A 144,179-nucleotide genomic window follows, 5' to 3' on the forward strand; every position below is an offset into this window, starting at 1 on the left:
AATTAACAGCAATTAGGTATCGAAAATATTTTATTCATAGAGATCTCATTTATTCAATAACATGGACAGAATTTCAACACCTAAGGTTTCCGCGGAATATCCAGTGGTGTCTATTAAGATAACGAGAAGTAATGACCACGAGATTACGCGGCCCTGACGTTCCATTAAACCTATATTTACACAGGACTGGTCTAACGCTGTCGCCTCTGTGCCCATACTGCCAAAAAACAGAGTGTATGTGACTATTTTTCGTCATCTCGCTGATATAAATTCTTAATAAAAAGACATGCAGAAATTCCGCGTGTTAAATTATGGTTAATCTTATCATCAGAAATAATGCCATCTTTCAGTGCATCAATTATAGATGTCAGCCACAGGGACCTGTTTCATGCCATTTCCGGTTACAGAAATCAACTAAATGAATAACTTTTTGAAAGTTATTTCGGAATTTGTTTCTTTCTTGTATGTTTGCTTTTCTTTCTTTTTTGTTTTAATCGAATATGTCACACTTCAAAACATTAACCCCCGTATACAGAGATGCAACTTAAGTCGAAGCACATGCTTGACTTGATTTAGATGACGCCTGGCGCTAACGTGCCCAAAGACGCTCACTGCGTTTCCTTCGGCGCGTTCCCGATAGGCGTCACTCGGATCAAAAGTCAAGCATGTGCTTCGACTTAAGTTGCATCTCTGCATACGGGGGTAAATAAACGTTTCAGCAGACAATTCTTGGCCAATCCCCCAGTGTGGGTATCAGCCATAATATGAGCCCATCATCATCAGTTCATCTCCCCCTAGAAAGCAGCAAACGAGTAAGTCGACCTGCTCTTCCTTTCTCTAGTTCATGTTGTTCGCTGTATTTAGCTAGGCTTCCATTTTTTTCTACGTGCGCAGAAGAGGTTCACGTAGACCAAGAAATTGATATAGCTGAGTACAGCACTCCGACGCGCCCGGCGTCAAGCAACGCTCACCTGCGTGCCGACACCGTAAGCCTATAAACGCTGCAGGCGCGTTTGTAGTCCGACGTTATGTGCCCGCCTGTTTACTGTGACGTCAACATCACCTAGCGACGCTATGAGCAGTTGCGTTCTCGGCGTGCTATGCGTAGGACGTGTGCCCTTCGTGTCGCAGAAAATCTGGCGTCCACGTCCGGCGTCGCTTCGGGAAAAATAATACCGAACCTTATCCCGAACTACCCATACCCAACCACTTTTCTGCCAACGAAATTGCTCGTACCTTCTCTTTCAGTCTTTACAAAGTTATTCCTCAGAATTGTGAGAACAGCAGCCCTCAAACAAATGTATTGAAGAAAAATACACCGACAGCGCCCACCTTTTATGTTATATCTTCCCAGGCTGAAATATTAAAAGTGCGAAACAATAGCAAAAGATGGACTCCCGCAAGAGGCAGTGTTTCTACCAGAGATATTGCCTTCCTGCATAACGCTCACCGCCGGCGTTTCCCTGTAAACGTTACGGTTACATAAGCTGCAGTTGTCGGGAAGCTTGAAAAGCAGTAGGGAACCTTAACGCTATGGTGTTCCACTCTTAAATGTGAAGCTTAAGCGGCCTCCAAATTATGTGATAGAAACCCAAACAGTTTCCTGGCTGTTGTGCGCATCGTAGAAGGGCAGCGTGCCCTTCAAGAGCGACGGCGTCAGCAGAAGCGGGAATGGGCGCGAAGGTGGTGGGAAGCCGCTAAGGCCGAGCGCGCGTCAGTCGACTGGCCTGGATCGTCGGACAGCCATAGGGATAGCCGCCTTCTGCCCTGCGACGAACAGCAGCGTGGCCGTGAAGATCACTTTCCCGAACAGAAACGGGAATCATCATGGCGGCGGCAAAAGGAAACCACTGAAGACGAGCGGGCTATTAACGCCAAGCGTATGCGTGATGCCCGGGGAGCCCAAATACCGCAAGAAGGATAGGTTCGGCATTCAATGCTGTACACATGTCATCGCGTCACCAACTACGCGTCATCGGTCATGTGTAGACGTTTGCTGACAAATTTTCCAGCATCGACTTTCAGCCCATCGCTGAACGACAATGTATCACTAAGTCACCTGTATGTGTCTTTATACAATCAATATTGTAATCACCATAATTAAATCAATAAGTCGTCGCTATACACAGCTTTGTTGGTCATCCGCCTTCAGAGAGTGGCATGGCACTGAACTTCTTTTTTAATTAACAAGCATTTCTACGGTTACCCAACGAGAAAACTGTCAGTGCGTTCGTCCGTCTCACCTTCCCGTCGCTTTCAAGATAGCGCCAGCCAACTGTAGAAGACGACGAACGCACGAGCAGTGGCAGGAAGTTTTTGTGTGGGCCAACCTCAAATCTGGGTGTAGTCCAGGTTCATTGAGGAAGTAGGCCAAGTTAAATTTGGGGATAGACCAACTTAAAATTTGGAGGCTGGCCAGCTTAAATCTGGGGGTGGGCCAACCTGAAATTTGTGGATGGGCGAATTTAAATTTGAGGGAGGGCCATCTTGAAATTTTGGTGTGGCCCATTGTCCAACGGAACGCTGCTGAGCGCCCTTCGAGTTATGAACACCTCGCGGGCAAGCGAGCGCGTTGAGACGCTTCGCTCGTTTCGTTGGGCCTTACCCAGGCGCAGTCAGAACACAGGTGAAACAGGCGAGAGCTTACGTGGAAAAAATTGGAGGACGCTTAAGCTTCGCCTTCAAGAGTGGAACGCGACAGCGTTCCCGTCGGCCCGCCAAGGGGTGTGAGACAATGGGCTACGGCGCAGCGACTACGCGCCCCGCATCGGACGCGGTGAGCGTCGAGCAACGCAGCGTTCGGCGCGGCAACGAAATGTGCTCCTGAGCAAGCGACGCATGCCTGAGCCTTAGAAACAGCTCGTTTCCAAGGCAACACCGCATTCACTAGAGGCGCTTTTGTACCGCTTCGAAGCATCGAACTCGTGGCTCAGTGGTAGCGTCTCCGTCTCACACTCCGGAGACCCTGGTTCGGTTCCCACCCAGCCCATCTTGCAAGTTGTTTTTTATTCATGAAGTGCCTGCTGGGATTTATCGCTCATGGCCAACGCCACCGACGCCGACACCGACGACACCGGCTTTTCTGCGACACGAGCTCCTTAACGCTGTCGCGTTAAAGAATGCGCGCAACACAGACTTGGGAGAGTGACAGCACGGGTAGTATCGCGGCAATGCACTCTCCCGTCACGCAACGCCTAACGCGCTACTGCTTTCGAGCGCTCTGCTCCGTCGAGGCGCGTTCCTGCCTGGCGTGCCGGCTCAATTTGTACGATCGCATTAAGGGGTCGGATGCGGCAAAAAAATCTGAAAAATTGTCTACTAAAGCCTAAGAATTCTTTGCCACCAGAAATGCCAAGGCTAGATGTGCGTAAGCTAGGAAATGCAAGTAAGCAACACTGTAAGCAAAAAACTCAGTGCCCTTCTACTCTGTGAAGAAGGATGCCCAGCGAAAGTCTGTGTATGTGGGCCCCTTATAGTGGCGAACTGCAACTCCGTCACGGTTTGGCTCGGTGTCGCAATATCTTCGGGATCGGCCAACGTATGAGGAGTGATTGCTTCACCTCCGCCACGCGTTTGCCCGGCATTGCACTATCTTTGGGTTAGGGCCAAATCTGAAAAACTGTTGGACTTCGCGTGGACGCGATCCGCCAGATCCTAGCCATATACAACTTCGCTGTAAAAACATAGTCCCAGCCGAGTCAAACAATGCTTATGCTTTAGTAGACGATTCTTAGAATTTCTGCAGTAGTTTTTTTTTATACGCAACGCGCACTGATTCAGGCTTACTAGTAGGTCCTGCAGTAGGTCTACATCTGCTGTGCCGAGCATAGCAGTTGTAGATGTTTTCTTTGTCTCTTGCGCAGTTCCGGCACTCTTGATCGCTTGTTGTAATTGTTCGTTTTCGTGTTCTCGGCTCCTGTGAACTCACAGTTCTCAATAACCACCCATTGCAGAAAGAAAGCGTCTCCAATGCCCTGGGACGTGAGTCGCAGCACAAGAAGAAGACGTTGCATCATGTTCAAGTTCCTGAGGCAGCTCGCCCTCTTCCTCTGGCAAATCGCCGTAGGCGTCTTTATGGTGCCGCTTCTATGCGGCCTTGCGGCTTTTCATCTGATTGGAGCAGGAATAATGCTCGGCATAGCTATTGTCACCAGCATGCTGGCTGGAGTCATTTTGTTTTTCGCGTCGACAGCAATGCCGATGGCCATACACTGTGGAACCGCCGCTGGGACCATCCGTCCGGAAGTTCTACGGAGCCAGACGTTGACGATGATCCGTTTTTCCGAACATGCCTTTACCCTCACGACAACAGTGTTTAACCTCTGTGTGGATTATGGAGAAGCTGTCAAGCGGTTCCTCTACTTGGCTTCAGAGGCCATTGTCACCACATGGAGAACGATTCGACGAGATGTCACTGACGAACAAAATCCACCGGAGGAATAAAATTGAGATGGCATCTTCCTAGATGATACAATTCTTTTGTTGCTGTTAAGCGTAAGAACATGTTGCTGTTATTACGCAATTGCGATGCTCATACACGAATTGTCTTAATTACTACAAAAAATTTCCGGTTTTACGTGCGAACACCAAGATCTGAGTACGAGGGATTCCGTATGGGATTTGCGTGATATTTTGTTTACAATCTGGGGTTGGTCAACGTGCGCCTAAATCTAAGTACCCGAGCGTTTTTGCAATTCGCTGCCATAGTAGAACCCACAACTCCGAGCTCAGCAGTGCACTGCGCAACAGTCGACCTCATTAGAGCAGTTACGCATACGCAGACAGACTCAAAAAGTACACAAGAGCAGTGAACGAAGAATCCTGCAAATACAACAATACGCAACTGTAGACCTATGACGGGCGTGAGGGAAAGAATTCAACTTCAAGATGTGCGCAAGCCGTTGGATCGCCGTTTGTACTAAGAGGGACAGCCGCTTTAAAATACCCATCTCGATTTTATCTTTTTAGCTTGGTTGACATATCGTGTATAGCTGTTTGCAGAAAAAGATATTAGTAATAACGAAGCGCAAATATCGCGTAGGCTTTCACATCTTCGCTGAAAAAACGCAGCGCTGAGTATTTCCTGTACGACTCCTTAACGACTCAGGAAGCAAAAGTAGACTACAAGTGTTCCAGACTCGTCTTGACCCAGCTTGGCTCGGCTAGCGCTAAATTAAGCACAAATATAGACGTCTTCTGTGCAGCTTATAGTAAATGTCTTCAAGCCTTCTGCTATAAGATCTGATGGAGACGTAAAGGCTCTAGTACGTTTTTAAAGTCGATCTCCAAGTCTTACAAGCAAAATTCACGTGGAGTTTACCTCCGGCTTGCGACCATTCGTTCGACGACACCATCAGCGGAATGATTAGGCAGCACCCTCTCAATAATCTTTAAGTCCTCTCCATCGGTAACATGACATCACGTTAAGTGACCGTACTGGCGCTGCGCTTCGCTATTTTAAAGTGTTTGCACTGCAGTTAGGGTACTGCCGCACTTAGCTGCCAAAATTTTCAAGCTGTCTGATACAGTAATTTGTCCATTTTTCTTTCGTGGTTGCCGCAAAAAATGAAATGGAGTAGTTTGTGCCTGCCTAATACTGTTCTTTATCTGCTTTATTTATGATTGGTTTCTTTATTACAGGACACCATATTACTGAACAATATTCCCGCTTTTAGCTCCTAATCAAGCTTTTTGCCTTATTAATTTAAACATCTTCACATGCTCTGTGACGACACTATATTGCGCGTTCTGGAAGTTTGTAAAAAGTCTTCTGCTTCGCTGTTAGCATTTTTGCATTCAGATATCATGGCATGCACTCACAGTAACGTTGAACTGTCAGCTGTCACAGTTCGACCATGTGTGTTAATGGGGCAAAATGCTATTACGGCACACCATATAAATAGCCTTTCCGCACGCAAGTGCAAAATCAAGAATGGGGCTGACAGATGGAATAGCACACTGTGATATAAAGTTTATAAACAGGGATAAGGTGCCTCAGAAAGGCTGGCCAACGTTTCGATAAGAGGACCTATCTTCGTCAAAGCCGGTCTCGTCGTCCTCGGCATGTTAGTTTTATACGGTTAGCGCAGTGACGTCACATGCGGGTGTTGTCACTCGCGGCTGGTTGTAAAGAGAGAGACTTCAGAGGAAACGAGCGCTGTCATCCGACGTCTGTGAGCTTCGTTCCCAAGACGGGGGGACAAGAGCGGAAGAGTAGGAGCGTGGGGAGTAAAGAAAAAGAAAGGCAGGGAGAAAAGGGGGAGGAGGGCGAAGCCAGGGCGACGCCAAGACATAAAAAGAGAGAAAAAAAAGAAAGAGGAAAAAAATTGAAGAAAGATGGGGCCTGGGAGCTCGTTGGGGATGCGGGAGGATAGGAAGCATTTAGGGGTATCGTTGACGGCATGTTTTTATGCCATTAGAAGAGGCGGTCAGGCGGTCAGTGCGCGACTAACACCAAAGAAAAAAAACATGAGTTGAAAGAGTGACTTGAGTTGCATAGCAGCAATACGTCGAGTAGTTTTGAAGTAGTTAAGATGGCGAAGAGGAATCCGCGGTGCAATGGATGGGGTGACTGAAAGGCAGCGGCATGGTCTTTCAAGGGGCATTGCCCCATGCAGTCGCTCAGCGTAGGTGTTGCTACGGCGGGCATCCAGAAATTGCGATACCCTGGGTTGAGGCGCCGAAAAAGGCATATTGACTTCGGAATGTGTTGGTGAGGGGGTTTCAAAAAACATGTAAAAAAAGAAGGGAAAATAGAGGGGGGACCGAAACCGGAATAACAAATGGGAGGGTGACGTGCGCAGAAGCGGGCGGGGGCAAGTGTACATAGGATAATGGGTTCGTACAGTTGATATAGTAGGCGTAAAAACCTGAAAGAGTATATTAAATCGAGTAGTAGGCAGGAAAAAGTTTTTTCCAAATGGAAGAGTAGGTGAGGTTAAGAATTAAGGTTAGCTGGTAGCATAATGTATTTTGTGTCTTGGTTGATGATATGAGAATTTCAGATTTAAGTTACCGCTTTTAAAGATTCTAAGTGAAGCATTGCGTAGCTAGTTCAACCACTGTAATAAGAAACCATGATACGCCAGCAGTGAAGTGCTCGCAAGAGCATTTTTATTGCATTGGAAGGAACTTGCATCCACATTTATTGCGTTCACTTTTTCTTCAGATTTGCTGCTTTCCGGGCTGCCGCCTTCTGCTGCGCACTGTCTTGTATTGTGTCATTTCTTACTTTGCAAAAGTTGCTTAAAACTACATTGGTTGCAACACGAACTACCAAACGCAAGAGAGTTTGTGCAGAATGACGATTCTCGCATGTCTCAATGTCTGGTTCTTCCAGGAGAGAAATCGTCTGCGAAAACACAACACCACGCTGATTACCACAGTAGAGAAAATCTTTCGCGTTGGCTCCATAAGACAATTTCTTTGCAACTAATTTCGTCATCAGTACCATATGCACTGTGCATAGCTTCTGAAACTTCAGCCCTCCTCTTGGTAGGTTATCTATCATTGCTGTGTTTGCCGCTTCAATCTCACGGTTTTCAATAACCAGTGTGCTGAAGCAAATGGAACATGAAAGCTTCTTTAAAGCAGCATAAGCAGCGTATCCTGCAATGTAAACAATGGCATTCATATCGCTCTTCTAGCGTGTCCGTCTGAAGCTTTCCCAGCAAGACGTACTTAAAGTGAAGTACCTCCAAGCAGTAGCACGAGAGCTCAACCAGGCAATAGCACGTCAATCGCAAAGCACTGTGCGTCTCTTTCGTAAGCGAGCCACTGCTGGCGCCAATTTGTGTCCAAGCGTCCAGCCAGTCGACAACTGCACTCAAGAATGTTAACTGTGTGTCGTCAACAGACCTTACAGGATACTGCATGCTTTCCCTAAGCCTCTGGCCTTTGCAAGGGTTTTTTACATTGACTATCTGCCACCATGTGAGGATAACGTCAGTGAAAAGAGCGGTCGACTCAGCTTGTACAATCTTGAACGGGGAACCATGTGTTCTAAGTGCATTTGACACGAACTCATTCATGACATCCAGGACGGACGAGCTTCACATTTTTCCGCTCCAAAGGGGTTGGATTCACGGCTTTTGCGTTCAATCTGTAGTCAGCCTTCACAAGCCATGATTTATCTGCAGAATAAAGCTGCCGCACAGCTGCAAAAGAAGCAGCTTTCATACAGGGTGGTTTTTCTGGTTGATCCAATTGTTCCGGATGCACTTCAAGAGATGCGCAGGATATACAACGTAGAAAAGAGGACGAGCTTCGTCTGCTGGATGGGGATAGACAATGCTCACTTGAGCGCTTGCAGCAAATAAGGACATCTTCTTGCGGTTCAGAGTACTGTTGTCTGTTACTACAGCGATAACGTTAAGGCCCATTTCCTCAACATTTAGGATTATGTTCTTCGCATGTTCATGCAAAATTTCTGCGCTCATTTTGTTCACAGGCAGCATGTGAATTATGTCCTTATTTGCAGAAAGGAGCGACTGTACCACGAACACATCAGCTGTTGTGGCGGGTTCCGTGGAATGAACCGATGATCCTACTATTGTGCCCCCTTTGTAGTCGAAGTATGGTTTTAGGTGGATGTCATCAATCATCAGGGTGACGGTCTTTTCATGGTCCTGCATTGACTTCACTCGTTCTCGTCGCATATAGGAAAGGTAGCCTGTTTGGTTTTGCACTAGAAGAGGGTCAGCTTTGTAATTTGAGCAAACACGCCGGAGTGTGGAACGATGGGGCAAGATCATTCTTGATGCAGCTCTTGTGAAGTGATAGGCGTGAGGAGAAATTCATAATACACCAACAGTTCTGGACTATACACATGCTACTTCGCAAGAGGTTCTATCTGCCCACCCAGAAATTTCAGCAAAGCAGAGTGTTCTTCCGGCGTATCACTGTACTCAATGACGTCATGATGAATTTAGTTTCCTTCGACTCTTTCGTCACTCCGGGTATACCATGGAAGTGTTTCTCGATCTCCTCTAGCAACAAGGACAGACTGGAGGTGTCACATACTTGAATTGGCACAGTGCTGCCACAAGCAAGCGACTGAAGCTTCACTCCGTTCTGGAAAACGGAAAGTGATAGATCTGCGAGAACTAGCAAGGTGCATTTCACGTTAGGTGAAGGATCGTTCACAATGAGAAGAAACCTAACGCATTGTTCATCGACAGAAACAGTCCAAAATGTTGTGTTGCAAATTCCAGACAGCTTAGCTTTCAGTTTCTCGTATGATGAAACTTTGTTTCTTTTCTGTTCAAATTCATTAGATACAGGGTATCTTTTATAACCTCCTGTAGCGCAGCGTTTTCTCTTCTTGCTTTTTTGGTGTCTGGCAATTCACTGCGTGCTGGCACTGAGGAAAAGTATTTTGGACAGTTTGGGAACACAGAAGGCACAGCACCCTCCTTCAACTGCAACCTATCACGCTTTACCTCTATTGTTCCTGTCCAACTTGATGAAACAACGTCATGATGAAGTCATCTCCATGGAAGTGCAGTTCACGTACCTGCGTGAGAAAATGAAATGAGGCAAGGCCATTCGTCAAAACTGTCTATTGCCTAAAACGCTAAGTAAAAAGCATCTTAAGAGTGTGGGCGTTTTCCACATTTGCCACGCAAACAGACAAGCATTGTGGCAGGCAGAAGAAGCGCAATTTGTAGTAAGGATGATAATCAAGGTATACGAGCTAAAATGCGAGAATGAAGATCGTTTGGGCGTCCGCAAAGTTATTATTCGTGCACAGATGTACGCAGTATAGTGCTCATCCGCGGGAATAAATGCCTGCTGCCCACTCCGTACATTATTTAAAAGTCTCTCACTGCGTACGAAGGGTGCTTTCCATTCTTTAGTCATAGCCCAAAACAATCGCAACAGCTCACGACAAAAAAAAAATCCGTGAAGCAAAGCTTCAGTGCCTTACCCTCGAATGCGCTGTAGGTGTGAACTTCCGTGGAATGGCTCACAACCATGCTTTCTGCAGTGCTTCGTCTCTTGGAAAGCAGTAAACATGCACTTTTGGGCCAATTGTCATAGTTTACACGGCACCCGGGAACACAGCACCGGCGCATATTTCACGAAGTTACACTCGCCGCAGCAAGGCAGGCATTCAGCGATGAACTCCGGGTGAGCTTCCCATTCCTACGGTACTATACAGCTTACACGTATGCACGCCGCAAAAAGAACAGCCACACGGACAAGATACTGTAGACGTTGCAGAGGTTGTCTTTAAGTAAACACAAGTAAACACAATAAAACACTGGTCTACAAAGACAGGAACCTGTATTGCATTAGAACCATCGCACGGTGAACAGGTGGCAACGACTGACTGAAGCCGCTGGTACTGCTTGCGATACAACTGAACTAGACGCCGGATGAGACGACCGGCTGCGCTAAAGTTCACTGCGCGCGCTTCACGCTAGTTCGTGGCGAACGCGGCAACAGGGACGGCGTCGGCATTGGCGTTTTTGCTGTCTCTTGCAGGAATGGTCATGCCGGTCGAGCAGCCGGACACATGGTGGGACGTAGCGCGTGTGGAATGGAGAGGTCAGGAGGGGCCTGAAGAATATTGAGAGGGTGTTGGATTAGGTCGGGATATTATCGTCATATCAAAGCGAACGCTTCTTCCTTCCGTCGTCTGCTGCATACAAACCGTCGTCTGCTTGATTGGACAGTTTTAGTTACACGTACGTAGAGGCTTTACGTACGTAGAGCTTCTACGTGTGAGCAGTGCGCATGCGTAGAACGTAGCGGGCACGCGCGCGTCTCACGGACGTACGTGAGATTCAATTCTTTGCGTGCGTTTCTTGCGCACGTAGACAGCTTCGCGTGAGAGTTCCACAAGACCACGAACAAGCGATAGCGGGCCGCGCGCACGCAGACGGCTCGCATTGAAACACGGCGACAGGATTGAATTGGCTTCCGCCATGTTCACATTTCCCGACAGATGGAGCTACGGGGTCCCTCTTGGCGTGCGTCGCGTACGTGTGGCTGAAAGCGTTTCAGATGGCGTGCACGTAAGGTACGTAGGCTTTTCACGTTTGCGTACGTGGAGCCTCTACGTACGTGTAACTAAAACTGTCTATTATCAAGGATGCGTGTACCCTGGAAGCACAATAAGGCCCGTATTCACAAACCAACCTTACCTTAACGCTATAAGGCGCCCTTTTATAAGGATGAGGAAAGTATAAGGTTGAGAAAAGGCCAAGGTATGATTCAGAAGCGTCCCTTATTGCGTGAAAAGGCGTCCTTATCGAAGGCGGCCTTATCGTCATAAGAGATGAGCATGGGTGCGAGGCTATGAACTTTTCTTGGCCTTAAACCGCTCAGTTATTAAAAAGGAAACATACTTTTGTCGCTGACAACAATAAATATAAACATTGGATGGCGCATTATTACGCGTTGTGAAAAAGCAATGTGAAAAGAGCGAGTTCTAGCTGTTGCGCGTCTCTCATCTGCAGATGAGAGACGCGCAAAAGAACGGCAACGCGTGTTGCCATGGCAACACGCGTTGCCGTCTTTTTTTTTTCCATTTGCGGTGCTTCATTTTCCATTTCCATTTTGCGGTGCTCGAGCGCAGTTCCTTCACTTTTTCTCTTCTGTGTTAGCTATAACTTGCGTTAGACGCTGTAAATATTGCGCGTATTTATTTATTTATTTATTTATTTATTTATTTCCTCATTTGTTCATTTATTTGTGTTTTGAAGTGTTCGTTTGCTTATTGTAAGATCTGTTGTGGGAATGGCCACTGAGAGGAAGAAAATCAACTTTACGGAGGAGGAGCGGGGAATTTTGATTGACTTGGTGACGAGAGAGAGCAACGTGCTGGACAACAAGCGTACTGATGCGGTGTCCCTGAGCAAGAAGAAAAAGAAATGGCAGCAGATAGAACAACAGTTCAACAGTAAGAACGGAGTCCACCCGCGCACGGAGCATCAGCTACGCAAGTGTTGGGACAACTTGAAAGAGAAGTGGCGGCACGGGCGAACCGCGATCGTCTGGGCTCGGAGCAAGTGGCAGGATGGAGAGAAGGTGTACCACCGCTCGTTTTGAAAAGCGGAACCTGCCAAGAAACTCGCCGTCGTTGTACATCTCCATGACATTCTGAGGGTCCCTGAGTACACGCCGGATGAGCTTTACTTAAGGAAGGGCTTCGCGAACATCGGCTTCCCTTAATAGGGTGACAAAATCGACTAGCTCTGAAAAGCTGCTTGCGTGGTCGGCCATAATAAGTGGCGCCTTAAGGTAGCTGCCGGGCTACCTTAAGGAACGCTCCTTTTCCGAGCCGGTAAGGTTAAGGAAAGGTTCGATTTAAGCATAAGGTTTGTTTATGAAACGCGTTAAGGCGCTGAAAAGGTAAGGAAGGCAAAAGATAAGTATAAGGTTGGTTTGTGAATACGGGCCTAAGTCATCGTACGTTGGCGCCAACGTGCTTGTTTTAACGCGACAGCGTTAAGGAGCTCGTGTCGCAGAAAAGCCGGTGTCGTCGAAGTCGGCGTCGGCGTCGTCGGCGTTGGCCGTGAGCGATAAATCCCAGCAGGCACAGACGGAGACGCTACCACTCAGCCACGAGTTCTTTTTTTTTCTTTCTTTCATGGTATTTATTGCAGTAGCAGCAACCCGATAATCACCAGTTGTGCATAGTCAGAGTATGGAGAGCACAATGATAGTCACTCAGAGAATGGCATCGTCCATACTGTGGCTAGAAATGGGGCTTCATTTTAGAAGGGTGGTGAGGATAGGTACCTCAACAAAATGGGGTACCAGTCCGGCTCGGTATCAAGTCCATCATAAACCTGCTTTAGGTGTAGTGTCATTTGGATTAAGGAAGGAAGGAAGGAAAAAGTGGAGAAGGAAAGGTAGGGAGGTTAACCAGTATGGCTCAACCGGTTTGCTACCCTACACATGGGAGAGGGATGGGGGAGATTAAAGATGGGGAAGGGGGAGAAGGAGAGAGAGCACATATCACAGCACACACACATCGTCCGTTGGAGTCCATCATTCTGGCATGGTACGCGACGTCACTCTCACAGCCGCTTGTCCAATCCCGTCTCTTTCAAAAACCGAAGTAGTCCCTTTGTCGCCGTCACCTGCGATAATTTGGATTGCGATTTGGATGAAATTCACCCTTGTAGGTATAACCGCTTCGGCGTTTCGGTCCATCATTCGCGTTTTCCACAAACTGTGCATTCCGATGAGAAAAAACATATCGAAAGGTGCACTATTATCAGCGGTCGGCAGCAGGTATCGCACAGTATGAGCGTTGATGTCAAATTCTTTTTTTAAAGTCCGTTGGAGGACATCCCAAAATAGTATGGCATCGGTGCAACTAATAAAACAGTGTTCAATCGTCTCAGGCATGTCACAAAGGCGACAGTTAACAGAAGAGACAAAGATACCCATTTTCTGTAGCCATGTTTTAACCGGTATGGTTTCACTATGAAGTTTATAAAAGAATGTTTTGCAGCAAGGGGATATATACATTTTACGAACTCGCTTTAGAACATCGTGACCTGGCCATTGAATGTATAGTGATCGGTAAAATGGAGGCGGAAAAAGCATGGACAATATATCTTTGTATAACGTTTTAAGCGACACAGAGTACAAGTATTCAGTGGAAAACCGAACTGTCAGGAAACGTTATCCCCTTCACTCAGTACAGGGTGACAAACCAGATTTGCTTGTCGTCCATGTTTCCTTTCTATTGTCCGCTTCGTGAAATAATAAACAGCCAAAAACCATCTTCTTTGTCCCTCTCTAAATCATGTCCCAACCTCACGCGACCTGCACCTCATGACACCTGTCGGAAGCATGTCGGCTATCAAGAAATTTCAGGCCACACGTGAAATTACAATTGACCGGCACTGTCTCAAGCTGTAATGCTTTGTAACGGTATCCTTGAAAACATCCTCAGCATTCGCGAAGTTATAGCCTTTCGAAGAGAACTCACAGCCTATTTTCACCCAAAGCCTTCTTATTTATTAGTCATGTATTTCTGTGCACATGGCCAATTTCATCTTGTATTACACTTGTATAACCCGGTTCTTGTGGTATGTATTCGCACAAAACGTTTGTTTTTATTCAATGTTTAAACTTACAGCATTGTTCCTAACATCTATGTTGCAGTATTGATTATGGCCTAACATAAAATCGACTCCACTGTACTCTATTCCAGTCACGGAATTTGTAGCTCTTACAATTATTACCAGAAACAATGAAAATTTATTATCCAAAACACTCACTTTGATACAAATTCTGAGGATAGCTTTCTGTATACAACTGACCCAAACTTGTTATTTTCGGAGTTATTTTCGGACCCAGCCACGGGCCTTTGATTCACCTACTTAGATTGGAATTGGAGTGCACAGGAAGCTATTCCGTTATCTGGTAATTTGCGTTAAAATATAGTCACCAATGGGAGAGTCCTTATGACTCGACCTCTTTACGATTGCTAGAAGAGTGCCTTGAAATCAACGCTGAGCGGTCTTGATAACCGTTCTTCTAAAAAAGAAGTGCTTGGATCACGGAATTATTCACTAGTGGAAATTACACTTCCGAAATCTTTACAGCGTTTCTTTGCGGAAAATGGCATTGTATACGGTTATTTACACATTTTTTTTTCAGACTCCTGCCTCGCGAAAAGCTGGCAGCGTAGCAAGTGCAACCAAAAACTCAAAATTTGAATCTCCAAGCTGATCAAGGAAACGCAAGCGTACTCTGAACAACTTGAAAGAAAGAACTGGCGCGAAACATGTAACAAGCTTCAAGGACCTTAAGCAGCAAACGCACTTGGGCGGTACTCAAGACTCTCCTATCAAAGAAGGAGTACAAAGACGCCGCAAAACAGAAAGCGCAGACTCATACACAACCACCCGGGGAAAGAGCAAGACATTATCGAAGGAGAAGTTCCTCCGTACGGAGCGGAACATAACTGTAGATTCGCACTTTGTCGAGTATCCAGGCAACCCATATATAGAACTGGATCGGCCATTCACGGAAGCAGAAATCGCGAGAGGGCCTTGAGCAAGCTCACTCGCAACACGGCGCCGTGGTACGACAGAATAAACAAGACATCAACGAGTGCTGGGAACATGGTAAAGTACCGCCGGAATGGAAACATGACGAGGTGACCATGATACCTAAACCCAACAAGTCCAACAGCGTGCAGAACCTTCGACCTATATCCATCACCTCATGTGCTGGAAAACACTGCGAGCACATGGTGCACAACCGCATGATCGAACATCTCGAAGACAACGGACACGTCCCAAACACCATGTTCGGATTTAGAGCTCTCCTGTCCGCGCAAGACGTGTTACGGCAGGTAAAGGAAAAAGTCCTCGGCAAACTGGACACGCACAGCAAATGAGCCATCCTGGCACTTGACGTGAAAGGGGCTTTCTACAGCGTATGACACGAAGCCATATTACAACGCCTCAACGTATATAACTGCAGCGAAAAAATATATAATTACATCAAAGTTTTTCTGAAAGAACGGACAGCCCCTGTGGGGGAAAGGCAACTTACGCTCTGAGAAATTTGACACACCGCGAAGGGGAACGCCACAAGGCTCCGTCATCTCGCCGATGCTATTCAATCTGGCGATGAGCCTGCTACCCAAGCAACTGAAGCAAATAGAAGGGATTGGTCACGCCATATACGCTGACGACCTCACCACCTGGGCTACGGGAGGGTCGACAGGTAAACAGCAAGGCGCTCTGCAGAAAGCGGTTCACACAACGGAAAAGTACCTGGAAGCATGTGGACTGACGTGCGCACCTGAAAAGTCGGAGCTCTTGGTGCTAAAAAAGCGCACAAGAGGCCGACAACCAGACCCAGTAGTAAAGGTGGGAGGCATCATGATTCCGCAGGTTACGACGTTCCGTATCCTCTGACTCCTGATTCAAAAAGACTTGGCCGGGGGAGCAGAGCTGAAAAAAAAATTTGAAGAACAGTGCAACAAATATCCCACCTGACCAAAAGAGTGACAAGCAAAACTCACGGACTCAACAAAGAAGACTGCACTAGAATGATACAAGCGGCGCTGCTCACGAGCATCGTCACGTACGGGACCCTATACGTTGACATGAAGAACAACAGTCAACAAGACAAAGTAAACGCCCTTTTTTGGCCGATTCCGGATGACATAGGGCAAGGAAACACCGGGCTCACTGCAAACATATGCGGCCCGACGCGGCACGTGAGCATGGAGGTGGCCTCCAATACGAACGCCTAGTCGTTATGATGCCGTCGTCGTCACTGCGTCGTCGTTATTTGATCGCTTTCATTCCATAGTGATCGCTCCTTCTTTGTTAAGCCGTCGCCATCGTTCCACCATGTCAATTGTCGCCACCACTGTGTTGTCGTATCGTTCTCATCACCCCGCCGTCGTCACATAGTCGTCGTCATGCCACCATGATTATTCCAACATCGTAATTCATTCAACACAGCTAGCTGGGCGAGTTGGCGATTGAACGTGTTCCAAGGGGTGTGCAGCGCAACCCGGACGAAGGACAAAAGGAGGTATGCGCTTGTATTATCTACTTCCTTTTGTCCTTCGTCCGGGTTTCGCTGCCCACTCCTAAGACTATGATAATTCAGTCATCATCATTACGTCTTCGTCATTCCATCGTCACCACGCCTCCGCCATCACATCGCCGCAATCATTTAGCTGTCATTCTGCAGCCGTCGTAAATGCTGTCGTCGTCGAGCCATTGGAATCATATCATTTTCATTTCATAGTCAGCATGTGCTCCTTGTCGTGTCATTGTCACCATTGCATCGTCGTCATGCGCTCGCGGTCATCTTGATGCCGTCGTGGCCGTTCAGTCATCGTCACACAGTCCACGTCATTCCAGCGTTGTCATGCCATTGCCGAAATCATCATAACGTCGTCACAATTCCAGCATCACTATCACATTATTTCCATACCATCGTCGCCACACCGTCACCGTCATCTCATTGTCGTCACACCGTCCTAGTCGTTCCAGCGTTGTCACTCGTTCTTTGTTGTTTATTTCATAGTCGCAATTGCGTTGTCGCCATTGCGCCGTAGTCATAGAGCGGTCGTCACGTCATTGGGATCGTTCCGTCATCGTCGTTCAGGCGTAGTTGCTCTGGTGTCCTCAATCCATCATTGTCATTCTTTCGTCGTCGTGCATGGGAACCGCATATTCGACGGTCAAAAGTTTATCTTTGGCGAGGCGTTGATGAAAATGAGTCAAACTTGGCCGTGCGCTAAATAGTTGCTAAAGAAATGGAGGAAAACCGTTCTTCGCAAGCGCCAGTGAAAGCTTTGCTTAAGTCAACTCCCGCAGCGCCTGAGGTCTGCATATATCATTGTCAAATAAACTTGCAAATGTACACTGCTCTATTTTCTTCACGTGAATTTGGGCACCCTTGATTGAGGAACCACTAAAATCAATTATTTGAGCGCTATTTTTTGTCGCAAAAGAAGGTGCTTTACTGTATTGCAAAGATTCCATTCCCATACAGCTATATAACACAACGCAATTGTTTTACTGTTATAAGATAAATATAGTGCGTTTCCTTTTGTAACTACAGATTTTTTTATGAAACGGCGATGAGTATGGTGAACGTGACGTTCTTGCAGATTAATCTTAAAGCGAAGTGTACATCCTATACCACTAATAACGTGAGTTTCGGAGCAATAGTTAACAGCAATTAGGTAATCATCTCTTTCATTAAAGCAACTTGGGGGCAGTTGTTCATCTGAGAAACTTGGAGGAAATCACATTCCCCCGCTTTCCTTATCTCTTTTTTTCTTGTTCTTGTTGTTTTACAATAAACGTCGCACTATATAATTTGACGTATTCGTTATCCAATTTCAAGGCTCAATACAGGAAAAAAAATCGGAACCTAACGCGCCGGAAGCGCAGGAAAGGCGGCCTCGCTATTGCGTCAGACGGAAGCACCCTGTGAGGTAATGCGTGACCAAGTTTGAATACTGGATTATCGGAGCGAATACTGAGGCGCGTGTCCGCGTGCCTGTATGAGGCATGTTTTTGCTGCAGCAAAAGCCCGGAGACGACTCTGTCGACAGACCTATCCCGGCCTACGTTACGATGAGGCCATCACGTGATCTTTGGGTACACGCGTGCTGGCATGCACTGATAGCTTCATGTATCACGGTTGTTCTTTCCTTTTATGTGCGCTTTGTTTTTTTTGTGCTCGTTCAGCGAGCAGATTCGTCATGTGTACGAGTCGTTGCGCTGACGTATGCGTAAATCGCGCAGAAAAAAAAAAGGGGGGGGGGAGGGGTAGTGCGGTGCAGTGTGTCTCTAGTTTTTCAGTTTCCCCAAGAGTCGAGAAGCGGCGACAAACGTGGGTGCTAACAATGCGCTGCCACACATGGCAGCCGTCAGGCGCCGACAGAATCTGTTGAGTTCACTTCATCACTGGTAAGTGCAGTTCTCCGGTGGCCCTCATCGCACGCATCTACGCCGACAAGAAAAGAAAAAAAAATGCGACCATTTTCATTTCAACGGAAACGCCGCTTAGGTATGCAGCTCATGTCCACTACGGTTACATTTGGTCTGTCCTTGCGTGGATTTTCGTTAGAGACGAGTCAGATGTATGCATGGTGCGCTTCTGGCATGGACCGCATTTAACAGACGGTGTTTTCAAACGGCTATATATGTCACCGGATGGCACGTTCGGACAACACTTAGGGTAGTGTTTCCAGCCCTCTATGAGGAAAGGACCAGGGTACTACTCGCCGCAGCAGAAGTGATCCTCGACGTGCAGCTTTCCGGCAGCGAACTCCTCGCGTACTCGGAGAAATGCATCGCAGCAGATGCCATGGCAGCCATGGCGCGAGGGAAATGTATGGCCCGTCAACTCTTTGCACACGTCTCGCACTTCGCTCCACACGCAGCCCGTGACGTCACGTTGTTTACGAAAGGGAAAGGATTCACCCAGCCAGGACAGACCTCTCAAGATAAAAGCCCTTTCAAAGTTGTGCAACCGCCCGGTGAGGCATGCAACGCGTTAGTTCATTTGCATCCCGTTTGAAAGCAGCGCTACTGCAACGAGCAAGCGGGGCGCGGGGTCGGCTTTTTGATATTTTTCGGGCTTTCTTTTAAACGCGGAAAAATTTCACTCGAGAGAGTGTGCGCACCGCAAACAATTCCAATTGATGTTTTCAAATGTGTTATAAAACATGGTGTTGACATATCTGGTGTAAGCTAATAAAAATGGTTTCCTAGTCAATCATTACAAAGTAATTAATTAAAAACAATGCAAGATGTACTGGACGCTTCTTCAGATTGCTGCTAACAAATACACAGTTGGTCTCACCAGTGCAAAAGGTTTTTGCTTCTTCCTAAATCTTGGTACATATTAGCTGGGATCCCCTGTATATATATAAGGCCACGTAAAGACCAGTGCCAGTTTGTCTAGTGTTTGAAAAAAGTGTGTGTTTAAGAAAGGCCCAGTCAACAGATGATATATTTTCTTCTATTGACAACAGTCGTCTAGTGAATGGTCACAACGTCAAACATAACGTCCTTTATTTTTTTGATGTGCGACTCTACAAATGCATGTATTCAGTATCATTCAACGAATGCTGGTGGACATATCTTATCGGGCAGCACTCCCAGGGCGCTTGTTACATGTATGACTGTTGCCACTGCAGAACGAACAGGTATTCAGATTATCGAACCACCACTGTGCATTCCCTTGTATTGTTCTCATTCATACACCTCAGTGCGTTTATTTACACATGGTCTTGTCGTTCCGGTAGAAGGTGCAGATTACCACATTCATTGCGCTTCCTAATTATGCGTCTTCGCCAGTCAAAATTCTGTGCATAAATATCTTGAAGGTCAGAGGTCCCATGTTTTTCAGGAATTGGACGATTCCGATGGCCAGCTAAGGAAGAGAATAAAAGGAGAGCTTAGTATCAGCAAGAATATATATATATATATATATATATATATATATATATATATATATATATATATATATATATATAGATAGATAGATACAGATATAGATATATGGAGCCATGTACCTTTGCCTGAAAGACGGACGGTCATCATTTTAGCACGCCTCTGACATTGTTTCTAGCGGCAAATCTTAGACCTTTATGCGTTACATGCCAGTCAAACAGCGGCCTTGTCTCTATGGGGTGTTCCTACGAAAACTTTTACGAAGACCTCGAGGGGCGCGGCTTTGCGCTCGCTACAGCCGCCCAATTTCCTTGTGGCGCACTCTGACAGCCAAATCCCCACAGATCCGCAGGTAATCACAAATTTCCGGAGCCAAAAGTGGACGGCTCGTATACGGAGAGTTTGCTTCTATTTCCCAGTTACGATGAGCCCGCTGAAACCAAACGTTTAAAAGTTAAGTAACGGATTTTTGTTATTTACCCGCTAATTACTACATGTCACCCATCACTCTGTGGTCGCCACCGCTGACGGAATGTCTCCGAAGGAACGGCCCTTTTATTTCAGAAGGATTATTTATCAATATTAAAATCTTTGCAGAAACACCCGGTATGTATCACATCCTGACGTATGCTTGCTGGTTGTCGTGTTGAATATTCGCTTTCCACCAGTGAAAATTAATGCATGTAAAATGTCACCTCTCTTATGTTGTACGGAAAACGATGGTTTCTCAGCACTATTTTAATGCGCTTATGGGGGCACGAAAATGCCCTACATGGTGCACGTAGATACCTTACGCCCATATTGTGTAATTTTTTTTTTTGCGATATACGTAACCGGAACTGTGATGTCCCAGCTTAAATAAGGTACTCTGAAGCTTAGCAACTGTATGCTTAGTTCTACTTTGCATGCGTCTTCACTGCATTATGGCATGTCTTCCATGTCCACTAAGTACCGTGGTCGGAACAATGTCACTAGTAATCCTTACTGGCACTATGATTCATGTCAGATTTGTAATGATTACAAGGAATATCTGACAGAGAGAAAAAAACTGTGATCTGTGTGTAGGAAATTAGGCAGTACTTACCGAGGATGCCTCACCGAGAACTTCATTGGTCTTTGCGATTATTTGGGCAGGTGTGATTTCTCCGGTAATCTGAAAGTAGAGCAAACGGAAATACCTTGCAATTAACTAGATCCTCCTCAATGGCACTTTGAAAAATAAGGATTTGCTACAGAGGATACACAAATGGACGCAAGTTTAATTGAAAATATCTTCTTCCCTGATATTTTGCTTTGTGAGCCCATGACAGGGGAGAATATTTATACCAGGTGCATTTTTTAGCGGCACAACATTTTCAAAAATGACCTGTTGCAGATAGCCCAATTCTAACCTTTTAACTAAATTGCCCGATGATGCGGACATTACTGCCACGAGAAATCAAAGTGCTCAATTGACTCAGTTAATTTAATTGCACTAAATAACTTTTTCAATGATTTACTTTACGGTACATATTGCAAATAATGATTTGTAGCTGGTGAGTTCGCAAGGCGTATTCACCAACGAATTCTCAGGGTGACATTATTTCCGAGATATTACCTTTCAAAGTTTGCGACAAAATGTGTTGGCGTTCCAGCTACTTTCGTGCTTCAATGCATAAAACAGCGTTCCCTTTTAAAAGAAAGTGGAACAATAGCACTTGTTTTACCGAAAGATTGACGGCGCATTTCCTAAAACCAATGCCATTCTCGAAATTCATTCCAAGTGATATGCTTTGCGAAATAGCTAGGTACAATTCACAAACTGCAATGTGTGCTGTAAGTTAGTTAGTAAAATGTTAATTAGTGAAATTTCGTTGATTAGGCGATTGCGCATTTCATTTCTCGTGGAAACAATGTCCATCCCGTCGAGCAATTTAGTCTGAGGGTCAGAATTGTGCTATCTACGGTAGATTATCTTAACCATATGGTGCAGCTAAAAATAAATAAATAAATAGACACCGCATATAATATCTGTCGTAGAGTGGCAGCGAGAGCTAGCTTCAAATGTTTGCGCAGCCCAAGGAGCTCCTGTTCTTCTCGCGAAGTACAAACAATAAGAATGCAAGGACTAATAGCCGGCCGCGCCATGGACCTGATTACTGTCCGATTATAAGACTTCAGCCTATATATCCACTTACAGAGTGTCCAAAATATCGTGCACCAACATTTAAACATATACAAATGCCTCGTAACGTGACAGAACTAGAGTAATGTTGTTTGCCGTCACTTGAGATACTCAGACTATTTCTTGCATTCCGTCGAACTACATGTCTTAATTATTTATGCAGATCCTCAAATATTTTAATTAGATGAAAAGAGTCAATGAGAAAATTGTATAGCAACATGCAAAACTCTCGATACAGCGTTATGTGGCTCATTATTTGCTACATAAATGTGTTTTTGCGAGCGCGAAAGAAACCCGCGAATACACGCAAAATTGCCGTGCGACTGGTCGCCTTTGAGTGTATTCTCGGGCTTCTTTCACGCTCGGAAAAGCACTTTTATGTAGCACGTATCGAGCAACAGAAAGCTGTATCGAGAGTTTTTTCATTCTGCTGTAAAATTTTCTTATCGACACTTTTCATCTAATTAAAATACTTGAGAAGCTGAATAATTAAGACTATCTATGTAGCTAGGCGGTATGTAAGAAATAGTATTGGTATCTCCAAGTGACGGCAAACAATATTTCCTTGGTTCTGTTCAGCTGCGTAGCATTTGCCTATTTTTAAATATTGGTGCATGATAGTTGGGACACCCTGTACATTCAAACAAAATTGTCTGAATATATGCGTATGTGACGCGAATTTGATTCCGCCCAGCACTGGAGAAATTCTAATTTTCTTTCTCTTGCCACTGAAAAGCACCACCTACCAAATGAACCAACTTGGCATCAGATAGGTTCATTTAAGAGCGCACATACCCAGTGAACGAAGTTGGAGTCAGAGGGGTTCATTGAAGTGCACCGCACCTATAGTAGCCCATACGCAGCGACGCGAGTTGGTCAACCCGGTTCCCTCAGCAGAGCAGCTCAGTGGCCTACCCATGAGACCAAGAACCTCCCAGTGACCCAAGATGGCGCGACAGACAGACAGACAGACAGACAGACAGACAGACAGACAGACAGACAGACAGACAGACAGACAGACAGACAGACAGACAGACAGACAGACAGACGGACGGACAGATTAGATAGATAGATAGATAGATAGATAGATAGATAGATAGATAGATAGATAGATAGATAGATAGATAGATAGATAGATAGATAGATAGATAGATAGATAGATAGATAGATAGATAGATAGATAGATAGGTAGGTAGGTAGGTAGGTAGATAGATAGATAGATAGATAGATAGATAGATAGATAGATAGATAGATAGATAGATAGATAGATAGATAGATAGATAGATAGATAGATAGATAGATAGATAGATAGATAGATAGATAGATAGATAGATAGATAGATAGATAGATAGATGCGTAAAGCATAATAGTGTTCATCGCATTAAAAGCCACCTTATGCGTGTACCCAGACAAAAGCGAGGGCGAAATAAAAATGATATGCCAACGTCACTAAACGGCAAACATGAAAGAGAACATGATCAACAATAAAGGCCTTGACCGTGCACTTGCTTATGACGTTATGTTATGAGAGGCAGTGCATGGGAGCGTCCGTACCGTGTCGCGCATGGCGCCGATGATAGTGCGCACGTTAAGCGCGTACACGAACTTCTCGAGGAGTCGGCGGAACCGGTGTTCCTCGGTGTCGTCACCCAGGTGGTCGGCCGACAGCTCGAGCAGCTCCTGCTGCCGCCGGATCTCGTCCACCAGGCGCTCGCGGCGCGCCGCCTCCGCCGCCGCCGATGCATCGACCGAGGTCTTCGCGGTTGGTGGACTGACCTTCAGCACGGCTGCAGGTGACCGAAATTAGGCACGGTGGAGCACGTTGTCAAGTACCTTTTAAATACACAGAGCCAGCAGGCACTGTTGCCCACGAAAGGACAAGGAAAAAAATCAACTGTGTTTTAGTATTCACTTGTAGAATTAGTAAGAAAAAGGGAAATGAAAATGTGGGAAGAAGCAACTTCCCGCTTGTGGGAGCCGAATTCACTACCTCAGCATAACGCGTGTGAGGCTCAACCGATTGCGTTACGGCGGCGTGTGTTACGATGAAGCTTGCCCTGTTCGTGTAAGAATAGCACAGAGAGCTATTGATTGAGACAACTTTGTCAACGTAAAAAATTTCACAGAGCTAAGCTGCTTTGGCACTTGCCCACGTGACCCTCCGTTGAGCATTTTAAACGGTGTTTGCCGCAATCAAGCTTCAAGAAAATTGAAATTACCCAGTTTTCATCGCTTTATATTTTTATTTTATATAATATTTCACTTATTGCACCTGCGTTTGCATATCATTTATTGAATGATTATGTCATACACTAACATTTTTTTACATCAATATGCCGCTTAATAATTTAGTTCATTCGTTGTTATTGTGTTACCTAGAGCACAAGCTAAAGTAAACGACAGGTACACCGACCAGGAAGGCAAGCACGTTCGTCCCCGTTAGCTTGTGCTGTACACAGCGCAAGGATACTGAACGTCCATGAACTAACCCAATTCATCGCCCTGCAAAATGTCAGTTCAGCTCATGTTTCGTTTAACTGAATTTGTTTATATAATTCTCACTTTATGTGTTGACCTCTTCAGTTATTTTGCTCTATGCTTTATGTGTGCACGGGAAACACGTACGTACCCGCTTGCGCTGCCACTATGGCGACGAGGACCGCGAAAACCAAGAGAGCTGCTCGAGCCATGGCGGACCTGCACGCAGCATACAAATGTCGCTCACTAGTGACATTAAGGTTGGTTACGAGGAAACATGCGTTCAATGAGAATTGAAACGGTCGTGTTGTTTGACTCAATGGCGAATCATTCAGAAGACATTCAGCGTACGAGTTTCTTATGGAACTCTGATTCGCAGATTCGACGGAGCCTCGAGAGAGGTCATGGAGACCGCGGGCGCTGACCCAAAGTCACAGCTTACGTGAGCGTCGTTTATCAAAAAACAAACTGAGGAGTTTGGCATGGCAATCATAACGACTCATCCACGTGAACAGATAAGTATTGATACAGATCACTCACTCTCGTTTCTGGCAAGAAACAACGTCTTACTCACCAATCGGAGAAAGCAAGTGACATATAAAACTGCTCGGAGATGAACATATCGCTTAGCATTGTTTACGAGGCGGACAAGCATGAATGTTGTTTATGCAAGGCGAATGCTGAAGGCACTGCCTGACACTATAACATAGCGGCCGAAGCGCCCCAGCAACAACAACACTTCACAACAACAGCAACACAGAGACCAAACGACATACTCACAAAAACTCCAGGCCCTTGTATAATCATGAGTGACTTTAACGAAGATCATCCACTCTGGGGAAGCCTCAGGACGAAACAACGAGGCACGAGTATTGTTGATCTCGCTGCCGAGCATGGACTAAGAGTTTTGAACGATGGCAGCCCGACTTATCTCCGAGGAGTGACTTACAGCAGCTGCTCGAATTTCACACCAGGGTCGCATAGCTTAAGTTCCAAAGTTCAATGGTTCACAGACATTGAAACTCATCGCAGAGACCATATTTCCACGTAAATAACTATCAGAGGCCTTCACTGTTCTCTTTACCCTGTGCTCTCAAGACAGGTAGACTGGCAAGCGTACCGAATTTTGATCGCGGAAATGTGCAGACAAGACCATCCCGAGCCCCTCGAAGACATGATCATCCAAGCTCTGCATTTTTCTATACGGACGTTTGTAACATCTACAAGACGCACACATTTCGACCAAGAATTGGGGAGGCTTCGGGTTATCCGCCGGCAGACCGAGAGATGATAGGCGTAATAAGTCCATTTATGACCTGAGGGAAGCCAGACGCTTTAAGAAGAAAGTTCAGCGTCAGATGAACAAACTTCAGGACCAACGATGAAAGAGCATCTGCGAATCACTGTACCCTCGCAAGCCGTTGTCCTCTGTGTAGAAAACTCATCAGTGTCTTCGTTCACCTCCACAAAAATGTCGTCTCTTCACAGCGCTGGCTCTACATCGAAGTCGTTTAGCTCGAGCTTGAGGTCACGGGACAATTTTGTGCGAAATTTGCTGACTACTTCGTTCTGCTGGCTGACTTTTCACTACATGACGTTCTCATCGCGAGAGATTGGACCGTGGAAGTGCCTTTCTCTGTGGAAGAATGGCAAGCGGCCTTGGCTGCGCGCAGGCGATCGTCGTTACCCGATCCTGATGGGGTAACCTACGCTGCCTTAAGGCGTCTAAGTTCAGCAGCACAACGTTGTCTTCTGGATATATTCAATCAATCTTGGCGTAACGGCATGGTCCCTAATGGTTGGAAGCGCAGCCGACTGGTGCCTCTACTGAATCCTGGGAAGTCTCCACTGGACCTTACAATACAAGCCGATTGCACTTGCGAGTTGCATTGGTAAGATCATGGAGAGGATGTTAACACGTATTGAATGGTACCTCGAGTACTACAACATTTACCCTAAGGTTATGGCTGGTTTTCGACGTGGATGGTCTTCAACTGACAGCGTCATTGATCTCGTGACCTCTGTGGAGCAACAAAAAGGTATGAAGTGCTTGTCTTTGGCACTCTTCTTACGTTTAAAAGGTGCCCACGAGGACGTAACCCATGAAGCCATTCTCCAAGCTCTAGATGCTGCATAACTTGTAAGCCACGACTATAGCAGGATTAGGAGCTATCTTTCACGGAGATCTGTGTTAGTCGTTACAGAGGATGACCCCAGAAGAAGATATATCTCCTGTCATGGTGTCCCACAAGGCGGAGTGTTGAGCCCCACTCTTTCCAATCTCGTTCTAGTGGGGCTCGCCGAAACGCTGCCACAGACTGCTCATGTCTCACTCTACGCTGACGTTATTTGCGTCTGGACGTCCGGCGTGAAAAAGCCACCTGGGCATGCCTGAATACAGAAAGCGGCAACTTTAACAGCGAGATACAGAAAATGGGTGCTACTGGTATTTACACGAAAACTGATGTGTTTCTACCCGGGGTGTATTGAGGCCCAGTCAATTGCGTGGAAGAAAGCTCACAGGTTCTTAGGTGTTATTGTGGATTGAGACTTCACCTGGAGTACGCATGTCTCATACATGAAGAAAAACCTCATTTGTATTGCGGATATGTTCAGATTCGTAGCTGGAAAATTGTGGGCACCATCCGTACGCTCTTTGTTGCAGCTAAACACGGCACATTTTCTGGGATTTTTGCGATATAGTCTTCCTGTTTTGTCCAACATATGCAAGACTAATCTCCTTGAACTACTGAGCGTACAAGCCCAAGCACTGCGGACATGTCTTGGCCTCCCGAATGTTCTTCGACAGTTGCAACGATTGTCATTGCACAGGAGCACCCGGTCACTACTCATATCTTCGGTGAGACCCTAACAGCGCACATTCGACACCTTTTTCGGCTGCCATCCCACCATTTAGCTAATTTGAGAGCGCGAAGACCGCAGGCTCCATTCTGTGGTATTGTGACGAGAAACCATGATTCGATGTCATCCGGCTTCAAGCCTGCGAAACGCCCAATATCGTCATGGTGGTGTCTCCGGCTAATTCACGTGTGCCAATCAATTCTTGGTATTGCTAAGGAGGCAGAATTGTCACCGCTAGCCCTAAAGCAGTCGTCTCTGCTTCTCCTCAACGAGTCTTATTTTGACCGCATACACGTTTACACGGATGGTACCACCAATTCAAACAGCTCTACCAGAGCAGTAGCTGTTCCATCAGACGCCGTCTTTTGCAGTTTAAATATTCGCACTATACAACGTCGACAGCAGCAGAACTTGCGGTTCTGCAGGTGCACTCAAGTACGTGCTCCAGCAACCACCAAATCGTTGTGCCATTTTCTGCGACTCCAAAGCAGCCCTACAAACTCTGCAGTTTGCCCTACGTCATGCGTTACACGAGCAGCTAGTGTACAAAATAAGGCACGCTCATAATCACGTGCTCCAGTAAGGCCACGACATCGTATTTCAATGGTTGCCAAGCCATTGTGGAATTGTCGGCAACGACAACGCAGATGAAGCCGCACGTTCAGCTCACCAAAAGCATCAGCGGGTTTCTATACCACTTTCAAGAAATGATGCTGCATGACAACTTCAATCACTTGCTCGCTACATCACACTTCCACGATGGAATTCATCTGGTTTCACCAACTAACCCTTGTACACTCTCGACCCTAACTTGAGACTTTACCTGCCACCAGGACTCCCCCGTCGCGGCACAACTTTACTGTGTCGTATGCGGTCGGGCGTGACATTTCCAAATTCCTATTCGTTCCGGATACGAATGGCCAACAGTGCGGCGTGCAATTTTCGCAGGTGCCATGAGACTCTAGCGCACCTTCTGTGTCACTGCCGATTCTTTGACGCTCAACGACGTACTTATAAAGCGAAACTCAACCTGCTAGACCATAGAGCGCTCACAGAAGAAAAGATCCTTGGACCATGGCCTATGCCTTCTTGCATGCAAGAGGCCACAAAAGCCCTTCTGCTTTTCTTGAAGCACACTGGATGGTATGAACGCTTGTGATAGTGGAGACTCCTCTGCGACTGACTGAATGACTATGATTTTTATTTTCTCTCCTTATCTGTTCTTGACTTTTTCCCTCCCCAAGTGTAGGGTAGCCAAGCAGGCACGTCCTTGCTTAACCTCCGCTAGCTGTTTCTCTTCATTTCTCTCTCTCTCTCTCTCTCTCTCTCTCTGTTCGGTTCTTGTGGCCTTAGGTTGTCTGGATCACAGTGAATGAATCCGTATTGGAAACGTTGTCAGGAGCCTGTGAGAATTTCAAAAGAGCCTCGATCCGAAGGCAAAAGTTTGAGTCCGTAGTATAGATCAATTCGCTTCAGAAAACATGGTATAGTCGAATAAAGTAGAGCCGACTATCTCAGTAATCAAAAACAGATCTGACCATGCCGGCACAAACGGGAAATTTTATGTGATTCACTGACGCGAAAATTCAATATTTTTCTTAAACAAATTGATTTAATATTTGGAGTTTTACGTGCCAAAACCACTTTCTGATTATGAGGCACGCCGTAGTGGAGGACTCTGGAAATTTTGACCACCTGGGGTTCTTTAACGTGCACCTAAATCTAAGCACACGGGTGTTTTCGCATTTCGCCCCCATCGAAATGCGGCCGCCGTGGCCGGGATTCGATCCCGCGACCTCGTGCTCAGCAGCCCAACACCACTTAAACAAATTGTATCGCGTCGCTAATTATTTATGCACATATTGGACAGCATCATATGTACATGCGACATTATCCTAAGCAATGATATTTATAGCTATTAAGATGGTGTTAGCACTTGCAACGATATAGGCATTACATTGGGCTACTATAGGTCACGTAAAAAAAATCTAACGCACATGAACATGTGAATGTGCTACACATCAGAGTATTTATTGAAAAGAAAATGACACGAAAGGAAGGACAGCGACAGCTCGCGCAAATTCAACGAATACCAACTTTGCCTCAGAACATAGCTCACAGCCTCGTGGGTAAGAACCATGTCTCGAGCCAACAACAACCACCTTTATTCTTCCTTCTTTGCGTTTCTTCGGTTTAACCTGTTGACTTTAGAAGCGTTGCTCAAGAGGACAGCGTTTCTTCTTTTTCGGGTATGTTTCACTGTTGCCTTCATCCTTTCCCTTTTTAATATCAAATACTGTTTAACTGTACATTGCACAATAAGTCAAGCGCGCAAACCCGGACGCAAGCGAAACGAGATGGACAGCACGGACGCTAGCTATAAAGTGAAAGGTCACATAGTGGCATAAAGCAAGGCACAAGACTTGATAGTTGATATTCGTCGTGTGTGTCGTTCTTCTTGTTCTGCTTCTTTCCTTGTCTGCGCGCCTGGCTTCCCGTATCGAGAGTTTCTACGATCTTCTCAATTTTCAATCGTCCAATTCCTTAGCTACCTCTCTGTGGCTTTTTTTTGTCTTTCTCGCCATCGGTCGTCGAGTCAGCCAACACGCCGAAGCCAGTTGTGTTGTGAGCAGCCGCTTCGCCGTTATGCCATAGGTTCTGTCCTCTCGTATAAAATAAATGGCGTATATACCTTAACGTTTAATCTTCCTTTGTTTTCTAGAAATACCATATACACATGGGCTAATGAAAAGGCCATCGATGTTTTTTATGAATAAGTATGCTGGCCTGTAAGAATCGTCACATTCGACGATGCTCCGCCGCTTGTTTAGTGGACACATAAAGAACCTCGATCCTATCCCTCGCAAAGATAAACCTTGGCCCTGACGAAACCCGCTCACCTTGTTGAAACGTTGGCTCTAGGACGACGCGCCCCTTGTTTGTCGGTTTCTCATCGGTTCTAGATCTTCCTGCGACCTTTTGGTCTTGCTTGGATGTGAAAGCGCTGTATTTACTCGCCAGTTATCTCAGTGATGAGAGCTTTGTTTGTTTACTTGCTTGCTTGCTTGCTTGCTTGCTTGCTTGTTTGCTTGTTTGCTTGCGCGCTCGCTTGCTCGCTCATTCGTTCGTTCGTTCCTTTCAGATAATGGTTTCCATGTGAACTAATGTTCGATGTATACGCTATAGCTGTAAGTTTTGCGGCGTGTATGAGTTCAGGAGTCCTTATTGGCATTTATTACGTATATGCACAGCAATCATAACAGGGAGTGTAGCACTGTAGCGAACGTTGCCTTGCCGAAGAAAGAACGGTGGCTTGGTGTGCGTAATCTATCTATCTATCTATCTATCTATCTATCTATCTATCTATCTATCTATCTATCTATCTATCTATCTATCTATCTATCTATCTATCTATCTATCTATCTATCTATCTATCTATCTATCTATCTATCTATCTATCTATCTATCTATCTATCTATCTATCTATCTATCTATCTATCTATCTATCTATCTATCTATCTATCTATCTATCTATCTATCTATCTATCTATCTATCTATCTATCTATCTATCTATCTATCTATCTATCTATCTATCTATCTATCTATCTATCTATCTATCTATCTATCTATCTATCTATCTAAAGCCGACTCAGTGACGCAAGCTGTCTAATACTTTAGGCCACCAGGTATGGGCTCGCAGCGGTGGTGCCGTCATAGTCGTTCCGTTGTCGTATTCCAGCTTCGTCATCTGACTCTTGTCATACCGTCCTCTCACCCCCTAGTCCTCATACAGTCCTCATGCATTCGTCATCATACCTTCGTCATGAGGCCGTCGGGGTAGTGCCGTCGTCTGCCCCCAGCTTCATCATTCGATTATCGTCATGTCGTTCCTCCCTCGTAGTCAAACAGACTTCATGCATTCGTTGTAATACCACCGTCGTGTTCGTTCCATCGTCGTCATTTCTGCATCGTTATTTGACTCGCCATGCCTTTGTCGTTCCGCCATCCTTGTCATACACTCCACTCATCATCATCTCGTTGTCCTTTTACCGCTGTCATAGTCGTCGTCGTCGTCATGCATTCATTATCATACTGTCGTCGTGATGGAGTCATGGTCGTTCAATTACCATCATTATAGCTTCGTCATACGACGCTCGTCGTGCCGTCGTCATCACACGGCCTCACTCGGTCCATTGATGTCATTCCTTTGTCGTCATTTCTATCGTAATCATGCTGTCGTCATTCAATCGTGATTAAGCCACCGTTTATGTGCCAACGTCGTCATCGCGTCATCGTCATACAGTAAACGTCACGCATCCGTTGTCAAACCGTCGACGCCGTGCCGTCGTATTCCTATCATCGTCATAGTTCCAGCTTTGTCAGCTGATGGTAGTCACACCATCGTCGTCACGCAATCGACGTCATGTGCTCGCCGTGATCGCATCGTCCTCGTGCCAAAAGTTGTGACGCTGTCGTCCTAATAACTTCGTTATGATTCAGAATTGTCATCTCGTTGTGATCATGCCGTCACACCGCATTTGCTATTCCATCGACTTGATTCCTTGGTCATTCCATTGTCGTCACTGCGTCTTCGACGCGCCGTCATGCTTATGGGCGACCTTGGCAAGCGAGCGCCATAGCAAAGTGGGCTGATAGCGGAGACAGTGTATATGCCACACGTAGCCGAAGCAACGGTAGTCTCGAAAGCACCACTACTGATTTAAAATAAATGTCACCTCAGCATTACGGTGTGTTACTACATTGTTTGAATGTTAATCGCATTAACGTCGACAGTAATCGCGAGATAAATTCTGCAGGAATATTTTTGCAGACCAGCCTATACTACAATACCACAACAGTGTGAAGACGCGATGGAAGCGCTAACTTCCACTAGACACCTTTCTTTTCCCTTTTTTTACCCTTCTTTAATGTAGACGCATCGCTTTTGAAGTAAACGCTTGCCTGAAATCGGTGCCTCGTCCACGTCTATAATTTTACTGCCCTCGCATTTTTGTGCGCTGGTTTACAATATCGCTGAGGAGACTGGAAAGTGCTGGTAGAAAAGCCCATATTAAGTGGCAAACGTCTGCTTTATCCACTGGAACCGATGAGTTAAGACACGTTTCCTGTGAGGCTTGTGGCGAGCTTCATGCCAAGGTGACCGCCAGTGTAAGAACCAATCCGGGCTGCAAGCTTCTTTTGGCACACCATCCACGCAGAATGAATGGGGAGGCAGCAGCCACATGGTAGAACAAGGGGATGTATCCTGTGGGTGGAAATTTGTACGGGCCCGGAGTAGGGTGAGTGGTTGGGGCGGGAAGAGAACCGGCTCGTGTTTGCCGTGTTCCTCCTGCACGCTTGTCACTAAGAATGCTGTGATTTGATGCTGGCACGTGTGTTACGATGAATAGCGTTAACCTCGTGGTTTTCGGGTGCCTTGAGAAACATTGCACTGTAATGTACTGGCTGGTGCTCGTGTATAACCTATAAAAAGAGGATGTGCCCCATATGAAATAATCATTCATGAACACATTAAAATACCATGTAAAAGCCCCTGTGTTCTCATATAAATATATTATCGGCTGTAACATGCCAAAACCATGATATGGGTATAAAACATACCGTGGTGAAAGCAATAATGCGAACAATGCCACATAACACGCTGACATTAGAGAGACCCCCGCAAGCAACTACAAGCACTGCAGTAATACTGCATATACACATCAACAGTGAAACTACACAACGTTCTTATAAAAAAAAACTTCTTTTTTTATGTTGGGTTCATAACACTCAACAATGCCGCGGTCTTCAAAACTTTTTAATGCTTATAAAAGCGCACTTTCGTGCGGCTCCTGTTGGCTACGGGCTCAATGATTCCTTTATAGTGGTTAGATTTTTTTAACATGCGTCCGGTGCACGGCAGATAGGCGTTTTTGCATGTCAACCCTATCGCCGCGCTGCCGCTGCGGCTGGCATCCAATCTGCGCGCTCGAGCTCAATTTCTAAAGAGGACACCAGTTTAGAGATATGCGTTCCCAAAGTTTTCAATGAGATTCACTGGTGTTCTGGCAACTTTTTAGCTTCAGTGCATAAAAAGGAGTTTTGCTAAAGAAGTTGAAGAACAGAGGATTTTTACGGCTAGTTTAATTGCGCTTGTCTAAAAACTGGTGCTAGTTTCAAAATTCATTCCAAGTGGATGTACCTCATGAAAACGCTGGTTTTAATTCCGGTATTGCAATGTGTGCGCTAAATTATTTAGTTGTAGATTAGCGAAGTTTTGTTAATTAGTTAATTACGGGGACTGATTTCCAGTGTATGTAATTGTATATGTCTTCGTGTATTCCAGCCCAATATGTATATTTGTGTGAAATGCTGCAGGTGAATTTTGTTTTAATTCTCTTAGCAGTAAAATAAAACACCCGCTATATTGTACGGGGAACGTAGGCTAGTTATCGCGCATAACGTTAAAATCACTGCAATAAACATTACATATACAAATGTAACGTCATGGCAAGGTCACGTGGTTAGCTCGTTAGGCTTGTACACAGAAAAGCCAGGATTGTGTCCTGAGGTGCTGCATTGTTCTGTTTCGTTTTCTTTTTCTCTCTTCGCTTGATGTTCGTTACATCGAACGCCATGCGTCAACCGGCGCTATAAGCATTTCTTTAACAGCTATCATTCAATACAAGATTACAAACGACAGTCTGTATATAAGAACGTAACCAGTGGATGAAAAGAAAAGAGAGATTCTGCAGAACAGGTTACTGTGACTCACTTACATTAAGTGCAACTGGCAACTATTCACTGTATTCAGACTAAAAGTGTTGTGTGGCAAGCGTTAACCGGCAAAGCGAAGGCCGCTGACCAATATCACAAGTGGGGCTATTCGTACGCCACGTTGTTATGCACTCTGCAAGCGGTGATGAACATTCAGTTATTCGTGGTTATTCTCCGTACAGGATAGGTCAACCGGCAGACATGAGTACGCGGGCACATATGCAAACCGCGATAGCACGGCGTAAAAAGTGGGAAAGATAACAGCCACTCTAGAGCGAGAGCAAACGCAAGACATCGCGTGACATTATGGCGTCAGGTAAAGGCAGCCCCCCTACAATCATTCATAGGTGACGCGCGTCTTTCACTCTCGAACTATCCGTCACAAGTTTATTTTTTTCGTTCATCGCAAAGCTTTGCATCATTGCCGGGATCATCTTGCCGCTAAAATTTGCACTTGTGGAAGAATTACTTTGCAGTGACTCTGCACATGGCAAAACTGCCGCCGGGACAAGCATGTTCGTCATTCTTGATTGATTTATTTGATGCCTGAGCAATTAAACTTGCTGTTTCGACAAGCCAAACCGTCCACTACAGTTAAAGCACAACAAGACCATCTTTTGCCATGGCTTTCACATGCCAGGAACTCACCCACTCTGAACGACCGCCATGTTGGTATCCAAGGTCAGGCTATAGTCACACACATTTCCAGACACCTCACTTGACCCTAAAGATTGCTCCACTACTGTGCTTGGATACTATTGGTTAAAATCCTGGCACCTAAGGTCGCATTTTCATGGGACTAAATGCGATAACGCCTATGTGTACTACTTTTTCACGATGCACTTTGTGCGTCGTTATTGTAGCAGCTGGTGAATATTGAAACTTTTCTGGATAATATTCACTTTAGGTGTCCGCCGGAAGTAAAAGTATCTGCTGTGCACAGTTCTGTATAGTTCCAATAGCGCCAGCCTATTAACCAGGTTAGTGAAGAATAGAATTACCCCCAATTAACATGTAGACTTGTCAACGTTCATGCCGTTTGCTAATGCGGACGAGACACCTGGGAATTATGCGGTAGGGTTACAGATAATTGCTAGCTGTTGGTGTTTAACTTCCAATAAAGCGCCGCCACGTGTTATGGGGGACGCCGTGGTGGAGTGCCGCGGGTTATTTTTGCGCTTTCATGAATAATCGAAGTTTGCAGAGGCGTCTTTTTTTTTATTTCCTTCACTTCCCAGCACACTCTTTCGAAGGGGCTAGTATAACGCTACCGGAGCACTGTCGCCAACTCATTCCTCACTACTTCATGACGAGCTCGCTCTTGGACAGCTTGGTGCAGTTATAATGAACCTGTTAAACGGCGAACAATATCGCGTTCGAATCAATACTGCGGAAACTAGGGGGGTCTATGATATATAAGTGCGACTGAACGAGGACGGAGGAAGAAACAGATACACAGAGAGAGTGCTTTTTCTGTGTATCTGTTTCTTTCTACGTCCTCGTTCAGTCGCGCTTATGCACTCTATCATGGATTATAACCAACTAGCCCACCAGCATGTTTTAACCTAGGGGGATCAAAGTTTACTTCGTGAAAAATCTTCAAAGCTGACAACTCTTGCTATATTGTGTCCAATTGCTCCCGCGTATACGTTTTAAAAGAGCATAACGGGTGAGATAGATTAGTGCCTCAAGCAAATGAAAACGCCTGGTCACCAACTAGAGCAAGTCGCCCTCTGATGAGCTATACCGCTTGTTCTTACAACACAAGTGACACATTCGCCCAATATCTTTGGGGAGAAACGAACGTAAGGACAAAGGCAGGAGGTTTACATGAGCACAAAATAAGGTTTCCTACCCTATACACTGGACAACGGGTGAGGGAGTAGACAGGTAAGAAGAAACGAGACAACGGGAGAGGGAGTAGAAAGGTAACAAGAAAGCAGAGACACAACGCACTCACACACGTGCACAGATGTTGAAACAAGTTAACATCAGTCGGTACTAAAGCCATATGCACGAGTCAGCTACACTGTCGTCACCCTCTGCAGCAACTACTGGTGAGGTCGGCACTGCAAAACACTTAGCTTCGCAATCAGTCGGTGATCAGCAAATACTTGCGCAAGCCGTGCGTGTGGGTATTAAAAGCTCCTGTGCGATACGTGCCTTTGTGACCCAAGGACTGAGGTCGGATGGGAGCGATGGAGACTGTGTACCATAATTCGTATTTCTTCCCATGTGAACCACATAGCAGGTGACTTCTTCATCAGAAGTGAAATCCAAGAACCGATGTCGATATTTGCAGTTATTCCTCTAAGGAGCTTTCTTACCGATGCGGGGGTAATGATTGAGGTAAATGGTCGATGGTCATCAAGGTCATCAAACCTACCATAACTTAGGCTCTTAAACAGCGTAAGCCTTAAAAATATTAAAATATTACACGAATAATGCCAGAAATATACATGAATAAATCATAAAGGAAAAGTATAAGTAACAACCAAGAAAGGAACGTTATGACTTTATGAGATGAGAAGCAAAAATGAAAAGAAAATGACAGTTACAAGTACATGACAGAAGCTCACAACACGTACAAAGGCAAATAAACACTGCTTCAAAAATAATCTTGCTCATTGTGGCATCAAATCTGCGGAAAAAAATCAAATCACACACATTGCCACGAGGTGTTCGTGTCCACAGGTGAACACTTAGTAAAGTTTATCGTTGCAAACACATGGTACAGTACAGGTATGCTCAAATGAACCAAGTTGTGCTTAGCATCGAAGCACGCGAGGGTTAACCACACATTTCTCGCTGCCAACTGTCGTCAGCATTTCGGACTTCTCGAGGTTTCGTATTCAAAGGCGCTACTTAGTGGTGAGGTGTTGAATCAAAGATATATTTGGCCATGCTCAACATCTGCGAGGATCACGGAAAGAATGGCCGACCTTCGTTTCACTTGTTCCTTTCAGTTTCGATGGTCTACTTATAATTTTGTGACTGAGCTTCTGCATAGCCACAAAAATGGATTCATTGATGCGTACTTGCAGTAAGCAAATGGGCAAACTAGTTTCTTCGCAGACCCATACGTGAAGTAATCGCAGACAAGGCTAGTGTGCTCAGGCCAAATCTTCACCGAGTCGATGCACTCAGGTAATATTCAGAGTAAGCGCGTACACTATAGGAAAGGTTCGCGATTTTGCTAGTGCGCCCTGAAAATTGCAGATGACCACTAGCTACGCGAAGTTATCCCTAACCAAAACGAGATGTTGGTGAATTTGCTTGAACATGCACATTAAACTGTCGGTCTCTTTCTTGATCCCGATATTGGGATGACTGTACCGCTCAGGTGGTAATCATGGTTTTGGTTCCCGCGCATTAACGAATTGTTTCGTTCAACAGCGAAGCTTTTTTCTTGAAAAGTCTATCGACCGGTTTGATTTGCCGCTTCCTGCTACATTCAGGTAGATGATGACTGTTATTTTCGCAGAAGTGACACCTCTGACTTTGCGGACGTGCTTACATAACAACGTGGACCAAACCAAAAACGAGAGGACAGGAGAAGCAACACCTTTATCAACCTGCTTAGCTAGACGCCTCTATCGGATCCCTACCAAAACCACCAGTTTCGCAAGTGAACGCCGTATACAAGGAATTTGAAGGCCCGCTATAGTCGATATGACTTGTTATGTTTAGGCCACCAGTGAAGTGGTCTCCTTTGCCGCCAAATCTCACAATACGGGCTGGACATCCGTTCTAAACCCGGTGAATGAACATCGGAAATATCCATAGCGCAGTAATTTCAGCCACAACGTTTACAAACGGACCTGTCTACATGTTTAGGAATCACCAAAAATGACAATGACAACTACAACAACAACAACCAAGTGAGTGACAACAGAGGCATACCTTTTTGACCAAGGCTTATGTCGACTCGCTGCAGAATATTTGCCGGCGGTTCTTGTAGGCTGCAACATTATCTGGCTCATATATAGCTAGCTCCATGGTCGCCGCTGGCGCTCTCTCGCAGGAATCGCCGATAAGCACATGCTTACTCCCCGCCACCAAAAATATCGCTTCGCCCCCCACCCGGCCCCCACCTCTTTCATGCCCAGTGCCCGCGACGCAGTAGCGAGAAAAAACAGCACGCGCAGCCGCTGCACAGATTCGATTTGCACGGACAGAGGTGCAGAAAAACACCCACCAAACCCCCATTCATTCAGCGTATTGACTTTGGTTTGTACCCGTTTTGTTTTTTGTTTCTGTACTTATCAGATGGTGATTGCTAATCATTTGCGGAGTTTCCCTTTTTTTCCGATTGTTTTTGAGATTACGTTCACAAAAAACAACTGACGGCTTCACTACATGCCCGTTTACACTGCTGTCAGCGTTAATGAGTCTGTGTTCACAGGGAGCATTGTTCGAAGGCTCGGGAAAGCTTGCAAGCGAGCCTGAAAACGGTGCTGCTCGATAACGGCAATCACGAAAACGAGGAACCACTGCAGCAGCAACAAAAACAAAAAAAACCTACTTACTTCCTCAGGCACCGATGAAATTTCTAGCATTCAAAACATGCGAATTACATTTCTATTATTCATGGCGAAAAAAAATTATTTGTGGCGTACAGCTGGCCAGTACCTATTTCTTACAATACTCATAACTCCTTAGCTATGTCGCGCCTAAATTCACTGAGAATGAGAATTCAAGTTTGGGCATGCGAATAATACGATGAAGCAAGCGGAGAGAAAGACTTAACTTGGTGATGCGCCGCGTTATTATCAGCAATGAGAAAGTGCCTGATTTCTTGCGTGAAGGGATGTCTCGCTGCTTCTACTCGCAATTCTGTGCGGAAGTGAATTGATAGACACGTGGTAGCTTATTTTTGCCTTAAGAAGTGAAATGCTCAGACGGAGGTACTTGCCGACCCAGACCTCCAAGCTGCCCGCTTAAACAATCACGATTATCATTACCGTCACCACCACCTTGAGTCATAGCCGCAAATTATCAAACTATGCCGCAGTAACGCTGCTGTTTAATCTACCCATCAAGAACACTGTGCTTTATCTCAAGCTAACACCGGAATATAACAAATGGCATTCCTTTAATTAAACATCTGCGAGGAGTAGTTGACGCGTTCTGGTAGCATGAGTGAGTGTTACATAGCCTTAATTAAAGGGTTCTAAGCACTAATGACTTCAGCTCAAAAAGAAAATATCGTGTGTTTAGTTCCACAGACAAGTAGCTTGCTACAAAGCTTGTAATGTTCAAAAAACAAAGATGAATATTGAATTCTTGTTCTAGAGAATTCCGGGTCACCATATAGTGACGTGCAATTTCCGTAACCATACTACTATTGCAACTGCAACAGTAATTATGGTTACAATTACTATTGAATGCACAGAGCAGACGAAGTGTGGGCCTCGGCAAGGGGTTCTCAGCAACACCCTGTATAGTCGCTTTGGGAAAAAACCTCAAGAGCCACGTGAACTCCATTGTAACTTTGGTGTGTTCGTCGACTAGCAATGGTTCTAATGTTACTGTATTGCTTGAATATTTACATAAGCTTCATTTGAGATTTCCGAGAAGTCCGCTTCAACGAAACGATGTGTGCTTCTAACGCCTCTCGTAAAGATTTTATACACTTAACGAATCTGCAAGCAGGTCTTCCTGCTCAAACTGCTAAATGTTACTTATACTGCGCTCTAGCCTTTGCCGCTGCTCGTTATCGGTGGGCCTTGACGAAAATATCTCCTGAAAGTGACAGGAGAGGTCGACAGCGTTGACACAAGCCTATTTTTGTCTCCAAACGGGAGGTCATCTATGCACGCCGCACTCCATAGTATATGCACTCCCATAAGCGATTGCATTATAACAAGATACAACTCAAATGTTTGCAAGCTGCTTCAGTCTTGCAAGCAGAATGTCGCTCAGTATTCGCACATAAAAGAGAGTTCCCCAACACGCAAGTTTCATATAGCGTCGAAGCCTCCGAGGGTCCCGTTGCAGTCTTTGACTTTGGGACCCTCGTCTGCATATTGTATCTTACTAATGCATTGTATTTAAAGAATAATAAACTGAAACTGAAACTGAAATGTCGGCACTTGCTTACCTGTGTGCTAGAACGCCAGTGGACGAATGTGTGATTAAACGTCAATTTCGCTTCTCGCCAGCGAAAATCAGCAAAGTGGTGGCGAGATCGAACCTTCCTTCCTTCGTTTGATACTCACCGATATCGGCTCTCATACGCTCGAGTTTTATCTTTTGACTCGCCGCACTGCTTGGAGTGTCGTGCATGGGGGGGTGATAAAGGTGTGCCCGCTGCAAACCTCCCCCATCCCTGCGGCATTGGTGGGGCAAGACGTGCAGGGTGCCGTAGAAGAAAACAGTGCGACGACAAACATCCGAGCACGCAGTTATCTTTCGCACGTGGCCCATATTTTGAAGCACCTGCCCCTGTTGTGGCCGAGCAGCCACGGCTCCTTGGCCTTGTGCTCGCAGGCCGAGATACGCAGTGCCATCGTGCGGATTACTGTCGTGTCGTCCAGGCGCATCGGCACGGCAGATGTGTGCGTCCGAAGTTCGAATCACGTAAACTTTAGATAGGCCTAAACGTCAGAGATGTTGCAGCTTCGTAGAACCCATTTCGTGGACGAGACACGAGTCAGAGAAAAAAGAAGCGACAAGTTATTCAGAAAAAAAAAAGAAAAAAGAGATCCGAGAAGACAGGCACGCCGAAGTCGTTACATCCAGAGTTGCGTTATCGCGACTTACGCTTTTTGCGCAACCTTCACTAGTCCTGCAGGTAATATACCCGCATGCCAGATTTCTTCGCGAAAATACTAGTTGGCTTGTACCTACCTGGTTTCATATACATTTGAGGCAGTGCTCCTCTTGCACGTAACTACAAACGTGCCATAAAAAAATATTTTGTTGCTCTTGCGGTGTAATCCAGCGGCTTCATTCTTCCTGCAAGCCTTTGGTGGTGCGCGGCTAGCAACTGCAACACAAATGATCGCTGAAAACTCAGTGGACTACGCTGAAAAAACGACACTTTGGAGGCAACCGACCACAAGAAGGTAACACATGGTGCATCCTCCCGAAACCGTTCAGCAATGCGACATACGTAATGCATATGCAAATGGCTCAATTCTTACCGCAGATTATGCAAATGGGCATCTTTCTGGAGGCTTTGCACGCTGAGGGGCCTGGAAAGATGGGCTTCAGAAAAAGAAATGTTAGAATGTAAAGAATTATGTACTTTCGAGGCAGTAAAAATATTTTGTTTTTATTGAGCTTGCTTTAGCTATGTGCACGTGAGTTGCAGCGTAAGGACTACAGGAATGCAACATTAAACACGACACCGACCACGTGAAACAATGACTCAAGGCAAGTGATCTTTCATGACAAACAAAGAAGTTTCTGTCAAACCACACCCTTCGGAAATGCTAGAAAGCTTCGTTCTCACCCTGCTTGACTCCAGAAATCAAATGTTGCAGTGCTCAAATAAACGCCTGAACTTGTCGGTACACAATTACGTGATCAGTCGAAAACTACACGAAAAAAAGGGGCGGTACATGTGCAACTCGGGTTGCCTTATTTTGTGCCGTATCATCGTCGTTCTTTTTTTCTTCTTCGAACGCATGACGGCGCTGATTGGCTTGTGGCTAGCTCCTACTGTGGTGTATCATCTCGAGGCATCCGTGGCAGGATTCCGGTAAAAACAATAACATGCGCAAGTTTTGTTGTTGCTGTTGCTGTTGTTGTTGCTGTTGTTGTTGCTGTTGTTGTTGCTGTTGTTGTTGCTGTTGTTGCTGTTGTTGTGGTGGTGGTGGTGGTTACGAGACACTTATGATTGGCGAGTTCTGTGAAAGTACCCGAGATTGGCAAGGGCCGCTACAGGAGCTACAAGACTGCTTTTATGAAAAGCCTACTCGGCAACCCCCGTAAACGTTTCGCGCTTCATAAGACAAAGCAAAATGGTTGGTTATCACAACAACACACGGGTGGCAACAGGTATCAGGTATAGCGATCGCATATCTCTCTAATAACAATGGAGCGTTGGAAACTCACCTGCACGTGAGTATCTTCAATTGTCACGTATTAAAACTAAACTTTCCAGAGCACTAGAATACTCTCGCTGATAAAACCCGTTCCCACAGATTCCGTACGATTAGAGGGGGCGTACTCAGTTGCGAGGCGCGAAAACTATCCCACAGCCACCTTACCAAAGGGCGCCGATTTTGTTCTCACCATGCATAAAGCCCAGTTTTATTGGACAGGGCTAACATTGGTCCGCTAAAAGTTGTTTATCATACCAAACATTCCGTCAAATGTTACGGCAGTTCTGACGCGCGCGTACATAGTCGAAGTTGTCGAAACGCTCCCGCACGCTTTTCGCACGCGCAAGATTATCACGCTTAGCAACGTGAATGCTCGGATGTGCCTGTTATTTTGCAGAAATGTTTATGAACGCCCTATCTAGACGCCACTGACATAATCATAATCCTATGACACAGAGCAAACAAATTCCGATGTCATTTAGGTGGGACGGCGTTGCTCATAAAAAATAATGCTGCGCGCGTTTTTTTGTTTTGTTTTGTTTTATGCGAAGCATATTACTAGAGCTCAACCCAGCTCCTCAGGCGCGGCGGTGTCGCCTTCAATACCACGTGACACCATGACGTCACGACAGAGGAGAAACGGGGCTCCAACTCGCGCCGTCGCTCGCGGCGTCGCCTTCAAGGCTGACCACGTGACACCGTGACGTCACGACAGAGGAGAAACGGGACTCCAACTGGCGCCGTCGCTCGCGGAGTCGCGGCGGTATATAAGCAGCTTCGCTTGCCTCTGCTAGACACTCACGAGGTGAGATGCCTCCTGGAGACAGAGCTGCTCGTTGGAATGAGAAGCGAAGGTTGCGGCGTGCTGCAGAGACTGATGAAGAGCGGGAAGAACGTCTGGCCAAGCAACGTGCTCAGTATGCGGCTCGGCGACAAGTTACTTACCAAGTTTAGCCACCAATATGCTTCGCATCTGACTAGGCTTAACCAAGCTAAGCCTCAGCCAATTTTTTTTCTGACTTCGCTTACGAGTGATATCGCGAGTGGAGCGAGTCAATGTTTCATGACGTCATGAAGAATTGACCTGCTGGGTAGGGAAACCTAAACTTATTCATAGAAACAATAATTATAGCAAAATTTAGGGCACTCTGAAGTTTACGTGCATTTTCTTTTCTTGTGTTTGGGTGATTTGAACGTTCATTGGACGTAAAAAGTAAACGTCATGTCAGCGCTCGTTTAACTTTAGCTGACATCAAAAGTCAACAATAGGAGGATCAATTTACATAAACGAGCAATCGGTTCATTTGCTCATGGCACACAACGTAGCATCCCTGTCCTAAACCCAGATGATTCCCCTGCTTATAGGGAACGCTGTACCAGCTGCTCGTGTAAAAAACGCACCTGTGAATGTTGGACGGTGCTCGCTGCACTATGTTCTTGAATCACTGCCAAACCAAGGCCGCACCACATTGCGACCGTCTAATGCTCCGGATGTTCTGCACTTGCGGTATAATGCCGAGCGGGAATATCGGAGCAATTTCATCAGGACGCGTACACGAGCAAGAGTGGGGAATCGTGGAAGTTTCAACCTGCTCGCGCTGCATCGACGACGCTACAGAAACCACTAAAGATTTTCGACGTCAGCACATGTACGTTTCACACTTTCCATGCTTCTTCGAGTGATTTCCGGACAGAAATTTAGGCGCTTAAGCGCCTAGCCAAATTAGCTTTCCAAACGGGTAGGTATTTAGAATTTTCTGTTTGAAGGGAGGGGCAGGGGACGCTGTAGTATGGGAGGCATGCAATGCAGGCATTCTGGCAATAACGGCATACATTGGTTCTACATTATTATTATTATTATTATTATTATTATTATTATTATTATTATTATTATTATTATTATTATTACTACTACTACTACTACTACAGCGGGGGTCCTCCGACTGTCACTACGGTTTTATTGAAAAAAGGGACACTCAGGCTTTATTAGAACAAATGAGTGGACCATTTATTTTCTTTCACTTTAAAAAAAAATCTTGTATGTTGTGCACTTTGTTTAGATGTGGCAAAAGCGTTTGGCATGGTATGCCATTCAATCTTTCTAGATGAACTCTACAATTTAGGTTTTCGAGGTCCCTTTTTCCGGTTGTCACACAATTTCTTTACAGATCGCTCCCGGATTGTTTCTATTTCAAACATTTGCAGTTCCGGCGTTATTTCGAAGGCCGGTGTACCACAAGTTTCCATGCTGTTTCCCTTACTTTTTAATGTATACGTTAAGGACATATGCTGTTTCCCTTACTTTTTAATGTATACGTTAAGGACATATGCAGTGTTCTATCCATCTGCAAGGTATTTAAATACGCAGATGAAACTGCACTTTTAGCCACACGTGTGAATTTTCCAAACGCATTCTCAATGCTTCAGAATGACGTGGGAAAATTAATGGATTGGTTTGGTACAAATGTCCTTGACATCAATCATTCTAAATCAAAGTTGGTTTGCTTCCATAGCCCACTCAAGAGTGTTTCACTTTCTTCTTCACTTTATCTGCACAGCTCTCGATGTATTAATTGTTCCTGCTCTCCAATAAATTTTTTCGGACTCGGTAAAGTATTTGGGCATATGGCTTGCTTCAAGTCTTATCTTTTTTTACTCACTTATCTTACATATGTGCCAAACTTCGTAAAATCGTCTGTTTACTCTACCGCATCAAAGTGTTTTTACCCTTGTCTGTCAGGAAACTTTTGGTTCACTCGTTAGCCTACAGCGTGCTCAGATATGGGATTGCAACATTTGTCCATTGTTCTGGAAGCTGGCATCAACGTGTAAATAGGTTGCTAAAGTGTATGTTAAAAAGCGTTACTTATGGCATATACAGACCACAAGAGGTAAACCTTTTTCAGATGCTAAAAATGCCGAACCTGCGATCACTGTTTGCTCAAACAGTGGTACTGAAACATTTCTGGGCAGATGTCTTTAAAGACCCCGCTGTGCTTTGCCGTCCTTTACGTCATGCACCAGCTTTTTCAGTTCCACACACACGAACCGGATGTGGCAAATATACTCGAGCCTTTTGTGTTCCTGACATATTCAATGCTCTTCCCTCTGCAAATATTTCCTGCGAGTCTATACGCGATATTCGCAAAAACCTAAAGGAATTGTACAGGGAATGATTATAGGCGTCCTATTTTCTTTCCTGTGGCATTGTGAAACGGGTCATCGCTTTCTGGCTGTCTTGTTTTTGTTTTTTTATGCCATTGTACTTTATCGCTCTTTACCTAAGGTATCAAGTCATTTTTATTTATTACTTCCTAAAAAGTCAGTTTGTGTGGTGGAGCCTAGTTGCTGACTGCCGGATTTCGCGTGACAAGCCACTGTGATGGCTTAGATGAACCTGATTCCTGTATTTGTGCTTGTAGATTTGATAATAAATTATTATTATTATTATTATTATTATTATTATTATTATTATTATTATTATTATTATTATTATTATTATTATTATTATTATTATTATTATTATTATTATTATTATTATTAAGTAAAGAGAAATCAACACCTCGGATGTGCCGGCTACTCCTCTGCTCCTACTGCAACAAAAAGGAGCACACCCTGAGAAGAACAAGGACGTAGCGATGAAAAGAAATCACCGATGTTCCTGCTTGTAGTTCACAAGTCGCTACACTCAAGCCAAAAGTTCACGAACCAAGTTCACATAGAGGCGAGATGCCGTCACTAAGAGGCATGGCCGAAATGGGAACGGCGCTGCATCGGCGGAGCTTCGTGGTGAGGATGGAGAACGCGCACCTCCACAAAATGTTACGCGAACGAAGCAGTAGTTACGCTTAAGACTATTTGCAAGGCATATCTACACTGATAATTGCATCACAGACCAATGTAACTGTCAGTTCGACCAATGTGGCCAGTTCGTCATCGCCATCGTCGAGGTGACTGTGCTAACACTTCAAACAGAACATAGAACGCACATAGTGATATGGCTTTATAAACTATATTACCAAACCATACAGCACTATAAACGCTGTCAAGGGAGCAGTTGTTCTGACAAAGGCAAGCTCTTTGTCGAAACGTTGGCTGCAGGGACAACCTTTGCTCGACCATGCACTGTTGATCACTTCAAGTCTGTCCTTCCTGCGTACCTCTATGCTCTTTAGATGCCCACATTGTTCCATTTTGCAGCTGGTAAAAACCAATCTCTGCCCTTGTTTTCAAAACCGCTCGTACGTACGAGTACCGTTCCCGATTGTTGCATCGCCTGAGCGTTTCGTCCCGCCGATCCCCATCATGAGTGGTGGGCTCGTGAACAGCGTCCCAAGAGAAAATAATCTTACGAGGAATAATTACTGTCATGACAGGACCCGGTGCTTCTCTGTTGTGATGCAAGACACAACATGGATCTTTTTTCACCCTTTAGCGGAATGGTAGCATAGTTCTGCAGTTGCGGTAGAATAATCTAGTTTCACACGGCCGGCAGCAGCGGTAGCCGAAGCGCTAGATACAGTTAAACTTGTTTACTCAAGACGGCATTCTAGTTCCTCGCAAAGCAAGACGTCGGTAACGATAGGTTCGGGTACAAGACCACCATGCAGCGCCCAAATACATGCAGCCCCAAATTGGCCAAGCGCGTGTACCCTTGTGACGAATACAGGTCCAGCAATGACACAACGCACAACAGCACAAGCGTAGTGCATATCTTTTGCGTCCTGTATTCGGTAGAACTGCAAACTGGAGACGATGAACGAACTGTGAACCCGCAGTCGGTTCTCGTAGATGGTCTGAAGTAAAGCTGTAGTCCTTAAGTAATTATAACAGACGTACAAATGTAGTAGAAAATCTCCTCTCGTGACTAAAACAATGTGACTTTATCAGTTTAATTTGACGTAAGTGTTTCTCTTTGGTGTTTCTTTGGCATGCAGAAGCAATAACGCATCGCACTTCCCGAGGTGGTGCCCCATTCATCGCAGTAGTATCAGCACGTACACTGCGTGACCGAATTATTCCAAAAGCTGGGACAGATCGCGGCTATACAACCGCTTATTGCACTTTTCCACTCGCCCGGATCCGAACTGTGCGCAACCACTATACGTCCCAGCTAGCGTGACCTGAAAAGAGTCCTGCTGCCAGGTTTTGTCCGCGATATACCTGTGTTGCTACCTGCGACGCCTGCAAAGCGTGTTCGGTGTAAAAGCTGTCTATTTCAGCCAGAAAAGTATATCCAATGTAACGCTGTCTATTTGAGCGAAAAATAAGGGTGCCGGCTGTCTCGGTCAATCTGCTCGGCGCAGCAGCTTGTTCAGTTCAGTTTATTTCCCTAAAGGCCCCCATTTCACGGGGTGTTACATAATGGTGGGATTACATTTCGAACAACAAAAAACAAACAGCGAAGGTTATTTACCATTGAAAATGATCAGTTGCGCGTTCTTGAAAAGTAGATGATGTAGCGATGGAGACGATGCCATAGGGTAGGCCATTCCAGTCTGCAGCTGCTCGAAAAAGTAAAGAAGCAGAAAACGTAGTAGTGTACAATGGCGGACGGGCAACTTGAAATGGATGACTTGTGTGGTAGGATATGCGTGCTGCGGTTGTAATATGAAGTGTTTGATTGAAAGAAGAATAAAAAAAAGCTTGTGAAAAAGGGCGGGGCTAGTAATGCGGCGACGATAGGAAGGGGACAGTAGTCCGGATTGTGCTTTCAAAGATGAAATACTGACGTCGTATTAATAAGAGGAATGAATGGATCGGGCCACACGACTTTGAACGGCTTGTGCGCTGCTGCTGAGGGGAAGGGAGGCAGGTGAGCACGCGTCTCCCATTCAAGCCCGGCCGTTGCTGCGCCTAGCGCGCTTGAGCGCGGGAGGTAATACTACCTCCAGGGTAATCTGCGGCGGGTGCAAAGTTCGTGAGGTCCGAGATGGCTGGCGACTTCGCGTGCGTCGTGTTCTCGGGCGCCTGCTGTTGGAAGTCGCGTAATGTTAAGTTTAGGAGACGCGTTGAAGCTAAACGCAGCAGGAAGCGCATGCTCGCTGCTACTGCCGCTCGTCACCACGCCAGTGTTCTGACAGCGAGTGTCCGCGGTCAAAGAGTGCGAGCTGTTCAGGTTTACCTGTGTTCGCGTGATACTAAGCGTGCTAATATAGTTAGGAAGTTAATGTTCAATGCAATTTATACGGCAGATAAAACTTCTATCTCTGCGTCGTATGGCTGTCTAATAATTTTGTTACCACAACCGATGCGTGGCGGTTAGGGTGAAACTGGGATTTTTTCGTTCAGCGCCATCGTGCACTATTGAAGTCCCTTGGGACCGGTTCCAATGCTGCAACTCCTATTGAGCGCGATAGTGCATAGACATGAAGTTGTCAGGGGAAAGTGGAAAATCACGTTCACTCTGTGTGTAATAATTAAATGTGAAGACAAAAGACAAAAAAGTACAGCGTCGATATAAAGCAATTGATTTCAATAAACCTGCAGGCGGTGACAGCCTAAGATTTCAGCGCAAGCTCTGTCCACAAAACCGCATCTCGGCTGCCGTGCGTGTCCCTGGGCTTTAAAACACAGCTCCCTTATAATACACCGATTCTCAAGGAAGCTCAGCTCCACCGTGACGTCCCAGGAAAATTGGCGAACGTGATTGGCGGGTGAACCTATAGAAATTATAGCAGTTTGGCTGCTGTGTATGTTCCGCTGCATTCTTGGGTTTTCACCAATTATGCAATTGTAAATACGTCCGTTTAGCAATATGCCAGATTTACACATCTTCCTTAGGCTAGCGGCATAGCAAATGAATGTTGCTAAGTCGCTGTTTCGCCTACTGGTCCTTTCTTTATTTTTTTAGAATACCTACATTTCACCCGTATATGGGCATTACAGCAAAGAGTTAATGGGAGAGGAAGGGGGATTACATAATGAGCAGACACGTAGTATGTACCACATGTATGAATGAGTGTTAGAAACAAAACAAAGGAGTGCAGTTAAAACAGTCGACGCAATCAGGATGTCAAAGAAAACACAGAAACTATGCAGTTCAGTGACGGGTAAAGGCAAGTAAAGGAAATGTGAAACGTACCCTAAACTTACCGAACCAAACAACATTGGAGCGTAATGATAGCACCAGTAAGCTGCTAAGATAAAACGGGGCATACACTGATAATGGCACGTTAAAATGGTATTGATAACATTCGCGCAGGCAGCAGGGAAACAAAAAAGAAAACGCTGGAAGTCAAGCCACTGTATAGCATCAGGCGAGACATGATATCTGGATGGAAACAGCGCGTGGCCTGTAGCTTCCACATGTCATGGGACAACAGACGCGAATACAAGTAAGGAAACGGCTGGACATGGGAGAAAGTCACTCGTAACTATGTGTATCCAGAGGGCAGTTACACAGTACTCAACGATTGAAACGAGAAACTCAGAGCGCGTGGCCGCCGGCGCCTTTCTGCGCCTCCTCTATGCGCTCTTGACTCTCATCGTGGAGCGCACAATTCGCCGCATAGCGCACTAGCCATGGATGTGATTGATAATTGTGGAGGCTGTTCGACGTGGCGTCACTTTAATTCCGGCTGCAGAGTCGAAACTCGGCAGAAAAACGTGCGTAATGTACTGGGCTCTACTTTAGTCTTTAGATTTGCCCTGTTGCTCTTCCTTTCCTCTTTCCTCCCCTCCTTCCTATCTTCCATTTCTGTGTTGCTGTCACCTCCCTTCAGAAGAGTAGGCAGGCGTTGTGCCCCTTCCGGTGGCACTTGCCAGCCTGCTCCTCGCTTTCCCTTTCCTTAACTGTGTATATGTGTATATGTGTTCAAAACAAAATAATAATAATAATAATAATAATAATAATAATAATAATAATAATAATAATAATAATAATGATATAATAATAATAATAATAATAATAATAATAATAATAATAATAATAATAATAATAATAATAATAATAATAATAATAGCTGATTAACTGAGGTGTACGGTAAAAGGCGGGAGCCTTCGTAGCGCATTGTGACTGTATTTCGTCCCCCAGCGATCACCCAGCGCTTTCCGGTTGCGCGAAAAGCTCCGGCAGCCATGCATGCGGTCCGAGTATCGCGTTTCAATCGCGAGCATTGCGCATTTGATGAGGATGGTACCAGCGCGGTCTATATAATCCGCGCGCTAATGAGTTTATGTGCAGTGCCGTGCATACTTTCCTGTCCGATTGTTTCCTTACGCTTGTTTTAATGTCTTTGCTATCGCAAGATGTATGAACCAACTAAGCTAGCATTCCACATCGCTTTGCAATATACCATGAGTGTCGCGAGTATGTGTATATATATATATATATATATATATATATATATATATATATATATATATATATATATATATATATATATATATATATATATATATATATATATATATATATATATATATATATATATGCGTGAAATTGGGTCGTGCTGTATGCATCCCGACCGGGAGGAGCTGGCATTATTCGGTCACCTGTTTTTGAGCCACCTGCTGTTTTCGGCTCCACTGCCATAATTTTACTGCTGTGTCATTTGCGCCGGTTTCGACGATACAGTATTTCGTAGGCCAGTATACGTGGCAGTCCAAACTCTCGACACGCTTACTTCGTGTATATGCATAGCCGAGTTATGCGAGGCTCAGACGGCACAGCAGAAAATTATTTTCTAAGTATCGTACCTATGGCGGGATTCCTTTAGCACTGTGTAATTCCGTCAATTACGTGCCAAAAACTATATCATCGCGACGTCGTCATGGCGGAAAAAAAGATGTCTCCAGAAAAGAAAGCTGCAGCTGTCATCAATCTGGATTCTCCAAAAAAAAAAAACCTGGGCTTTTACGTGCCAATTATGAGCCTTACGTGCCTTATTATGAGGCGCGCAGTAGTGGGGGACTCCGGATGAATTTTGAACACCAGTGGATCGTTAACGTGCCCCCAATGCACGAAACGTGGGCGCTTTTACATTTCGCCCCCGTCGAAACGAGGCCGATGCGGCCGGGATTTGTAAGTAAGTGAGGGCTTATATAGCGTCATAGCCGCTACATGCCATCACGGCGGTTTTATCGAAATTCAGGTTTGGGTGCTCGGCTGTTAGCCGCATCATCATCATCATCATTGCGGATTTGTAGGCGTTATCTATGAACGTCAGACTAGCTAACGAGGTTTTTGGTGCCATTAAATGCTTGCCAATAAATTGCCGTGTATATATTTGATATAATTGCGATCACCGCCGAATTAACTCTGCTGTTGAATAAAGGTCACTCGCGCAGCTCTAAACTTGTGCTCACTAGTGCGCACCGAATCGGCGTTATCTACAGCCACGTTCTGTTTAAACTCTTCAATATAGTTTGGTCTTTGCCAATCCGACTGTGCTTCTCATCCGTGGGATCATTACATTTTAACTCAGTAACTCAGTGGCCGTAGCGTTATCTCAAAAAAACCGATATAACATCATGGGTGGCGGCAATGGAAAAGAAACCTGCCATGAATAATTATAGTTAACAGCAAAAACGAAATCTGGAGAGAAACAATTTATGCTAGCTCAAAGGGAAGCTCATTACTTTTAGAAGCGAGATCAGGATACCTTAGAACACGCACTTATAAAGCGAGATATCAGAAGGAAGAAGAAGCATGTGCTTGCTGCGGTAAAGCTAAGGAAACGGTGGAGGATGTTTTATTAGAATATGACGCTATCTTCTTAGCGGTTGATTTAAGAATCACTGGCCTCATTGAAGCTATTGATTTCAGCGAGAGCATGTCCGCATTAGGATAGTAAGAGGTGAGTGGAAGATTGGTGGAAGAAAAGTAAGAAAACGACAAACAACGGAGGTGTACAGAAACAAAGTTCACAATAGAGGTTCACAAACTTTGGTTATGGGAATTCATCGTGTGCGTTTTTTTTCCTTTTCCTTTTCTTCTTTTTATGCGAAGCATATTACGAGGGCTCAACCCAGCTCCTCAGGCGCGGCGGTGACCATGAAATCACGTGACACCGTGACGTCACGACAGAGGAGAAGTGGCTTTGGCTCAACTCTTGCAAGACGGGCTGGGTGGGAATCGAACCAGGGTCTCCGGAGTGTGGGACGGAGACGCTACCACTGAGCCACGAGTTTTTTTTTTCTTTATTTACCACTGAGCCACGAGTACAACGCTTCAAAGCGGTACAAAAGCGCCTCTAGTGAATGCGGTGTTGCCTTAGAAACGCGCTGTTTCTAAGGCGTGCGTCTCTTGCTCAGGCGCACATTTCGTTGCCGCGCCGAACGCTGCTTTGCTCGACGCTCACCGCGTCCAATGCGGGGCGCGTAGTCGCTGCCCTGTAGCCCATTGTCTTACACCCCTTGGCGGGTCGACGGGAACGCTGTCGCGTTCCACTCTTGAAGGCGAAGAAGTAATGCATGAGTTGTTTCTTCGTCTAGCCGAACCAAATATAGCCAAGCAACAGCAGTTCACCAGGCTAAACAGTGGTTCAACAACTAAAATAAAGGCTAGTATGCTTCGCATCCTGGGCTTAACCTTACCTAAGCCACAGCCATTTTTTAACATAGCCTTAACATTGGGCAATAAAATAACAAGAGCTTGGTCGCGCATTCCGCCGCCACGTTCCAAAAGGTACACTCATAACATCCGTCCGTCCGTCCGTCCGTCCGTCCATCCATCCATCCATCCATCCATCCATCCATCCATCCATCCATCCATCCATCCATCCATCCATCCATCCATCCATCCATCCATCCATCCATCCATCCATCCATCCATCCATCCATCCATCCATCCATCCATCCATCCATCCATCCATCTATTCATCCGATTCCCGACCGCGGCGGACACATTTCAGTGGAGTCAGAATGCAAAGGCTCTCGCGTACCGTGTCTTTTGTGTGCCTCTTTAAGAACCCAAGCTATAGTCGAAATGACACCTTCTTGCTGTCATTCTTTTGCTGGTAATGAAAGAGCTATTTGTCTTCAGAGAGCGAGGTCGTGGGCTTAATTCCTGACGGCGGCGGACACATGTGGTGGCGAAATGTAACAAACGCTATTCACCGAACTTTTGGAGCCCGTTAAAGAATTTCGGGGGAGTCAAAATCAATTCAGTTACCTCCATTAAGGCATCTGCCATATACACCTATTTGCGTTTGAGCACGTATAACAGTATTGCTTGTCTTTGTTCGTCTTTATTTGTAGTAGTAGCATTAATTATTAGCCTCAAATGAGCTCGCAAAACATCTTCGCCCACAGTGACTACCGGAAAGTCTACCGTTGGTGGCCCCCGAAAGAAATTCCTTGAGCTGGAGTATTCGCTCAGCGTTTTGTTCTCGATACAACGTCGCTACGTCGTGGCTATAAGTCTAGGTCGCCTTTAACAACCAGATCGTTGTACGCGCATTGCTTTACAGTGATTAACTATTAAATGGTATACAGTACTTTTGCGTTGTCCGTGCGTACATGCGAGCGTGCGTGGCCGATGTATCCGTGTGAGACGTGGTCTCACATGCGTTCTATCATGACAAATGGGCTTTAGTAAGTTTCACCGCAACACAGTTATGTATTGCGGTGACATCATTTAGCGTGCGAGAATAATAATGCCAGCTAATGGAGTCATCTAGAAAGCACGTGAGATATTAATAAATCGGGCGGAGCAAGATCTCCAGGACGCCCAAGGGGCAGCGGGGGTGATCAAAGTTGGAAGCAGGGCTGAACTAGGGCCGCCTGGACCGAAGTCCGACGGAGAGATTTCGCACACAAGGTCGGCAGGAGGATGGACAGGTGGGCTAGTTGGTTATGCATAATAATAAAAACTTAGAGTGCTAAAAACACGAAGGACGTAGAAGAAGAAACACACACACCACATGCGCGTGTGGTGTGTATTTATTCTTCTACGTGATTTGTGTTATTAGGCCTCTCGGCTGTTATTACAAGATCGGCAGCCGTTCTTATACACTAACGACACATGGAGGCCTTGATGAGCCCCAAACCGTCACGGATCAGTCGGACTTCGAGCTTTGGTATCCCCTTGGTCGCTTTGATGTCCTGGAGGTGCTGCCAACGCATGCTAAATAGTTTCAAGTTGTTTACACTTAGTACATGCGCAAATTCTATATTCCGTTCACCCAAATACACGGCGTATGCTTCACAGCGTTACATAACTTTGGTGCGATTAAGCAACTATGACGCTCATTTATATTATGCTTTTTATTGAATTGTTATTATTTGTTTTTATTTTATTTTATTTTCCCCGCAGGCACCGATTTAGTGTTCGCTACAGCTTTTGGGATCACCACAGGGCACTGCTTGCGGGAATGTAGAGGAAGAGAATGCGTAGGATTAAAGTTTCATGATGCCAGCAAAATTCTTTGCAAATTGTTTCTCTCTTTTCAGTAGCTTATTATAAAAATAATTTTAAAATCATTTTTGATAAGATGGCATGGAGGAAGGCGCTACAGCAACGGGGACATTGTATGCACCACGCCTTTAGCTACACTCTCACGCATGGTCCTGCGACATCGAATACGTTTTACATATGTGGCCCGACGAACAGTTGATGTTTTAATCATGCACGTTCCTTGTAAATAGCTAAGGTTGAACAAAATATATTCTAAAGGCGAAGAATATGCTGTGGAAACGATGCGTGCAAAATAGAATTCTGAAGCAGGTTACCTATAGTGATGTACTGGTCTGCAGTTCGAAAGAAAGCAGTCAGGCCAGGGAGGCACAAATAGGCGACTGGAAAGGTCAAACAGACACTTTCTCTTTCTCTATTTCCTTCTTTTTTTATTTCGTTTCGGTGAGACGCAGTTTTATTTCTACAATGGTGTTGTAGCTTCGCAGCTAAATAAGCTTCCATGCGTATGGCGTGTAATTGAGCAGGACTGCTCTATCCTGGGGCGTAAAACAGCTATTCACTCCGTTTGCTGTCTCACTGCTCGTGTATAGTACATTAAGCATCGCAGAGGCACACATCTAGGCATTACTTCAGTGAAAGGGACACTGCCAAGTCCATCTGTAGTACCTACTGATTAGATACAGTATCCTATTGTTCATAATTATCTAATCAACTTCGAACAATGGCGTAATGTCCACGACATAGCTGAGATAATGAATAATGAACATTGGCTTCAAATGACTTCTTGCTGCTACCATCTGCAAACTTGATTATGGCAGAAGCACGGGGAAGGATAGACGCCATGTTTTGGATAAACATAACGTCACCTTGGCAATCCAAACGTAAACACGAGTACCAGAACATTTTGCCTGATGAAGCGGTCAAATAATACGTCACAGTTTCACACGAAAGAGTGACGTATCGCGATATTAAGCTCGAATCAAACACTCTTCTATTTCGCCTTCTCCTCATCTAAATCTCTTGTTTGGCCGTTAGTATTTTAGTAATCTCGTTTGTCCTCACACTGATGTTGTCTTTATTACATATATATATATATATATATATATATATATATATATATATATATATATATATATATATATATATATATATATATATATATATATATATATATTGTGACGTAGCAGTCGTCACTACGTTTATTCCGACTCGAAGATACGGCGAAGCGATCACGCCCACAGCACGGATCACACTCGAGAGCCAGCCCCACAAGCGATGATGAAGAAGATGAATACGTCCCAGTTTCTGTGATCCGGTTCGATGTACATGGCTAGCATGTCTGACAGCGTGCGATGAAATCGCTCTGTGAGGCCGTTAGTTTGCGGATGGTAACTGGAGGTAGTCTTGTGGGTGGTTCCGGAGGCTCTGAGTACCTCGTATACTATTTGCGAGAGGAATGCTTTTCCACGGTCGCTCAGGAGGACGCGAGGAGCACCGTGGCGCAGTATTAAGGATTGAAGTATGAATGCAGCAACTTCAGAGGCTGAGGCAGAGCTCACACAAGTTGTTTCGGCGTAGCGTGTCAAGTGATCAACGGCTGTCACAATCCATCGTTTACCGGTGGGAGTCACAGGAAGAGGACCATACAGGTCAATGCCAACGATTTCAAATGGTTGCGACGGACAAGGAACCGGTTGCAGTTGTCCGCTTGGAGCTGATGTAGGGAGCTTTCGACGCTGACATAGGGCGCAGGAAGCGACATACCTCGCTACACTGGCGGACAATCCAGGCCAGTAGAAGCGACCTTTGATGCGGTCATAGGTTTTCTGGAAACCAAGGTGACCAGCAGTCATGTCGTCGTGAGAAGCCTGCAGGACATGAGCACGTAGAGAGCGTGGCAGGACAGGAACCCAGCGCTGACCGTCAGGGTGATAGACATGACGGTACAGGACGCGGTTGTCAATCTTAAATTGCGTCAGCTGTCGACGAAGGCGGGCGTTAGGTGGGCGCGAAGCTCCTTGAAGGTGGTCTATGATGCGCCGACAGTAAGAGTCCGCCAATTGATGAGATTGAAAGAATCCGTTGTCGTGTTTAGGCATCTCGTCTACAGGGGCCAACAAGAAAGCATGTGAAGAGGGGTCATGCGAAAGCTTGTCACGGATGGTAGTTGGAGGTCCATTGCATGGTGTCGTAGGAAGCGGACAGCGAGAAAGCGCGTCTGCATCCTGGTGTTTTTTTTCCGCACTTGTAGGTAATAGTAAAGTCGTATTCCTGTAGACGAAGGATCCACCGACCAAGCCGTCCAGACAAGTTTTTCAGCGTCGAAAGCCAGCACAATGCATGATGGTCTGTAACGATGGTGAAATGGCGGCCGTGAAGATAAGGTCGAAACTTCTGTACAGACCAAACGATAGCTAGGCATTCCTGCTCTGTGATGGTGTAATTCCTTTCGGCGTTTGTCAGAACGCGACTTGCGTATGCGACGACCCTCTCCCCTAAAGCGTCGTCTCGCTGTAGGAGAATGCCACCAATGCCATGACCACTAGCATCCGTATGCAGGAGGGTAGGAGCAGCTTCATCAAAATGGCGTAGTACTGGTTCCGATGTGAGAGCGCGCTTCAGATGGGCGAACGCAGATTCACATTCGGGAGACCACACAAAGGGAACATTAGAACCCAGTAATTTGTGCAGAGGTGACGCTATTGAGGCGAAGCCTCGTATGAATCGGCGAAAATAGGAGGCGAGGCCTAGGAAACTGCGCAAATCTTTGGTCTTTTCGGGACGAGGGAAGTGCCGAACTGCCGAAACCTTGTCAGGATCAGGACGAATGCCATCTTTGCTCACAATGTGACCGAGTACCTTAATCGTCTTGCTCGCAAAATGGCATTTCTTGGTGTTTAGCTGAAGTCCAGCGTTGGCAAGGCATGTGAGAACTTCATCCAGACGTTGCAGGTGCTGAGAGAAAGTTGACGAGAAAACAACAATATCATCCAGATAGCACAGGCACGTCTTCCACTTCAGGCCACGAAGAACGGTGTCAATCATGCGCTCGAACGTTGCGGGTGCATTGCAGAGGCCGAATGGCATGACATTAAATTCGTAGAGCCCATCTGGTGTTGAAAACGCTGTTTTCTCTTTATCGTCCTCATGCATAGGTATCTGCCAGTAGCCGGAACGTAGATCGATGCTGGAGAAGTACTCGGCACCTTGCAGGGAATCCAAGGCATCGTCTATTCGCGGCATAGGGTATACATCCTTGCGCGTGATCTTGTTAAGTGCTCGGTAGTCGACACAAAATCGAACAGAGCCGTCTTTCTTCCGAACCAAAACAACGGGGGAAGACCAAGGGCTAGCAGAAGGGCGTATTATATTCCGTTGGAGCATGTCCGCGACGTTCTCGTCAATGACTTTCCTCTCGGCTAGCGATACGCGATATGGTCTACGGCGCACGATGGATGTACCATCTGTCTGTATCCGATGCGTCGTAATCGAAGTCTTTCCCAACGAAGCTGAATGCACGTCAAACGAAGCTTCATGTTTCTGGAGCAAAGCAAGCAATTGTTGTGACTGTGAAGGTGTCAGGTCGGAACTGATGGCAGCTGCAAGAGCTGAAGGAGATGCGGTCCGTCCGGTACAAGGAACTTCAGAGGAAGCTGGTTTAAATGAAACAACAGATATAGACTCCGATTCGGTGGCGGAAGCCAATGTAGTGCCTTTAGGGATGAGAATTTTTTCGGATGTCGGGTTTGTAGCGTAGAGAAGCGCAGAGCCATGATCAAACCTAACCAGCCCTGATGCAAAGGTAATCCCTCTTGCGAGACAGCGTGCAGATGGTAATACAAGCACGTCGCCGCAGTCAATCACATCAGACGTGATAGTCACAATGCTTTGATGGCGAGGAGGTAGCGCGGTATCTTCTGCAGCAAGAAAGTGAAGTCGTGCGTCATCTGCATGAAGTGAATATGTCGTGTCGGTCATGTGGAGAACGCCTTGCCCACAGCAGATGGAGGCGGAGGCCGTAGAAAGAAAATCCCATCCCAATATGAGCTGTTGCGCACACGAACTTAGCACTGCAAATTGTACGTAATGCAGAAGTCCATCGATAGAAATACGAGCTGTGCACATGGCGATAGGTCGAATGGCAGCCCCTTGAGCAGCGAGTAGCGTAGGTCCATCATAGGGGGTCGTAACTTTCCGAAGTCGCGAACACAATTCACAGTGAATGACTGAAACACTAGCACCAGTGTCTATTAAAGCTTCTACTTGGACACCTTCTATTACAACCAATATCACATTGCACGGACGCGATGGAGGAATTTCTGTCCTGTCGTTCGATGCAGCTTTTCCTCCAAAAGCTGCATACTTTAGTTTTCCGGACGACGATCGGCGAATTGAGAAGCAGGTCTTAGTGGGGACGTAGAGCGGCGAAGGGGGGACGGCGAGCGGCGTCTCGCAGGACGGTACGGCTGAGCCGTCTCGGATGCTACAGTAGGCGATGGAGAGCGTCCGCGCGGTGGACCATAAGGACGGCGTTGGTCGTGGAAGCTCCCTAAACGTTGAAAAGTAGCTCCGGGCGAAAAGTCATCCCGTTCGTATACGTCATATCCGCGACGCTCGTCTTGCTGGCGCTTGCGGCAAAAACGTGCTATGTGGCCACGATAGCCGCAGTAGTAGCAGATGGGACGAGGAGGACGCCACTGCGGATAGCTGGTTTGGGTAGGTGCGCTGGTAGTCATGGACGCGATGGGGGCCGGTGTTGGTTTTGGAGGCATCGGTGGAACGATGACTGGAGTAGCTGCGGCTACTTGTGCGTACGTGGATGGGGCCCTAGGGGTTAGAGGGTCCGTGTACGCTGCACCAGCCATGGACGCCAATTCCTCCTTGATAACGTCTCGCAGATTGGTATCGGAGGCATGACAAGGCATAGGCCCTGCGGCTAAGCCAAGATACTGGAGCTCTTCTCGAATTATTGCGCGTATCATTGCTCGTAAAGTAGGGTCGTCGGCAGTAGTGTTCGGAGTGGTGTCTGGCTGCAACCGTACTGATTCGAGTTCGTCAAGGCGCTGGCAAGTAGCGACGATATCAGCAACGGTAGCGGGGTTCTGGATGGCTAAAGCATGGAAAGCAATAGCTCCGATGCCTTTGAGGGTGTGGCGAACTCTGTCTGATTCTGTCATAGCCGGGTTCACCCGTCGACAAAGAGCAAGCACATCCTCGATGTACGACGTATAAGATTCACCGGTTTGTTGCTTGCGAGTGTCGAGCGTCTTTTTGGCGAGGGCGGAACGAACAGCCGGTGTGCCGAAGATTTGGCGGAGCTGCTGTTTAAAAGCGCCCCAGTTCGTGAAATCAACCTCATGGTTGAAAAACCAAGTCTTGGCCACTCCGGTCAGATAAAAGGCGACGTGACGTAGCTTGGACGCATCGTCCCAACGGTTAGCCGAACTCACTCGGTCGTAGTCGTCCAGCCAATCTTCGACGTCTTCCCCGCGAAGTCCAGCAAACAGATGGGGATCACGCTGGTGTCCACTGACAACCCAATACGGGGAGGCCGGGGTAGCCGAGGCCGAGATGGTGGAAGTAGAAGTGCCTGTTGGCTCGTCCTGCGACATGGTGGCGGACAGCTGGCACAATCGGCGACCCGAGCGAAGCTCCAGGAGGTTGAGCGGGGAGTCAGAGGACGGAGGACCGAAAAGCACACTCCACCACTTGTGACGTAGCAGTCGTCACTACGTTTATTCCGACTCGAAGATACGGCGAAGCGATCACGCCCACAGCACGGATCACACTCGAGAGCCAGCCCCACAAGCGATGATGAAGAAGAACCCCATATGAGCCCCACATGATGATGATCATGTACAGATGACAAAGAATAGCTTATATCTCGCTACAATATATATATATATATATATATATATATATATATATATATATATATATATATATATATATATATATATATATATATATATATATATATATATATATATATATATATATATATATATACAGGTGACCATGACTTGTAGCATAATAGAGCTCCTTGAACAGGATTACCAAGAAAAAAAAAGCTGACATTATTACCACGCGAAAGACTACGTAATACCCTAATTACTTAAATTCTGCTGACTGACTCATACACTAATTATTTTACGGCACGTACTGCAATTCACGAATTTTAGCCAGTGAGTTAGCAAGTCATATTTACTTGGATACAATTCTAAAGGTAAAATCAAAATGGAGATATTCATTCCGAAAGTGCTCCACAAAATGCATTGGTGGTCCAGGTACTTCTGAGCTACAATGCATAAGCAAGGCCTTTGAAACAACAAACCACTTTTGCTTCAAGTTTGACAGCGCTTCTCTCAGAAATGGCGTTAGTTTCTCTTTCGATATAGACGCAGCTTGGGAAATCACTAACTTCAACTCGTAAATTAAGATATGTGTCCTAATGTAGTTACTTAAAAATTTATTCGTAAAATTTTCTTCATTGGACATATACGGATTCTGATTCCCTGTACAAGAAATGCCTGCCCCTTCGAGTAATTCAGCTCAGTGTTCTATATATGTACATTATGCTAACGTTAAAAGAAATAAAATTACCGCTCATACTCTGTACAGATGGTTAGCCAGCAGAGCTGAAACGTGCAGCCCCGCTGTTTATCACTGGCTTAATACTGATGCTACATTAAACGACGGCTTGGTAGGCTGCCGAATCCTCGGTACGCACTGGCTGCTTGCTCTCGGCTGAACGAGCCTTCCCGGGCTGCTCGCGGCGTTGCTGATCGAAACCTGCCTGCTCCTAAGGAGTACGTATGACTCGCAAGGAGTACGTATATAAGAGTGTAACGGAGGGGTAGGCGGGAGTCTCTCGGGTATACAGTTTGGCCTAATGTCGAACGGTGGCAAAATTCACTATGTTAACACGTTACGTTGGGCTAGTAGGCAATTTGCACGACGTTAAAGTCGTGCAAGGTGTCGCGAATCCTCAAATGCAGTATGCACAGTAAAAGTGTCCATAAAAGGGCTTTCAAAGTCTGTTCGGAAGTTCAGCTTAGCAGACGTGCACTGAAACTATGTGAACCGGAACCAACGTCTCTGAACTGTTGATGTTTTACCAGAAATATTGGTATATAACAGATTTCGACGAATCCTTCCGCGTATGTCCAAATACGCATAGACCTCTGCCGAGTGCTTGCTGGTGATTGTTAATTGTTACTCAGTGCTTAGCGTGATACAAAACGTTGCAAATAAGGCATTTTTTTCATGCATAAAACTAGGCTAAAGTGTCAGTGCATGTTAAATGTGGGCATAATGTTCAAAACTATATACAGGTTATCACTTCGCTCCATTCGTTGCAGTCATTGAAGACCCCCTACCACCCCCCTTGTACACGATGGAGACCAAAGAAAGCTGTCGTTCCGGTTTGAATGTAAGTATATGCGCGCTATGAGACGCTCTTAACCGATATCTATAGCATTTAGACAAACTCGTAAGTCCGTTGGTATACAGATATTCTATCGCACAGTGTGCTAAGCATACTATATTCGTCTGCCCAGATTGATTCTGCCGCAGTTCGCTAGCACTTCTTTTTTTTCTTTCTTTCTTTTTCCCTCCTTTTCCTCAGGAGGTCGTGATAGCGTCGTTTGCAAGGACACCTATCGGCTCCTTTCGGAGTTCTCTGGCCTCCGTGCCAGTGGCGGAACTTGGTGCAATCGCTATAAAGGGAGCTGTCAAGAGAGCGGGTGAGAAATGCAGTTGATTGTGATCATAATTATGATGACGATGATGACGGTCCCAGTGATAACGATAATGGTTTCACTTAGTGGCCCACGTTCGTTTTGACACCCGCCCACAACCATGCTGCTCTGCGTGGCATCGGTCTATGGTTTGCAGGCATATCGTGCGAGCGCGTGCAGGAAGTGTTCATGGGCCACGTTCTCTCCGCTGGAGTCGGCATGAATCCGGCGAGGCAGGCAGCTCTGGGAGCAGGTAAGACTCAGTGGCGCGGCCAGATGAATCGGTGGATCCATCCACCGATTCATACCCGCTTTTCAAACGGAGTAGGGGCCGATGACAACCTCCCTCGTTTATTTCTCTTCTGTATGGCCGCTTACAATGAACTCCTTGGAATTGAACGATGAACGCTTCATTGTGTGAATGTGTCCGTGGAAAGTATTCTCTCTTCCTTATCCTCTTTCAGTTCATTTTCCCCCTTCTCAGTGCAAGGTAGCCAACTGGGTTCAGCTTGCTTAGCCTCCCTACCTTTTCTTTCTAAATTCTCTTTCTCTCTCTCTCTCTCTCTCTCTCTCTCTGTGTGTGTGTGTGTGTGTGTGCGTGTGCGTGTGCGTGTGCGTGTGTGTGTGTGTGTGTGTATGTGTGTGTGTGTGTGTGTGTGTGTGTGTGTGTGTGTGTGTGTGTGTGTGTGTGTGTGTGTGTGTGTGTGTGTGTGTGTGTGTGTGTGTGTGTGTGTGTGTGTGTGTGTGTGTGTGTGTGTGGTTTTAGGCGCCGAAACCACAATTTGATTATGAAGCACGCCGTAGGGGGGAGGGGGGGGGGAACTTCAGATAAATTTTTGCCACATGGGGTTCGCTAACACCCGCCGTGGTTGCTCAGTGGCTATGGTGTTGGGCTGCTGAGCACGAGGTCGCGCGATCGAATCCCGGCCATGGCGGCCGCATTTCGATGGGGTCGAAATGCGAAAACACCCGTGTAGTCAGATTTAGGTGCACGTTAAAGATCCCCAGGTGGTCGAAATTTCCGGAGCCCTCCACTGCGGTGTGCCTCATAATCAGAAAGTGGTTTTGGCACGTGAAAACCCCCTAATTTTTATTGGGTTCGCTAACGTGGCCTAAATGTAGCACTACCTTTAGTCGGAATAGTTGATGACACCTAAATCTCAGTGCATGGTCGTTTTTGACATTTCGCCCCCATTGAAATGAGGTCTCCGCGGCCGGTAAATAAGTCCTTAAGCCTTTAAATGTTTCATATACAAGGCTGAATGAAGTATAGCCAGACCTTTTCTATCCATTCTGCTTTCTTTTTCTGCTACATTTAAAGCATCACTCTTCCAACCGCTTCATAGTACAAAAATCAAGGCCTCAGGCAGGCCTGTATTCAGGCGCTCGGCTTCGCATGGCGACATAGCGACATTATGTTCTTTAACTGAGAATCTTGACGGGACGGGGCTGAATGAAGCGTGAGAGTAAATATGATGCAAGGCACTTTTTACTGGTGAAAGGAAGGAGCCCATGTGACTTATTATTATTATTATTATTATTATTATTATTATTATTATTATTATTATTATTATTATTATTATTATTATTATTATTATTATTATTATTATTATTATTATTATTATTATTATTATTATTATTATACTACGGTGTTCCGAGAGGGAAATAGGGAGCGAGAAGGCTGGCAACTGCCGCTGAGAGGGGCATAAACCATGCCTATAACCTTTACGAAGGAAGGAATAGGAAAGATAAAAGCTGAGGATAGGAAAACGAGAAATAAAGATACTGGTTGAGAAGGTCGGGGGGGGGGGGGGTCGGGGGCTGGGAGGGGCGATGGCTATTTCAGCCATTGAGTGAGGCAAGCTTGGCACTGTAATTGCGAAGAGACACTCAGACGGAAATAGATGAAATAGAGTTCTGTATATCTATACAGAACGCTACTTGCCATTCCAAGAGCCAAGAGCCTTCAGAGCAGATTTGACATAATTAATGCGTTATTTTCTATGTTTTTTTTTCTCTAACCATCTGGAGTCGCATGCTGCAAGCGTTTGCATATATAACTTGCGAACAACTGATGCTCTTATTAAAGCATTTTTTTTCTCCCTCTTCGCTGCTAAGATGGTATTTTTTGAAAACAAATTGACTCGGTGAACAACGCATGCTGCGACTGAGCGCGAGGTCGTGGGTTCGTGATTGTGGCTCGCCAACGCTTAGCGAAGAGCTTGTCCCTTCTTTTTATTTTTTATTTGTTTTTGCTGTGTAAGACAAAACGGTATAAACGTGTAAACGTTTATCCCATCTTGTTGCGCCATATACCCTCAATTATGTGTTACAGCAAACACGTCGCACCAACGTTAACATGACTAAGCCTGTTGAAGAAAAAAAAGCAAGGATTTAGTGTTCACAGCTTACTTCAGCCCCTGCTGTGGCTTAGTGGCTACGACATTGCGCTACTAAGCTAAGTGTTACTACTTCGATCACAGCCGTGGCTGTGCCGCATCTCGACGCGTGGCGAAATGTAAAAGGGCTCCTATACTTAGATCTGAGAGAACACGTTTGAGAACCCCAGGTGATCAAAATTAATCCGGTGTCCCCCCCCCCCCCCCCTCCCTGCCCGGAAGCCCTCAGTATTTATCGCGTTTCTCTGGCACCGTAAAACCCCAGAATTTTTCAACGCCTTGCTTCCTTCGTCATTTCGCACAGAAATGACAAATAGGAAACCACGTGATGAAATACCCCACTTCATTAAAAAACGCACATTTTCAGGCCTTCTGGAGTCCGTGCCGTGCACGGCTATCAACAAGGTCTGTGCTTCGGGCATGAAGGCCATCATGCTCGCCGCCCAAAGCCTCATGTGTGGCTCTCAGGTGAGGCCTGTTGTAACGTTTGGTTGGAGAGTATGGCCGCGACAGGGAAAAGAAGAAAAAAAAATTATAGGGAAATGAAATCTAAAGCGTTCGAACAGACGACATGCTACAGGTAGGAGCCGAGCCCCCATACCTTCGGCATAAAGTGGGCCATGCTTTACCATTGAGATAGACCATGTTTCCCTCTCTTCCATCACCTTTCTTGGGTATTGGTGTGCGTGTAAAAGCTTGTTAGTCCTGGCATCGAGCGTGTCAAACATCACGAATATTGTGGCAAGGGCGAAATAAAAATAAAATTGAGCGCCGAGGCTCCCTCCACTCTTCTCTCTCACTTCTCGCCTGCCCTCCACCCTTCCTTCCAGTGAGACATGCGCGGTATCGACAAATTAGCTGCTTAGAAATCCAGCTGCCTTTAATAGTTACCTGCATGAAATCGCTGACAAGTAATAGCAATTACCTGAATTCGAGGCTCGGGAACTACAGCATGAAAGTAAGGCAAATCAGGTCGAAGGAGTTCCACCAACAGCCTATAGCTTTCGATTATCTTGATGTTACCGAAGCTGTTAAAGAAATGCAACGTGAAATGGAAATATCGCATTGATAAAGCAGTGACTAAGACGTCCGGCATATTGTTATACAAAGCGAAAAAGAAAGGAATAATGCCTTCCGCAATAGACGGCACTCTGAAGGGTCAGCGTGAGCACCTTCTGAGAGAGCACGGGGCCGAAGAGCTTTCCGTTCCTAAGTGCTCTCCCGCAGACAGGCACCACTAAAACCTCCCAACCCTTATCGCACCAACAAGCTTTGGGAGAGAGCCTTGGCCAGCTCCGACCTCAAGGATATCAGCAGCGGCTGATCGTGAGGGCCCAGGACGCGGTAAGCTCGAGCTCAAGGCATTCCGGAATGAGGACGCCTCTCCAAAGCTACATTCACATAATAAAGATGTTTATTCTCCAGCTCGGCCACCTTGGAATCATAAAACTCAACAAAGCCCATCGATTTGCCACGAACTGAATTTTTTTTTTTGTTCTGTGATATGTATGTGATACAGCGTACTGTATAACCCGATTTTCGTTTTAGACCTGTCCTTCTTATGTAGTTCAACAGGTTATTTAACTTTCTTTTTACTTCCTTCTTTTATTCTTTTTCCTCCTCTTCTAGATTAGTTTTTTCTAGTCTCACAATATTGTTTACTGTCGATGCATTGTTTTCTATTAATAGTTTCATTTACTTATATCTGTATTTTATTATTTATCATTTCTGTAATTGTACCGATTCAGCTGCTGTTTCTTGCCAATGTAACTTTTATGTTAACCATGAACAGGAGGTCGCAATTCAGTTTTTGCTATGTGACCTTCTGTACACCTCTGCCTGTAAAGTATATTTATGAAATAATGGAAATGGATTGATTGATTGATTGATTGATGAGAACAAGTCTAGTGGAAGAGCTTTTTTTGTGAATATGGGCCTCGAACCGGTTTGTGTTGGGGAGTAGAAACAATGTACCACACGAGCTGCATATATATATATATATATATATATATATATATATATATATATATATATATATATATATATATATATATATATATATATATATATAAAATGGGCTTCACCCATTTTTGAGTGCTGGAATGCTGGAAAGTGGCGCGTGACGTATGTGCCAGGCAACTTTGGCACGAGAAAACCAGGCGAGCTATCGTGACCCGATTGTTATAGCTTTGATTCAGCGGCCTTCGCTTGAGCATTAAGCTGCTGCGCTGGACGACGCACGCTAGATCTCACCGTCGGTGCGGTATTTCCTTGCAGCATTATGGGTGCACTTCACCCACTTCGGAGGTGCCTAGGAGAAAATAAAAGAGTGAGTGCCTCACAGTTTGCGCCGATTTGCAAGTTTGTAAGATATGTGTGAGAAATGGAAACGCCGCCTTGTTAAGCGTAAGTGACGCATGCGTGCGCAGCTGTCGAGGTGTCACAATCATCACATTTTAAGCATGCTAACGCACACTTCGTAAATTAGCGGCGTTAAGTCATGGCCGAGAGTGTTGTTGTTGTTGTTGTTGTTGTTGTTGTTGTTGTTGTTGTTGTTGTTGTTGTTGTTGTTGTTGTTGTTGATGTTGTTGTTGTTGTTGTTGTTGTTGTTGTTGTTGTTGTTGTTGTTGTTGTTGTTGTTGTTGTTGTTGTTGTTGTTGTTGTTGTTGTTGTTGTTGTTGTTGTTGTTGCAGGTGCAGGGCCCTGTCCTGTTATGAAATGGTATCTTTTTCGTATGCAGGAGGTTGTAGTGGCTGGAGGAATGGAAAGCATGTCCAATGCCCCGTACTACATGAGCCGAGGCGAAACACCGTACGGTGGAGTTCAGCTACAGGCGAGTAAACTTTTTAATATTTCTCATAGTAAGTGAGAAACACGCACATGGTAAATCAATCAAGTCAGTCAATATGCGCATGCGCCTCCATTTGTATGTACGAATGTTGCAGCGGTGAGGTGTGTAGGGCGAAGGTTGTTATATGATTGTTAGTCCGTTCGTCATTGTGAGTTGGAGTTGCCTCTCCGTTACACTAACACAGCATTGTTTCCAGGACGGTCTGTTGATCGACGGCTTGACCGACGTCTACCATAAGATCCATGTGGTATGCCTTTTTTCACACTACTCTTCTGCGTAGTACGTAACGACGTCACATAACTATATTCACGTGTTATTTAGGGGTGTGCGAATATTCGAAACATTCGAATAACGAATCAAATAGTGTCCTAATCTATTCGGTCTTCGAATCGTATAGTCATTGTTCGTAAATGCGAACATTTTTCGAATACTTTCCGAACATGTGAAAACGTTAACTGCGCCCAAATAAACATTAAACTTGAGCAAAAGCACGGTAAATTTTCATCCCGCGGGGCCAGTATAGACATAGAACATGAGAACTTGTGTAGTGGAGCAGGCTATGCCGCTCAGGTAGCCATACTTTGCAGGCTGTACTGCGATCATTCGCACTCTCTGAAGAGCCCTATGACCCGCCGTGCTGGCGTAGTGGCTTTGGCGTTGCGCTGCTAATCCCCATGGCGCGGGATCGAATCCTGGCCGCGGCGGCCGCATTTCGATGAGGTCGAAATGTAATAACGCCCGTGTACCGTGCATTGCGTGCACGTTAAATAACCTCAGGTAGTCGAAATAAATCCGGAGCCACCGGCTACGGCATGCCTCATAATCGTATGGTGGTTTTGGCACGTAAAACTTCAGAATGTCTTTTTTTTTTTAAGAGTCCTGTGCATGCGAAGACACTTGTTCCATTCTAATGCTCCATTTGTGCTTTTAATAAACAACGCTTCATAACGTACTATGTAATGACAGAAACTTACTAGCATTAATAATACTGGGATGTGAATATTATGTTGTAATAATTGGGAAAATGGCTGTTCATTATATGAAAACTATTCGAACAGTGTTCGATTCGATTCGATTCGGCACTATTCGATTCGTATTTGATTCGGTGTCAAAATCACTATTTGCACACCCCTAGTGTCATTATTGTTTGGAAATGCGGTAATTGATAAATGGCATTACGAAATGGGGGTAGTATTTAAGAGGGGTGAGGGGCGTTGCAGTTGTTGTTGGATGGGGGGGAGGGGGGGAGGATGAATCTGCCGCGGACACCGTAAGTGTCTCGTTCATAACTATTCAGAGAAATTGAAAGCGCAATTAGTACACTGATGTTGTGCGAATGCGAAGCGCTTTGGTACGCTCACTAACCTCGTGATGGAAGAACAAATCTGAGTACGTCTATAGTTAAATAAGTTAAGCATGTCGTTGCACTCCTCGGCAAGATCACTGCTGCCAACAGAATCTTATAGACGATAGAGATCTCCGCAGATATTCTTGCAAACCACGAGGCAAACTTCTCGCGTCGAGCGTTCGCACGATGACGCAGTGCTGCGGCTCGTGTCTTTTTGTTCTTGTCTCATTTTCGGCGCTGTTTACTACCATATTTACACCGACTAGCTCACCTATAGTCGCGCTCTGGAGACGTACCATGACTCGTGGATGCTTATAGTAAGAACGTTTTGCTTTTGTTCTTGCATACTCGCCCCACACTGAAATCACAGACGTCGGGCAGAGTGTGGGCGAATGAAGAAGTGTGTGATTGGATGTGTGTATGCACGGAAGTGAGTGCCGCTGCGTCTTAGTAGGCGTGAGTAGGAAGGTGCGTATGGGCTGGTAAGCGTTAGTAAACGCGAGCGTGAGCATGAGTGGGGGCGGGTAAGGGTGAATGAAAGCGAGTAAGAACACAAGCGTGCGTTGGTGCGCGTGCGAGTTGGAGCTTGAGTGAGTGCCAGCGAGCATGAGTTGACATCAATACCTTGATGTCAACTCATGCTCGCTGGCACTCACTGAAGAGCCGCGGTGCGTTCGCGGCTCTTCAGCCTATTTCATCAGCCTTTTTTTATGTCTACTGCAGAACGAAGGCCTATCCCAGTAACCTTCAAGCATCCCTGCCTTGCGCTAGCACATTGTAACTTACGTTTGCGAATTTCCTTAATTTGTTCCTTAATTTACTTGCTTCCTAATACAGGTGTCCAATTAAGATTTAGCAATGTTGAAACGCTGTTGAGGATGCTGTGGCAACGCTGGAAATTACAAGAGAAGGAAAATACGTGATTGAGCTTCTAGAATATGAGCACGAGTACATTTACCCAGGCCCATTTGTTACAGGGGACCCGGATGGAGAAGAAAAATATACTGAATAATAATGGGTCAGAGCGCACGACAAGCATTACCAAACCATGACCGGCAGCTTACTGCTATCCTTGAAAACAAAAGTGTGCTGGCATTGCATTCTACCGGCACTAACACATGGGACAGAAACTTGGAGTATTGCGTTACGATGATACACGAAAGCAGGGACCCGTGGTTACTCTGCAAGTTGATACACGGAAAGGATACATCGTTGTAATAACGCGTCAATTTAGGGTGCGCGCCGCGTCCAGTCGATCGTCGCATTTTTGTCCTGTTCTTGTATTGTCTACTGTATTGTGCATTCTCAGCGTCATCTTGGCCTTTCAGGGAGCCTGTACCGAGCATACCGCCAAGAAGTATGCAGTTTCCAGGGAAGACCAGGATGAGTTCGCCATTGAAAGCTACAAGAGAAGCGCCAAGGCAGCGAAGGTAAAAGACGTAAAGGGAGCCTTGAAGTTCGCGTGCATTGCTCCCGTGACACCACTGGTGTTAGTCGCTTTTGCTCGGGAATAGTTCAGGTTTTGTTGATAAAGAAGGGTCCAATTGTAGCGCAGATGTACGACTAAAGACTTAACCCAGCGTCTTTCGAGAATTCTTCCCGCTCAATATTAGGCAATAAAATAATAAAATTATTTAACAAAACCCTTTATTTCTAGCCTGGACGCTGTAGCATTACGCCAAGTTGCCGAATTCTGTCATGTTGCCGTTTTCGAGCCAATCACAGAGGCCGTAGCAGCCCCATGAGAAACATAACTGAGAAGCCTGGAACTTCACCCCTTGACGTTAGCGATGCGACAGATCACGCGTGAAATAAGAGAAAGAGAAGCCTGGGCGGTTTGCCTGAGCCGCTAAAGTAACCGACAGTTTACATCCAAATTAAAGTGAATACTCTACCCGTCTGAACTAAGGTTGTTGTTGTTCATCGTAGAACGCAAGTTGCTAGAGCTGTTCTAAGCGCATAATGTATGCTATGCATGGAGTAAGGAAATAACCAGGAGGGAGCGTAACGCGATTTGTATTGAAGCCAGAAACGGTCCGTTCAACACATGTTCGTGTCTCGGTAATCTTTAGGGCCTTCCACTGCCGCGCTAGCCGTTCTAACCGCACGCTCTTCCGCAAAGACAACGGGTGCGACAGGGTAGCGCGGCAACGGAGGTGATGAGTCGCAATAAATGACCGAAGTTGCGCAAGCGTATTCTGAGAAAAAAAAATGTGCACAGGGCTGTTAGGAAACCACTCGAACAAGTGTACGTCGATTGAAACCTACCAGAAACTAAGCACACTGGGCCGAGTACGCCGAGCGCAGTTTACATACATCATCTGTTGCGCCGACTTCTTTTCTTCTTTAGGGGGGGGGGGGGGGGAAGCGAAGGGCATGACTTCACGGAGAGTTGGCTAACGAAGGCTGGCTGCCTGATGTAATGCACCCTCCTATTTTATTTTATTTCCTTCATAAATGTATGCAGCAACCTGTTTATCGTCGTTACTCTCCTCGTCCTCTTGTGCTCAGGATGGGGTGCTTGCTTCCGAGATCGTTCCCGTTACCATCCCTGGAAAGCATGGCAAACCAGCCGTGGTGGTGACCGAGGACGAGGAATACAAGCGCGCCGACTTCGAGAAGCTCAGAAAGATTTCGCCAGCATTCGACAAAGAAGGTGGAGGTTGACTCTATTTCCTTATCGAAACTTGAGCTTTCGACTCGTCTCTGCTTGGATTGAAGCGAACTTAAGGTGGCATAGGTATTAGTATTTACTCGGTGCATTCTAAGCGTACGTATCGTACGCACAGTACAACCCACTGGTAAAAGGAGCAGTATTTCGGGAGTAATTAGAAAGGTCGGGTTTGACACTAAGACGTCAGCAATATTTTTTTTTACGAATGTAGGTATACCTTACATACGTGGCTTAACAGAGACCTATTTGATGCTCAATACTGCTTCTTTCTTAAGCAGGCACAATCACAGCGGCAAACGCAAGCACACTGAACGACGGAGCGGCAGCTTGTGTCCTCATGACTCGCCAAGCGGCAGAAAGGCTTGGAGTGAAGCCATTGGCACGAATCGTTGGTGAGTGGATGACCCGTTGAGGGACAATTATAAATAGAAGGACTATCTTTCTTTCTTTTCTTTATTGCAATTCGCGCCCGAGAGAGAGAGAGAGAACAAGGGGATGAAAAACAGACGATTGTCCGGTTTGTTAGCCAGCGGTAATTGAAAAGGGGGAATAGGAAGATGAAAATATGGAAAGATCTAACACTGCATGCAGTCGAAATGACCCACAGGAGCACTATAAGTGGTCTCTCAAACCAGTGCACTTCAAGTACTGAACTAGTGCACGAATCGCTTTTTGTGCCAGTGACGGATGTGGCCATGGTCCCAGTATCTTTGACTCATAGAACGGTCTCGAGTCCAGTCTGTTTAAGGCTGTCCGGAGAGAGAGACGTTGGACGTTGTAGCGAGGACAGATACACAATAGGTGCTCGATGGTTTCCTCACACCCACAGGAGCCGCACATCGGTATACAAGTCATTCCAATACGGTAGGAGTAAGCGTTCGTAAACGCCACTGCCAGCCATAAGCGGTGCAGCAAGGTTGCGTTGCAGCGAGCCTAAGACATCCTTTATAGTTGATCATTATTCGCCTTACTGTGGTATATCTGTAGCAGGTGACAATTAAATAAAGACTTACACCGCACTGTGCATGTCCAAGCATAGCAGAATTGCTACATGCGTATTTTGTTTTCTTGGTGAACTAGAAATAGCAAAAGAAAATGTAATATATGTTTTACTGGATTACTAAGACTTCTTTTAGACAGTAAGCTTTAGCTCTCGGTACAGTTTGGACGCGTGTAACGATGCTCTAACTCTGAGTAGATAGACGCACCGCAGCTGAATTTATTTCACGCCGCTTGTCACACCGTGAAACGTACGTCTTCTTACACTGTGTTTGTTTTGTTCTCAGGCTTCGCCGATGCTGCTGTGGAACCGTTGCATTTTTGCATTTCCCCAGCATACGCAATGCCCAAGGTAAGCACATTTTTTTATAACGCAGAAGCACTTCTTTTTCTTCGATGTCTCCAAAGATTGCTGTCAAACACTGGCCTACATACTGTCGGCATAAATTCAAACGCCAACAAATAGAGAGGAATTAGGCTGCGTTCTTGCGTTCTTGCGTTCCCTGCTTCGCCTGCATTTGTAACGCGTGCCTTAATCCTAACTCCACATTGTGCATTTGGGTCTATGCCACGCCCAACGACCGGCTGTGGTACGATTGCAAGGAACAGATGGTGCAATTACTCAGTTTTATTCGTGTTTTAATTTATATGCTAGTGGTGCATTATCGTTGGAACTTATTCCGATATATCGAACACTATGCATGGTTATCACGAAATAGTTAAATATTGCCAAATTAGACATATAAAATTATGCGCGAAACTGGCCAATAAGCACGGAGGTTTAAGGGCCGACGCTCACGAATGAATGACCATTTGGAACATTCCAACCGTTTATTAAGGCGAGAAAGCTGTACCACTGAAGGTTGTTTCTCGGAAATACGGTCACTGACAGATAATTCTGACGACAGGACCAGGACCACGCGAATGTCCGAATAATCGAGAGTCAGTAGTAACGGTTTTTCGAAAATGTTACTTTATTATTAGAAAGTGCCCATATCCTCTTTCTATTGCTTTGGCTCGTGCTTTTCTCCTGCCCAAGTGATACTACGGGTGCGTGTTACGCTGAATAAGGGCCACAGTTATTTGCTTATGCAGGGACTTGCGAAGTGCTCGTTGACTGTTGGTTGTAGCGTACGAGAGTTGCTCTGCCCGTTCTATTGAGGTTGAGGTTTGGGAATTGTGCACGTCGGTGGGGCTGCAATTAGTTCGTCTAAGGTGTTCTGGATGCCCGGGGAAAAAAGTTTCGTTTTATCTACGTCTAGAGGAAGATCGAAGACTTGTTTGTACGCTTTTCATAATAATACGTGTATGTGGGCACTCTCAGTTGATGTTAGGTTGAGGTAAGGTGTTGCGAGCGTGATTCTACTGATGATAAGCGCCTGAGTCAAGCGTAGCATTGGTCTTCTTCGTTCATGCCATGTCTGTGACTGGCGACTCTGGTGATCGTGCGAGCTACGCCGTAGGCATGCAGTTTGTCTTAGTGCGTTTATAGTGTGGTTATTGCGAGCATAGCCTTGCATGTGAACACCTAATATGCGGAGTGTTTGGACTCTGGGTACAGGTTTTCACCTGAGTTGCATTTCAATGGCATTTCTACTCATGCTACTTCTTCTGGGTGTATTTTTGAGGACGAGCAGCTAGGATTTTTCTGGGCTGCATTGCAGGCTGGATTCGCCAACGTAGTCGGTGACACCGCTTGTAGGGCATCCCGCTGTTCTTTATCCGGGCCTGGAGTTGTCCAAATGATCATGTTGGCTGCACATATGGCGCGACGAACGTGTGGGATCTTCTCCGGATACTCTAGAAAGTTTTGCATGGCTACGTTGTAGTGAAAAAGTGATAAGATCAATCCCTGAGGAGTGCCTCTATTAGGAAATTTTTTTTCTTCTGTTCTCAAGGTATCCACGCCTACCGTTGCCGTGCGGTGTGTTTAGCACGCTCGAACATAATTATCGATTCGATCGCCGTAATTTGGTTGCGATAAGTGTTTTTTAAGATGGTCTCCTGAGCTACATTGCCAAATGCTCCTTTAAGGTCCCGTGCGAGTATGGGTTTTCCATGTGTGGTGACATGGTCCAGTGCTTCACGTCATGAGTAGGAAATTGCGGCCTGAAGCCTACATTGGGCCAGTAAAGAAACCAGTCTCATCCACGCGGTACTTCAGGCGATTGAGCACCGCATTTTCGGAAAGTTTGCCCAGGCACGACGTCAGGGATATGTGTCGCATGTTGGTGAGGCCTGGAGTCTTGACCGGTTTTGGTATCAGTGCTATTATGTGGGTGTGCTTCCATTTCATCGGCAGTGTTCCCGCTTCCCAATGGCTATTAAAGAAAGTTGTTAGGGCTTCTACCGAGTAGTCGTCGTGCAGGTTTCTGAGCCTTATATTTGTGAACCCGTCCTGCCTGGGAGCTGTGTTTAGAGTTAGGGAGCAAAGCGCCGGCAGATTTGCGGCAGTTCGAATGGGCAATCTAGATCTTAGCCTAGTTTCAACTATACAGGGTGGTCATTATTAAGTTTTATGAATTTTTTTTCAAATTGCCTGTTGAAGGTAACGTAATTATAGTCCTTGATCTGGATTATTCAGAGATGGGGACATTGCTTACACGAAAAATCAAAACAAATATTCAACTAATTAAAATGCACCATTTCAATTATCTTTTTATTTGAATTACTTTATGACACATATTGCAATTTACGAATTGTTTCTGGTGAGTTCTTCCAAGAGCGAAATGCAAATGACGGTGTTCCGGAGCAAGCGATGATCAGCTGCACAATATATATATATATATATATATATATATATATATATATATATATATGTATATATGTATATATATATATATATATATATATATATATATATATATATATATATATATATATATATATATATATATATATATATATATATATATATATATATATACACAGTGAAGTAGACGCGCGTATGACGCGGTTTATTGACGTTTCGGCCGGCGTCCGGCCTTCATCAGAATACATTGCATGATGTCAGTACAGTTAATATACATGTGCCTATCAACCAGATGAAGATATGTTTGCATGAAAACCGAATAAAATGGGCGAACAAAATGCATCTGAATCGTTCAAAGGACAGCTGACACGTGTATAGACCCATGGCGATTGCAAACATATCATCTAAAAACAAAGCATAAAAACGCACCGAAATGAATTGTAAAAACCAATCGCCACGTGACAACTAAACGTCAATATGTGCTCAATATGCGCTATGTTATCAAGAAAGCACAGACACAGAAAAAGGGGAATAGCGACGTACTAGTGGAAGAAGGGACAAGTGACGGGCTACAAAGACAGGCAACTCAATTTTCCTCCGCATTCATTCATACCACACGCGACGGTATCAAACTTATATATAAGGAAGGATTCACGGACTTCTCTATCATAATTTGAACGAAATCCAGATTCAAGCAACGTGACTCTCAGTTTATCAAATGAGTGGTTAGGAAGACGCACGTGTCTTGAGATGGGCAGGTTGGGTAACGTGTGGGATTTATGATTGTTAAAGCGGAATCTTAAAGGCCCTTCTGTTTGTCCGATGTACCGTTTTGTGCAGAGCGTACATTCAAGCATGTATATTACGTTTTTTGTGTCGCAGTCGAAATCGCCTTTGATTTTTAAACAAAAGTTTGAAGATGTACTAGTAACCAGTTGCGATGTGACCATGTAGGGGCAGACTTAACATCACGGTTTGGTCAAGGGTGGCATCCGACGGCGGGGGCAGTCAGTCTTAGATGATGATGCTAGTATATCTCGAATATTTCTATCTTTACGGTATACTGCTTTAGGCGGACCAGAGAATATGTTTTTGAGGCGTTCACTTTGCATTAGGATATTGTGGTGTTTCTTTAATACATGCGAAAGTGTTCCAGCCAAGAATATTCAAGCTTTGCTATGACTACAGGGTATATTTGAGGCTGTCTTTACACCACGTACCAATTTCTTTTGCTTTTAAGCCAGCATAGCTGGCTAAAATGTGTCAAGAGCCTGCTATGTGTAAATTTTCATATTTTTCTCCTTGATTTTTGATGAGGATCTATGTCCCAAAACTGAGCGGTAATTGACTACGAGAGATGTAGCAGAGAGCTCTGGACTAATAGACCCCCTGGGTCTGTAGAGCAAGTGCTTGGCAATATCGATGAGTGATTGTTTTCTAAGAACGCCCGTTCCGGAAACATCAACTACAAGAAAGCCAGGAGGGCGTGAAGAAAAGCCCAAAGAACAATTTGTCCTTGACTACCCGACCCAGCCAGCATCGTATTCATAAAACTTTCATACGGGTTTCAGAGGGGAACAAATTGAATCACGGGGGTTGAACGTCCCGAAGCAGGACGCTGGGCTACGAGCGACACCGTCGTGGAAGGCTGCAGGTTAATTTTTAGCACCTGATGTTCTCTTATGTGCACCCTAAGCGTGGTACACGTTCGTAATTGCATTCCCGTCTCGATCGAAATGCGGCCGACGCGACCGGGAGCTGAACCCTAGACTTCGTGCTCAGAAGCAGTACGGCCGTAGCCACTCAACGGTCGCGGTTGGTGGGGAAGGGTTTAGCCTGTGACATTTTTTGTGTGCGCGTCTATTTCGCGGTCGACGAAGCGGCGTAGTTAATTAAAGCTCTCGCATTTTCGACTTCGTTTATTTGCCATGACTTGCATTACTGCTGCCCCTCCTCCTCGCCTTTTTTTTTTGCCACCTCTACTAGGCATTGAATCAAGCAGGCTTGAAATTCGAAGACATGTCCATGATCGAGATAAACGAAGCCTTCAGTGCTGCAGTGCTTTGCAACATGAAACATCTCGGTCTGGACCACTCAAAGGTCAATATTCATGGAGGCGGAGTTAGCCTGGGGCATCCGCTTGGGTAAGTCGACTTTGTCTTTACATTGTTTTTTTTCTATCTTCCTCTGTCTTTAGCTCTCTCTCTCTCTTTTCACAGCAAAGCTGCTCTTCCGACTGTAGACGTAGTAGAGAAAGTCGAGTCCAAGACTGTCACTGCAAATAGGAACAGTGCTTTCCAAGAGTTTAGTGCCTACCGAGAGGCGACACTGTGTACTGTGGGTCGTCGTATGTCACAGTAGGACACTGGCGCGGTGTGACCATGTGGCGCTTTCACAGGCTGTGTGACAGCGCCCACATAGACATTTTTATATTTATTATATTTTTACGTTGTTCATTCTTCCCTTCATTTTCTCTCGCTTTTCCCATCCACTTCCCCCTTCTGCAGTACCGGGTATCCAAATGTAGATATCCTCTGGTTAGACTCCCCTCGTTCCTCTGGTTAGTCATTGCTTTTATCTCTCTTACCTGGACAAAGGCGCAACGAAATTTAGATAGGTGTTGGGAACGTCAAGTGGTCCGTGGACAGAGTTTCAACAGGGCGTGCCAGTTAGGCGCGTTTATTACAGCAAAGCTATTTACGGCTAGAGTTCTGTGCATTTTTCGTGTCCGTCAACAAATCTCTGTGAGCAAAGACTATCATCATCAGTAATGGCTCATGCCACTGCTCGCGCGTTCGTCGTCATCGTCGTCTTCTTCCACAGCTGGCTCCGTTGCTGCTCATCATGCTGGTATTGATCGATTGATTGATTGAAAACTTTATTGTTCCACCGAGCTGGGGTGCCCGCCTCTTAACCTACACGTAGGTAGGGGAGGAGGACGAAGCAGTCCCCGCGCGTTGAGGACGGTGAGTCTTCACGGCCTTAACGGCCAGGCGGATTGCTTGATGCTGGTCGTCTTCAGCCTCGCTCTGGAGCAAGGCCTCCCAGGCTTCTCTACTCTCAATGTTTTCCTTGGCCCCTGGGGAGCCAGCACACTCCCATATTATATGGTCTAGCGTACCTTTTTGCTTACAAATTTTGCAGAGGGCGTCGTTATAGTCCCTCGTCTGTGTTAAGTAGATCCAATGTGGTGATGTATAATTGTTTCCCTGGAGGCGTCGCCAAATGCGAGCGTCCTCCAGAGAGAGAGACCGATGCGGAAGCGGAAAGATTCTTCTTTCGGCTTTGTAGTGATCGACAATTTCCCTGTACGTGATCATGCCATCTTTTATCCCTGGAACTGGCTGCTCTAGAGTTGCCCGGTGGTAGAGTGCTCGGGCGAGCTCATGAGCGGCTTCGTTGCCTGGGACTTCTTCATGGGCTGGTACGCAAATAATAAATATGCATCCTATCTACAACAAAGAATGGGCTGGTACCGGTAACAATGGAAACGAAAGCACTCACACATGTCCAAAGATGAATGACCTGTTACTGCAACCGAATGTGCAAGCCACTATCACGTTACTTAAAAATACAGGCAGGGTTTTCACGCCAGGCTTGCATGTCGCCGCCCTGACCATGTTTCAATATCGTAGTTATATAGGCGTCTTCTTTTTTTATGCGAAGGCGTCAAAATGGCCCATTGAGCGATAAAGCCGGCGTCTGTCGTCTCTAGCACCGAAATGGCAAGTAAATTTCTATTGGCTGCGACGCCACGTCACGACCGCGCCTCGACGGAGTTTCTATTGGCTGCGATGCCAGGTCACGAGCGCGCCTAGATGGAGCAGAGCGGGTGAAAGGGGACACTTCCTGTCGCAATAGCGCGCCAGGTGTTGCGTGAGGGAAGAGGGCATCACCGCAACGCCACGTCACCCTCGCTCTCGCTCTCGGAAGCCGGTGCGAGGTCCGTATCTCTCTGTCACCCCCACTGGGCTTAGAGGCTGCGCGCACTTGCCGGCCATGGTGGCCGCTGCTGCTTCCTGGGTCTCTCGTCGCCCAGGACGTCGGTGGCATGTGACCTTGGCACTGCAGGCCGCTACTGCTTGCTGTCTCAGGCAGCACATATCGATATTGTGCATTACTCACAGCGCGAAACTCGAAGGACCGCGCAGCGGTGTTCACTTGTACATGAATGCTCTCGCATTCACAACTCCCAAGAAGTGCTTAGGTGTCCTTGGATTTTTTTCGTTTTAGAGTTAGCAGAATTACTTAAAAATCGTGTGTGCCAGATAGCACAATTCTGCTCCTCTTGTCGGATTACCGAAGACGCGGACGGAGAAGCCGAAACACAAGTTTGCAAAATCTCATCGATTAGCTTTTTAACTGTGCAATTTAGGCCGTGCGTGGCAGCCGGTGAACTCGCAAGGTTTATCATCTCGGTAAGAATTCTGAGAATAACACGTATTTCGAGATATATACACTCCTAAAGGGTGCAATTTTGTCTTGCGATGCATGAAAAGTCATGAAGGTAAAAAAAAGAGCCCAGTTTGTTATTTCACTCTATCCCGGACCGGCACTCCTTATTCGGCAATAAACCGACCGAACAAACGTGCCAAACCACAGGAAAGAATGCATTGAAAGCTGCTTAATAAATTAATGATGCGTTTGACGGCGCATTTTTTTGGCACTTAGTAAAAGCACGTAGAAAATGAGGTCCTTTATAATGATCATGATGATGATGATGACGACGATGACGACGACTACGACGACGATCATGATGATGATGATGATGATGATGATGATGATATAAGGTTTTGTGGCGCAAAGGCCAGTAATGGCTAAAGAGTGCCAAGAAATGGTGTGGTACAGCCGATGGTGCGCATGTGGTCAATGGCAAAACGTATATGGGACATGGCTGTATAGTGGCCTAAAAACGTTCGCTGTAATTTGCGTAAAATCTAGATGTATTAAAACTATGACACTGATAAGTAGGGTGTAAAGTGATTCGAATGGGGTTCTTTATAAATACTCTTATCGGCATTCTTTGTCGCGCTGCTTTTTCCATTCTACCTATGAACGCAAAATTGAATCGTATACTTAAACATACATGCCCATTTTTTTTTTTTTTTCGGAGATTGCGAGAAAATATAAGAGCTATTGCACAAATTAATCATTAAACGCGATTGCGTCTTCGCATGATGCATCGTTATACAGAAGTAATACTTAATCAATTGCTGGGAAATAGATAAACCACGCTACTGGCAACGCCAATTAATGAATGCAAAAACAATACGCTAGGAAACAAAACAAAAGGTTGCCTGCACATGTAGAAGTGTCAATTCTCAACCACAGCGAAAATTATATACTTAGGGACTGTTCGAATAATCAGAAAAAGAATAATAGTAAAAAACCAGGGCGCATGCTCTGAAATATATGCCGCAAAATAAAACAGTCAAAATGCATTCATGTTGGATATGAGAAATCAGTATAGCTATTTGCAGTTTAACAGTACAGTGGACACTCGCTTATCGTGCATGAAAAAAACATCTATCTATCTATCTATCTATCTATCTATCTATCTATCTATCTATCTATCTATCTATCTATCTATCTATCTATCTATCTATCTATCTATCTATCTATCTATTTTTAATGATCCTTTCTTTTTCCTCTAAGGGTCGTGCGGCGGTCTCCTGTGACGATACAGTGACGTGCAGCTGCACTCCCAGATCCCAATAACGAACCCGTCTTTTCGTATCGTTTTTCCAAGTTTGCTTTGATGGCGACCATAATTCGTTTTGCTTCGCTGTCTCCCTGCCTCTATATATAACTCTGCTTCCGCTCCTGTTCCAATGTATTTCTCTTTCTTTCTTTTTTTTCCTTCTCAGTGCTCTTCTATCGGAGGTGTTGTACTCTCACTACACGTAAGACTTATCTCGACTGAGCTCCGTCACGTCATTATTAACTCTTTACATCTGTTTTATGCAAGCTTCGATCGTGCAAACGCGCGTATGCACACGTGCATGAAGACTCCGTAATATGTATTTTATTATAATTCATATTTCATACAGTCTTCCTCCAGGTGCGCTGCATCAGTACGCTAACTGCTTGTCAGCTGGAATGAAAACTGCACAATGCATTTGTTCTTTTCTTTTGTTATGCTTCTAAAGCTTAAATTTTCCCCAGCAGGCGTCTATTTGCGTTTCAGTTGCATTATGTATGTGTCACTGAATATGTGCCAAAGAGTGAATGCACCCGTCGTGGTGGCTAAGGGGTTTTGGCGTTGCGCTACTAAGCTCGAGGACGCGGGATCGAATCCCGGCTGCTGCGGCCACATTCCGATGAGGGTGAATTGCAAAACAGCCCGTGTACCGAGCATTTGGTGCACGTTAAAAAACCTTACACTGTGAAATAGCTTACACCAATAAACGTTAAAAAGGGTGTAAATGTGCCTAGAACTCACACCCTTGGGGGGTGATTTATATAACCGACACTTTAAGGGTTTGAGTTATGGACAAATTTGCACCCGTTTTCACTTTTAAGGGTGATAATTATTTTACAATGTAGGGGGTCAAAATCAATCCGCAGTTCCTCACTACTGCCTGTCTCATAATAAAACCGTGGTTTTCGCACATAAAAAGTCGGAATCTTCTTTTTTAATTTTACAGAGTAAATGTACCACCAAACTAGTTTAACTTTTGTTCCCACCGTCTCGCGAATTTGCAAGATAAAAAATCCACACCTTAATTTATAGCACCACGTGCAGGTTCGTCTCTTCTTTCTGTTATTTCTTTTCTTTTACCGCAAGACTCAGCGGAATTTTTTACTTACTATTCCTTTTGCATGTTTCCCAGCGTTCTTACATTTAGATTATGTGCACTATATATTGTGGGGTCTGATGTGGGATATCTCACACCGTACTCTTGGGACAAAGGAACGACAACACAGTAGTGCAAACAATCACAAGGGCATTTATTGCACCTTTCATACATCAATGCCTGCTAGCCGAGTTGCTATCCACAAAACATGCCGATGGGCGCGCGACAAATCTAGAAGTCCGACTTACCGCGACCGGAAGCGAGCGAATATGTTCGCCCCATGCTGGATCCCAACGCCTGGTCGTTCGCGTGTATAGTCACGCGGATCGTGGCGCGTTCGAAGGCGGCCACGCGAGGCGGTCTCGCAGAAGCATCGGTCGCCGAGCGCGCGCGCGGAATCTCCGCGCTGCTTCGGCGACCCGCCGGGGAAGAGCGTTGCTGCACGTGCAGCCCGTTTGCTGTCTCGAAGCCAAGAGAGCGCGCCTTGTCTCTCTCGCCGAGGGTAACCCCGCAGCCGCGCAACACTAGCGCCATCTCTCGGAGTGCGCTTTAACCACATCAACCGCGCTGACGTCACGCAGGCCACGTTGCGAAGCGGGACCACAGGAGACGCGCTATGCGGGAAAAACATCAGGGGAGGCGCGAGGGTCGCGCATTCCCACATCCCCCCAACCTTAAATCACTTCTTATTCCGGCGAAACATGTCACTCGGTCTCACATCAACGCGCGCTTCGCGACAAGGTAGTACATGTAACAGTGTCCGCGCCGAATAAATGTCTACACGCTGTCCATAACATGCGAGCCGACTGTCCTTGGGTACACCGCTGGCGTCCGCCGGTCACAGCAGCAGCTTTGCAGCCTCGATGGCACGATCCCAGGCCAGGACTCCGGAGACGACGACGCAGTAGTCGGTACGAGCAAGCGTCGCTCGCGCCGACTCGCCCTGCTGGCGGGAGCCGCAGTAGCTGTCGGTGACCGCCGGCTCTTTTGTCCGCCGCCGAGGGTTGTGAGCTGGATACAGGAGGCCGCCGAAGTCGCCGCGCCGAACTGGCCACAGCATCACCATCGCCCGGGGTGGCTCGATCGTAGTCCGGGGCAGCAGCGCAGACGATGTGCAGGCGACGGCAAACCAGGGATGACTCCAATCACACTGCGTAAACTCAACACACTCGGCAAACACTAAAGTAGTGCAAGGGAGAGGAAGTCTGCATGCGCATCGCCCACGTGGTACGATGTTCAACTCGGCTAGCAAAAGATCAGGCAGCTACTCAGATGCTAAGTTCACGTGAACGAAGCTCGCTTTCTTGAGTCGAACGAGTAATTTCAATTCGTGCGAAGCTAAATAGAATGAGGGAAGCAAATTGCAACACCTCAACGCCACGGTCCACCAGGTTGTGTCCCTCCACGTGCGACAGGCAGCTTCGTAAAGCCTTAGGCCTAAAGCGTCGCTACTCTGACAACAACCGGCATCCAACAAAAAACACCCAAGATGGGCGCAAAACCGGCAGCCGCGAGGAGACGTCAGCTCTGTGAGGTGGTCCTACTCCGCTCGGTGCACACAGCATCCGAGTTGACGGCGCCCACCGTCCCAGACGGTGTCGGAGCGCCCGGTGCCAGGCCGCAATACCAGTCAGCCCGTAGTGGCACCCGTGGCCCGCGGCCACCCGGCTCCCAGAGCCGCGACTTCATCAGAGTCAAAGAGATAGAAGAAGCTATTTACATATTTACATAGGAAATTCGGACCACCCACGAGGCTTCCGTACTCACTCGCTTCAGGCTTGCCACTGCTCCGCGGGCGCTCAGCCTCGCTCTCCCAGGATGCAGACCACGTGGCTCTCGTACCAACGAATGCCATTAAAAAAACACTTGCGAAAAGGCTTAGTAAGTTGACATGTTCAAACACACTACAGCCACCGCCGCCTCGCTCAAGAAAGCACGCCGCTGACGCTAGCGATCAAAATCCACGCTAGGCCTACGCTTCGGTTCAAACAAAGGTCTCGAACGAAGCAACACTTAAAATTATCGTCCCATGCCCCAAGAGCCCCACGTTGGGCGCCAGATGTGGGGTCTGATGTGGGATATCTCACACCGTACTCTTGGGACAAAGGAACGACAACACAGTAGTGCAAACAATCACAAGGGCATTTATTGCACCTTTCATACATCAATGCCTGCTAGCCGAGTTGCTATCCACAAAACATGCCGATGGGCGCGCGACAAATCTAGAAGTCCGACTTACCGCGACCGGAAGCGAGCGAATATGTTCGCCCCATGCTGGATCCCAACGCCTGGTCGTTCGCGTGTATAGTCACGCGGATCGTGGCGCGTTCGAAGGCGGCCACGCGAGGCGGTCTCGCAGAAGCATCGGTCGCCGAGCGCGCGCGCGGAATCTCCGCGCTGCTTCGGCGACCCGCCGGGGAAGAGCGTTGCTGCACGTGCAGCCCGTTTGCTGTCTCGAAGCCAAGAGAGCGCGCCTTGTCTCTCTCGCCGAGGGTAACCCCGCAGCCGCGCAACACTAGCGCCATCTCTCGGAGTGCGCTTTAACCACATCAACCGCGCTGACGTCACGCAGGCCACGTTGCGAAGCGGGACCACAGGAGACGCGCTATGCGGGAAAAACATCAGGGGAGGCGCGAGGGTCGCGCATTCCCACAATATATATATATATATATATATATATATATATATATATATATATATATATATATATATATATATATATATATATATATATATACATATATTGACGATTAGGATACGCGTGTTGGGAGCAACTACCTGTACCTGCTCGGTTTAGGTAGAGGTTTCTCCGTTGTTGCTGTGCTTCTGAATCGAGATCACTCATCCAATTTTATTTTCGACAACTTGTACACAGTTGACTCGACTGATAATTGTGCACCATAACTGTTGGCGCGCAGAATGTCGGGAGCTCGAATCACGGGAAGGCTCGCTCTTCATCTCCAACCTTGGCAATACGGCCTGGCCGGCATCTGCAACGGAGGCGGCGGTGGTTCTGCCATTCTCATTGAAAAGCTCTAGGACAGCAGACAACAGGCCACGCCTGTGCCCATGGACAGTCCTACAATAAAATTGCGCTACTCTGTGAAGCGTACGGCGATGGCTTGTGTTTTTTTTTTTTTGCAACTGCAGCTGTTATGTGGGCTCACGACTATATAGGCAGGCAGGAAGTTCGCAAAGCCATTCCTCACTTTCTCCCCAGTCCCCTCCACCTCATTTGCAGCGGAAGCCAGACAGCTGCCTTGGCTCCGACAGAGTCGACCGAGCGGAGCCAGACGGTTTTGTCACGGGTGGTTTTTGGAGTTCAATGCACTGTGTGTCTCTGGAGGTCCTCAACGTGCGGGCTGCACATGCGCCGTCGATACTGGGACAGCACGGCGGCGGCGGCAGCAACGTTACTAGAACTACGGCATCGCGAACGCACCTCCTGTGTCCGTGCAATTACTATCGCAATAAAATTTGCTTTGCACAATCGGTAGGGTTTTTTTTTTTTACATTTCGGTGCTGTGGATGCCGATCAAAACAAGTTCTCCGTTCCAATGTATGTGCATTTGGAATGTATAATTAGTGTATTCTACACGTACAAATCTGCAATGCTCAAACTTTTGAAAAAATAACGAGGTTTGAGAAGAAGTTAAGCACAGCGCAATGACGAATGGAATGAAAAATGAAAAGCGCGACGTGGAGCAATAGTAGTGCAGCTGATATTCTACGGTTGAGATTTAGTGGAAGTGAAGTCTATGTATAGGTCGTAATGCGTAGAGAAGATAACCTGCGAACTGTTTAGGTAATTAATGTAGTAGGTTTGAAGGCAGTTAAAACGGGCCGGGCCGCCGGAGGATAAGATGGCGCGATGAGATTAGAAAATGTTTGCTAACATATATGGGATTCAACGTACGTTCACGTGGAGCCGTACATTTTTTAACGAGTCTGTTCTTTTTTTTTTCTTTTCCTTAACATCCTCTGCGTAGAGGGACTGATCCTGCAGCGGTAATGAATCAGGCTTCATCCGGGCAAATGACGAAGGGCTAAAATAATGGAACATGGAACGGATCGTTACGAACTAAGGTACACGTAGAGCAGTTGAGGCTGTTGCCTAGCGTGACATCAACATCAGCCCTTAACGCGCTCGACAGCTGACCGGATGGTACGCTCAGCGCTTAAAGCGCACACGCACTTTTTTTTCTTTCTTTTAGGCGAACGCAAGTCATGCCAGCTGCTCTCTCAAAAAGCGTTTCATTGTTTTACTTTTCTATAACCTGTCTCACTGGAGTTTTATTTGATCTTTCTTTCGTAAAGTCAGCTTTGCGATGTTTGCTTTCCCTCCTTCGCATATTTGCTGGAAGGCCTGAACCATCGCACAGCGCAAAGAGGCACATTTGCGTCCACTCTCGTTTCTCTCTGTGTACACTTGCAAACACATGCAAGAGTGACCCTCTAGTGCCTATTGTTGCGCACGAGGCACTTCCGCCTGTTTGGCGATCGACAAAGCGCACGCGCAGTACACGTTTCCTCGTGCCCATCCTGAGTTTAACTTGGCTCGCCGTAAGGTCGTAAATCTTGAGGTCCTCGCCGCCCAACGAGCACAGACCGCAGAGTGAAGAGGGAAAAAAATGAGACAGCTGACACTGACATCGCGGAAACTAAAGAGGTTCCGGAAAGCCACGTTCACACACGGATTCCTTGGACAACGATATGCGAGAGCTCTATACACGAGACGAAGATGTCATAAAAAGTGCGCTGTTATCTATACTATACTAGGGTTGTTCGAATAGCGAAATTTCCGAGTCAAATCGAATACGAGTATTCGAGAAAGACGACCTTCGAATATCGAATCGAACATTTCTTTTCTTCTAAGGACAGGGTGAAACACGAAATTTGCGAAGAGTTCCATTTGGGGAGAAAACAAATGAGAATTATGTGCGCTATTCGACAGATTTGTCTAATTCAGGTCCCAATGGGACGTCCGGACAAGTGAAGAGCTTGCAAATGAAAAATAACTGTTTTCATGGTTGTCTGGTGCCACATGACGATAACAGTGACTGAACAAGGAAATATGGATTTCACCAGATGCACGCGTAGTAGTGTGCTCGTTGACGGAGAGAACCGTGACAAAACAGTGTCGCACATTGTTTTGAGGAGATTCAAACACGGAGATACTAACCGAATAATAAATCGATACAAAAAATTCAAATCGAGTCAAGTATTTTATTTCCCTACGCTTGGCACAGACAGAGGATCCACGTATGAAGCCTAAAAGCGAGCCATTCTTACTGAATCTCTGAAAATTAGAAGTTGCTTTCCCAGGGCGTTCGATGAGGAACTGGTGACCCTACTTGGCAACCGCAGTTCTTCTGCAATAGAAGGATTTGGAAGAGTCCTCAATTCCATCGTTTCCTCTCCCTGAAGACTCCCAGTAATGGTTCTTGTATTAATACATTCGAAGGAAAGAAATATTCAACAATGCTGAATAGTGAATTATTGAATCGATTATGAATCAAGTGGAAGAGGCAGTTCGATTCGCATTAAAAATTTCGAATATTTGCACACACCTTACATTATAGGTAGTGCTGTCTGAGTTTAGTATACGAGGGCATAATAATTTGCGCACTTTCTGCAAATATATATCTATCAGTCTGATAAATAAAACAAATGGAGCAAAGTGCGTGAGATGACGGGGCACAAGGTAAAAGATGGGAACAGACGAGCGCAGACTGTTCCCATTCTCATACCGGTGTCACATGAGGCTCTTTCAGTCGCAATCGAGCCGGATAAGGATTGAACATCTCGAGCGCGATTGGTTCCCTTGACGCATCTCGTGCAAATGTTCGAGCCTATCGCGACCGAGAAATGTTTTCCCAATCTAGTTAGATTGCGGCCGAAAGTGTCACCGTGTGACACCCGCATTACCTTCGTGTCCCGTTTTGTCACACGGTTTATTATAACGCTTTAATTAGCTAATCCGCCACCTGCGCCTGGCGCGAGGTCATGGTAAATTCTCCAAACATGTGTCATCTGCAGAAGCTTCATCCACGACTGACGAAGCTATGGATAGATGGCATGGATACCTGTGACATGTCTGCAGCGTGCGGTCGCCGCTAGCACGTTTGTGAAACGAATGATTTTGAACAAAAATAGGCCAAGTATATAATATATATGTATGTGCCAGTCCCAGCTAGGAAGAGGCGATCCCGCGCGCAGCAAGGGAGCCCATATAGGCGAAGCTCTCCGGAAAGAGCAAATAACAATTATTAAGCTGTGGTTCGAAACAGACACAAGTTTCAGCAACACGGCGGAATCTAAATCTAATTGCGAAGGTGGCCGCTAACGGCGCATCGCGACAGAGAAAATGAAGGAGAAATAACCCAGCAGAAGGAGACCTCAGGACGTCGAGACGAAGGACATCCGGGGATCGAGCCCCTTTGAAAGTTTCTGGGGGCGGCGGCAGAGCTCCCGGCCCCCTTAGGTGTCTCTACCAGAGGGCTGTTACCCACATCATTTGAGGTTTCTTTTGAGTTTCCTATACCTTTTCACATAAAATTATATTGTTTGCAGAGGCTTACTGCATCATTGTTGGCGCGGACGTGCATGGCCTTTTATTCATACTTTCGTTTTATATCTGCCAATTCTGGCAATACGAGTACAAGCGCAGTAAATGCACCAGCAGCGACTACTTCACTCATATTTTGCCGCTTCTACATATTTTTTTTTAAGTTCCACTGTGAACACCATGCACAGACACAATATATTTAAATATATACACAAGACAAGGTTATTACATTTTTTCAACAGGAGGTAGCCAACTAACGATTATTTCTCATGGTATGTATAGCCTATGCTTAGAGAATGAATATGTTGCTGTAGGTTCACCTTGGTTCAAACTGTTATGTGTGCTTGTTTGATCTTGACAGAAAAAATAAAGAAAAAAAACATGTATACTTCACTCACCCCTTCGGCATAGTATTTTTTCAATGGCGTGTGAAATGCTCGTGAATGAAATGTGTCTCACTATTGCTTCTCTTTTCAGTAGGCAACGCTAACAACTCACGAAAAAAAGACACAACTCTTATAATAATTTACAACATTTATCAGGGTTGGAAACATCGCCACTTGCATGCAGAGGTCATAAATGTGTATAATTCACTCAGTCACCGAAATTACGCATATCTGGATTCACTAGAAATCAGAATCAATATAACCCATGCGCTGCAGTGGTTATATTGGACTCAAAATTAAAAAGGAAAAAAAGAATAAATAAAGGCTCCAGTTTTGCCGGAAAGGCGGAGCAGTATTAGTGATAGCGAAGTATAAGACAATTACACAAAAAAATATCACACCGCCGAGAGACGCCGGCAGATTTTCGGTGGTGCGAGAGGACTCAGGCTGTGAAATTGAACTGTCTCCTACTATGAAGTCTTGTAAGTACTCATTTAGGGTCGTAACTTCGGTGAACACTTCTTCGAGGTCACACAAAGTACCTTCAAGTGTGACTGTTATTAAAGGCTATTAAAGCTCGTCGCCGCATCTCTCCCCCTCCCCCAACCCCGCCCCTCGGAAAAATGGCAACTTTCCGCCAATGCGTGCAAGGATATAAAAGCCTATACTGCAAAACCTTCAGAAATACTTTACGCTGATCGGTGCAGCAAAACAAATCAACTTAAATTATTACAGCATGTGCCACGCCAGTTTCGACGCGTATTTGATGTCTTCATACCGGTGACAGCGGGCAGACGTCGCTCAATATCGTCACTCTTGTACGCTTCGACTAGTGTAGGCGACGAGCCAACGATAGTCACCTTCATTGAGTCGCTTGTCGCCGTCGAGCGGAAGATCTCTTCCATGGGGTTTATGCTTGAGCATGCCGCGAGATCGAATCCCGGCCGTGGCGGTCGCATTTCGATGCGGGCGAAATGCAAAATCCTTCTTGTCCGGTGCATTTACTGGGGGCATGTTAAACATCCTGAGGTGGCCCAAATTAATTCGGAGTCCCCCACTACGGGCCGCCTCATAATGAAATCGTGAAAATCCCATAAATAATAAAATAAAATAACAAAATAATGAAATAATGAAAATCCCATAATTCAATTTAATTCTCTCTACGGATGTCCTTTTTCCCCTCTGGAGGGAACATGCATATTGGGACACGTCCTGGATGCCTCACGGACTGAGTAGGTGTTCGCGCAGAGAGCTCAGGGCACTAAACGTTTCCGAAATTAGGCGTAATTTTCAAGGTTTAGGTTATGTCACTTTCCTCTCGGGTACATGGAAATTCGGGCATTCATTTATTGGTTTCATTTTAATTCCGTTTCCTCGTCAGAAGGGGGCCGAGACAAAAAGTGAAGGTCTGCCGGAGAGGAAGGAGGGGAGGACCGAATACCACGTCTCTATGAATCGAAATGTGACCAAATGAGAACCCTATTATTTTTGTGTTTAATCGGTTTCGCCCTTTAAAATTAAAAAATTATGCAGCTCAAACGCATGTGTTGGAATCTATGTGAAGTGAAGCTTTTTTGAAGTAATTAATCAGACGCTACACAACCAATGGCGATGCATACAATTATGTTTACATTTAGCCTATGCAAGGTGTAACCTTATGCGATTATTTGTAGGATTTAAGTGATTATTCATTGTTTTATTACGTAGGTGTGCTCACTGTCGGTCACGTTGTTAGTCAGTATAGGAAGATAATATAAGCCCGCTTGTCGGAGCTTGCATCAGGCGCACAAATAACGTTTACGCATATCATGCACAAGTATATACGGTAAGATACCGACCGACACAGCTGCCAGCAGCATCAAGCACACCTAACCCTGAGAGATTTTTTAACTCAAGTCTGCAGTGAAGCCCCGCCCACGCCCTCATAACCACCAGCCACTGTTCCTCCGCGAGACTGCAACTAGTTTGTACTCAAAACTGTCCCTGTTACCTAAATAAGCTGGTAACGACAAAAATAATACTATAAGCGCGTACTTTTGTACGTTTTCATTCGTTTACTCTAGTGGAACGGTGAAAGCCTAATTGCTTGTCGAACTGAAATAAAACGCTTGCTTCGCTGCAACTATTAATTGTCCAGTCTCACTTCAGTTGGCAGTGAAGTTTCATTGGTAAAACGGGGTCAGCAGTGAAATGAACGGCACCGCGGACTTTTGAAGAGTGAAATGCTCCGACTCCACACACTTTGTCCATGTCTGTTGCACACCTCAACGCTTCCGCCGATGAAAAGACTCTTCAAGAACAGCAGGGGGGAGAAGACGACGAAGTCGAAGATTGCGGACGTGCTTCGCATGGGCTCCCGCTTTGAAACCGTTTTTCGGTGGAACTCCCTGTGCTGTGGACTTGCTTTTGGTGGGATTGTCCACAGGAAGTTGCCCTCTCCCTGCGGACACCTAATTTCGGCAAGTTTGCCCCCTTTTAAGGGGTTTTTCCACGCTTTTCGTGCTCAACCACCGCGCGGCAAAGTTAGGCCTCATCATTAGGCCGAGCCGCCGCCGGCACCGGGCTCCGGGGCGGTGACTTGTGGTTGGGGGCCTCTGTGAGGCTGAAGACCATGGAGTACTCCGTTGCGGGAGAGACTATACCGCCCGAAGAGTTCGAGGCGGGAGAATGGACCTGGGTTTTGCGGGCTCAAGATAGATTCAAGAAATCTGTATACGGGAACCATCCCGAGAGTAAGCCTAGCGAGAAGCAGGCAGGCAGCGACGGGCGCCAGACGCACGGAGCAGAACAAGTCAAGCGCGGGAAAGCGCCGGTGTGGAAGAAACGGGGACCGTTTCTGAAGATGCCAGCGAAGGACTTCAAGGTTGTGTGCCGACCCAAGAATTGGGACTTGAGTATGCTAACGTCGAGGGAACTCGGATATGCCTTGAGAGCGGCAGCGGAGCTGACGAATGCGACTGCGGTGGAGGAAGACCTGGTGCGGGTCAACGAGACAAATAACACGATGACGGTGAGCACGCCATGTATGCATCGCTGTGGGGCATATGCGAATGTGAAGACGCTCAAGCTGGGTGGTCATGACCTTGAGATTTCGGCGTACGTGGCGGCGCCGGAGAACTCTGTGCGCGGAGTCATTTACAACGCGTACAACGGATGCCCACTGGCAGAAGTTCGGGCGGGATTCCTGAAGAGGAATGACGGCATAGAAATTTTGGATGCCAGACCTTTGGGGAAGTCGAAGGCGATTCAGATAACGTTCGGGGGGAAGCATGTTCCCTGGCAGGTTATTTACTGGAACTGTTTGTACGCGGTGATTCCGTACAGAGAGTTAGTCGAGACCTGCTATAACTGCAGACGAGTGGGACATCGGGCGGACGTTTGTTATCGTCCGAAGACTAATCTGTGTCGCCGTTGCGGAAAGGATCATCCTGCACCACCGGAAGGAGAGCCGCTGACCTGCACTCCAGACTGCATCGTGTGCCATGGGGCGCACAACACGGGGAGCCGGAACTGCAAGTTTCGTCTAGCCCGTAAGCAGCCGACGGGCCTGCAGCAGGGCAGTGAGGACAACGGCCTAACTGACAAGGAGGAGCGGCGCTCGAGGCCCAGGAAGCGGTCATCCAGCGGTGCGAGAGACGATAACAAGAGCAGGGACCGGTCCACTTCCTTCCCACCACTGCCCGGACCCGAGCGTGGCAAAGGAGAACAGGGTTCCAGTCATGGAAGAAGTCCCAGTGCCACGAGAAAAAAGGTGAGCTGGCCCTACATGGCCTCCCAGAGTGAGACTGCTCGAGAGAAGGAGCTACAAAGGCAGGTGCAGCAGCAGGCTGAGACGATTAAAAAGATGGAAGTCAGGATGGCAGAGATGGAACGCGCGCTTAAAAGCGACAAAGGACAAAGGGTACAGACGCCGGTGATCCAGGCCCCACTGAAAGCGGCACAGGCGACTGCTTCTCGCGAGAGCGAGAGCACAGCTATGGAGGTGGAGAATCGGGGGAAGCTTAAGAGGCCGCCATCGGCGGATGAGGGAGCTAATGCAAAAAGAGTGGCAGAAACTTCAACGGCGGACACGCCGCAGCCAGTCGTTAAAGTCACTAGTCTTAGGGGGGAAATGTCTGCCCTTGCGGACAGAATAGGAAAACTGGAGGAAAGACAGGATAGGTTGGAAGCTCGGGTCGACAGGATCGAAGCCAGACTAGACAAGATTGAGGAGCGTCTTGACGCCTTCACCAATGACATGCGGGCTTTCCAAACACAGGTTATGGGCATGTTTCAACAGCTCAATGCTACGCTACAGGCTAGATTGCCTCCCGTAGTCGGCCAAGCGCCGATGTTAGTAAACCTAGTGCCTAATCATGGCCCCTCGCCAGCAAATTGAGGTTTGGCAGTGGAACTGCAGGGGCTTCCGTCGCAAGCGGGGGAACCTGCAATTGCACATACAAAATCTGGACAGTAAGCCTGACATTATAGCTTTGCAAGAGGCTAGTGGCTGGGTGAAATTACCGGGATTTAAGGCATTTACTCCGCCAGAGATTGATCGGGGGGGTGTATCGAGCGTCTTCACGGCCGTGCTAGTCCATCGCAACGCCACGGCGATTCAGCATACCATAGATAGCAGCAGAGAGGACTACGTCCTGCTAGAGGTTCTGCCCAAAAGAAAGGACGATAAGAGTATCTTTGTACTTAATGTATATTCTTCTCCTAAAGATAAAGGGCTAGGCTTGCCAGACCTCTTGATAAAGACGCAACGGCTAGCGGCTAGGGCTCAACTCATCGTGGTTGGAGATTTCAACGCGCCTCATCCGGAGTGGGGCTACATCCGAGCCACTCCCAAGGGAAATAGGCTTTGGCGGGTAGCTCAGGACCTACAATGGACAACCTTGAACAACCCGCTAGATCATACGAGGATAGGCAACAGCGTTAGCACAGACACCTCTCCGGACCTCACATTTGTTAAAGGTATTAGGGATGCAAAGTGGGTAAACACGGGACAGCCACTGGGCAGTGATCACTATATCCTTTCCACGGTATTTAGTGCTGCTAAGCACAAAGACAGGGTAAAAGGAATTAGAGTGACGGATTGGGACAGATTTCGGAAAGTCAGGAAAGACACAGTGAGCGGGGAAATCGAGGACTTGGGAGCCTGGGTTGAGGCGCTCAAGCAGGACGTGAAGGGTACCACAGCAGAGGTTCCGGCGGTGGAGGAAGGTTTTACGGCGGACTCTAGACTGTTACACATGTGGGAAGCGCATGCGAGCCTCCTTCGGAGATGGAAGAAACAAAAGCATAATGGGGTCCTCCGTAGGAAGGTGGCCAAGCTAGAACGAGAAATCGAAACCTACACGTTGGACTTGCAGTGCAAACAATGGGGTCAAATTTGTGACAGGATGAATGGGCAATTCGGATGCAAAAAAACATGGCAGTTGTTGAGGCACCTTTTAGATCCGGCGGCAACCAAATCGGCGCAGAAGGGTCAAATGGCTAGGTTAGTTCATCAGTATCAAGGCACGACTGGGGAGTTCCTTCAAGAACTCCGAAGTCGTTACATAAACGGCGAGGCGGGCGGTTTCTTGCCGGATTACTCGGGAGAGGAAAACCTCGAATTAGATGCGGACTTTACGGTAGCGGAGGTGGAGTTTGCAATGGGGCAGCTTCGTACTACGTCGGCAGCGGGTCCAGATGGGGTTACTAATAAAATGCTGAGGAACCTGGATTTCAAGTCAGTGGGGGCGCTCACGGACTTGATGAACAAATATTGGGCGGCCGGAGAGATCCCGGCAGAGTGGAAGCATGCTAGGATTACATTTATTCCTAAACCAGGGAAGAAGATCTGTATTGAGAATCTTCGACCCATCTCGCTGACGTCCTGCTTGGCCAAATTGATGGAGCATGTGGTCCTCAACAGGCTTCAGGGTTATGTGGAGGACAAGGAGTTGATACCTAAAACGATGATTGGCTTCAGGGCTAATTTATCAACGCAGGACGTCATGATACAGCTCAAAAAGGACGTGGTTGATCCTGGGTACGGCACGGGCACGAAGGCTATCTTGGGGCTCGACCTCACAAAGCCCTTTGACAATGTCACCCATGAGGCAATATTAAGGAACCTATCGGACATAGGACCGGGGGGTCGAACCTTCCGATACATCAGATCATTTCTGGAGGATAGGACTGCGGAGATTGTAGTCGGAGAATTTAAATCGGATCCTTTCCCGTTGGGGGGCAGGGGGACACCACAAGGGTCGGTTTTATCGCCGTTCTTGTTTAATCTCGCCTTGATCAAGATACCGCCCAGGCTGGCAATGATATCGGGACTTAAACATACATTTTATGCGGATGACATTACTCTATGGGTAACAAAGGGAAGCGACGCACAATTGGAGGAAACTTTACAACAGGCAGTGGATATTGTGGAGGAGCTAGCGGGGGAGGCAGGACTCTCGTGCTCTCAGCCCAAGTCCGAGCTTTTTGTGCTTAGGGATAAACCAAGAGGGATACATGCGAGGCACTATGTGCCGCCACCACCGCTGAAGGTGAAAGTGGGGGGAGCACCGGTCGCTGAGGTCCAAATGATCAGGATCCTGGGGCTGTATCTGCAGACTAACAGGAAGAATAGGGAGGCCTTGGAAAGGCTCAAAAATACTGTCAATGCTACCGTGAGACTTATCAGGAGAATCGCCAATCGTAAACAAGGCGTCAAGGAAAAGGACTTGTGTAAGCTGGTACAGGGGTTTGTGCTCAGTAGAATAGTGTATGCGACGCCTTATATGAAGATGGACGCGACGGAGAAAGGCAAGGTGGAGGCTATGATTAGACAGGCGTATAAGGCGGCCCTTGGGTTGCCTAATAATACTTCCACCGAAAGGCTGCTGGGATTAGGGGTGCACAACACCTTGGAAGAACTGCGGGAGGCACACTTGGCGATGCAACTCAGTAGACTTTCCAAAACGATAGTAGGGAGGGATATATTGGAAGGGATCGGCATTGGAGTTGATCCTCCAGCTGGGGACATGAAAATTCAGGTGAAGCGAGAAATGCACAAGGGCTTGTAAATAAAACCTTTACCTAAAAATATGCATCCGATGCATCACGAGAACCGTAGGAAGGCAAGAGCCAGAGCTTTACATGCTAAGTACGGGAAGTACAACGGGGCGGTCTACGTAGATGTCGCCGAGTATAAGAACAAGGACGCATTTGCAGTTGCGGTGGTGGATGGGCGGGGACGCTTAGTCACCTCTGGATCAGTCAAAACCCGCTCCTCAGAAACTGCAGAGGAGGCGGCGATAGCGCTAGCTATAGGTAATACTGAAGCTGACCTGATTTTCAGCGACTCTAAAACAGCCATCCGAAATTTGGCGAGGGGCAGAATCTCTGTCACAGCGGCAGGATTACTAAATCGGGCCACGGGGCGAGGGACTACGGAGGTGGAAATTGTCTGGGTACCGGCCCACTCTGGGAACCCTGGGAACGAGGCGGCTCACATGAATGCTCGAGGTTTCGTCAGCCGAGCAGGTGAGCCGGACGTTCCAGGGAGGTCCACGAGAGATGGGCTGGTGTCCTTTCACGACATTACTAACCATTACAAACTTGAGCGGAGAATTTACCCTCCACCGGACAAGCAATTGGTGAAGGCGCAGGAAAGCGTCTGGCGAAGATTGCAGACGAGATCTTTCTATAACCCATACGTGTTAAACAAAATCTACCCGGACGTTCAGCCGGAATGCAAATGGTGCAAGGAACTGGCCACCTATGACCACATATTATGGAGCTGTAGCATAGCGCCGCCACCGGCGGATATTATGCGTGATCCTTCTCTCGAGCAGTGGGAGGCCGTGTTGGCCAGCTCAGACCCGGTCGTCCAGACCAGGGCCGTGGAGTGGGCCACCCAGGTCGCCGTCAGCCATGAGCTGATGGCCATCTAGCACGGAATCGTCCGCACATGCGTTCTGACGAAAATAAAGTTTTTCCATCCATCCATCCATCCATCAAGAACAGCAGACGTACGACGTATCACGACGTATCAAGTACGACGCCGTTTTGAAATGATCACATGACGACGGTTTTGTTTGCGTCCGTGATTGGCTGGCGGAGTAACAACCCCTCGCGGTCCGTGTGCCTTGGTTGCCAACTGCTGTTTTTTTAAAGGGCAACTCCGGCGATTTTTCGATGTTCACTGATGTTCATAAAATTTTGCATATATGCTCTCTTTTGCATTCTGCTTATTTGTACCAAACTATACGGCTGCAAGTCATTCAGTTTCCCTGAAAATGAATTTAAAAAATTGGTTGCTTTCCGGACTCATGACTTTCTACACTCTTAAAAAATGTACACCCATTGGGGTGTACATTTGCAACGCAACGATAAGCGTTATCTGTCTTCACTCTTAAAACGGTTGCACCCTTTGGGGTGTATATTTGTCCCACAACAATAATCGTCATCTGCCTTGCTTGCGTTTCCTTTCCTGAAAACTCGGCGCTCGCTACTTTCCTGTCGTGAATGCTGCGTCACACTGATAACGCGCATGCCGTTCGTGACTGGGAAGTACCGGGCTCGCAGCGTTAAAGAAAGGAAACGCGGGCAACACGGATGACGATTATCGTTGTGGGACAAGATACGCCCCAAAGGGTGTAAATTTTTCTAAGAGTGTTGCTTACGTTTCCTTTCTTGAAAACGCTTCGCTCGCTGCTCTTGTCGAGAATCCTCTGTCGTGCTGACGACGCGGATGCCGTTCGTGACTTGGAAGTACCGGGCTCGCAGCGATACGCAGCGATAAAGGAAATGCGGATAAGACAGATGACGATTATCTTTGTGTGGCAAGATACGACCCAAAGGGTGTAATTTTGCTTAAGAGTGTACTGGCCACCCTGTCTTTGCGACGTCAGAGTCTGCACCCCACTCTCACTGAAATCGTCGCTTAAATCACCGCTGTTTAGTTCGGAAACTGTGTAAAAGCTCCTTGTGTCGTCAGGAGACATCATCAGCTTCGCTTCTTTGGTGTTAGCGCCACGTGGACTAGACGGGACACGAGACGAGAAGACACCACAAACGCTGACTCGCGTCTCGTGTCCTGTCTATGTTTTGCGCTGTTAGCACCAGGATGGAAAACAAGCCTAAGCTGGTATTCTAGCGAAATACGCTGTACATGTGACAGGACCGTCAATACACTTAAAAATGACAATATCATAATATGGTTCAAAAAACGCCGGAGTTGCTTTTTTTAAGTTGTATCCTACTATGGCTATTGTTCTGCCCTTTATTTTTTGCACCCTGCATGTAACCAAGGAGGTGTGCAACATGAGTGGTAGACTCATCGACGAAAACGGCACACACACACACACACGCGCGCGCGCGCGTGACCGAACCAACGTTTGCACGCTTGCACGCACACACAAATGTGTTTTCAAAATGACGGCAGTAATTCATTGCAAATACAGAAATTTATAAATTTCGCGTTCGGCAAGATAATGGGGGATATGCTCGGGACTAAATTATTGCAAAAAGTTAAAAATGTACAATTTGTCTCGTACCCATAGCTTTAGCATGAAGGTTTCAAAAAAAAAAGGTGGAGGGGGGGGGGGGGAATATTTATTTTTGCAGTCACTATAAAGGTATTCCGTGAGATCGGCATTCCATTGGTACTGTCGACCTTTAAAAAATTTTCACGTACAATTTTTTTTAGCGGCTCTATCCAAATAGTTCGAAAATTAGCTCCTGATAAAATGCGTAGCCTATACAGCGTAGAGTTGATTACACGTTTTGCACCACGGCTTTACACAGCCGCACCACCATCTTTGTTTAATTGTGTTGGCTACTAGCGCCACAGCGACAACACCCACCTATAATATCGTAGCGTGCTAGGCCTAGTGCAAAGATGGCACCATCGGCTTATCGTCTTGCAGTGGCGAGTTGTACATAATTGTGGCGTGATTTATTTGTATTGTTTTGAATGCGTTATGGCTCTGTTCGTGACGGGGAGGTGTAGCAGAAAGGTGAGGAATTTGATGTTGTCTCTTGAGGTTTGCTTGTGTCTCTGAAATGAGATATCTCCATTTTTTTTTTCGTCTCTTGCACTTGCTCATCTCGGTCCATCGATGTCGGCATACGTTAGCTGCCTCTCCGCTACCGCCGTACATTTCGCCGTCGTTCTCGGCGTATGCTTGGGATCATTTGTCAACGACAAATTGTGCATCAGCATATGCATAGCGTATTACCTCCTCGTATGCGACAAACGTCTTCGCCGGCTGGCGTGGCCCTGCCGGGGAGCATGTGCTTCGTCGGGAGATCTGGGAGCACACGAGGAAACCGGTTTGCATCGGCGGTTGGGGTTTTGTATATCTTCCTCTCGCCCATGTGCCAGACAAACAAACATAAAAGAAATGCACAGTTTAGCTCTTCCTCGTTCCTTGGCTTTTTTTGCTCTCCACGCTCCTTCCTGTGTGCGGCATCACTCGAACGGACGTCTCATCCTACAGCGCGCCGGAGAGAAAACGTTGCCTCTTTTTCAAGGTATGTCGGTGCCGTACTGTAGAGATAGAGCTAAGAAAAAAAAAAATAAAGTTTCGTTGTGCGATTTTAGTGTCAAGTTCACCGGCGCTCGCGTCGTGCCAGGTCGGGGTCATTGGCATAATCAGAATGACCTCCTTGCAGAATATTCATGAATTTGCGGCGGTATTTTGCGGCAATTACAGAACATTTCTGGTTCTGCGCAAGCCTTGCCATGCTGTGCGGACGAAACAGTTTCAATATTCTCTGTTGACGGTGCTCGTTAGAAGGTGGAAGAGAGGACATTGACTCAAGGTGTGCGACCTGGTTAACTTGGTCACTCTCTTACTAGCGAAAATGTAAACTTCGTGATTTTATTTAAATGAGATAATATAAGCTTCGGACACCGAGGCGACTTTGAGAGCATTGCTGAGAAACTACGAATTACTACGTCAGCCTTGGTAGCTTATTGCTTGCCCCAGATGAGCCCTGCTACTTTTAGAGAAAACGTTCAGCGCAAGCATTACTTTTCTAACCTTGCATGCAATGGAAGTTTTCTTTGCAAGATTTGGGCTTCGAAGCATTTCACGCAGTATTAGAAATTCTTGATGATGACATCACTTTTAGTTACTGTGCAATTTACAGGCCCATCAAAATACAATTTATTCTCTTTAATTGATTATTTTAGGATACTATGATACCAGTGGCTCGGAATGTGTGGAACAATTTAATTCATTAGCTGTGAGATGCATTAAAATCCGTAATAGGCTTTGACAAAGATAGGTCCACCTATAGAAATGTTGGCCAGCTGTTCTGAGGCACTTTATCCCTGTTTAAGTAAACTTCTATTCCAAAATAGGCTTCAACTTATTTCTAATTGGCAATAACACACACTTGTGCTTTTACAAGTCTTTTGGATTGTGCAGATATAGGTGAGGTGACCCGCTGTGGTTGCTTAGTGGCTTTGGTGCGCTGCTAAGCACGAGGTCGCGCAATGAAATACCGACCACGGCGGCCGCATTTCAGTTGGGGCGAAATGCAAAAAACACCCATGTACTTAGATCTAGGTGCACGTTAAGGAACTCCAGGTGGCCAGAAATAATCCAGAATCCCCACTGCATAGTGCCTTATAATCAGATTGTGGTTTTGGTGCATAAAACTCCATAATCTAATCTTTTTATATATGGTTAGGCAACACGGTGGTTGAAGGTTGTATTGTGCTAAAATTAAGGTAAAAATGATTCCACTTTGGCATGCAAGTTCTGATTTGTAAGTGCTAAAATTTTCAAGTGGTATTTATCTGTACTAGAAAGACACAGCGTTGGAACATTGCACTCAGTGCCAAATGTTTTCTGTACTTCTAAAACCTTGGAAAAGAAATTTATAAAGCATTTCAAAAGCCTGATTTATGTTCTTTGATTTAAGCAATGGTATTTGGATGGGAACGAACAAAAGAGAATAGCCAGTGTAGCTTGTGTGATCACTAAAGTGGCAATAGGGATTAAAAATAATATGTAGGTGTGCCATATCACTAAGTGCACACTGTGTGTTAGTTTTGTTGCATGCTAATGTAAGATTGAAAGCAAAAAAGAACTATGCTAACACTTCAGATAATGGAAGTAAAGGTATTCGCCATACCATACATACATCAGGTTGGTGACATGAACGTGTCCAGTCAGACCACGGAAATAGAGCTTCTCTTGGTAGTGTTAAAGGGGTCCTGAAACACCTTGCTAACTAATCATAGAATGACATCACTATTAAATTACATCACCTCGCAAAACTCATTCCACAATAATTTTTTGAACCCTTCAAGGACAAGCGAAGTTAGACGTAGTTATTGAATGAATCGGGTGGATTTCTCTCTCCATTCATTTTCACTTGCACGTTGGAAGCTACACAAGGGACATGGTAAGGGCGGGCAAAGCAGCACCTTGCTGGCCCCGCCCAAATACTGAGTGCGAGACGGTTCGCGCTGGCTCCTCATAGCGACCACAGTATCTACACTATGCTTTTCATTTTGGAGACCACGTGCAGCAGACGCCGCAATGCGTAGCTGTCACGTTTAGACTGGCAGCGCAAAGATTAAAGGTCTTTTTTGTCTTTTTGAGATCGCAGTCATATGTATTTCTCATTTATTTAACTCAAGTGAGTGACAATTGTATTCTTGAGAATGTTCTTGCAATTACAAAATCAGCCATTAGCTATTGTGGATCCAGCTGCTTGCGATGACGCTGCATGATGTCATTTCAGGAGCGAGAACAATTTTTCACAGCTTTTGACACCATATAGTAAATTTTCCCTGTTGCATGCAGTGCAAGAGTAGGTGGCTCACATTCACAGGATGGCAAAGTTTTATTGCTATGTTCAAAAATTGTTTCAGGGCTCCTTTATATCTGGGAAATCCTAAAATGAAGCATTCTTGTTTAATACCAGCGTCGCACGGCCACTTTCAATCGCAGTTGAGCCCAATGTGGACCAAAATGCTCGACCATGTTGGCTCCTTCGTGCAAGCTGCGGGAGGGAGCCAATCACGACTGGGAAATTTTATCGTGTTCGGGCTTCATTGCAATCAAAAGTGCACTGTGTGGCACTCATAAAGTTGCCGCCAGTTATTGTTTTATGTACCAATGCTTACTCCACATATACACGCAATAATTGGGGCCTTTCTGTAAGGACAAAGCTTCTTGCAACAAATAATTTTTGCCTTAAGAAAAGATGGATTGCAGGCACAGTAAACTGTTTCTGGCTAGTTAAACATACAGTGCAGTTTATGGTTAAAGGGTACTCTCTGATGTGCATCTCGAACTTTTCTGACAGTTTAGCTGCAGTTTAGCTTAGCCATGTCAATGCACAAAGCTGGAGTGTAGAAAGGTGCCAGGGTCACCGTGTGAGTCATCTTCTGCAAAATCTAACATTTTTACATTTTTTATAGGAAAAGATTACACATGCTCCACACTCATCCCATAACAGATGATCACACTGTATGTCACTCTTGCGGTAATAGTAAAACAATGGTACATTAAGGCAAAACTGTAGAATTGAACAGGAGAAGTGCAAACTTGTAACTGGCGCTTATTGAGAGCGGAAGGCAGAAAAAGGTGAAGTGGAGGTAAGACCAAAGGCTAAGCTACAATTCTGATGACATGGCACTCCATATTCCGTGCATGCATAACATGTAGTACTGAAGGGGGCATTAATATAAGTAATGAAGTAATGATATAAGAAGTAAATAATAGAAGTAATGAAACATTCAATGCTGCATTACTGCAGCATGGAATGTTGCTCAGAAAATGCACTTCTTTCTTTTGTCTCATTTGATCATGGTGCTCCCCTTAATTTTTAAGCAGCAGGTTAAGTGCTTTCCAGATTTACATGTTTAAGGATGTAGGTTCTGAAGCCATTTGAAATTCCAGTACTGGTTTCACCTTGCCCCCTGTTCTCCATACCCCTTCCGAACATGGCCACAGTCCCTCACTAAATAATATTTGTATTAATTCACTGCACCAACTGAAGAGAGTTGTGTGTGTCACCACCATTATGGCTTCATTACTGCTTTCGAGCTTTTCTGCCTTCCGTTTTCTAGATGGCCATAAATAGTATAGCACCAGTGACTTAGCCGGGGGGGATCTAGTGTAAGAGAACTTTACCAGCACTTGCCCCACAGTTAGAATAGCAAAGGTTGTTAGAAATTGGGCACAAAAGGAACAAGAAAAATGGAGAAGCTGCTGAATTGTCAGCAACTTCAATTTTTGTGACTCACATGATCTACTGAAATATAATTCAGCTAGAAAGTTGTATGTACTCATGCAAGTTAGGCTTGCTCATTGCGAGTCTTCTTTAGCTAGGTGGCAGAAGTCTATGCACATCAATGCCAATTGTTGGCAAACTCAGTGGTAGAGCAGTTTGACATCCTGTAACATGAGCAATAACGGGGGGAACCGAGGGGCTCAATTTTTTGTTAATAACAATCGCACGAAATGTCAGTGAAGCCGTGGAAAGCATAGGGGAAGTTAATTGTTACGATTCATTGAAATGCAGGATAAGGGATTCAATTAAACAATGAACTCCCCTTACGCTTTATTAATTCCTTTCAAATGTAAAAATTGTTCTTTTGCTTTATTTATCTAGCGTTATTTTCATTTACTTTATTATTTATACATTTCAACTAAACATAATTTTCACAATACTTTTCCTGGCGTCACTGTCATTTCACATGATTATGTCGACCGATTCACCTTTTATTTTCTCTAATTCCTTTCTTTATGTTCCTGCTCTATTCAAGCCTAGGAGCCATTCTTGACAAATAAATGGTTTAATCGTTCATTAAAGCCTTATAAGTAATGCTGCAGTGCGCACTAGTACGGTGCGTACGGCCGTTGTTAGCGGTTTCAAGGTCGCTGCCTGGCAACAGTAGACGGCGAACGCGAATCCAAAGCCACGAAAGAAGGCAGAGCGGAAGACGTCAAAAGACAGTTTGCGCTCACATTGGCTTGCCATGGGCTTGCGTTGCATTGCAAGGTATAGCACAGCGGGGAGTGGACGTCAGGCAGCGATTGTTTTTTGGCTTTTTCCCAAATTTATTAATTGTAGGAAAATGCAGCTTGATATGTCGGGGGCGGAGGGAGGAGCAGGACGTCGCTGTGCCTGCTTCAGACACGTGGCGTTTCCATTACCGAAAATTCTTGCAGAAGGTCCACTAGGTGCTCCACGTGGTGAGTTATGCACTTAGCCTAGGACTCCTGCTACATCATTGTCGGTTGTCTATCGACACAGCTTGTTTCGTGATCGTAGCCCTGAATATATTGGAACTTTGTATTAGCGTGTCCTCAAGTGCTAAAGGCTGCTTTTTTTTTTTTTTTGGTGGGGGGAAGGGTGTAGAAGTTTTTTCCATTGTGTTACCACGTGGTAACATTTCGCGTCACACCTTTTTCGTTTATTGACTGTGCCCTCGATTAAATCGATCGCTCCTTCACCCACTGTGTTCCACTGGCAAGTATCACTGCTTTTTAACATTTTGCCATGTCTAATGTGATACGCGAACGTCTTGGGTTGCCGAGAGCTCTCTCGCCTTTGTTGTGTCGTGCAGTCTATTGTGGCCATTCGGTCGCCTGTTCGGCGTTGAGTTTCGTGCTAAAGAAATCCTGCCTTGTTAAGTGTCGCCTGAGCCACGGCGTTGATTTCATGACACTACGCCTTTGTGGTTAAGTGTCGGTTGAGCCTTGGCATATTAATGTGGTTCGGTTATCCAAAGGGCCAGTTATGGGTACAACCGCTGTGTCCTACCAAAGCCGAACGACATGATTTAAGCTGCAGATCGTCTTTACTTGCACGAGAGTAGTGTGGTGCTGCTGATTGCTGGTGCTAGTGAGTGGAATCCTCAGCTCCTAAAGGGACATGTAGTATACCTTGTGACAGGTACATTTTCCTCCCGGGCTGTAATGCAGATCCTCATTTAAGCAGTGCCGTGACGGGGTCACAGGGCAGCCTTATGCATAGCTGTGTTCTGCAGTAGGCTTCTGGTTTTTTCGTTGTGACATGCCTGTGTTCGGTAAGATATGTAGAGGGAGGGTTAGAGGAAAAGCAGATTTAGATTTAAATAAGTGAATCACTCTCTTCTTTGCAGCATAATGCTGTAATCGGCTTTTAATAATGGAATATTGCCCAGATGGGGATTTGTCTTGTGCAGCCTGAATTGAGCACACAGCATCATTATGTGTGCCTGCACTTTCATGAAAATTGCCACATTCTACTAACAGCTGCTTCTGGTCAGCGACAAGTCAAGAATGCAGCAATCCACAAGAGGATGCTGTACCTCCTTTTGGTCTGCTGCTGTACTTGAATATCTTACCCTTATGAATTGCTTGGACACAAAGGAAGCAGCCCCTTGATGATCCAGCAACAATGACCATGTCATTAACTTATGGTGTGAAAGCACATGATCAGCTGATGTGACAATGATAGCTCATGGAATTAGGAATTCAGGTTACCTGAGAAAGTGATATGGTTGACTGGACCTCCTGTACAAAGATTCACCGTGGTAACTCGGCAACGCGAGAGCAGATTGGTAGACAGACCATTGAAGGCTGACCAGCCAACTAAAGCTGGGTTGCCCATTAACAGGCCCTGGTGTTGCTAGCACCCAGGGCTTAGTCAGGGAGGGGGGTCTCCTTGCCTGGTGATCAGTAATACATGGGCATACATAGATAACATATATACATCTAAATAAGCCTCTTTGAGCATAGGGGAGACCTCTAAGCACTACTTGCGCTTCTAATGAGGAAAGAGCAACCCACCTCACATGCACCTGCCTAGATGAGGGTTTTGTAACGTTCCTGCTTGAATAAGAAGGGGTGATGAGATAAGGCTGCCTTACTGGCACAAGTATGCATGTTCACTAGCTCTAGCACTAGCTTTCTGTCACTAGCCTTACTGAAGGTTTTTATGTCTAAAACATCCAAAAGTAATGGTCATGTCTCAGATGTATTTCTGAGCACATTTGCAGAACACATATTTTGTGAATCTTCATGGTATATTTTCTGTCTTTTTCAGCTTTCTACTGTTCTGCTACATAGGATGTACAGCAACGGCACTACAAATACATTAAATGTAAGTATTTGAGTCCTTGGAGGGCTAACATACATGGAAAGTCACACTGGTATCAATGAACTTAAAGGAGCTTGAGTCTCTTGCTGCCTATGTCGAAAGAAAAAAAATTACTTGACTGCGACTCCAGGCAGCCTCTTGCTTGAGTCACACTGGGCTTATACATCTTTGTGCCTAGTGTATGGTTCACCTTGGACCACATTTTTAAAACTGCATGCTAGCTGTATGTGTGCAGATGTATGTATAAAAGTTCATTTCAAACTCGTATTGCATCGAAAGAAAGTTGCAGTCAAATGAGAAGCAAGCTCTGCTAAATTAGTTTATAAAATGAGGTTGCTTGTTTTGCACTATATACGTGCATAAATAGCTGAAGTTGGCCTCTTTCATTTATAAGTCTGCATGCACATTCACTTCATCCAATGGAGTATTTCTTTAGGTGATATCTTTAGAGAATACTCTACATACACGGGCTGAAGAAAAAAGTGTTTTCTTTTTAATTACAGGAAGTGGTTATAGCCTCCTTCGCTAGGACGCCAATTGGTTCGTTTCGAAGTTCTTTGGCTTCCGTTGCGGCAACAAGACTTGGTTCCGTAGCGATCAAAGGTGCAATCGAGAGAGCAGGTGAGAGATGCACATGCTCTGTTGCATTTATGTAATTTATTCTGAGTGTCTAACAATGTTACGATTTTGATGCATTCACCATGTATGCCTTGTAACGGACCATCGGCCTAGTCAAGCTGTTTTCCAGCAGCTTTTTTAGCCTTTGGTATCTACCAGAACACTTTTAATTCTGGAAATAAATTGAATTGAACTCAACTGCCAAGTGTCTGGACAGTTAAGTAGAGAAGCACTGATCTTGTGGCCCACCAGGGTTTGTTGGTGCCGGAGGTCATCTACTATTTACGAGAGAGCGGCGGCCGCCAAAACATGAGCACTGCTTGCCAGTGGCGAGAATGCTGTACCAATCTACACCGACTGGAATTAGCTGCTCCGTACTGCTCCAAAGGTGTTCTTTTTTTTTTTCTCTCTAGAATAGTACCATGGCAGTTTCAGCAGTGCAAAATTTGAGAAGCTACCACAAAATATAAAGCATTCTGTTGCAAAACTGAACAACTGAACAAAGCAAACTGAATGATGAGTGGGACTGTTATGGCACCTGACAGAATACAATTCAACCCTATTTTTATGCGCCAACTGTGAAGCTACGAGGGTTAGGTGGCCACGCTGGCAGTCTGCGACTGCGGGATTAGTGCAGTAGTTTACACATCGAGGGCTAGTGTGTGATGTTGCTCTGTAGAATAAAAGGTAAGCAGTGTCCACTACTACTTATTTTGGTTGTTGCCAACTTTATTAATTTGACCATATGACTGTTTTCAAGAGAACTTGAGGTCATAGAGTTAAGCCGTAGGCTTTATAGTAAACGTGCATGTTGATCGGGTGCTGGACTATGGTTTATGCTCTTTGCTTATGTCATTGGTAAAGTATGTAGTAAACAAGTTGCATGTGAACGGAGTGAGCAGCCTTGCCTTAAGCTTTTCTGGGAGTGCACACACATTCGTTATGGAACAGAGACTCGCATTGCTAATTATGATTCATGGAACAAAATTAAATTGTTCATATTGAGTTTGCGAAATGGTTCTGCCTTAAAGGGACACTAAAGAATAAAAAACTTTGTAAGCCAGAAGAGATGCAAAACTGAATGATGAGTGGAACTGCCTGATTGATGGCGACTGCTTGGACCTAGTTAACTGTTTCTTGGTAAAGTTGTTGACTGAATTTAGCAAACTTTAAGGACTTGTACTGAACCACAATTCTCGCGACAAACCATTTGGACCACCTGTTATCAGCGTACAGTGCGCGGCTTTCTCAACGGGATTAAGTAACTGCTTTAATTTTGATCGCTCTCATTTTTTTTTTTTGCTGGTCGATGTTGCAGGTAATTGTGCATTCGTTTTGAACTTCTCCGTGCGGTATTCCAAATGACGAAGTCGGTATCATGGGCGCATTTTACACAGCAGCCCAGATTGAATAAGTACACTGACCTATCGGTGTTGCGGTTTTGGCCCAAAATATAAGTTGTAACTGTGACCTTCATTTTCTCTAATAACCGTCTTATGACAGCAAAATGGGAGTTTTGAAGGATTATTTTATCTGACTAAACTGATCTATTGTTTCTTTTGAGTGGTCCTTTAATGCTTTGTAACCTGCACACAATAGGCAGCAGGCCATTTTTGGTCTATGCTCTCCACTGTCGACATCGTGGGGAATCATTTCTTTGCTAGTTCTTATGATGAAATGGTTATGTAAAATAGAGCACAATTTCGTTTCTCTGTGTTCTTGTGGAAGCGTCACATCTGCTCCCAAACACAGATACAAGCGAAAAGAAGTCGCAAGAACAGTTGATCACGAGCTAAGCCAGTATTTCAGTAAAGAGACTCGTCATTGTCTGGGCAGGCGACAAAATATTTGTTCAATGCTGAGGCTTCCATTATTTGCCCATTGGTTTTCGAAAGCTGCTGGTGACGTTCATCTCGGTAGAGGAAATAAAGTAGATTTTAGCATCTTTTCTTTTAGTCTTCTGAGTTAAATACAGTAAAACCTCGTTAAACCGTACCCGCTTAAACAGTAGTTTCGGTTTAAAAGTAGTAAAGTCAATTCCCCGACTCAGCGGCCATTGAACATAATGTATTTTGTATCCGCATAAACCGTACCAGCTTATTGCGTACGCATCGGTTAAAACGTAGCGTTTCCACTTTTCGTCGCGCAAACACGGCGGTGCGTCGTCTCCATCGGGCGGCCCGGCAGAACAACAAGCCTCAGAGATCGGTACAACGGCCTCCAAGCGCCGTGTGCGTTTGCACGTGAAGCCGCATCAACATCAACATCATTTCAACGCCGCATGGACGCCGTGCCAGAGAGCGTCGTGGCGTCGTGCAAGCGAGGACTCGCGTCATGCCGAAGCTAGGATAAAAAAGACGCCGGGTGCTCAGCATAGAAGAAAAATTAGACATCGTCCGTGTTACCGAACGTGACACGAAAAAGTCGGAGCTGGCCCACGACATGGATCTGCTGTTGACTACAGTGTGTGGCATTTGGAATGCGAAGTTGCTCGGCAGCGCTGCTGCGACCGCGAAGAGATATGTCGGCTACGTGGATCGACTTTTCACCATCGTTGCCGCTGTTGTTGCCGAAGTGTCAACTAGCGACAGTGATGAGGACGACACGGAAAGCGACAGCACGGGCTATTCAGGCCCGGCAGTGGCAGAAGCTGCGCGTTACGTCAGCCTCATGAATGCGATCGTCGCGAGAACAGGGGCGCGATAACGTAACTATTCCAAACGAAAAGTTTTCCGAACTCCGGCACCCGGCAATGAAAAAGGCGCCCCGGGACTCATGCAGCACTACTGCGCGCGTTCACGGAGAATACGTAATGCCAACGAGGAATCTGCCTTGCGAGTGTTTGCCGAGAGGAGGGGGGCTGGCTGAGAAGCTGGCACGCAGCTTCAGTAAGTTTGAGGCCGCTGTCGTCATGCTAGGCCGCCGCGACATCAAATGGAAATAACACTTACGTCCCGCGAAGTGAATAAATACTGCATGTTTTTTCCCCTTTCATCGCACTCTCTCTGAGTTCCGTTTTCGACAGGTAAGTGGGCGATCTCATGCTATTTCGCTTAAACAGTACTACCGTTTAGTACGTACTTTTTCCGAGCTCCGGCTGAGTACGGTTTAACGAGGTTTCACTGTAATCGGAAAGCTGGCCCTGCACCATTCCACCGCACTGGCCTCTGGCACTTTTAACTCGACCAGCAAATTGTGTGTACTGTGTAGCCTACTCCATTGTAAATGATGTTTGATGATGATGATCGATTGTAAATGACGTAAACTTCGTGCAACGTTAACGAAATTTAGCTTTCGTTTTTTTTTTATTCTGATCATCAACTTATTGTAAAATTAACGAATATGGTTGTGAAAGAATACTTTATCAGTCCAAACTGCTTTTCTCTTTAGTCTCTTTATTTGCAGATGCATTTTTCAAGCAAGAAGCATAATGCACCATTTTGTTTAGTGCTGTGTAATATGTATGGTATGTGAAGTGTAGAAGTGTGCACTACCTGCCACAGCGGCAATATTGTTCTTATCAAGCGCAAGGCTTCATGTTCAATATTTCAACATCGTGGTTGCATGATGTTTGTGACGGCATGTGAAGTCTCTATGCATTGAGATTTCAATGCACTTAAAAGAGCATCAGTGTCGCACGATCAGTTGTAAGCCCTCTGATGTAGCATTCCTAATAGCTCAGTTATAGGTTTAAGTATACGACGACCATCCTGAAAAAAAGTTTGGTTGCCAGAAGTGATGCATACTTGGGAGGCTGTGAACACAATGTGGTGTGCTATGCCTTTGCTAGATAGTATCTGATCTGGCATATATCTGGTCAAGTTTGTGTAAACATGTAAAGCGTCGACAAACTTTTTGAAAATATTACCGATATGCAATTTCATCGTAATGAAGCCGTTTGTGCACTAAGACAATGTTTTTAGCTTTCTAGAGTCAACAGGTTATTTAGATAAAATTGGAATATTAACACTGCACAGAAGGCTGTAAACAACCTGCAGTTAGCAACCATATTGTGTATTTTACTGACTACAGTGCAGCCTGAGCTAGCATAGTCTGCTAAGACCAACATACCATCATCAACAGCAACAGCCTAATTATCTCCACTACAGGAGAAAAACCTCTCTCTACCAGCGATCTCCAATTACCCGGTAATTTTGGATTTGGCCATGTTCGAAAGCCCCAAAGGGCACCTGTCATGTTACGCTCGTTTTAATTGAAATGTTGAAACAATTTTGTCTCACCAGTTCGCACGTGTTTTACAAAGAAAGTTAACAAAATGAGTAAACCATTCTTGGAACAACCAGGAATTAAGACACAGTCGACGACCGATAATTCGGACCTCACAGGGAACATAAGTCCGAAGTATCGAATGTCAGAAAACAACCAATATATCCAAAAGTATATTACTTTATTAACATTTTAAGGCCCCTGTGCAAGGCAGAAGTAGTCTGTTCATTGCTGCATGCAATTCCACTTACATGCAACCAAGTCCACCTGTATTTCTATGCGTTTTGTATTGTCTCTGTATGCCAATACAAGGACTGCAAAGGCTCGAGTCAGATCTGCATGTGAAGGCTCCGGAGCACACATCATCCTAGTTGGAGTTGCTGCTTGATGGTAGAACTTACTAAATGGTTTTTTCATCGTTCAGTTCGGCACACGACACCGCGCTGTCGACATCTGCAAGGTGTTCAAATGTAATGGCGGCAAGAATCTGTACACCACAGCCTAGCAGGTCATCAGTGATGTCTGCATTTGAGCTCGTTGTGGTAGGTGGCACTTCAGGCTCTTTGGCTGCGAAGTCGGGGTCATTCAGAGTTAGACTGCGAGGGCACTGTTGGTGCCATTTGAAGCGGACTGTTGGTAACTTCACGAGAAAAACATCTTGGAGCCAGCAGAGCGCTGTCTGGAATGCAAACTAAACAGACAAGCACAGAATGGTGGAATGCTATCCCAAAGGCAAAACTGAATGATCAAGAGTGGTCCATGCGCAGTAATGCCTGAATAGGATGTGGTGATCACAATGTTGATGCGACCTCACAATTCAGGCAAAGCCTCCCAAGATTTTCATTTGCAGTTAAATCTTAGGCTTAGTGCTGTGACCAAGGCAAGGCCTCAGGGACTGCCATCCAGTGTGTAATCTGAGGCTTTAGTTGATGTCTAGTTGTGGTTGCCAGAGGAGATAATGGCGGCAGAGACGGCGTATGCTACAGCCACAGACAGTCCAGATAATCGAATTTAGAGCTGGCGGCTGTCTGAAATATTGGTCGTCTCTACACAAGCCTATGGGGCCATTGGCAGGGCTGCGAAGCTGGCCAAATTAACAAGCATGCCCAGATTATCGGTGTCCGATTTATTGGTCGGCGACTGTATAGTGCAGTTTTCGTAAGACTGCTTGTGGTCGGAACACATTAATAATCTTACATTGCAATGTAAAACATGTGTTGTCTGTCCTGGAATTCACATGTTGTGTCTGGGATCCTTTTCATGATGCATATATTGATGCTCTTGAACGTGTACAATCTGTCGCTGGAAGGTTTGTCTTGGGAAAATGCGACTGTATTCAAGCATTAGGAGAATAATGGTAGGTCTTGGCTGGGTTTCTCTAGAGCAGTAACGTAAGAATCTGCCTTAAGCTCTTTCAGTATATGTACCACAATAAATCGGGAATTTCTTCCAGAGCGTATCTACCCCGGCATTATGTTTCATCACACACAGATAATTAAGGGGAAAATGAGACATCCCGCTAATCATAGCAATTGCTACAAAGGAAACCTTATGGATGCCTCAAAAGAAAAGCCTCACAGTTGAAGAAAAATTTGTCCTTCTCTGGGACTCAAACCTGGGACCCCACCGCCTTTTCGGGGCAGCCGGTGTACCATCTGAGCTAGCCAGGCGGCTAGCATTGCGTCAAACTCTTGCCTTTGGTTCGAGTTGACAAATTCAACTTCGCCCTACCATTTGCAAGCTGCCTGGTTGGCTCAGATGGTAGAGTGGCTGCCCCGGAAAGGCGGTAATCCTGGGTTCGAGTCCCGGACCAGGACGAATTTTTTTTCAACTGCGAGGCTTGTCTTTCAAAGAAACCCATATGGGTTTTCTTCATAGCATTTGCTAAGATTTGGTGGATATCTAATTTTTTCTCAATTGATTACTCCTCTCCACCTTGTGGGTTCCCGCAGAACTATTACGTCACAAGGATAATGTATGTAGAAGACTGGAATAATTTATCAGTGGAATTGGTAAGCTGCAAGAATGTTGACTTGTTTTATAAACAGTTGCCTGCAGCAATAATGCTTTATTGGGTTGCTGGACTCAGAAAAAATAATATTGACTATAGGCAGCAGTATGTTCAATGCATACTATCGCACTATAAGTACAGTACCTCTCGCTGGTAGAATTTGTCGCTGTTGAGGTGATGCTTTGCCTTTCACCTGCGACCCTGTCAGTGAGCCAGGGCAAATGTGAGCACCAGCACTCTGAATAAAGTATGCATTGGTACTTTGATACAAGTAGAATGAGGAAAACAAGGGCACGATCTCTTGAACATTGTTGGTATATAGCACATGAAGCTAACTGCCTTTGAAGTTGGGAAAGCTTAGGGAAAGTAAATGGGGTTTTGAAATGAAAATACTAGATGAAAGGAAAACATGCTGCAGGTTGGGAGCCTAACTGACACCTCTACAAGTACAGTAAAACCTCATGAATTCGTATTTCACTGGAACGGGGGGAAAATGTCCCAATGTCAGGTTAACGAGGGTATCAAGAAAACAAACATTTGAATGCTTACTATGTCAACATCGTTTTATTTACTGAATGAATCTCCAAATCGTGTTTCTATTTTGCTCAAAGGCAGTGCGGAAGCTGTAATTGTAGTCATCTCGGGACTGATTATAGCACTTGCAGCAGCGAATGCTTTGCGACTTTCTTTGCAGCACGGCCACAGTGTGTGTCATCTGAGACGCATGCTTTTCACTATCGCGCGCACATCCCAATTTTTTCCGTCAGTGAGCTTGTTGTCAGGAGGTCATCCGTCCATCACCATGTAGCAGCCATGGCATAGCATACAATGGTTTAATTGCCAGTTACCTGCTCCTAAGTTAACATACATGATCAAGGTTCGGTTCTAATCTTTGACTTTGGGACCTTTGTCTATATATTATTGGTAACTCATTCGCATCTGTACTGTATCTGCTCCGCCATGTCCATAAGTAGCACTGGCTAGTACATCCAGGGCTAGATTTAGTACACAAATACGTATGTGCAACGTGCAGTGTGGCAGCTCGGTGCTAGAGCATCACATACATAATGTGTAAAATGTGGTTTGGATCTCACTGGTAACCGGTATTTTATTGTTGTTTCCCATTTTGTTGTTAGGTATTTATGCATTTCAATTAAGAATGAGTTCATTTTCCCTGTACTTTTCCTGGCTGCATGTAGTATACCTTAATGACACTTCTTTTCTGCTAATGGGTGGCATTTCCTTTTTCTTATTTTGGATGATTTGTCACAGGAATCAAGAGTGAAGATGTTCAAGAAGTCTTCATGGGCAATGTGGTCTCGGCGGGGGCCGGACAGGCACCAGCAAGGCAAGCGGCGTTGGGAGCAGGCAAGTATTCTTCTGACACTGAGTAACTTGGGATTCATAATGATGTAGGTATATCTGGGCAACAGACCTCGATGATAGTACTTGGTTTTGTGATATGAATTTAAATATTCAGCTGCGAGTTGAGAAAGCTTAACATGTGCTACCCGTGTTTCAGAGCATGGGGTTGCTGGTTTGATTCCTTGTAGCTTTGGCTGGTGTTCCGATGGGAAAAGAATGCACAAATCTTTTGTTCAGGCGCACATTATTAGCTTACTACATGCCCTGAAAATTAATTAAATGGCATGCCGCCGAACATGAGGTCGTGGGTTCAACTCTCAGCTTTTACAGCGGCATTCCAAATGGCAAAATTAAAAAAAAAAAAATGTGCCATGCTTTTTGGTGCATGTTAAGGTGTTCAAAACTAACCCGGAGTCCAGGAACGGAGGGCTCCTGTTTCTCGGATAGTCCATTGTGCAGCTTGGAATGTAGCAAAACCATGCAGTTTTCATTTTACTTCCAGTGATTCAGTTCAGTAAGGATGTATTGTGACTGAGAACATGTAATACGGAACTACACCTCTGTAAAAAAAAAATGCATGCTCGTTACACATGTTTGAGGCGGGGCCAGACTACAGTGACTTTGTTTGACCCCATCCAGGGTGTTGAGTACCCCAGGCGTAGCCTTTTTCTAACCTGGTGGTTATTAATCCCTGGAAGAGAAAGCTTGGTTCGGTTTCCACAGGAACAGTAAGGATGCCATCTGCTGTGTCCTACTAAGACCGAACTACATGCTGCATTTTAATGAAGCACCACAGTACTGATGCGATTCTGTTAAAGGAACCTCTGTGGCCTTGTGCTGTTGTATTTCGCATGCACTATTTTCTTTGTGTCATTCATATTCACATGGCCCCCTGCCGTGGTTGTCCATATGAAGCCCCATTGTGGCAGCTATTGCACATGGAGTTTATGTTAATAATGATACTATAAGTACTGTTGACCCCACTTACCGTATTTACACGATTGTAAGTCGACTTGAATGTAAGTCGACCCCCCCCCCCCCCCCCCCCAAATGTAAGAGAGCATACCCGAGGGCGCATTCAATAACGAAAATTTATTAGTAGCTGACATGGTCACTGGACTACTCGTCTTCACTAGTGCTCCCATTGTCATCGTTGCTGCGGTCCCACAGCGCGTCGTGGTCCAGCGAAATTTCAAATTTCGCAAAAAAACATTTTGCAGAACAGCAGCCCACACCAAATGCACACAACCACACGCAGCCGTCAGGGAGGCCTTATTGACATGTCCGGTTGGCGTAATTTCGCAGTCTTCTGCCGCCAGCCACTTGTTGTACTCACGGCGGAGCAGAACCTTAAAATTAAGAGGAAGGTCCGGGCTTGTTTCATGATCACATCGCACTTCACTGGCAGGGACCGATCACGCATTTCAGCGACGTACGCCGCAAGCTTAGCCTACAGCTCCGGAAAGCGTCCAGACTTCGGCACATGGGAAATTTCTCACTTGCCGTCACAGGTGAAAATTTTGCTTCGCTGCAGTCGCCACTCTCGCACCACCCGTTTAGAAACATCGAAATTGCGGCCCGCTGCGCAGCGATTTGTTTCTTCGGCTTAAGGGGAGATGCGGGTCGAAAATCGCGGTTTTTTTTTCGAAAATTATCCATTTTTTGTTTTTACTTGTTTTGTCAAGTTTAGTACCTCTACTTTTATGAAAATAAATATCAAAGCTGAATTTAAATGGGAAATAGATTAAAAATGCATTGAAAGAGCACAAGGTGGCTATTAAAAAACCGAAAGTACGCTGTCTTCGAGCGTCTCGCCGCCGCCATGGCGCGGTTTCTCGCTGTTGCGGATCGCGTGAGGAGATCAGCCAAGCCTCATTCTCTGAATCGCCACGGTTGCCTGGGCGTCTACAGCGCTAGAAATAATAAAAAAAAGCATGTTATTGCCGCGTTTTCCGAGCGCTGCGACTGGTTTTTAAATCACGTGGTACGAATCGGGAAACGCCATTGGCCATCATGCGCGTACATGTGGCGAAGCCTACTTGCTGGGTCCATGTTTCGTCAAGGTGCGCTTCAGGGTGACGATCGTTCGGCAACTATATCTTCGTCAGGGACGAAGCGAGACCAAGCAAGCGCAGTCATCATGGAGTGAAACACCGTGCGGTGCACAAATATCGACGTCGCCGGCGGAAATCTAAGGCATAGGCTCGTCCAGCGACAACTCGATCCACGGCCGCTACGGCGGTTAGGCCTAGCGCAAGCGGCGCCGATCCCGCCCGTGTTACGGATGCCTCCGGCGAGTTTGAAGCGGCCTTAGAATACGCGAGTGCGTCGGAAAAGAAGATTGGACATTTCTAAGATGAGCAAAGAGCGCGTGATGGGGTGTCATCATTCATTACTGATTTGACAGCGCTCGACATTCTTGTGAGCGGCGCGATTTGCCCAACATGCCAGCGCTCAGAACTTCGTGTCCGGGAACCGGCCAAGCGCAAAGGACTCGTTTCGTTCCTGGAGCTACACTGCGAGAACTGTGCGTGCCCCAAAAGTGTTCTTTCCGCAACTTATTCATCGCGGCGAGTTGCGGCGTGCAGGGACACCAGCAAAGGTGCGCGCCAAGACTATGACAGCGGGAGCTCGCGTGAAAGCTTCGCCGTCAACGTCAAAGCTGCTGTGGCGGCCCGTTCGATGTATGAGCAGCTAGTGCGGTTTTCATCAGTGATTGGACTCGCATACGCGACAGGAAGTTTCTAGTGGCAGTCATGAACAATTTTCTTCTTTTATGTCAAAATTTGATTGGAATTCAAGCCCTCTTTTGTAAATAAACATGCAATTATAACTTCAAATGCGTTTTTCTCAAAATGAAATTTTGGGTAATTTTTTGGGTTTGCCCCTCATGTTTTTGGCACTTCTGGTGCTTGGATTTGAATGAAATTTTGCACACATTTTCTCTGAAGTGTGAGGAGTGCCATTATCTCTCTGAAACATAAATATTGGTCAAATATTTACAAAAAAAATTAAAATTTCCACATGGTGGTGTCATGAAAATGTAGACTTGCCAGGTTCAAATTTTTCACGTCATTAGCATATTTTGTATGCACATTATAATGAGTTTTTGGCACTCTACAGTTTATATGGATCAAAATGAGCCATCAGTGATCTGTGATTATGGAAGTTAAGTGTGACAAAAAGGGGGGCTAAAAAGGTGCAATTTTGCACATTGGCATCGAATAGAACAAAAACTATGCAACTTACAGTGAAACTAATTGCAGGTTTGAAATCAGCATAAGAAACTAAATTAATAGGTGGAGTTTCATAGCTCTAAGTCAAAAATTAAAGAAAAAGTGTCTTCGAGTAGCATCTCCCCTTAAAGGATGGCAGCCCTCTTGAACGTTGCTGTGAACGAGTCCCGAACGATTAGTGGGCCTGGAGCACTCATGACTACTGGGGAAGCATAGAAGTAGCACGTAGCCGGCAGTCAAGTGGAACAGGTCTAGCCTTTAAACAGAGAAAGAGAAACCCGCGAGTGGTGTCTGCTCTTCCATGAGCTACCGATACTCCCTGCAAGCGCCGCCGTTCTGAGGGTGCCGCCGCAAATGGGAACAGCAGCACTTCCATCAACTATCGACACCCCCTCCCCCATGATTGTTGCATGCACTGTAAAACTCTCAATATTGTTGAAAAACCCTTCCGAAAAGCGAACAAACACGCAGGATAGCGAAAAGATAGGGGTAGGGCCATAGAGCAAACATAAAATTGTAACTACATTGTAGCTCCCGTTGGTATCGCTTTTTTTGGCGGGGCCATGTTTTGGTATCAATTGTAAGTCGACCCCCCAACTTCAGACTTTCAAATTTTAAAAAAGGGGTCGACTTACAATCATGTAAATAGTGTACAATACCAGTTTTAACAATATATTGGGTTATAACACGTAGAAGTTACTGCACCGTCAACTTTTGTATGTTTTCCATGGTAAAATAACCTGCTCATTCCAATGCCCCGATGCTGCATAATTGGTTATAACGATGATGTCTGACTGCTGGGTGTTCGAGCCAAAGGTAGTGAAATGGCAAATCATTAAAAAGAAACAACGAAAACAATAAATTCGAGCTGCTGCACGATGGCCCGCTGCTCCAACAGTTGTGGTGCACTCGTTTTCCAGCCTTTCCTGCGCACCTCTCTCCCATCGCCCTTCCACCTCTCCGAACACAAATGGGTTGTGCCCATAGCTCTACGCAGTGCCACCTCCCGAAACACTAATGGACTGCACCAACTGTGCTGCTCGCATTTTGCTCGCTAGCTCCTCATTCAGCGCAGTTCTACAAACAGCACAATCGCTTGTGTTCATCTTTGTTGGTTGCGTTGAAATCGTTCATAGCCATGTTGTTTCTCAGCAACATGGCTACATGGCATCTGACTCGCTGCATTTGACTGATGTCCTAGAAATGGAAAAAACTTAATTCACACTACCTGTGAGCCTCTGGCTGAAACCATGTGGTAGCTCCTTCCTGGCAAAGCGTGACATGACCTCTGAGATCACTAGTGCTGTTGCATTAGACTTTGTGTGTTGTGCATTATTTGAATTGTAGAATTCTGCAGTGCTTCAGTCTTGATTTTACTCAGCAACAATATGTTTATATAAACACATTTTTTCATTCCACCCCCATTGGAATGTGACAGTTCTTTGGCAATTGAATCCACTTCTTCGTACTCAGCAGAATATACTTCTGGCCTCTTCTGTAGTAGAGCATAAAGTAGCCAAAGCATTTTGGCCAATTGTGCAGGCTTATTATTTCCATGCTATGACCGCATGGTTGACTGTCTGTATGCTCGAGTCGGTGCAGCGATTGTGATTGGGTTTTGCTTCTGTAACCAACGCTATGGAGGTACTGTTTTTGGTCATTGTGTGCTGCATTGCATTCATTGCAGGTCTCTCACAGTCCACACCATGCACCACAGTTAACAAAGTCTGTGCATCTGGTATGAAGGCAATAATGCTGGCAGCCCAGAGCCTAATGTGTGGATCTCAGGTAATGTTCTTGCACATCTTATCAGCCTGCATACGTCAGTAGAAGCACTGCAGAGACATCACTGTGTGCTTTTAAACTTGTTTGCTCAGTAGTAGAGCAGTTCTATTCTAGACTTATATTTCACAAAACTTGTGCTTGTTGTATGCATTTGCAGTAGAACCTCGTTGATATGTTCCTATTACGTACGTTTCACTGGCACCAATTTTCGTGATTCAGAATACAAAAAATGACCTAGTAGAGCCGCGCTCATTTTTTACCAGTTCATACGATGGACAGCACAATTTTTTGGCACCAACGCCAGGCTGCAATCATATGATACGTGTTCCGACCGCTAGATCCCACGTAAACAAGAAACTGCGCGAGGTGCAAGCAATGAAGAACAGTGTACAGTGAAAGCTCGTTAATTCGAACTTCAATAATTCGAACTTATGGATAATTCGAACTGTACGATTTGGTCTTGCCAAGCTCCACAGAAGTCTATAAAAAAGTCCGTTAATTCGAACGCGAGAAGGTTCCCTCAAGGATAATTCGAACTACGCTCGCCTGGCACACGGCCAGAGAAACGCGCCTACTGCCTACACACAAGGCTGTATTGCCTCCGAAACGGAGAGAACGGCGAGAGAAGGCAAAATAGGAAAAAAAAATCTAACCGACGCGGGGCCAGCCAGAAGGCGGCGGCGGCTGCCACCTCTCCGTTCTACGTTCCCTCCGAGACTTCTTGCCCGTTGCGAATCTCGGAGGCTTTGCAAATCTTGTACAGCTGCTAATGTTGTGCGGAGATGGCACGGCACGCGCCAAAACACAGCGAATCAAGTACGTCGCAGCTGCGTTGCAATCTAGAACCAACGAATCAGGACCTTCGCCACCTTCACATGCTCAGCGTCTTTGTCTCGGCAGTCTTCATCGGTTGTGCACCTCTGTTTTCAGCTTAGGAGGTATCAGCCGTCGCAATTCATTGTGATAGCGTTAAGCCTCAGCTAACGTTCGTTTCGGTGGACATCGGTGGTGTGGCTCAGTCAGACCCAGAGCTTAGACTTGAAGATGGCGTGTGCCCGCGGCACACACCATCGCTTTCTGACTCGCCAAATTTCTGACATGCCCTACTGCTTCCAAATCGCAGTGTACTGTTGCTCTCCTTCACTTTCGTTAGTTCGAACTTTCGTTAATTCGAACTGAAGCGACTTCCCCTTGCGGTTCGAATTAACGAGGTTTTACTGTATAGCTGATCGCCGCTGCTACTTCACTGCAATACTTGCCCACCCGTCTCGTGTGAAAATGCCCGCGAGCACTCAGTTTCTCATTTCAGTACCAGCAAATCTTATCCTCAAGGTCGTCACATGCAGCATTCACAGCTCACTGCCAATCCTATCGCAATAAGCATTTTCACCCATCTGTTTCATGGTGTGTGGTGCCGTCAGAAGAATAGCGCATGGTTTTAATAGGCAATAACTGAAACGCGCCGCCGCTGTTCCCTGCTGCAGACTGCGATAGTGTATGTTTGCCGACCAATAGATTCCATGTGAACAAGAAAAGGCACGAGGCACACGAGTCTGGCAACGTATGTAGCAACTCCTCTCACATGAAAACGACTGTTCACACTGTTTCTTATTCCGGTACCAGCAAATCTCCATCCAGGTTGTCACCTGCTGCATTCAGTTATCACTGCCAAACGTATTGCGATAAGCGTCTGTTTTCTAGCGCGCTGTGCATAGCGCCATATGTGGCCTACTGCACGCTTTTAGTAGTCTATCATCCAAACGCGCCACTGTTTCCTGCTGCATTCTCTGCTGCAGCGGTGTAATGTGGGCATCACGTTTTGTTTTGCTTCCAGCGTTGCCCACCAGCTCGATTTTGTTTTGGTTTCCCATCACCCTCTTAAGGGGGGAGGCTACCCTGGAGATCGAACTTTTTTATTCTTAAAGATATCCAGATGAAACTTTCAGGGTATTTTCACACCACCGATCTATGAGGAACCACAAAGTTTCATGAAGATATGTTTATTAGTTCCAGAGTTATTGAGGTCTAACTAGGTGATTCATGTATATGCCTGAGGAAGAGCCTGGAGAAATGCCAGGACATCGTAGGAAGCTGAAATTCACTGTGATGATCCCTTGATAGATATCCCAGGGGGCTATAGAGCCCTTTTCTTTAATTTCCCCTCCAAAAAAATTTAAGACAACTTTGAATTTGATGTAGCCAGTAATGACCACATTCATCAAATATTATTTGCTTATTTTAAATTAACTGCACCAACTTTCAAAAAAAGAAGCCTGTTACCCCCTAGCAAAGTCACTCAGGAACAGAATAAAAAAAACGGCATACAAATCTGAAAAGCGGTTCTTGAGATATCGCCTTCCCCAGCACCACTACTAGCGAAAAAATACATTCCGAGAAAACGGGCCTTAAAGTTGAATGCGTGTTATTTTTATTAGAAAGCTCCTGCGGAGCTTCTAATTAGCTCTTGCGGCTCCAGGCACACTCAGTGTGTCGGATTTTCGACTGGCGACAGCCGAAAGCACAGTTTCGCCGCTGAAAAGCGTCTACGCAGTCGGCACTCGCTGCGGAAGATCGGAAGTTCGATGCTCGTACAAGACGCATATCGTGCTCCCGTGCACCGAACATCTGCACTGTCATGGGCTTTGCCGGCATCGCATGCAGCGAAGAACTAGCGAAAAAAAAATAAGGTGAGCAAATAATCTAAAAGATAGCTCTAGGCAATGAACAGCTCGAAAGCAGGCGAGCAAGGGACGCGAGCGCGGCATCAAAGGGAGCAGCCGCTGCCGCCCGCGCAGCAGCCAATGGCAGGCGCGCTTTAGCCCGCGGGATTTGAGCAGCCGCCGCCGCCCGCGCAGCAGCCAATGGTAGGCACGCTTTACCCCGCGGGATGTGAACGCGCTGCTTCGGCCAATCAGCGCTCCGCATCACATCGCGGGAAAACGCCAATAGCGCCTCAATCGCGTTGGCGACGCCATTTTGCAAGGCGGCAAAATAGAGACAAAGAAACCACGGTCAAAACGACACCAAGATGGCGAGGGCAGGCCGCGTGGTCCGGGAATGGCGCGCGCGCGATGTTTGACTTCATTTGCGCGTGTTTCGTGGTCCGCGGTGGCCTCAAAAGTAGCGTTTTTCCTGTACTTTACGGTTGAATTAGGTGCTGATAATTACAGAACAGGTAGTTTATGAGACATACAACCCAAAAATATGGTTTTCAAGCGCCGCGTCCCCCCTTAAAACAAAAAAATGCGTCTTAGGACATGGGAGCACCACCAGATCAACATGCGTTGGCGACTCGTGCCTGCGGCAGTGATCCATGCAAGGCTTCACATTGCGTAGATGTCAAAATAGTTAAGTCTTTCAAATTTTTTATTTACTCCTGATTGCGTGTTTTCCCAGTTAGTACAGGCTTTTTCCAAAACATATGAATGAGGTTTTGCTGTACTTGTAGCTTTTGTGGCAAAGAAAAAGAAACCCCCACCCAACACATTCTTCGGTGTGCAGATGTCAGTAGGCAGGCTCCTGCGTCTATTGATTAAATATTTTAAATTATTTTGGTTGGTATTCATTATTTTTTTCTGCTCAAATTTTAGTACATGGAAGTATTTGGAAAGAATGAAAATAAATTTGAAAAACTAGAAACCATAGCTTTGGTTCAGTAAGCAAGTCTCTTGACTCGGCCAAGATAAGCCAGGCAAATTCGTTAACGGTCGACGAACAACTTTTGCACGTGCTTGATTATTCGAACAATCCTGTGGCACCACCGCCTTCTTTTATTCCTCCATCATTGAACCAGTATATAATGGCGACCGAAGTTTTGAATGCCATCGTGGCATCTGGCCCTATTTCCTGAACGTTGTATGTGCCCACAGTGCTAAAAAAGTGGTGGCTGTGTAAAGAATTGGCGCCATTCAGGTTGTCCCTGTACTCTTGCTATCATTAGCAAGATAGTTTTTCAACGTTCAGCATCGCCACTAAATACTTAGCACCAAACTATAACTTTTGTCACTGACAACCAGGGAAGCGCTGTTGTTTAGTCTTAAGCATTTGGCCTAATGTTCAAGCTAGGTGGCAAACCATTGCAGTAAGCACAGGCTTGGCTGAGGGCCACAAAAGCAGCATTAGGGCCCGCAAGCAGCCAGCTGACATTTACAGCAAGCATGCCTGCCAAGTTTGTCTGTGGGCTTAATGGACAGAACAACTTAAGCTCATGTGTAGATGGAAAGCACAGGACTGAATTTTGCACAGCCTGAACTACTGTCATCAGGCTGTTAGGTCACACATCATGGCATCACTTCTCACTTCGACAAACAAATGTGAAATATTGTGCCCTTCAGTCTATTTTTGGTAAATTGAAGCACCACACTGAGTCAAAGTACAAGAATTTGCTGCCCTGCTGGCATTGTAAAATATATTGAATTCACATTTTTCCATGAAAATGTCTTAGTAACAGCACTGGAAAATAAACTGATGAAGCACTTCGCCTCTGTCCAGGAGGGGTCTTCCTTCTTGTCTTTTTGGCAATCTCTGGCCCTTGTGGCAGATTAATACGAATCCCACATTTCAGTGCAGTTCACTTATAACAATATCAAGAACAAAACATCTGATCGTTATAATCGATCATCGCTATATATGGACTGCCGTAAAAAGAAAAGCTGCTGAACATAATTTCGTAGCTCTGAAACCAAATTTGCCACCTACGATAAATTGACAAAGTATACGTGCCGTAGCTTGTCATTAGAATCCCAGTACAGTAAACCCTCGTTAACTCGAAGTTGTAAAATCCGGGAAAAATTTCGAGATAAGCAGAGTTTCGAGTTAAGCAAAATGCCGAAAATTTCAGTGACCGGGTCACTGAAATAGCCAGTAACAACCAGCACTGCTAACAAACGCTCCACAGCACGAGGGGAGCTTTTGCAATAGACACAGAATTCCCAGGAAAAACTGAATTTTATTGTTTTGGAAAGAACTGGGTGATGCTTGCCTGCTTGGCGTTGGCATTCGGCGCGAGAAAAGCGTCCTCAAGCTGCTGAACGCACCGCATGAGCCGTTGTTCGCCGCCGCTGCATTCAACTTTGTTGCGGAGCAAACGTAGTAAGTTCCTTGTTTCTGCAGTTGTCGGCACTTCTCTAGGTGGTTCGTCGTCAGCGTGATCACCGTTGTTCACTGCCATTTCAACAATGTCCGCGTCGGACAACATTCCGGTAACGGGCACGTCCGACTCGTAGAGCGCGTACTCTTCAAAAGAGATTTCGCCGTCTTCGGCATCGCTGGCGCAGCCGGCAGCTTTGCGGACTTCGTCGCAAAGTTCATCGCAATCACCGAAATCGTCAGTGTCTAGCTCGAGCGATTTCTCGGCGCGCGAAAATCCTGCGTGCGCGAAACAGTTGGCAATCGTCAATGGACGTACTTGTCGCCAGGCTTCGGCGATCAGGTGGACTGCACCCAGCAAATCTATTTCGTACTTCTTACCACTGTCGTAAGAGCACAAAATGCGGTGCAGGAGACTCTTCCTGTAAAACTTGCGCGCAACCTCAATGACTCCTTGGTCCATCGGCTGGAGCACGGACGTCATATTAGCAGGCAGGAACTCCAGCGTGACCGCCTCCAAGTTGTTGATTTTTCCTTGGCCGGGGCAGTTGTCCACGACGAACAGCACTTTCCGGCCGTCCCTTGCCATCTTGCGGTCAAGAGCACGTACATACTCTTCAAAGAGCGCTGCAGTCATCCAGGCCGTTTTATTGGCGCGGTAAGTCGCATCTCTCGGGAGCCGTGCATTTCGGAAGCACCTTGGATTGAGCGACTTACCGATAACAAGCAGCGGCAGTTTTTCATCGCCGGTGGAGTTGGCTCCGAAAAGTATCGTCACTCGGTCTTTGCGCTGCTTAGCGCCTGAGCACGCTTCTCCCTTCGGCGTGTATGTGCGGCTAGGCAGCATCTTATAGAACAGTGCTGCTTCGTCGAGGTTGAAAATGTCCTTGTCCGCGTAAGCCTTTTGCAGCTCAGCGAGGCGGTGGTTGCGCCAGGTGTCTGCAGCCCCTTCATCAACAGTGCCGCTTTCGCCGTGGATAGGCTTCGAGGCTACGTTATTTCTTTTTTTAAATCGTTCAAACCAGCCATTGCTGCAACTGAAGTCTGTGTGGCCCATCTGCAACGCCAGAGCGTCTGCCTTCTCCATCATCATTTGGGTTGTCACGGGAAGGTTGGCTGCCCTGACATTCCGGAGCCACAGCATGAGTGCTGCTTCGACGTCCGGGAATTTCGAGGCCCGAATCCGCTTCCGCTTGCTGGAAAAACTTTGCTCGAAGCCATCGAAGATCTTCTGCCGATTTTTTAAAACAGTCGATAACGTCGACAAAGGGATGCCGAATTCTTTGGCGATGCTCGTTTTGGATCTTCCCGCTTTCTCCACTTCCTTGATTAACGCGACTTTTTTCTCCAGCGTCAGAGACTTGCACTGCTTGGGGCGGGACATCGTCGTCGTCCGGTGACCACACACCACACACACAACAACACAAAAAATCGCAGTCAACGCGTCGTGCGCACAGCGCGACGAAACAAAGAACAGAATCGCACACGCACAATTACGTCTGCACATGCGAAATGCAGTGGCGCGACTACTCGATAAAACCCATGAGCCCCCGCGCGCAAGCGGCGCACACCACGTGACTGCTTCCAAGGTTACTTGACGTGGTTGACGGAAAACGGCTGCATCCGCGGGAATTTTGTATTCGCTCCTAGAACGCGACCGCGTTCGGCACTTAAATAGGAACCAAGCGCTCGCTCGGAGCCTGTATAACCTCTTGGTAACGGCCTTTGCCTTCAGCCGTCCCGGTCGAAATTTCGAGATATCCGTATTACGCCCGAAAAATGCTTCGAGATAAACGGGTGCAAATACATAACACCTATGGGTGGGGAAGGCGCGGCGTGGAAAACTTTCGACTTAACCGATATTTCGAGATATGCGAGTTCGTGTTAACGAGGGTTTACTGTAGTTGAAAGCCGCAATTCTTTGATAGGTCTCTAGCCAGGTTTCTGGGTCTTCAAACGATGGTCCTTGGAGGGCTGTTGGGTCCCGAGGTTGTTGCAGCAGAATGGGGGGCATGCCAGGGAAGCCATTGCGGTTGCTGACTTGGGCTTGATCCCTTTGGTCTTGGGAAGTCCATATTCTGGTACCAGACTTTGGCGACATTGATGTTGTCCTCCGGCATTGGGCTTGGATCACAGCTTTGCGGGGCCGTTTGGTACATGAATGCACTAGCACCTCCACCAGATGTCCGTAGTAGTGGCAGTGAAGAAAGCAGCAAAACTGGGAATGACGAAAATAGCGTTTTATTGGGCAGACCTGTGCCCTCAAAAATGGGCTACTCTAAAAAATGGCGATAACATTGAACACAGTCGGTGATCATTGAAAATCTGATCTGCCAGTCAAGCACAGTGGCTTTTGTACATGGGTCATAAAAGGTTCCAGAGTTATCGCTGATGCACGCGTGTCTTCCAGAAAATCCTACACATTTTGCAGCTTCAGTGACAACAGGCAACGGGTAGAAACATCGATAACATTCGAGAAACTTGCTGAGCAATAACATTTCTTAGACAGCGGAGAGTGGTCACCCGAAAAATATAAACAAGTACATGTGTCAGTATTGGTTGAATAGTAGCAGTAGTACCATAAAATGTTTATTTGAAAAAAGGTGTTTCAACTTAGATGTAAGGATTGTTTAGTTCCCTCACTTATTGTGCTATTCTGTACAACAGTGACTAACTTGCTGGGTTTCCATACCACTGTTGCGAGTGGATGAGAGTTTGTTGATCCTGCTTAGGTTTTGATACTTTAGCAGAGGTTCCGAAGACTGATTCTGGAGGACCTGTGAGTTTCGTGAGCAGCATTCTTTAGTTCTCCAAGCACCCCAGCCAATGCAGTATCACCTTGCTCCCCACCATTTACCCAAAAAGTGCTGTTCCATAAAACCAAAAGTTTGCTTAGATGGCCAGAATTGTCACTTGGTTGCCTCCAGTAGGCCTTATCGGATGATTTGACGCCAGGATGTTGAGTACACCAGGCTTGCTTTCACCTTGCCTGGTGGTAATAAATCACTGGCAGAGAAACAAGAGTTTGGTGATCCACAGGATCAGCAACATCATTTGCTGTGTCCTACTAAAACCGAACGACATGTGCTGTTTGTCTTTAACATTGCAGTAATAGGCAAGTTCCCCTTCTGTTATTCACCATCTGTGTCTTCGTCTTTTCAGGAGGTCATGGTCGCTGGTGGCATGGAGAGCATGTCTAACGTTCCTTACTACATGGCTAGAGGGGAAACGCCATATGGGGGGGTTCATTTGCAGGTGAGTGGTTGCAGTTATTGAAAACTGTATTACCCATTAGACTACCTGTGTAGTTAGGAAAATATTGAGTGTTGGGTGTAGATGTGGGGGCTCGTGGAGGCTGCATTTCTTGGGTCAAGATGTTTGCCTGTATAGCCCACTCCAGAAATATTAGTAAGGTAGTGAGGTTGCAATGTGTGGAGCATAAAACCTGCTTCAGGCAGGATTACACAATACAAAAAGTGTTGCATTAAAGCTGTATCGGAAGGCAGTCTTTTCGTATGTCCTCATTATTACGAGGCAAGTACAACACAATTCGAACACAATTCGACTTGGAGCAGCATTGAAAGCAGTGATGAATAATTACACAAGTGAGATCATATCTGGAGCTTTGCTTTATATCGACTTTGTGCTAGGTTGCCTTGATTAAATATTTCTGTCCACATTAACTTGTGCATAGTATTTATTTCTTTACCAGGGATTGTACTTTAGGTGAGCTGTAGACACAAAAATGCGATAACTGACCATGGTGCACTGCTGCAGAACGGTGCTTTAGGGAAAAGAGTTTATTGCTTGCATAATTATGACTTTCCATTAATTCATACAATTGGTTGAGTTCGCTAACCTCAACTAGGGATGGCATGTCTCATGATTTCGTTTTGCTTTCAGGATGGCATTGTGTTTGATGGCCTGACAGATGCGTATGACAAGATTCACATGGTGCGTAGTTTTCTTGGGCCTCAAAGCTGTTAAAAAGCATGCATTTGATATACAAGGAAGCCTGGTGTGATGTATAAATTGGGCAGTGATCTCTATGAGCAGTTGCCTTTGCTAGATAGTATCTGACTGTGCATTTTTGCTGCTTGCATGCGAGATCCTGTCTTTACTTATGGTACAAGTAGAAAGTTCTCGCCTTTTCAGGGAGCTTGTGCTGAACAAACTGCGAAAAAGTATGAGGTGTCACGACAAGATCAGGACAACTTTGCCATAGACAGCTACAAGAGGAGTGCAGCAGCTGCAAAGGTAATACATAGTTTGTATTCAACAGGGAATTTGAAGCCAGGATGTTGAGTACACCAGGCTGTTTGTTACCTAGCCTGGTGGTAATAGATCGCTGGCAGAGCAACAGATGTTTGGTGATCCACAGGACCAGTGACATCATTCTCTGAGTCCTACTAAAACCGAACGACATGAGCTTGTTGCATTTCAGTGTTGCAGTTGTGGGAAAGTTATATTGGTTGTCACTTGGTATGTACAGTAAAACTTCGTTAAACCGTACCCGCCTAAACAGTAGTTTCGCTTTAAAAGTACAGTCGCCGACCGATTTTCCGGACTCCGAAAATTCGGACATGCCCGATTATTCGGTCAGCTTCGCGGCACCGCCATTCTCCCCATAGACCATGATGTATAACAACTGCCGAAAGTTCGGACACCTTGCAACCTCTCGTCTGATTTTTCGGACACTCCTTGAGCCAACTCGGTCGAGAGCACCATGCACCGACTCTGACCGGTGCATGGTTCGACTTGCTGAACGCCATTTTTGTTTTGAACGGAGCTTCCTTGCTGCCCCACGAAGTGGCGCTACTGGAAATTGCCGCTCATCATCATCGTTTCTGCCTGGTTCGATAGAGTGGCTCTGCAGCAGTTCCGGTTTCAGCTTAGTAAGCCATGTCAAGACAATCCAGCAGCTGATTTGTTTTTTCGCGCACGACACTGCGAGCATGCCGCGTTTTTTCACAACGTTTTTTTTTCGGTTGCATTGTGTGCTGTGTCGAGGTTTCGGTGATCCAACGCGGCATACGGAAACATCTCGTCAAGTGTCTAATGGCGCCGACAGTGCCCGCGCAGACTGCGCTGCGGAATGCCGGCAAGCGGGTGCCGAGAGGCTTAAGATTTCTCGCCTTCCGATGTGCTCCCTACCGACGCGGAAAATGTTCTGCCGAGACTTGCGCAGTGGTTGCATTGCGATTCCGGACACCGTCTCATTGACAGTTTCACAGGTGCTGACACTGCTGTACTGACATGCGCAGAACTCGACGACGGCGAGATCATTCGTCAGGTTTCTGCTGCAACGCCGCACGATGACCGAGTCGGAAGTTGACGCACCGTGTGCTACGCTGCCGTCGCATGCGGAGCGTGTACAAGCAGTGACTGTGCTTTCAGCCGCCTATAGTGACCGTACGACCCTCTCCGAGATTCAGGCTTATCTGATTGCGCGTAAACGGAACAGCGTGCAACGGCGCATTCGCGATTTCTTCAAGCCCACTGCCGAGCCCGAATAAGTGCGTGGAAATAAAGGATTTCATTTTTTTTTTTCATAATCTGCTTTTTCGGACACCTGTTTATTCGGACATTTCCGCAGTCCCCGTGAGGTCCGAATAAACGGTCGGCGACTGTAGTTAAGTCAAATCCCCGACTCAGCGGCCATTGGACATAATGTGTTTTGTATCCACATAAACCGTACCAGCTAATTGCGTACACGTTGGTTAAAACGTAGCGTTTCCCCTTTTTGTCGCGCAAACACGGCGGTGTGTTGTCTCCATCGGGCGGCTGGCAGAACAAGCCTCACAAATCAGAACAGCCTCTAATCGCCCTGTGCATTTGCGCGTGAAGCCACATCAACATAATTTTGGTGCGGTGCCAGAGAGCGTCATGGCGTCGTGCAAGCGAAGACTCGCGTCATGCCGTAGCTTGAATGAAAAAGACGCCGGGTGCCCAGAATAGAAGAAAAATTTGACATCGTCCGTGCTATCAAACATGACACGAAGAAGTCGGCACTGGCATGTGACAGGGATCTGCTGTTGACTACCGTGTGTGGCATTTGGAATGTGAAGAAGTTGTTCGGCAGCTCTGTTGCAACCGCGAAGAGATGTCAGCTATGAGGGTCAACTTTTCGCCATTGTTGCCTCTGTTGTTGCCGAAGTGTCGACTAGCGACTGTGATGAGGACGACACTGAAAGCGACAGCACGGGCGATTCAGGCCCGACAGTGGCAGAAGCTGCACGTTACATCAGCCTCATGAATGCAATCGTCACGACGAGAACAGCACCCGGCAATGAAAAGGGCACCCCGGGACTTCTGCAGCACTACTGCGTGCTTGCACGGAGAATACGTAACGCCAACGAGGAATCTGCCTTGCGTGTGTGCCTGCCGAGAAGACGGGGCTGGCTGAAAAGCTGGCATGCAGCTTCAGCAAGTTTGAGGCCGCTGTCGTCGTGCTAGGCTGCCGCAGCATCAAACGAAAAAATTACTTTTGTCGCGCAAAGTGAATAAATACTGCATGTTTTTCTTCCCCCTTTCATTGCACTCTCTCTCTGAGTTCCGTCTTCCGATTTCAACAGGTAAGTGGGTGATGTCACGCTATTTCGGTTAAACAGTACTACCGTTTAGTACGTACTTTTTCCGAGCTCTGGCCAACTACGGTTTAACGAGGTTTCACTGTATTCTGCACTTGAAAGTGATTACAGTCCCCACTTGATTTTTTTTAACAAGGATACAAGAAGTGTGTAAAGATAAATATTAATGATACGATTCGAAAGCTGCTTGAACAGCTAGTGCCACTTTGCAACAAATGGGGCAGCATTCTCAAATGCTCTTTGAAATTGAGAGCCGGCACGCTGTTGCTGCATCGTACGACCGGGCCAGCGGGCCATCTCGAAGGCCATGCTCTGCAGCTTTTGCTTATGTAATATAATTGTGACATCAAGTGGCACTACTTTGCCTGTTCGGTTTGGCTGGTTTGCTGCTTGGCTCTGTTAGGCTTACTCCTGTCTCGGCGTGGCCACGGGCATGCTCTCATAGTTGGCAGTGTCAGTTCACTTTGAATACGAGTTCCACAATCGGGAAGCACAATCTTGTCTCTTGAAGGCAAGCTTGCATTTATGGATGTGGTTTCCATGGGTGAGAAGGTTGTCGCTGCCCGGTTCAGTATCCTAACCAGCTCCCTACTGACAATTTTGATTTCAAGAGAAAGTATCGGCGACGCAGTGGAGAACAGGTTGCAAGAAAAAAAAAGGTGAAGACGTCTACGTATGCTGATAGGGACAAGGCTGTTTTTATGCGTTTTCTAGACGCACGGGCACAGAATGTGTCAAGAAGCGGCGCAATCTTGCAGCAAAAAGCTAAGGATTTCGCATGCATCCTTGGCAACAACGGCTTCAAGGCAAGTAACTGCTGCTTATAAGTTTTCAAGAGCCGGTATGTCGTCGGTAGAGTTATTAGCGGCGAGTCTGCCTCTGCAGACACCGATGCCTCTGCTTTGTGGGTGGCCTAGAAGCTGCCTTACACTACCAGCCACTGTGAGACGGTGGACTTGTACAACACCAATTAGATTGCTTTGTTCTATCAGATGCTGCCGAACTGCATGCTGGTGCTCGGGAGATGATTGTGGTGGTGGAAAACAAAGCAAACTCCGCGTGATGGTTTTGCTTTGTGCAAACAGTGACGTTGGCAATAGAGAATTCCATTTGTTATTAGAAGAAATGTCCGGTCAAGATGTTTCAAAGGAACCAAGCGAATGCCACTGATACATGGGGCTAATTCGAAAGCCTGGATGACACAGGAAATCTTCTCCGACTGGTTGAAGCAGTTCAACGGAAACGTCAAGCAGCAAGGGTGCCAAATCTGGCTCTTGCCTGGCAATTGCTCTGCATACCACGTCAAAGGCCTTCAGCTCTTGAATATCGAGCTGCAGTATTTTCCTGCAAATTGCACATCGCTGATTCAGCCCTTAGACAAAGAGGTCATTAACAGCTTTAAGTGCTGCTATTGCCATCACTTGATAGACAAGATTCTTCTGGATATCAGTTTTGAACGCCAGACAACGATTCAAATCTATCAAGTGATTAAGATGCTTGCTGCGTCCTGGCAGGACATAAAGCAGGCATAGTCGCTAATTACTTTGTGAAGGCGAAGATATCTAAGGTCATTCGAGGTGGAGTCTGTGGAGACGAAGAGGTACCTTCAAACCTACCTGATGTCACCGTAGCAAGGGACGCACTATGTGCGAATGGGGGTGTGCCTGGCGACGCCATACTTATTCAAGATTGCAGTGACAGTTTGTCAGAGGGAGGTTATGGACATGTTGGATGTTTTGCATCAGCTCGAAGGATTATGAGGTAGCCTTGGATGATTTAGCTTCATTGGAGCGCCGCATAATGTAACCCTTGTGCTGAAACAGTAAGCAAAAATTGCGCAGTTTTTTGTTCTGCTAAATAAACGTTTGCGAGTTGGGTTAACTAAGATTGGCATCCGTTGCACTTCTTGTATTTGCATGGTCTCTGCTAGTCCTTGTTTAAAAACTGCATACAACTAAAAAGTGCAAGCTTTTTTCAGTTTCATTATCGAGGTTTAGCTTTAATTGTTGACAAAGCTATTAAGCTTTTTAAGGCTGCATTTGCATGTTCGTTTTCTTGCTCACTCATATTTGACAATGAAGTTGTACTTTTTTGGCTGTCGTTAGACCACATAATGGTGTGGGCGTACACCTGCATTGGTAGCTGTGGCTGCTGCGTTCTACAGCCGAGCACAAAGTTGCAGGCTCAATGCCTGGACGCAAACCATAGCTTTCAACAAAAATTGCAGGAAACCATGCTGCTGCATTTGTTCAACTAAACGGGAGCAACGTTTAGTACACTGATTTGTCTAATCTCCGTGCTTATGACTTCAAGCTTTCTTGTGACATTATTTATTGAGCTTTATTCTTCTATATTTCAGTCATATTTTTATAAGTGCATCAGTTAGCCTTTGCACATGTGCATAATGTGTCACAATTTGTTGCATTTATAAAGCTATATTTTGTTGAAAATTGTGAGTCGTTTGAAGCCAGCAGGACGAAGTTGAGAAAATTATTGGTCCGTACTGGCTGAAGCAAGTTGAAAATTGATTGTTGTTTAGGAACCAGCATGTGATCCTTGTTGTTTGCATGAAGGAACCCGTGTGGGTTCTGAAACGTCTAATAACTTGAGACTTGCTCAGTGACCTATCTCCTTTCTTTTTTTTTTAATAACGCGTTGTTTTCCATTTTCTTCTTTTTTTTTTTTTCCTGTCTTCCATTTGTATGATTGTCTGCTTTGCTTTCTATATCTTTCAATTTTATATTTTTAAACCAAATATATGTTGCGTGACCTGTTCAGCACCTTCATAACGTATCCATCCAGTGTTGCCCTGCGCTGGAGCAGTCATCACGAGAGAAAGCTGTGTAACGTTGTGCGATTCATTGTTTACAGGAAGGGATCCTAGCCAAGGAAATAGTGCCAGTAACAATCCAGGGCAAGCGTGGCAAGCCAGATGTCGTCGTAGCGGAAGATGAGGAGTACACGCGGGCCAACTTTGAAAAATTTGGCACCGTGCCGACAGTCTTCCTCAAGGATGGTGGTGCGTAACTGTTGCCTGTTTTATTCCAAGCATATTCATATATGTCACTGTTCCTAGTGACCACGTGTTACTGGACTGCTAAGGTGGTAGCGTAATGCCGGGTGGGAACGGCATTAGGTACTCACCAACAATTCGCACTCAACAGTGACTGCCAAAAAGTCTGAATAATTGGGAGCTCAAAATACCAGATTAGCCAGAAAAAAATAAGTGGCTTTTCAGGAAAGGTCAATAAAGGTGTGCCATATTCTCAGATCATTACTTCCAGGGATACATTCAATTTCAAACAAGTGGTGCAAGACGCACCGACGTATACGAGCGAAGGCATTCTTGTCGCAGTGCCAAGCATACCGTCGTTTCACAATGGCGCGAATGCTGTTGCTTGTTGCTCGTCCAGTCATAACAGTGCGAAATATTGCTTGCCACTGGTTAGGCAGTCCGCGGCCTCTATTTTGCAGCTATGCCTTTTCTGATGCTGCTCTCTCTCTCTTTTCTTTTCTTTTCTTCTTTCTTTTTCTTCTCTTTTTTTACGCTTCGTCAGTCAGTGGTCAAGGCGGTGCTCTGCCTGTGTTATCTGGTGGGATTACCTTGCCGTGAACGATGGATGATCAGAGTAATATAAAATGAAGCAGAAAGCGTCACTGCAAGATAGTGGCCCGCATCCCACCATTGTCATGCTGTCGCCACAAAGTACAGCCAACGCATCCGCCGAATCTTCATCCCTGGCAACACAGCATAAGAAAACTGCGGTGTGATAGCCAAATGATCGCGTTTTCGTTCACAACAGTCAAAATGTTCGGCATGGCATCTTGTACTCCCCAGAAGTGCGTTCTGCTTGTGTCTTCTGGAATAAAGACGATGCTACACTAAACATGGCACATCATTTGGCACAGTTGAGTAGCTGCAAACAAGTTCTACTTAGCTGACATGATAGTGCAACATGCTTGCTTCTCTCTCTCTCTCGTCTACATGAGCACATGAGATGCAAATTTCTTATTACTGCACTCCCTACCATCCCCACACACACGCCCTTATCAGCATGGACATTAGGGGGTGGGGTGGTCAAGTTGGTGTGACTTGAATGTGCTAATCAGGAAAACATACAATCCAAAGCCATTAAAAAAATTCGGCAGGCTCAACTGTAGTTGACATCTACATAATGCGAAGTGCTGAGTGAATTGTTGCAGCACAATACACTGATGCATGTTGATCTGGTGGGTGCCTGAGCGGCCACAGGGCACGCGTTGTCATTTTTGCGGCTTCGGCAAGCTTACGTATGTGCTCCTCGAATTCACCCTTGTCGGCAGCTTTATTGGGTGGGAAATTTTGGCAGGAAGCTTTGATGTGTCCACTCGTTGAGTTTCGTCGCGGCACGAGATGCCGACACGGGTTGAGCTCTTAGTCCGAGTGACTTGACCTGAGACGCACATTGTTGTTTTAAAAGGGTGATGTGAAACCAAAACAGAATTGTGCTAGTCTAGGCAAAACTTAGAAGAGTACAAATTCGCGGACCAACCTTCAGAACCAAATTTTTTGTACTGACTTGATTATTAGTGCTTACTGGGAGAACTAAGCCTACTCCATAAAACCAGCATACAATGGCAACTGAAATTTTATTCGTTTGATGTATATATTATTAAGGAATCTAAAATTTCCTCTTGGCAGTGTTCCGTTCTAGATCAAGCTACCGCGTATCTTTTTTTCAGCAGAACACCGTCAGTGTATTGTAGTAAACAGCGAAGGTTTTAAAGCATTGAAGCTGTGATATTATTAAACAATATTTACTGTTTTCTGGCTTTGTCATATACAGTGGAACCCCGTTCATACGTTTTTCACCCGACCGGGGAAAAAAAACGTAACAGCCGGGAAAACGCAACAGTGAGGAAAGCTCCGAAAATGAATGAAAAAAGTGCAGCTTCAATTGACTAAAGACAATTTATTTCCACAGAGTGCGCTTAGGGCTTTAAGTCAAGAATGGTGGCTTGCCGTTTCTTTCGCTCCCTAGAAATCACCACACGTTTCTCAATAGCCTGGAAGGCCACATTGCTGTCAGCGTCGCTGTGAGGTGCGACATACTTGCGGAGGAGGTCCAGAGCCGCGAAGGCTTCTCCAAAGCTAGGATTTGGCAACTCCCCGGCATCATGCGGCTCGTGCTTCTCGTCGTCATCGCGCCACGGCGATGGCAACGGACGAACGAATATCCGCAGGAAATTTTGCCCTCTTTGGCATAACCATGCTAACATGCTAACGATTGTTTAGTATTGCTGCGAAGCGCGCGTGTCCGAGCAGCCCGGTTTTACGCAGCGCGGCGTGGGAGAAACGTAAACAAGAGAGGAGAGCAGGCCCGATAGGCGGAGCAACGCCAACGTCCGGTTTCACTTTAGCTTCACAAAAAGTGACGTCAGGGCCTCTCCTGAGTTTTCTTCCTCCGTGAGTCGACCCGTCCAACAACCATGCGGTGACCGTAATCACAGTGATGACAGTAAGAGCATTTTTCACGAATGGCCACTTAGTGGCTGCCTCTCGAACTGGCGTGCGGCTTCTTGCAGCCAGTTCCATAGCCAAGCTCGGCCAAGCCCAGCCAAAACTCGTCAAAAGCCAAAATGGCGGTTGGAGCGCGTTGCCTACTTTAGCCCAGGCGGGTTCGGGGTGCTAAGTTGCGACGTATCATGCGGGAACGTTTTCACAGCTACTACATAACAGCGGGATTCCTTATACATTATATCCTATGGAAGCTATGCCGGGAACGGATAAAAACGATGTAGCAGCCGGGAAAACGCAGCAGTGAGGAAAGTAACAGCGGGGTTCTACTGTATTTCAAATCTGAATATGTTAATAGGTCTAATCCAGGGTAGCTTTTTTGCTGGGCCAGTGTCTAGCACAGATGATTTGCCCAATTTGCTTGTCGTAATGTGCAGATAGTCTAGTAATTGCAGTTGCCTTTTATTTATTTTGCAGAGTGTCTCAGCAGATTTGTGTCAGTGTGGTGGACGGCTAATCTTTGGTCATTCATGGAGCATGCGAGAGAGTCCAAAAGCCTTTGCTTGCATCATGTGCCAAGTCAGAGAGCCTATGGGCCTTTCTTTATCTTCAACGGAATGATAACAAGTGTTACCTTCATTGGCACATCAAACCTGAAGCTTATTTCGCATTTGGCTTAGAAAGTGCAAAACTCTGGATTGGGTAGGACGTGACCTGCGATGAGTATCTTCATTTACTGCTTTCCTTTTTGCTTATTAGTAGAATCTTGTAAGAGGAGATGTGGCGACGGAAAATAATTTATTATGCTGATATCAGTTCTGAGCTATCTGCTATAGTTTTTATTTACAATTGGCGTTCTCTAAATGTCGTCCCCCAACAAATTAATTAAAATCCCAGAAATTGCCCTGGATTTTGTTGTGATAATGTTCACGAAACCTTATTTTGTGCACTGTAAGCATTAGGAAGAAAATGGTTAAACTTTAGTATTCTTTTGCCTTACAAGTGACTTTCATAAGAGTTGAATTATATTAGTGTGCTTGAGGAAATGAGTCTTCAATATCTTGCTGAGGGCTTAGTTTTATTTATTTTTTTCTGCATGTTAATTTGTGAATTACAAGTTCTGGTACAATTAGTGAAGGTGAACATGTTTTGTGTAAAAAAACAAAGCGGTTAAAAAAGTTTTGGACTGTTGTACCCTGCAGTGCTCTTTTGAGCAAAGATTGAAACTACAGGCGTACAAAACTGTAACAAAACTGTTTCATTACAGTGCCAGGTTTTCCACAAGCGGAACACATGTAACATTTTGTAACTTGAAAACTAGTCAAGATAGCGTAATGAAACCTATTTAAGACACTTTCGAGTGTGGCTGCCAAATTTCATTGCTCTAGGTCAAAGGACAAAAACGTTAGCTCTGATCCTCACCTCCCCCTTAGCTTAAATGAGAAAGGAGGTTGTGAACCGCTCCGATTTCTCTGGATCGTTATTGGCTTTCTGCTTCTTCATTTTTTACCATAGCTAATGATGCATTGAACCTTTGGCTTGGGCTTGTCCGAAAAGCAGTCCACTGGAGTGAGAAATAGTGTTTGAAATAACCATTGCGTGGTTTTGTCCGTCCAATTGCATTGGACTTTGCCGAGACCAATAGAGCAGTTTGAATTATCCTTCAGTTCGAATGAAGTGATCTTGAATACATTTTGAATTGGGCTAAGAAAGCTTCAGTCAGTTGTTTGGAGCTTCTACTTATGCTCATGATTATTACCGTCTCATTTTTCTAGGCACCATCACTGCCGCAAATGCAAGCACTCTGAATGATGGGGCTGCGGCCTGTGTCTTGATGACCCGTCAGGCTGCTGACCGGCTTGGAGTGAAGCCCATTGCACGCATTGTTGGTAAGTTGCAGTACAGCACGTCCACTGCACTTGTTTATTGGCCATAGCTGTAGGTGCTCAGGAGCACTGTTATAGCAATCAAACCTCTTTAGTACTTACACCATTTGCAGTGGCTATAGGGATGTGCTGATGAGGTCGAGGTCCAAGGTGCAATCCATGCGGCATACCAGTGAAGGCGAAATACAAAATTTAAAAAAAAAATTCATGCTCAGATGGCGCATGAAAGAATTTCAGGTGGTGAAAATTGTTTCAGAGCGCTCCGCTGTGGTGCTTTTTATAAGCTACCACGCAGTTTTGTAGCATTAAAACCCACAATATAATTTTTAATTTAGTGCAGTTGAGTCTACAGTCTAACCGATTTACAACAAACTCAATGATACTGCGAAAAATAGTTGCTGTATCAGTAGTTTATGTGTACTCTCCTTTGGTTACCTTAGCATTCGGATTCTGAAAGCCATAAGTGGCACTCATCACGGCAGTCTTCTTTTTGTCGCTGTTGGATTGGAGTGAGGGGCGCGCTGCAGCGTGCACACTGCCATGCCTCGGGAACTTTGCATGGGCACTCCTTTTACTGTGACTGGTTTTTAAGTGTTTTGTTGTAACAGTTATGCCGCCATTGAAAATGTTTATTATATTCGGGCACAGTTTCAATAGGCATTGTCGGAAAGTCATAACTGCAGTAAGATGTAGTAAACAATAAATTGTTATACCTGGGATTGTTAGTCAGCTCGACTGTACATGCGAGCATGTGCCGTCCCCAATCGCAGTGCGAGCGCCAAGACATCTAATAACTATACTGGCAGCCATTCAGAGCAGTTTTTGACGTTGCTGTGGCGATTCGCTGCCTTCCTCACGGTTACGTGTTCCCAACTGTTTGCTCTCTTTTTTTGTGCAGTTCCCTGAACGACGTATCAGTCCCGGGGATCTACTGTATTCGTTATTAGCATGTATGCTGATATTAGCACAAAAAGATTGCAATCAAGTCTATGCAAAAGAAACATAAGCGGGGTGCCTAAAAGGGGCTGCAAAAGGTATCTTGTGCCATTTCATGGCCCGTTGGCAATATTCTGTGTCAATACAAGGCATGGCAGAAACAGTAAATACGAGTGTTTTCCTGTGTAATGCACGTCCTCGTGCAACTCTCGCCCCCAATTACAACATCTCGTCAAGAAAAAGAATTCTCGGATATAGCTGTCAGAAATAACTGCACAAAACAGCATTAACTCTTCCATGCCATATCTCTGGCTAGCAGCTGTGTCCCCCACATCTTCGATGATACTGAGTGCAGCTCTTGTGATTCGAGTTTTGATTTGCCAGTGCCGTGTGCACTATTAGCCAGCTGCTCACACAGCCAAGGCGCAAAGTGGCAATCCAAAAAGAATAAGTGACCATGAAAAAGGGGAGAGGGAGCTTCAGCTTGAACCCCTAGGAGATAACGAAACTCAAGATGAAGAGTTTGCCTTGTGGGGCTTCACGTCGGTGCCACTTGCGCTGCCTTGAAGCCACACCTCAAGGCGAAATTTTCATTTAATTTGCACACAGGTTATACATGTGCGTGCTCTGCATCGCTGATAAGAGTAGGATGCAAAATGCTCGCATGTGGAGATTCCTGTAGTGCACGATCCTTTTACACCATCTCTGTCTAACTGTGGCTCTGTGACAAAAAAATAAATGCCTGTCATTGTTTGTTGGTCCTTTGCAACATGGTCACATGCCCTGCCACAGCCAGATTGTGCCCGTGGTTTATCGTGGCTGTTGCTACATAAGCAGAATGCCAGAAAGAAACACCTTCCTAGACTGTCTTCTCTGGGAGGGTTCTAAGGAGCTGGCACAGTATTTGACATGCTTCGATCACATTTTGTGGTGTCTGTATCCTCCTTGTGAACATCTTTGCGTTTCTTTTCTCTCTGTTTCCTCATAGCCTTTGGTGACGCAGCTGTAGAGCCAGTGCACTTTTCCATTGCACCTGCGTATGCAATGCCAAAGGTATGAAATATTACGTGCTGATGGGTTCTAAGCATGCTAGTTTTTCCAGTTTTCCTGTGCGCTTGTAATTGGTTTGGTTTAAAATTATATGAGCGTTCTCTCTGGCAGAGTTGTCATGTGAATTTTTATGATGTTTGGTCTGCTATGTTCCTGTTTGTCACAATGCTGCTGCTCAAGTACAAAACGGAATGATTGACTGCTGCAGATTCCTAGCATTGCATAAATGCAGGACACGAAAAAGTGCACCTGTGCTTCAATGATGCACAGGTGTGTAGAAGGTACTGAGGTCGATAGCAGTTCATACTTTCGCTGCCTTCACTAATATTTGCGAGTGTTATGGTAGACAATCATTTATGCTTGAAATACTTTTCACTTGCTTAACGTTGAATTTCTCAAGCACTATTCATTAGGGGTGTGCAAATACAGGGTATGTTTTGAATTGAACCAAGAAAAAAGAAACGAATATCGAATCGAATAGCAGAAAATTTGCATTAAATGAGAAAGAGACGAGGCTGTCTGGCAAAGTAAAACATTATACGAAGGATATCTGTCAGTTCCCGTGTGCTGAACTACACCTCGATGCCTTCATCAACCTGATTACTCGTATCATTTTTTGAACTGCATCCTAATGCTTATAGTACGCGTCGTAAGTCATCGCCATAATCTTATTATACAGATTTTACTCACTTTGGAGTGACTATATTTTAGGCCCCCTTTACAGCCACGTCACTTCAACTTCATAGAATCAATCACTACACTGCGAAGTCGCTAAAACTGGCATGGCGCTCTTTGGCCATATCTGGCCCTTGCGCTAATAAAAACCACACATTCATTCATTCACATTACTTAAAAGGCCCCTGCAACGGTTCAGACAAATTTTGTAGACATGTAGGGTACAGCTAAAGTTAATCATTCGCACCACGTTCCTCCTCATTAAGACGGGACGTGGCCCTCGAAAACCGAAAAATCGTGAAAAAGTAGATTTTCGAAAAACAATATTTTTGGGTTGTATGTCTCATAAACTACCTGTTCTATAATTATCAGCACCTTATTCAATCGCAATGTACAAAAAAACGCTACTTTTCAGGCCACCGCGGCCCACAAAACACGCAAATGCCGAAATGGAGTCAAACTTTCTGCGCAACGCCATTCCTGGCCCATGCAGCCTGCCCGCGCCATCTTGGGGTCGTTTTGACCGTGAATTCTTTGTCTCTGTTTTGCCGCCTTGCAAAATGGCATGCGCTATTGGTGTTTTCCCGCGATGCGATGCAGAGCACTGATTGGCCGGAGCAGCGTGTTCAAATCCTGTGGGCTAAGCGCGCCTGCCATTGGCGGCAGCTCCTTTGATACCGCACCCGTCACGCTCACGTCGTTGTTGCCCATTGCTCCGTCCGCCTCAACGGACACCTGCTTGCAAGCTGCTGCTCATCGCCTTGCGTTATATTTTAGATTATTTTCTCGGCCCTTTTTTTTTTTTTCCGCTAGTTATTTGCTGCATGCGATGCCGGCAACGAAGCCGAAGACAGTGGAGATGTTCGGTGCGCGGAACCGTGTTATGCGATTTGTGCGAGCATCGAACTTACGATCTTTCGCAGTGAGTGCCAACTGCGTAGACGCTTTCAGCGGCAGAATTGTGCTATCGGCTGTCGCCAGTTGAAAATCTCTCACATTGAGTATGCCTGGAGCCGCAAGAGGTTTCCAATAAAAATTTTAAAAAATATGTTTTCAACTTTAAGGTCTGTTTTCTCGGAATGGATTTTTTCGCTAGTAGTGGTGCCGGGGAAGGCGATAACTCAAGAACCGCTCTTCTGATTTGTGTGTCCTCTTTTTTATTCTCTTCCTGAATGACTTTTCCAGGGGGTAACAGGCTTCTTTTTTTTTAGGCTGGTGCAGTTAATTTATAATCAATTAATTCTTGATGAATGGGATCATTACTGGCTACACCAAATTCAAAGTTATGTTAAAATTTCTTGGAGGGGAAATTAAAGAAAAGGGCTTTGTAGCCCCTGGGATATCTATCAAGGGATCATTACAGTGAATTTCAGCTTCCTACGATGTCCTGGCATTTCTCCAGGCTCTTCCTCAGGCATGTACATAAACCACCTAGTTAGACCTCAATAACTCTGGAACTAATGAACACACCTTCCTGAAACTTTGCAGTTCCTCATAGTTCGGTGGTGTGAACGTACCCTGAAAGTTTCCACCGGATATATTTTTAAAAAAAGTTCGGTCTCCAGGGTAGCCTCCCCCCTTAATCATTTCAATCTGTCTGGTCGGCCTGGTTGGGCTTTGTACCGATAAAGATGCACCAACTACAGCTAGGTCATTCACCGAGGGTACCGGTATTTGAGATATCAAGTATTAGATATTCCATCCGCAAATGGAATTATTCAAACTTTCACTATTCGATTTGAACATTTGCGTATTTGCACACCCTTAGTTCTTGTTCTTCACGTGTTCTTTGATTCTGACATAGTGTCTGGTGGGTGCACTTGCAACACTGCAGTCCTGAGCTGTGCGATTATATTTCGCCCTCATTCTAGGTATTGAAGGCAGCTGGCTTGAAGGCTGAAGATGTCTCCATGTTCGAAATCAACGAAGCCTTCAGTTCTGTCGTGCTGTGCAACATAAAGCACCTCAAGCTGGACCAATCAAAGGTGAACATTCACGGCGGAGCAGTGAGCCTAGGACACCCGATTGGGTGAGTGTGCTGCTTTTATTTTTGCCTTCTGTAGTTGTCCCATACTGTACATGCAGCATGTGTTGCTATGTTGAACACACCTGCACTCACTGTAGTGGGCTATGAACTAGTAACCGACCGATAAACCAGACACCAATATCCGGACGTGCTTGGTAATTTCGACAGCTTCGCAGCACCGCCAATGGCCCCATACTTCTGTGAAGACAAGTTGACCAATATTTCAGACCACCGCCAGCTCTACATTCAATTACCAGACTCCATTCGTGGCTGGTAGCGTACGCCGGCTCTGCTGTCATTATCTCCTCTGGCAACCTCAACAAATCGTCAAGTATGGCTTCGGAGATTACACGCTAGATGGTGATCCTTGAGGCCTTGCCTTGGTTGCAGCACTGTGCCTCATAGACTTGACTGCAAATGCTGATCTTGAAGGCTTTGCCTGAGTTGTGAGGTCTCAACAATATCGCGATCATCACATCCATTCAGGCCCCACCGTGCATGGTCCGCTCCTGTTTGTTGAATTTGCCTTGCGGACAGCTTTGCGCCATTCTTTGCTTGTTTGTTTAGTATGCGTTCCAGACAACGCTCTGCTGGCTCCAAGAAGTCTTATTCGTGAAGTTGTTGACAGTCTGCGTCAAATGGCACCATCGGTACTCTCACAGTCAGACTCCGAATGAGCCCGGCTCCGCAACTGAACAGCCTACCACAACGAGCTCAAATGAAGGCATCATTGATGACCTGCTAAGCTGCAGTGTGCCATTTACCGCCGCCATTACATTACGACTGCATACGTCGACAGTGTGGTGTTGTCGTGTGCCGAACTGAAAGATGACGAAACAATTGAGCAAGTTCTCCCACTGTCAAACTGTCAAACTTGAACGAAGATGATGTGCCGTGTTCACTGGAGCCTGCACATGCGGATCTGATTCTAGCTTTTGGAGTCCTCGCATCAGCGTGCAGAGACAACACAAAACT

The 144,179-nt window shown here is 45.9% G+C and overlaps 4 protein-coding genes and 3 long non-coding RNA genes across 17 annotated transcripts in view; 3 read left to right on the forward strand and 4 right to left on the reverse strand.

The window, feature by feature from the left end:
- The first annotated feature begins 588 nt into the window (after positions 1-588).
- Positions 589-4,450, forward strand: LOC135917275 (uncharacterized). The gene is made up of 3 exons (XR_010569245.2): positions 589-812; positions 895-986; positions 3,954-4,450. It is a non-coding gene; the product is annotated as an uncharacterized lncRNA (long non-coding RNA).
- Positions 4,451-18,311: 13,861 nt separating this feature from the next.
- LOC135917245 (acetyl-CoA acetyltransferase A, mitochondrial-like) lies at positions 18,312-85,385 on the forward strand. Of its 5 annotated transcripts, none has more exons than XM_070538633.1 (14): positions 43,778-43,901; positions 61,948-62,045; positions 62,241-62,358; positions 62,510-62,605; positions 65,119-65,219; positions 67,492-67,584; positions 67,799-67,849; positions 70,279-70,380; positions 71,462-71,606; positions 71,900-72,016; positions 72,911-72,975; positions 77,362-77,519; positions 81,243-81,278; positions 85,091-85,385. In XM_070538633.1, exons 2-14 carry the CDS (start codon positions 62,010-62,012, stop codon positions 85,209-85,211), a joined length of 1,239 nt encoding a protein of 412 aa, XP_070394734.1. In that variant the 5' UTR covers positions 43,778-43,901; positions 61,948-62,009; the 3' UTR covers positions 85,212-85,385. The 5 variants fall into 5 exon arrangements, with proteins under 5 accessions (XP_065306856.1, XP_065306857.1, XP_065306859.1 ...); XM_065450786.1 differs by having other exon boundaries at positions 61,975-62,045; XM_065450784.2 differs by lacking the exons at positions 43,778-43,901; positions 81,243-81,278 and adding an exon at positions 18,312-18,525 and having other exon boundaries at positions 61,975-62,045.
- On the reverse strand, positions 19,519-40,425 carry LOC135917272 (uncharacterized). 2 transcript variants are annotated; one of them, XM_065450820.2, is made up of 5 exons: positions 40,302-40,425; positions 24,710-24,777; positions 23,635-23,867; positions 21,001-21,069; positions 19,519-19,896 (listed from the first exon to the last, which is right to left on the reverse strand). In XM_065450820.2, exons 2-5 carry the CDS (start codon positions 24,768-24,770, stop codon positions 19,804-19,806), a joined length of 456 nt encoding a protein of 151 aa, XP_065306892.1. In that variant the 5' UTR covers positions 24,771-24,777; positions 40,302-40,425; the 3' UTR covers positions 19,519-19,803. The 2 variants fall into 2 exon arrangements, with proteins under 2 accessions (XP_065306892.1, XP_065306891.1); XM_065450819.2 differs by lacking the exon at positions 40,302-40,425 and adding an exon at positions 38,102-38,229.
- Positions 41,345-55,008, reverse strand: LOC135917246 (uncharacterized). Its single transcript, XR_010569235.1, has 3 exons — positions 54,928-55,008; positions 47,669-47,756; positions 41,345-41,410 (listed from the first exon to the last, which is right to left on the reverse strand). It is a non-coding gene; the product is annotated as an uncharacterized lncRNA (long non-coding RNA).
- Positions 82,306-84,820, reverse strand: LOC139059969 (uncharacterized). Its single transcript, XR_011514535.1, has 2 exons — positions 84,412-84,820; positions 82,306-83,322 (listed from the first exon to the last, which is right to left on the reverse strand). It is a non-coding gene; the product is annotated as an uncharacterized lncRNA (long non-coding RNA).
- Positions 85,386-98,962: 13,577 nt separating the features above from the next.
- LOC135917277 (acetyl-CoA acetyltransferase A, mitochondrial-like) overlaps positions 98,963-144,179 on the forward strand; it is a 54,083-nt gene continuing 8,866 nt past the window's right edge. For 2 of the 6 annotated variants that reach the window (XM_065450823.1, XM_065450828.1), the window contains exons 1-12: positions 98,963-99,115; positions 106,161-106,217; positions 106,718-106,835; positions 114,343-114,438; positions 119,359-119,459; positions 127,707-127,799; positions 128,448-128,498; positions 128,700-128,801; positions 134,006-134,153; positions 138,407-138,520; positions 140,442-140,506; positions 143,050-143,207. In XM_065450823.1, coding sequence (XP_065306895.1) covers positions 99,080-99,115; positions 106,161-106,217; positions 106,718-106,835; positions 114,343-114,438; positions 119,359-119,459; positions 127,707-127,799; positions 128,448-128,498; positions 128,700-128,801; positions 134,006-134,153; positions 138,407-138,520; positions 140,442-140,506; positions 143,050-143,207 — 1,139 coding nt within the window. In that variant the 5' untranslated portion in view covers positions 98,963-99,079. Of the gene's footprint in view, positions 99,116-99,585; positions 99,633-104,125; positions 104,324-106,160; positions 106,218-106,717; positions 106,836-114,342; positions 114,439-119,358; positions 119,460-127,706; positions 127,800-128,447; positions 128,499-128,699; positions 128,802-134,005; positions 134,154-138,406; positions 138,521-140,441; positions 140,507-143,049; positions 143,208-144,179 lie in introns of those variants that run through there. The other 4 variants (XM_065450824.1, XM_065450829.1, XM_065450827.2 and 1 more) reach the window with 3 other exon arrangements.
- LOC139060074 (tigger transposable element-derived protein 4-like) lies at positions 124,405-125,933 on the reverse strand. Its single transcript, XM_070538858.1, has one exon. It carries the CDS (start codon positions 125,926-125,928, stop codon positions 124,405-124,407), a length of 1,524 nt encoding a protein of 507 aa, XP_070394959.1. The 5' UTR covers positions 125,929-125,933.

Source organism: Dermacentor albipictus, chromosome 5 (genome assembly GCF_038994185.2).
Source record: "Dermacentor albipictus isolate Rhodes 1998 colony chromosome 5, USDA_Dalb.pri_finalv2, whole genome shotgun sequence".
In the NCBI taxonomy this organism is placed as follows: Eukaryota; Metazoa; Arthropoda; class Arachnida; order Ixodida; family Ixodidae; genus Dermacentor; species Dermacentor albipictus.

What these genes read in the sequence shown, in the direction of transcription:
- LOC139060074 (XM_070538858.1), bottom strand. Translation starts at nt 125,928, where the DNA reads ATGTCCCGCCCCAAGCAGTGCAAGTCTCTGACGCTGGAGAAAAAAGTC.
- LOC135917245 (XM_065450784.2), top strand. Translation starts at nt 18,489, where the DNA reads ATGCGACCATTTTCATTTCAACGGAAACGCCGCTTAG. An exon ending in GCTGTCGTTCCGGTTTGAAT is followed by an intron (nt 62,046 to 62,240) that starts GTAAGTATATGC and finishes CCTTTTCCTCAG; the next exon opens with GAGGTCGTGATAGCGTCGTT. An exon ending in GCAGGCAGCTCTGGGAGCAG is followed by an intron (nt 62,606 to 65,118) that starts GTAAGACTCAGT and finishes GCACATTTTCAG; the next exon opens with GCCTTCTGGAGTCCGTGCCG.
- LOC135917272 (XM_065450819.2), bottom strand. Translation starts at nt 38,181, where the DNA reads ATGAGCCAGATAATGTTGCAGCCTACAAGAACCGCCGGCAAATATTCT. An exon ending in CATAGTGGCAGCGCAAGCGG is followed by an intron (nt 23,868 to 24,709) that starts GTACGTACGTGT and finishes GGTCACCTGCAG; the next exon opens with CCGTGCTGAAGGTCAGTCCA. An exon ending in TTCTCGGTGAGGCATCCTCG is followed by an intron (nt 19,897 to 21,000) that starts GTAAGTACTGCC and finishes TCTCTTCCTTAG; the next exon opens with CTGGCCATCGGAATCGTCCA.